Below are 121,896 nucleotides of genomic sequence, written 5' to 3'. Positions count from 1 at the left end.
CACTCATAAAAATATTTATATTTACGGATTTTTAGAAATATGTTTGTTATGTTTTATTGCTTAAACATATTATTTTGTATCATATATATAGATATCTTAGAAAATTAAATCGAATATATAAAAAAATTTTTAAATATTATATAATATAATTACGCAAGAAATTCTATTTATCTAAATTTTTTCTTATCAATATGTAAAAATTCATTATATCACTTATTATAGTAATATAATGCAATCATATTTTTTTTTTTTCGATAAACGCAAGAAAAAAAGGATTTCACCAATATCTTATTTACTATTTAGTTAAGTTTTGTTAAAATATGAATCAATATACATTAATAATTTTTAAAAAGATCAAAAAAAGTATTTTTTTTAAATAATATTTTTTAAAAAATTTAAAAAATTTCGCAACATTTGAATAACTTAAGTAACTGTCAAAATACTTATCTTTTTATCAAAGAACATTTAAGTAACAAAACTTTCAAAGAATCACACCATTAAAAGAAATATTATAAGATTTTTAATTAATATATTGAAGAATCTTTACTTCAAATTATATAATATAAAATAAAATAAGGTTAATAAAAATTTGGATAATTTTTATATTTTAAGAGATGCATTAAAATTATGGATTAAGATTGTGATAAAATTACAATTAGGTTATTTATTTAGGTGACTATTATGTAAGTATTTATAATAATTGATTCACAAGGAAAAATTAAATATTATACGCAGTTATATATATATATATTTATAAAGTATTTTATCTTTTTTATATTATTATAGATATATTAATTATCATACAATATAATACAATAATTAATAATTAGAAATTAAATTAATTTTCTGCCTTTCTTTTTTTTTAAATCAGATAATATGATATAGAAATTTAATTGAATAATTTAAATAAATCATTTTATATCTTAATTATTTTATATCTTAAAAATTTTTTCATATAAATCAATGTCAATATTTAGATATCTTATCAATTATCTATATTTTCAAGATTAAATTTTTATATAAATCATAAAAATAGATTACAAATCATTGTAATTATACATTTATTTCTTTTTCTTAAAAATCAATTGCAAACTTAAAATTTTTCTTTTATTAAAAATTCCTTCCCACAAAAACTAAATAGTTTATGTTCGATAATGCAATATCTAATCGCATTTCATAAAAAACATAAGTGACTAATGACATTTCTTATCAATAATTCTCATTCTCTCAAACGCACCTTTCTTCCTAGTGTATTTAAATCATAAGATAGAAAGTATATACATACGTATTAGAAGTGTCGATTAATACCGTTGATTAAGATTTAGTCGACGAAGATGACACCCTATAATTTTCCCTCGATGAATAAAAAAAAATCTGACACTTAATCATCCACATCAAAATTCTTTGCCCTATCAGTTCGATTATTTTCAAAAAAGGATTTCCATACAACTAAGAAGTCTTAAGATCATACTACGTTGATTTTATCAGGATACTTTTTTTTTTCTTTTCTTCAATACGATCGATTTACCATACATTATCATATTAATAAAATATACACTCTCGGTCTATCGAGTAACTTTTTTCATTGAATCAAATATATTTTCCTACAGACAATCCAGCTGTTACACGCCTGCACGCACCGGCTGAACCGAGCGGACAGACACGTTAAATGCCACTGCACCTTCGCTGCATTGCGTATCGGCCTAGGTAATCAACTTCGCCCGCTTTTGTACATGGAAATTGCATCCCGCTTCGTAAAACGAACATTCATCGGATACGACTCAGAGAAAGTTATTTCTTATTTGCTTTTGCTATTTATTTATTTGATGAAACGTAAATGATTTAATTTTTAAAAGAAATTTATGATCACTGAATCTGATAAAAATATCGTGATTGGAATAATAAAAATGGATATATTGAAGTATGTAATTCTAATAATTATATAATTATAGAATAATTAATTTTTTGATTGAGAAATACAATCTTTGATAAAAAGTAATTACTTAAAAAAATAGTTAATGATAAGATTTTAACATTTTAATTATTTAGAAAAAATATATTGATATATAACGTAACTAAGTTAAATTTAAATTTCTTTTTGTTTTAGAATTTTCAAGAATGAAAATTCTTTTCTTATCGACTTTGCAACGAAGACAATAACTTTTACTTATTTAAAATATGTAATTATTCAGAAGTTCTTGATAAATGATAAAATATTCGAGAAATAGAAACTTTGCAAAGTTTCTGGATTCATAAAGCAGGAATGTGTATTGTTCGGTAGATTATGAAAAATGATTTCATTTTCTCGATGTCTTTTGTTTCATCTTTATTATCCACAAAATTAATAAATGCAATTTATTATTACATAATTTTTTATAAATTTCAAGTAAATATATTTTTTTGAAATTAAAACTGTATAACTAAGATACAATTTGAAAATTAAAATTTTATAATAAATTCATAGAAAAAAAATATATCTTTATGATATTCATAGAAAGAAAAAATAATTACATAATAATATAGAAATAATTCTTTTCTGAAGCAAAAATTATTTTTTTAATAATATTTGATAATATCAAATTAAAAAATATAAAAATAATTATTTTATTTTATTATATCAAGTTAAATTAATGAATATAACATTCAATATGTCATAAAATATAAATCAATACAGACATAATTTGCCAGATCAAACTCTTGTTTCTAATTTGAATCTTTTTTCTATAACATATGCATAAAAAATATAAGTTTTCTCAATCTGTGTTTGTAGTAAAACAAGAAGAAGGAGTATTTTATTAATATTTCATATTTCTTAAAAATAACCATTTGTTGGTAAATTTTCCTTGAGATTTTATATTATATTATATTTATATTATTGATGGAAATAAGTATAAATGAAATAAAAAAAAACTCTCTTTTATTAATTCCTATTATATATTCCTAATTAATTATTCCTAATTCCTATTATATATTATATTAGATAAAATATTTCCATTAGTTACTTTTATTATTCGTTGAAATCATTTTGCAATAAGCATCAATAAAAGACAATGAAAAATTTTAAAAGATTCTTTAAATTGGTTCGTAACCTCAAAGTCATGGCAAGTAAAATTACATTACGATAAGATAAAAAAGCAACTGTAAATTTTGAAAGCGTCATAAAATATGTCACTGGTCGATCGGTCCGAAGAAATTTTTACGCACGTGAAATCGACATCCGGTTCAGGTGAGAAACAATATTAAATGTGTTACTGCATCGTTTAATAGAAACGTCGTTCCGCTATTATAATTCAAAATAATAAAAATTAGCATGATACCAGTCGAATTCGAAACCAAATTGACATCGATTTTCGACCCTGATATATGCATCGAGATTTGATTGAAATTGAATTAATTAATTAATCGATATTATATGAATCATAAGATCGTGTTAAAATTGTGATGTACGTATATATCTCTCACATGTGAACAATTTTGCCAAAAATAAAAGCAGCTCAAAGATAAAAGAAATAAAAAAAAAAATAGAAGAGAGGAATAAGAAACAGAGTGATGATAGCAAGGCAAATGAGCAATTTGATAAGAACTGGATAATCAACAAGTACAGTCACCTCTTGAGCAAATGCAAACGAACGATTCCGTCGTTTCAAGATTATCAACCGGTTGAATATCGAGGAAAAATTCATAGTGTTTTTTCCAATTCAACTGTTATCTAAGAACTTGTTTATGTATCACGGTCTCGGTAATCATAATTGCGAAGATAATCTCGTTTAAAATAAGAATGGACTCTGATTAATTCGGATAATTTCAATCATCGAAATCTTCTCGAATAATCATGCTTTTGCAGAGGCATCGATTCATAGGAAAGGTCAGGTTGACATGATCGGGAATCTGTCAACTTTCAATGAATGTGAACGCATCGGCGCCATATGTTAGCGTGCACGAGCCATTGCTCTATTCCTGTAAAAATCAACTAATAAAAAGACAACTCGTCGACCTTCGATATAGTCTATGCCTCCGTGGCGAGTGGCTCTCTCTCTCGGTCTCTTTCCCTCTTTGTCTATCTGTGTTCTCTACACGGTCGTCCTCTCTTGCTCTGACACGACTCACTTGTCTCTCTTCGTCTTTCCCTCGCCGCCTTTCTCCTTCTTCCTCTTACCGTTCTGTTTCTACGAGCAGTTCACCAGTGTGCACCGTTGCCAACTTTCACGTATCATAATACACAGTGAAAGAATGTGGTTTCCCTTTCAAATTACAAAATACGGTGCGAGTGCACATTGCACGCCGTACATTTCCTTCGGCTGATCGCTATTTTCTTTCTTGCCGTGATTTCGTGCGTGATTTCGATCTTGACGATCCTTCGAAGATTTTGATCGAAACTCGCGATCATGTACGGGTATATTCAAATTATCCCAATTCTTTTATGTTTGTTTGTTTTATTATCTTCTTGATTTTTATATATTTATAATAACAATTTATGAATCATTTGTGATCTCCAATTTAATAAAAGCTATTATAAATAAGTTGATTTGGCTATTGCAAAGCTATTATTGCAAAATATTTTTCAAGAGAACTTTGTCAATGATTTCTTTGATATTTCGTACAATTAATTTTTTATCTAAAATATCAAGTCACATTCATATATTATGAATAGTTCAGATTTAATAAAGGAGATTTTTATGTAATAAATTTTAGCTTTCTTTAGTTTCACTTCATACCAATTATTTTCACATAAATTCAGTATATTTTGCTCTGAATGTAATGTTGATGTTACAAGTTAATAACGAATATAATATATATAATATAAAATTACACATTGAAATTAAATTTAAAATTAAATTAATAAATTAATAAAAACATCTTAACAGAGAAAAGAAAAGAAATCTTTTGCATTTAAAACATCAATCGATTCAAAGCTCAATTAATCTAATCGATCCACTTATTATTTCCGCACAAATTATGATTATCCTGACAATGAGTAACATTTACGAAGTATACCATAATCGTGTGTATCGACGATCTCTTTCTTCCTCTTTCCTCATATGAAGTCGCAAAATCGCGTTCTATCAACGAGCCCGGTTTCGCCTTCTCCAAGGATATAGGTCGACCGGTGCAACACCTGAGACTGGAACCTTGATTAAGATATTACGTTGCCACGCATGGTCCACACACGATCGGCTAGTCGATTTTACTTCTAAAGACAGACTTGACCCAGATATTCTGTAAAAACCAGTAGGCACGTCCGTTCTAATTGCGAATATCGATTCGACGGGACTCGCAACGAACTGGCACCGCCGTCGGCGGCCACGATTTGTATCATCTTTCGATGGCAATTCGCTCGAACAGGAAAGTATTTATGCGCCTGGCCACGATGAATTGGGTCAAGGATATGGTCCACGTTACAGCCATTCGAACAATAAAAGCTGTATCCTTTCAACTTTCCCGTTAAGGAAATGGAGAAATGAGCCTAAAGAATTCGATAAAACGGATCGATGCCTGAAAAACGAAATTAGATTTGAAAGGACCTACACAAGGAGATTAAACATATTTAGTATTACCAAATGGTATCCGTATTTCGATGGTCTAGTTACATTAGTTTACATATATGTACTATGCGTGTCTCGGAAAAACTTTCATTTTCGAAAGAATGCTTTTGTGTTAATTGATTATTTCGAGTAGATCAAATATTATTTCTGATAAAAAATTAACCAAACGTATAATATGAAATTTATTAGAAATATTGTACTTTTTAAAATTTATTTTACTGTGATATAAATATGAAATATATGAGAATGTTAAATCAATTTAATTTTTTTTTATTAAATACAAAAAGATAATTTGAAAAAATAGAAAGATAATTGGATATACAATTAATTTTAATATCAACTTGTAAAAATAATTATATCGATATGTAAACATCATAAAATATTAAGTAATTATAAATATTTAAGAATTGTTTGAGTTCATTTCTTTGTGAATTCATAATAATTTTTTTTTAAGATTTCTATCAGCCAAATATTTCTTATTTCTAATTATTTTGTTTTTTTAACTTTACGTTTTTCTTTACTTAAAAAACAAAAATTTTAGATTTTTTTTATATATATATTTCATATTAAAACGATTTAACATTCTCATCATATCATATTTATATTTTATAATATTTTACATCAAAAATCATAATATTCTTAAAGAATTTCATATTATTGCATTTGTCTAATCATAAAAATAATAACAATTATTATGAATAAATTTCATGTCACAAATAACAATCGCTTATGAATAATAGTATAAAATAATATCATTTATCATTTTTATATTATAATGTCGTTCATCTATAAATTTTGAAAACAAAAACAAAAAGTTTTCAGCAACTAAGATTAAAAAGAAACCCAATAAAGATATATATTTTAATATCAATGCTAATTAACAACATTTAAGATGAATTCTAATAATATTCTATTAATTAATCAATTATTTAATAAATGAATGCTTGAATTTATTACTCTTTAAAAAAAATTGAAATTACATATTTTCTATGATCTTGCCATTCGTAACACTTTGCCTAAAAAAAATTCATAATAGATTTGTATTTGCTTGTAAAACAACATATATAATTTGTTTATCATTTTTGTGATTTTTTATTTAATTCATTAACATTTTAATAACGAAGTACACTAATTAAAATTCTGATTAAAGTTATATTATTTACGAGAAAATAAATATATTTTAATATATAGATATTAGTTGTAGATACAGTTTTTCAATTTATTGCAGTCGCATTTCACAGTGATACGAATTTTCCATTGTTATTATTATATTATATTATCTTAACATTGAAAAAAGTAATATATAAAAATTTTCATAAAGTGAATTTATTATTCTTACTATATGACTTATGATGACTTTTATCATGAAACGATATACTGCTTAAGAAATTAAAAATATTTAACAATCTTATTAATATTTACTGAAAATATTTTTAATAACATTTTTCTGTTGACAAAAGATTAATTTTTAATTTGTTATTTATATATCTTATTTGATTTTAGAATTGAAATTTAGATTTTATGGCCGGATTTCGTGATATAAAAAAATTCTACATTTACTATTTTCATTTGTATGTATATTCATGATATAGTTAAACAAATAATGCATACTTTTCCAGAAATGATTTTATTTTTTAATTATTAATATATTATTAATAATTATTAACAATTATTAATATATTATGTATTATTAATATGTTAATTATTTATTCTTTATTAAAAAGTATATTACATCAATAAATAACTTGATCACGATTGCTTCTCTTTTCATCATGTTTCATCATCACTGATAATCGAACGACAAATCAGTTGATTTAATTGTAAATCGCGAATATTTTTCAATTATATTAATCAATATAATGTATTCTAATAGAATATAATTTTTTGTATTATTCTATCAAAAATGAATTGAAAATCTTCAATATGTTTAACCAGATATTCCTCGAGAAAATCAAAAATCAATGTTCTTGCAATAGTACCGATGTTCGCACGGGAAATAGGTTTCCAGCGTATTCTATTGGAACACATTTTTAAATACGATGATAAGCAAAATTTAATAGTTGAAGTTATAATAAATATATTATATAATATATTATAGAATATATAAATATTCTATAAATATATTATAGAATAAAGCTATTTCGATAAATTATTTCAATAATTTATTATTCAAAAAATAATAATAATCGCAAATAATTATAGTGTAAAACTAGGGTTACATGAAAAACGAATCAATTATAACGTTACGAATAAATGTTATTCAAGCATTTTAATAAGTAATTACTTAAAGTAATTTTATTCGAAATTTTTAACTAGTTATTTTTTCAACTATTATATATTAGGATTAATGTCCAATTTAATGTCCTGCTTAAGTACAATATTTCTGATTCTTCAGTAGTTCAGAATATTCTTAACAGCTGCGAAACATCGCCATTTATCTGGAAGATAAAATGGCTCGAAGATGTGAGGAAAGGGAGTATCCCAGCCTGTGACCCTTTGTATCGGTGCTTCCAAATGCAGAAAACACTCTTCCTGTATTATAAATATTAATAATTTATTTTATTTTCTTTTTTAATTTTTTGATAGATGATTAATTGATGACATTTAAAGGATCTCAAAATACATGTTTTGTATAATTTTAATAATATTAATTTGTATTATTTGAAAAACTTTTAATTATTTTTTAACACGATATGCGATGGAATGAAAAATTATGAAATTTTGAAAATATATTTAATAAAAATTTTTAAATGAAATATGTAAATAAGATTTTAGAATATAAAAGTTTTGAAAAATTAACATATGGCATATATAATATAAATTCTATCATTAATAAATATTATACACTTATTGTACAGTATTATATATAGAGAAAATATATCATTAGTGAAAAGTATAAAACTACAGCATAATTCAAAAAGTATATAAATTTTTATTAAAAACGACTTTGACATTAAGGAAAGATTTTTCGCTAGAAATGTATTAGAATAAAATTATAGTTAATGATTATAGTATTAATTTTAAAAAACATAAAAAAAATAAATATTGTTATAATATTGATCTTTCATTCGTTTTTGAGTTTTTTACTATAAATTTCTATTTAAATCTCATTAAAATAATTTTTACATTTTAAAATACTTTACATAAATTACATTTAAACATTAGAAAATATGAAATTTCCCTATAGTTTTCCGAATTTTTATTGAATTAAAAAAAAAAAAAATAAAAGAAATAAAAAAGAAGCAAAACATTATCGTAATTATAATAATAATTTTAAGAAACATTGAGAAAATGAGTTCAAATCAAAATCTGATAATTTAGGTTAACACGATTTCGAAGATATCAAAATAATCATAATATTTATAATTGATATATATTTCAACTTCATCACCTCAAATGACAAATGCAATCATATTATTAGGCGGATGTTTGAATTACAAACGACCAAATCGAGCTATCTATTTGCTAATTTAGCGCTATTGAAGTTTTGCAAGACAGCAAAGTTTGTACATCTAAGCAACTTGAAGCGTATCGAACCATCACGAAATGTGCGCATGATGTAACAGAAAATATGTAATGATATCCTATTACATTCCAACAATACATTGAACATGTATTTAATGAATTTTGGATACTCTGAACACGATATATGTAAATAATTTCGTAACAGGAATCTACTTAAAATCCCGTTTAATTATCAGTTGTACGATCAATCATACGTTTGGTTCGTTAACTCTTAATATAAATATGTTTCAATTACATATAATTATTTTCATGTATCGCAATATAATTATTTTGATATTTTCATCAAATTATATATTTTATTTGCAAACATTTATGAATTGATTATTTATGATAATAACTTAATTTTGCTAACTTTCCTAATTTTTCTTTATGCCACACTTAAATTTTCATTAACTTTTATTATATTTGTTCGAAATAACTTATAAAAAATAATAAAAATATTAGAATTATTTCAATTATTTTTATTATTAAAATATATATATAACTTAATAACTGATATTAGCATATTCAAATTTCAAAAGAAGTGAAATTTTATCAATCAATTTAAATTTCAAATTTTATGAAAATATTTTTTATTTTTTTTTTGCTATTCTAATATTTCTTCGTAATAGTTCAAAATAAAAATATTATTTGAAATATAATATCAGAATTTTAATTTCATCTACATTATGTCATTTAATAAATTTGAGAAAATATTTACCTGAATGATCGAAACTATTTCTGCTCCAAAGCCATTCGTTAACGGAGCTTCATGGGTGATTATCACGCGGCCAGTCTTCTTCGCCGACTACAACATAGCGCATAATTATTATACCTATAGAAAAATGAATACATATAAAATATAAACTATATATTGATATATATATTATATAACTATAATATTGATATTTTGATACTTGAAATACTTTTGCAAATAAGTCTATTTTAATATTTAAGAGAATTATTTATATAATGAAATATTAATAGTATTTTTAAAAATATTTTGAAGTAAGATAAATAGAAATAAAATATAATTATATGTCTTTGTTAATATATTAAAAACATAGTACAATTCTAGAAGTAGATTTTGTTAAACTAATATATTATATATAATATTTTTATATTTTGTAATTTATTAGGATATATACACATATATATATATATATATATATATATATATATATTATATGATATACACATTAAATCTAAATTTAAATATCTTAATACATCATCGTGTTAAAACTAAGCTGACTACTTCTATCAAAATAAATTTTTTTATTTCTGATTAAAGATCATTGTTTTAGCTTTTCATTTACTTATATTAAAATATTATTGGAATATAAATTTTAAAATATTTAATAATAGATATTAAAATCCTAAAACTTCAATAGTATATTATTAACAACTTTTTAAATAGACTTTTAAATAATTTTAAATAGATTTTATATATCTTTAAAAGATAATATTAAAATATTATTATAATGTACATAGTTTCAAAGCAATAATATATATTTAAATAATAGAATATTAAAGTTTTAAAGTTCCAAGTATTATGATAAAGATAATTTGTAATTTTAACTCATTTTAATTAATATTAATTATATCTAAGAGCTAGAAAAATATAGAACTTTAGATATTTTCGGAAGAAAATCAACACTTTTTAAAAAACATTCATAAACCCTTAATGATAATTAATAAATAAATCATTAAATAAATAATTAAAATAAACCATTCTGTCATTAAAAGATAATCTTATCATTTATTCAAGCAACTCCTTTTCTTTTCACATATCTTTATCAGAATTATGAAATCGCTTAATTAAAAAATCGATATTCATAACCAATATATATCAATAAACGACTCGATCGAAAGTTCGGAGCAGACTGGTCATCATGATCTAACTTGCTATTACGTGCCGAAGGTAATTCATTTGATAGAACGAACTATTCCGAGGATCAATTTATGAATGATTTATGCACCATCCTATATAGCATAATAATAATTTATAAGCAGCCTGACATTAAGCGATGCATTAATATAAGAGAACAGAACACTTTGTAGCTTTGAGTTAAATCTAAAAGAGATCAGATGTTGGAAACTGGTGTACTAGATTTGTAATTAAGACACACATAGACGCACGTATATGCTTCGTTGTAAATCATTAGAAACGGTAATTCGATAGTACCTGCACTATTCTTTAGAACAATTCTCTGTATAGTTATGTGACATTTCAAATTTCAGATGATTTAGCTAGCTGCTTTTTGAAATCGTGGCTATCCTTGAAGATTTTTTTTATATTGACAATTAATGGAAAATTCAATTTTAATCTTATCAAAAAGTTTATAATTATATTATATTCTATCAGAAATTCTTTACATTTTTAACTTAGATATTCTTTAATTGAAAATCGATATTCAACATTTTCATAAAAAAAAAAATCGCATAGGAAACAATTTACAACAAAATTCTATTTATATTTATTTGAGAGGAAATATAATCAAATCATTAAAATTCTTTATTTTAACTTTTGATATTTTTTTTTTTTTACATAAATTGTAGCATTTGATAAAAAAAATAATTTATAATAAATTTCAGCATGATTAAATAGAAGAATCCATATTTAAGTTAAAATTAAAAAATTTATCAACTTCATAGTTATGTTCCTTCTCAATTCGATCATTTTAAAATTATAATTATATATCAATTTTAATAAAAATATAATTTCTCATATATAATCTTAATAATAACATGTATATATGATTTTCAATTTTATATTTAGAATCGCTGAATTTTGTTATAACTTTGTATATAATGCAACGATTAACAATGAGTTAAATAAAACATAAAAACATTTTATGTACCTGAAGCTTTCCATCAAGTTATAAAGAAAACCATTTTATGTATAAATAAAAGTTTATTTTAAAAATTAATTAATATATTTTAAACAATATATATAAATATATAATATATTTTAAACAATAAACAAATATTAAATGTAAAGAATGTATGTACATAATATCATAAATAATATATTCAATATTATATAATATATATTCAAATATGATATAATATTTTAATTTCTGAAATGATATGCTAAGATTTAAAATTAAAAAAAAACTTTATAAGTATAGAAATATTAACAAAAATATAAATTGTATAGGACTCTGAAAATTTAGTTAGCAATATAATAACGTCGGAAAATATATGAATAATAGAAGATTTTTTCCAATAAAATGATCTTCAAAGTGATATATAAAATTAATATATATAAAATTAATAACGATATAGAGAATAAAATTAATTATCATAAATATTGCTAATTTTATAATGTATAAAATTTAATTTCATTAAATTGTAAAAATTAATATTAATATTTGATAGATTTAATGTGTATATATATATAATTTATATAATATTTAATATAATTTATAAAAAAAATATATATATTTTAAATTAAAATAAAATAAAAAAATGATTGTACAAAAATATTATTTTATTTTAAGTAAACATTATATATTAGCCTCGTATATTATATAATTTTAGTTCAATTGTTTACTTTAACAGGAATATAAAAGAAAAAATAATTTTTAATAGATGTTAAATTAATATTTTTTAATATTATTAAAATTAATAAAATCAATAAAAATTTTGAGCAAATAGCTTTATAACCAAGCAGATTTTTAATCTTAAATTGCATTATCTTATATGTGTAATTTAGATTATTTGAACGAAAAGAATAAAAAATATTTTCAAAATTTTATTATGTATATATAAAGTAAATATATTACATGTATATATTGAAATTTAAGGAAAATAGATTTTTCCTCAGAATTTTGAATTCAATAAATAATAATTTTTCTGCAATAATGAGCATCATACTTATAATATATTTTTTTAATTATATTTTTTTTTAATTCATTTAACTATATTCATATAATCAAATTATAAAAATATAAAAATATAAAAATAAAAACGTAAATGATTCAGCGAAGAAAAAATCGATTATATGTTAAAAATAAACAAATATAAAGAGTTAATCGTTTCTCTTTCTTTCTGAAAAACATCTCACGATTTTCATGAGATAATGAGATAATATAGAATGTCGAATCTTTAAAATTCTAATAATTGTTAGATTTATCTCAGGAATAAAAATAACTCTATTCTTTTACTTTGTCTTTTTTTTCAATATTTTATATCTTTTAAAACCTAAAATATTATAATAATAGAATTTATCCCATTATTTTCTTTAATCGTAAATATAAGGAGATGTCGAAAATAAAGCGTAGTAGCCTTTTAATGGATTCGTTTGGTAAAAAAAACAAGGTCTTAACTCTCTTTTAGGTTTTAACTCTCTTTACAATGAGGAATTTTATTCCTATCGTTTTTCTTGCCAATATGAGCTAATGGCATTTATCCAGTCTGCATCAAGAACATTGCAATATATCCAAGATATATTTCTTATTTATTCTTTCAAAAATTTGTCTAAATAAACAAAAACTAAATTTTCATACACAGCTACTCAAATTTTATCATTTTCTATTTTTCAAGTTTCTTTCTCCTTGTACTCTTATATTCTTTTTCAAAAACCACAATATTTTTGTATCGATTTTATCACTTTAGCGAATCTCGTGACAAATATCATTGACCACGGGAAATCCATGAACGCATCGAAATTACGTGAGAATGGGTTTCCAATTACAATGCCACCTAACAGCAGTTATATTTCGCGTGTTTGCACATATACTATGTTTATGTATGATGATGCATACCGTACAATCGGCATATCGTTAAGTCAAAGATCAATTAGCATAAATCAATGTTATTAGCATCTAATGGTATATCGTAATTCGAACGAATGAATGTTGTCTTCAGTTCTTGAATCGTTATGATATTTAACATTTTAATAAATAACTGAGTAAACGTTTGATCAATTTCATTTCGAGTTTGATTCGTATGTGTAATCGAATGTTTGTTCTCTCTGTTTTGAATGTTCGAATTAATATGCAACAGTGTAACATTTAGCATTTGGATATTAAATAAATAATAAATAATCTCAACACTCAATTGATTAATAAGAATAAAATCGAACAATTTGAATAAATGAATGTGTGTTCAAGTATTAGAATTAATACAATAATATACTTACTTCTAATAATGATAAATGAAATAAATACGTATTTAATAAAAATTAATAAAGAATGAAACATAATAATTGTAAATAAATAATATAAATCAATGAAAAATACTTTGTTTGAATATTCGAAAAAAGTTAGTTCGAAAAAAGTTCAATTAATTTTGAGAATTTAAATATTATTTACAATATTTAATAAATTAAATACAAAATAAATAATTAAATACTTAATTTTTATTTCATATTGATTTATATGAATCTAATTATATGAAGTTTATCGAATGGTTTATATATAATATAAATAATATAATATTATAAATATATAATATAATATTATAATATTATGTTTGTGATATATTATGTTGTATTTCTATAGAATTTTTGATATATGAAGAAACATTAAGAAGAAGAGTCTTAATGAGACGATAATCAAAGGAAAGAAATAAAATCGACAATATTTTAAACAATTATCCGTAGCGATTCCGATTTCGTAAATAAAAATAAACTTGAGCTCGTTTATCTGAGTTCCCCAATTATTTCTCAATTATTTCACAAAGTAATGCTTTAATATTTTTCAAAAATTTCGAAAGTTTCATCTAGAAATTATTTAAAAAGAAAACCGTTAATTGACTAGGAAATCATTTAGAAAAATAAATCGTAAAATTTTCTTTCATTGCATAAATCAATCAATATTTTGAAAGATAATTATATGTCAATAAAGGATGAAAAATTAGCTTTTTTTTTTGTTTAGTTTTTTTGCTTCCGATAATTGTGGCCTTTTTTGTATAAAAACTTATACTATCTTTTTTTTTTTGAATAATAAATATTTTCAATTCGTAGCTTATTTTTTCAATTATTTCTAATTTTTATGACTGTTTGTTCATTAACCTTAATAATAAAATTTATTTATAATTTGAAACTTGTTTTACAAATAAAAAGATTATAAAATTTGATATTTTATTTTTCTTTTGTCATCTTTATTATAATAATAAAATTTTTAATTTATTCGAAAAATAATTTTTATCTATCAACTCATCAAAACAATTTAAATTATATTTTTGTTATTATTTTTTTATTTGATATTTTTCAATAATAATTCATAATATTATATAATATTATATAATATTATATTAAAAAAGAAAAACAAAAAAATTTTTTAAATGTATAAATTTTCAAGCAAAATGCTTTCCATAAACGAATCGTATGATAAAAATACTGCGTATTTCTTATTTTCCTCTTCCTTCCTCTCCTCTCATTTCTATGAAGGACACGAACCCATGTAATGGGTTAATAGCTGCGCAAACGTAACAGTTGTGCTTTTAAATGTAATGCATGCAAACGATCCAGTTGCATTAAACATCGATATAAAAGAAAAAGAAAAGAAAAAAAGAAGAGAAAGAAAAAAAGAAAAGAAATAAAAAAGAAAACGAAACAAATTATTATGACGAAATATTACCTTACAAACGAGTTCCGTATCCCAAGGCAGGATAGAAATCAGGTCTATTACTTCGCAGGACGCCCCAAGCTCCTCCTGAACGAGATCTGCCACTTCCAATAGTACGTGCACCTGAGTTCCCCAGCCCACCAGTGTCACTGCATCACCTACATGCAAATCCACATTTTGTAAACCATATAATCGAATTTTAATAAATTGAATTTGAAGGGAAGAATTAAAATTTTAAAATTATGGAGGTTTTATTTTTTTTAAATTTTCAAAAAAAAAATTTAAAAAAAATAAAATTTTAAAAAAGAATATGAAAGAATTAATATTCTTTTCATATTCTTATAAAGTTTCAAAAAGAAAAAAATTTCTTATAATTTAAATATTATTTTTCGTTTTTAGATATTCGAGATAATTCTAATAAATGGAAGAAAAAAAATGAATGATTAGGTATTAATATATTATAATAAACAAGTATTTAAAATTATGACTATTGTAATAAACAAGTATTTAGAAAAATTTGATTTTTAATATTAAATTTTAATTTTAAATCAATTAAAAGGATATAAATGTGAACATATAAAAAATTAGAAAATAAGTTATAGTTGTAAGATTACATTAAATTAATATTTATAAGATAATATTCATAAGACATCTTTCAAGAATTGACTTTGAGATCAAAATAAATATAAAAATTAATGTACAAAAATTTCTATTAAGCTTATTTATCAAGTTATAAGTAATTGAAGTTTGCGTTAAATGAAGATAGAAATAAAAAAAGATCATTTTATCTTCGGTCATTTTTCTCTTCATTAAGCTTCATTTAACGCAAATTTAAATTATTTATAAATAAATATAATTAATAAATAATAAATAATTAACATTTTTGTATCAACTTTTATATTTGTTTTGATTTCTCGATTCTCCGAAGCAGTCTCATAAATATATTATATATTATTCTTTATATATTTAAAGTAAATTTATATTGTAAAGATTTTTATTATGAAAAAAAAGGAATAAACAAAATTATAATTTTATAGAGGTTTTCAAGTTATAGAGATTCTAATTACAGAAATTTTACTGTATTTAATTTTCTGTTTATTGACCAACTTTATCAATAGTATAATATTTAAAACATAGAATAATATTTAAAACATAGAAAAATAAATATATTAATCATTTAATTTTTGAAAAGTTGAACATTATATTTTGATCATATTTTAAATTAAAATTAGAAATTGTTTAGAAAGTGAAATTAATTGGTTTGGCTTTTAAATGATTCATTTGATATAATTAGGCACTATAATGATTGAAGATTAAATTTTGAAAACTTGATTGATTGCAATTCACAATTAGAATAATTATTTGATTATCGGTTAAAATTAATAATTATATATTAAATTTTTTTTTGATTTTTCAATATTGGCATTAATAATAAATTTTAATAAAATTAAATTAACAAATAACAATTATTATAATATAATAATTAATATACTGTATAATTAATAACTATTAATTAATTATATTAATAACTATAATTAATTATATTAATAATTATTAATTAATATAAATTTATAACCATAATTGATTATTTTCATCAATAATTATTTTAAGGATTCTTTTTTTTTTAATTTAATTATTAAATTTAATTAATTATGCATTTATAATATATTTCTGAAGAAATTATTTATAAATGTTAATCGATAATTAATGTTTAGATATATGAAATATCTTATTTTATACTATGTAAAGAGTATAAATAAAAAGCCATTTTAAAAATATTAATATATATCTGAATGAAAAGAATCTCAAATATTTTAAATAAAAAGTTGTTATCAAAAATTTAAAATGAATAATTATTGTAGAATTATATTTAATGCATCTCAAAATTATAATATATATAATAATATAATAATAATAACTATATTATAAATAATAATTTATATTTCAAAAGATTTCAATATCAAAATTGAACTTTGAAAATTAAATAAGAGATAACTTCAATCTTCAATAAAGTATATGAAAAATAATAATTCATTAATCAAAATAAATAATTCTTACTCAAAAAATAGTAATCATCCAAACGATTCTTTATCGTACATTTGCACACTGACAATTGTTCATTATCCATCATTTAACAGTTCACAAATATGTAATGAATTATTTATCCGATCAATTAATCGTTGATAATAACATTGATAATAATACAACAGCTATAAATTTCTCTGTAAAGAACTTGTGAAAGTTCCATTATGATCACGGTCGATCTACAATTATTACTTCGAACGTGAGAAAAAAAATGGCGAATTACGCGTGAAGGATAATCAAACATGATGTACGGACGATATCGTTACGCAGTTACAAAGTGAAACTTATCCATAAGATCTGTCTTCCTGCACGCCTACCTTCTCTCACAATCTCAGCCTTGCCGATCTCTATCTTATAATGAGCTGTCGGCACATCATCTATTGCAGTACGGTACAATATTTTCGGCTCGAACATGATGCAGGGATCCGGTTCCTCTATGCAGCTTAACAAAAGACCTTTCGCCTGTTTCGCTCCGCGGGGCATAACGATCTGAAAAAGACGCAGGTTACAATTCATTGTTGTGGTCATATACCCTGTTATAGTCATATACACGCAATCAATGATTACATTCTAGAATTTAGAGACAACCTTATCTTTATTTGAAAGTTTTGACACTGAAATTATATGTATATGCACAAAAAAGCATTTATTTGATGATATAATAATAAAATGAGTTTATATTTTCATTTTGAAAAGTATAATATAACTATTTTTTACGATTTATTTTTCTTGAAAACATTCATTAAAGTGTTCTTATCATTATACATATGTATACATGTATTATTAATGACATTAAAATTTATATTAAAATTCACATTAATATACAAATGATTTTGAATCAAAATAATTAACCAGTTATATAAACATCTATAAAATATTCTAAAATATATATTTTTTAATCTTCATTTTTAAAATGTATTATTTTCCAAAGATAGAATATTCCTCCTGTAAAAAATATTTTTTAAAATTTTATTAATTATTCAATAATTCAAAAATAACATGAGAAAGCAAAGATAAATTGAATGACGCAAGAGAGATATGAGGCAGTGTGCACTTTAATTAATGAAGTTTAGACTTCGACAAAAATATGTTCGAAACAAGTGTATATAGTAGAATATATAAGGTATGCAAAGTTTCATTACATAGCATTTTCACGGTTGGTATTGTGTCAAAGCACGAGACGAAGAACGTGTGATTTTTGATTTCAGGAAATGTCGGCGTGATGTGCGCACCGATGTTCATGTAATCGAGATGTATAGTGTCGGTAGCAACGCGTTAGTAGGAAAACTTTCTTCATGAATACGTAGAGTACATATGTCGTACAATATTCATGGGATCTCTTCTAGAAAGCCAATGACTATAGCTAAAGCATAATCTTTGACGAAGAATATATCCTTGAGTATAGAAATTCGTTCTACATGCTTGTTCGAGTTCTGTAATATTTCTATTCATTCAACCGATTTTTTTTATGATCGATTTCAATTATAGTTGAATAATTAACGATTACAAATCTAAAAATTTCTGAAATGTGCAAATTAAAATGAAAGCGATTTGATAAAAAAGTTAAAAAATACTGACTGAATGATTTATGATATAAAATTAGTTTGTCTGTATCATAAATTTATTCTATTACATGAATCAATATGAACTCCATAATTGTATCTTTACAAACATCTATTGGAGAATAAATGAAATATTTATTATCAACCAGAGTTAAAAAACTTTACTTGAAAAATATAATTGTCATTTTCAATATTATCGATATTACTACTTTGGAGAAGACAACAATGTTTTGAGAAAAGAATATAAAATTTATAATAATTAATATTTTATTGTTTATTGTATAAATTCATAATAGAATTATATTAATTAATAAAAAAAATCATATATNATATAATATATATATAAAATATATAAATATATATATATATTTATATAATATATATATTATTATAATAATAAAATTGCTTTTTTTTTTTAATTGAATATTGAATTTAACTAATTAGTGCTATATTTTTATTTTAATTGACAATCTCTTAACAAATTATTTTTGCCCGATATCTTTGTTTAGGAAACTTTGTTTTATTGATTTTTATTAAATTTTTAAACGAAATACTACAATATTATATATCTTAATATTTCACGTATATATCAAAAAGTCAGATTTTCTTTGATATAAAGAATAATCATAAAATCATCACGAATTATTTGAATCTAATATTCTATACAGTAGAATATTTGCACTAATATGCAATATATATATATTATTATTATTATAGTTACAAAATCTTGTTCTTTGAAAATTCTGTCATTGCTAAATGTTTGATATTAATATAATAAAATTATAGAAAATATTGAATTATTTTTCTTATATACCTTTAATCCTGGTGTATGAGCAAAATAAGCTTCTGGACTTTGCGAATGATAGAGACCACCATGACCGACGGCACCGCAAGGTGCCCGAACTGTTAACTTACCACATTCGAATTCTCCTCCACTTCGGTATCTCATTTTCGCCGCTTCATTTACCAACTGCAGATATAGTAATTTCACTTAGATAAATATTCAATTTTAGATTTATATTTTAATAATAACATGATTTTCTTAATAAAATAGTGTTTTTAATTTTTTGAAAATTAATAATCAATATTTTTTTGAAAATTAGTAGTCAATATTTTCAATAATAATAGTACCTGATCAAAAGCGGGAAATATATAATCAGCAAATTGAATTTCTGCGATTGCTGTTACGCCAGCAGTAGCTAAACCAATTCCAAAACCAGCAATTCCTTGTTCGCAAAGCGGTGTATTAAATACTCGTTCTTTGCCAAATTCTTTTTGTAAATTTATCGTACAACGAAATACTCCTCCGAATCCAACATCTTCCCCAAATATCACTGGATGTAGAAAAATAATTTTTACATTTTTTATTAAAAAAATATATGTATGAATATTATATAATTATAAACATTATGAATATTTCAAATTATGAATATTTTCTTCAAATTAATAAAAATAATCTATATATTAGTACATTATTAATTGTAAGAGATAAATTAAAAATTTAATTTATATATTAGAAAATTATTGTAACTTTCCTATAATATTTTTTTTAAATCATTTAATAATAATATTATTTGTTTATAAACAATTAGAATTTAAATTATAAAATGCTTTATAAATAATATTTTTTTATCTTTAATTAATTGTTTAGTAGAGAAAAAAAATTTTTTATATTATTTCATTACCTGCATTAGGATCCTTTGTCATTGCAATTCGAAGTCCATTGTTTATTGCTTGATACATATTCATTTTTTCAGTTTCACCTAAAGTATAATTATATTATAATATTTTTTGTTTTTATATTTACATATCATTGTATTTTATCAATCATACTTATCTATTCATAATATAACTGAATGTAAAATATTATTTTTTTATTTTTTATTTGTCTTGTTTACAATTTTTCAAAATATCAAATATAATTAAATTAATTATTATAATTATCAATAAATTAATTAAATTAACTTAATTACTGATAAAAATATATATAAACATTGTATTTTCATTTATATTATTAATATCATTAATATTCTTAATATTAAAGAGTGCTTTCATTAATAAAACTTCATTCCTATTTAATTTTCAATATATAGATAAGCAATTTTCTTATTTCATTTCAAAATTTAGTTTAACAATTTCATAACAATTCCATATAAATGTATCTATTCAATTTTTGCTTTAAATTGTCTTTTATTTATTATTTATGAAAGTATCTTTATTTAATTAATAAGAAAATATTTTTTAATCAAAATTGAAATATCAATTGTACTCACCGGGAATATTTTTGCTCTTGTCAGTATAATACGTGAATTGTATCCATCTGACATGTTCGCGCAATACTGATTTATCGGCGAGATTAAAAACGAAAGATGTACGAGCATTCGTTAACCGCGTAAACAATTTACTGAGTATCATCGCAACGAAATGACGATTGGAAGAGTGTAGCGATAATGAAAGCTTTGTAATATCCGCTTATTCTAACTTATATATATTATTGTAATTTAAAATATTCGAACTTCCATACTTAATGTAGATTTCGTAAACATTCTTATTTTCGAATATACTGTTTATATACATATTTCACTGTTGTACGTATGTGTGTATGTATAATAATCACATGATTATAGCGGAAAGAGTATGCATACGTATACATATTTATATGATTATACATGTGACTTCTTTCGAGAAGTCTCTGGTACTATATTATTTCTCGTATCATATAATTTCTTTTTTCCTTATGTTTGGGAAGAGGAGCACGATATGCAGTATAATAGATATATGTATATATTATGTAACTAGTATTTTATGTAACTGAATTCTGTTATAATTTTTAAATAATAGAAGATGGAAAAAATTTTGATTAACTAAATTTAAATGATATCATTCATATCATTGATGGATAGTATATCTGGAATTCATATCTACTCTGATCTTATTAATAAATATATTTATATATATATTTATATATTATATATTATATATATATATATTTTTAGAGTATTAGGATACTTGGATGAGAAATTATTAGTTTAAGATTTTTTATTTTTTAATTTTAAGATATTTTGATATTATTTTGTTAATTTTGTATTTTGATTCACATATATATGAATATTTCTAACATAAATGTTTATTAATAATTTTATCATGTAACTAATTAACTAATTTAATATTTCAAATTTACGAAAAAATTTAAAAAAGTGATATAATGATGATTTTTCTTTGTTGAATAATTTAAAAAGTTTATAGTTTTAATACGAATTGCTTATTTGATAAATAGTTTTAATTATAAAAAATACTCATATTATTCTTATATTTTATATATATTTTTTATAGACTTTTTATTTTTTACAAAATTGTATTGATTTGAAATTGAGTTATTTTTAATACTTAAAAAATTATATATTTTAATGTCTGTTAAATATTTTACAGACATTAATATTTCAATATCATATACAATTTAAATAATAAATTATAAATATATATAGTTATTTTTAAAAAATGCTGAAGCAAGTTCGTTAGTGTCTGAATCTAATTTATAAATATTTAAAATTTAATCATTAAAATTGCTATGAATAGGTGCTATTTGTAAGCATGATGAAATTGTGTAAATATGAGCGATTCGTAATAGACATTTAATATATACAAATATATAATATATATAATATATAGATATATTGAAATATAATATTAAAAAAATAATATTAAAATATCTTCTAAAATAATCATTTCTTAATTATAATATTTATTACAATATTTTTCTAAAAAGAATAAAAATGCATTCAATATATTGAAAAGTAGATATTTTTAACTAAAAAAATAATAATAAGATATGTAAAAATGTCTAAATATTTCTACTTTTGAAATAAAAATATAATATTTTATAAGTCAGAAAGTGTTTTGATCAGAATTTGACATATCAAAATTAATTAATTTTCTGGTAAGTTAATAGAGCAATTATATTATATATTATAATGTGTAGTTATCTTATTTGTAGGAAACAGTTTCATTGCTCAATAGTTTCAATTGTAATAATCTTGCACAATACTGATTATGAGTTTAGGAAGTGTTTAAATTATATAAGATAAATAAAGAATTATATAAGATAAATAAACTGTTAAATTACATACTTATATAAGAATTATTAATTGATTAAAATTTTTTGTAAATAATATAAAATAAATATAATTTTATATTTGTATAAAATTTTAAAATATAAAATATATTAATAAACTATTTAAATATAATAAACTATTTATAAAACAATAAATATATTTTAAATATAATAATATTTTTAAAATTAATAATTGAATAATTGATGGATTATTAAATAAGATAATTTTTTATAAAGTTAAAAATAAATTTAATATTATAAAAATATATAATTATAAATTAACATATATCATTAATCAATTATAAAATTAATAAATTAATAAATTATTAGTAGGATATTGAAATTTTAAAATTTAAATAAATTTCATTTTTTAAAATTTTATTCATTTGTAATCATACAAATAAGATAATTACTTGTATTATTATCGATAACTAGTTACATTCAATCTTGTTTATCGAGTTACGGTTATTAAATGAGAGCAAGTCAGAAAAAATCTAATAAAGTTAGTGTTGAATCGTTAAATTTAAAATGACACAAGATGATAAAAATATATAATCCTTGAAATATATAATAAAAAATGATTTTTGAACTGTATTTTTAAAAATCGATGAAATTTTATAAATAAATTTTTCAATTTGATTGAAATTTTATAAAAAGATTCACTTTACAAAAAAATAGTATTTGCGAGAAGGATTTTTGAATGTTAGATGCAAAATTTTACAAAAAGTTTTTTATCACTTTAGTATCACTTTCAATATTATCGATATAACATCAAGTAAGATTAAAACAGTATTCAGTATTTTTTCTGTAAAAGAATATAATAAATATTTTTTTATTGATAAAAAAATTATATCGAAAAATTATATCATGAATTAGTGAATAAACTATAATATTCAACACATGTTATTTTTATACTTGTTATTTTATACTTGTTATTTTTAGATATTAACTTAGACTTGTTTTTCTCCAACATATGTTACTCAGACTTGTTCGTGCTTGGTCGAGCATATAGTCAACGCTATCATTATTGTTGACTAGACTATACGCTTTATGATTGGTTAGTGTTTTTTGTTAATAACTCATTAACAAAATCGTAACGAAAGTTTTTGCAAAGAAAAATATTGTTTGAAATTAACTTAGAAATCTCCAGTTAACAGATGCTTCTATATTTTTGGAACATATATATTACAGTTAATTCGTAAAAACAAGAAGTTAATTCGAAAAATATATACACTTTCTTACACTTAATTTATTTATACAGTATATATTTTCTAATATTTATTAATAAATGTATTTTCATATATGATTTAGTAAAAGTATAACATAAAATAAAAATAATATGATTGACAGGATTGATTATATATAAAATCATGATAAATTTTTGCAAATTTCAGATTTTTATTTTCGATAAATTTATACAGTATCAATCTAAGACTAAATATTTTTATTATTATAGAATAATAATTTTGATTTTTAGTTTTAGTTCTTTAAGTTTTCGCTAGATCTTAAATTGAAAATTCAAAACAAAGTTTCCATAACAACGATTGGCTTACAAGCGTCACTTGTAAAATTCAAACAAAGTAATTAGTGAAAATAGTGGAGTTATAGTGGTGATAATTGATAAATCATTGTGAAAAATGGGTCGTACTGATTGGGATCATTTATTGTCAACGGATCCATCATCATTGACTGATGATGATATGGAGGATTTTTATCCTGCTATAGTTAGCTGTGATGTCGATGACATTAGTGATATACATAACCTACGAACTCTGATGAAACTATCTCAAGAAATATTACAATACAAAGATCATCAAGTAAAAATAATTATTTAAATTGTTATTATCTTATTGCTATTATCTTAAATTGTTCTTTATAGAATATCTTTATTATTATTTATGTGATATTTATTCAATAAAAATAGCACTTTTATTTTTATTCGTTTGATTACATATTTCCTTACATAAAATAATATAAAAATAATTAGTATTATTTAATATAATATTTTTAAATTTATTTGCTCAATAGGTAGAATCATTACTCTTAGAATGTGGTGAATTAAAACAAACAATTTCTTCTTTAAAACCTGAACCTGCTAAACGTAAGAGAAAAGGTAAATTGTTTGTATTTAAAATAAAATTTAAATTAAATAATTATTATTAATTAAACTATTATATTTATTATATTAAACTTATAGTACTAAACCTATTATATTAATTTAATATGCAATATTTGTATAATAATGTTATTATATTGCAATTAATATTATATTACAATATTATAATAAAAAACATTTTATGTGATAGAATGGGATGTATCTGATACAAAACATGAAACCGCTGAATTATCTAAAGTAAGATATTTGATTAAATATATAATGAAGATATATATAATATATTTTTAGTATCTCGTAAAATTATTTTTGTTATTTGTTTTAAGCATATAGATATATCTGAAAATACTGATGATGATGCTTTGCAAGAAAAAAATAAAAAAATAAAAATTCTTATGACAGAATTGGAGGTGAGTTTGGATAAAGAAAATAGAGAAAAACAATATTTTGATATATTTTGATATATTTTATATACAGAATACAGAAAGAGATAATATGGTATTAAAAGAACGTTTAACAACATTAACTCAAGAAATGGAAGATGCAACAGAAAAAATGAATGAAATGGCAGAAGAACTCAATTCTGCTCAAATTAAATCTATTGAATATAAAGGTTATTATGATGAAGTAAAATAAATAGGCATAATAGGCACAAGTTTTCAATTAGATTATTTTATTACATATTAATAGTATTATATATTAATTTCAGAAAAAATATCTGATTTAGAACGTGAAAATATTGCATTAGTTAGACAAATTGAGGAAATTACAACTCAGCAAACAGATAGAGATAAAGCAATAGATGACTTTAGTACAGCAATTGATGCTAGAATTAATGAATGGAAGGTACATAGAAATATAATAATTTTCTTATTGCTAATTCAAAATAAAATTATTACATTTTATGATAATTTGTTAGATAATATTAGAGGAAAAAGACGAAGAAATTTTGCGATTAAAAGAAAATTTATCCCAATCATTAGTACAATCTGTTGTTTCTGCTAAAGAACAAAATAAAAGCGAAATAATTTATTTAAATGAACAAATAGATCATCGCGATAAAATTATAGTTGAATTAAAAACCAAATTAACTGAAGCCACAATTGAAATTAATGAAAGTGCAACTCTTATAGAAAAATTAAAAATAGATGCACAAAAGTATGTATATATTTTAAAAAAATAAAGATGTTCAATAAATTAAAAGTTAAAGTTTTATTGGTATTTCCTTTAGAATAAAAAAAAGCGACAAAAAGAAAGAAGAAAGGGATTTGTTAAAAAAATTACAAAATGCGAATGAACAAATTTCCAAATTGCAAGTTAAATTGAACGAAGCAGAAGAAGATGCTGAATCAAGAAGTAGTAAAGTCAGTGTAGATATTCTTAATTTATCAAATGCATTTTTTGAATTTTAAACATATTTTATTTTATTTAGTTATGCGAAGTATTAGCGACATTAAAAAAATATGAGGACGAAAATCAAAGTTTAACAGATGCATTAAATGAAATAAAAGATCTGAAAAATGATTTGGAAAATAAGAATGCGTATATAAAAGACTTAATTAATGTTGTGAATAAATTAGAAATGTTGAATTCTTATCAAGAAATGGAAATTATAACTCTTAGGTAGTTAATTATACATATTCATGTAAATTTTTCTTTTGCATATATTTAATAGTGCAAATTATAGGGAAAAATTAGGTATTCCGGAAGATGAATCTGTATCAATTGAACATGCTTTAGCGAAACGTAAAGAACAAGAAAAGAAAATGGAAGAGTTATTACAACAAAATAAATTGCTGATTGAAGAAAACTTAGAATTAAAATCAGATGTAAGAAATCAATAACATTAATAATATTTTTTTTTATTAATTTAGAAAACAATATTTTTTTAAATTACTTTAAAATATTTTAGATAAGAGTATTAAAATATAAATTATGTAGGACTTCGAAAGAATTAGATTTTTCAAATACTACTACAAACGAGACTACTGAATTTTTCCATTCAACCAAACTGGCAGAATCTACGCCTACGTGGCATTCGAAATTAAATATTTCTGAGCTACAAGAAAATATGCAGATGATTATAGAAGAGAATGAAGCCTTAAGATCAGGAATGCACGAAATTCTGGATAGTATTCGGAACCAAGATGGTGAATTTTCGCTACTTTTAATGGTACTTTAATGATGCACAAATGTTTTCTTTTTTCACGATAAAGTTTCTTTTTAATTCTTTTTTTCTTATCTTTATTTTTAATAACACACATAAATTATTAAATACACGTATACTAACTTTTTCATTTTTTTTTCATTTTTTTTATCATTCCATTTATAAATTAAACAGATAACTAATTATTTAATATCTCAGGAAAAAGTAATGTAGAAATACAGTCTAGTATCTTAGAGAGGTTGTTAGAAGCTTTAGATGTGAGACATTTAGCAGGATGGTATCACCCTGCAATGAGATTGCAAGAGCATCTGAATGTTGTGCAAGGTAGCAATACTGAATTGAGGGACCAACTTAAACAATTAAGGTAGGTATTTATATATATATAATTATGGTTATTTGAGAAAAAAAATTTTATTTTTTTATAGAATTTTGTAAAATGATAATTTATATTTGAGATTAATTTATTAAATAAAATATTTTTCTATTTAAATTTATTTAATAATAATATTTTTCTATTAAATATAAAATATATTAATATTATTATCATTATTATATTTATTATTGCTATTACTATATAATTATATTACCATTATTATAAAGTAAAGTATTAATTATTATTTTTATACTTTATTTTTCTTTTCCTAAAAAATTTTTAATTAATTATTGTATGTATATTAAATCATAATATTAATAATTGAGAATTTGAGAATTTTAAAGAATAATTTTAATTCTCAAAGTTGAATAGTATCAAAGGAAACGCATTTTTTTTAAGCTTTTTATTGTATTATAACATCTAATTATTATAATTCGATATAATTAAAAAAGTTATCATTACAAAATATAAATAATTGCAGAAAAGAATTGCAAAAAAAAGATAATATATTGCACAAATTAATTTTAAACAATGATGATTTTGATAAAATTTATCAAAACATTGAAGAATCTGATAGCGAAAAGATATCAATATATCTCACTGAAATGAAAAATTTGCAAGAAGCATACAAAAGTGAGACAGAAGAATGGGAACAGCAAAAGAATTTGTTATTAGAACAAAACGATGAGCTTAAAAATGAAATTGAAAAATTAAAACTTCAATTTGATGTTTATGAACAGAGTGCAAAGATATTGGAAGAGGGTGAGGATGAAATTCGAAAAGCTTACATGATTAAAACCAAAGAATATGTAGAAGCTTCTAGCGAGGTTCTAATAGCGAACAGAAAGGTTATTGCTCTTCAACAATTATTAAACAAAGAAATCACAAAAGCTTATCAAGATAAAAAAGAATCAATAAAGAATGAGAGTTATTTAAATAAATCATTAGCAGATTCCAATAAGCATAATAAAATTCTCGAACAAGAGATTTCGATATTACAAAGTAATTTGTTCAATACAGTCAGTTCTACTATTTATAATGAAATGAAAGAGAAACATGAAGAATTAAATATTCGTTTCCGTAATTTAATGGAGAATAATTTGATGTTAGAGAATGATAATGAGATACAATATTTAAAAAAAGAATTAGAATTGTTAAAACAAGAAAAAAATCAATTTATAGATCATTTGCAGAAAGAAATTGATTACAAAAATGATCAAGATTTAATAGAAAAGTTAAAGGAAGCTCAAGCGAAAGAACTTTTAGAAAAGCAAAGAGCAGATCATGTGACTAGTTTACATGAAATTTTGCAAACCCAATTGTCAAAATGCGAAGAAGATCTCAAAGACGTAATTACTGCGAAGTCTGAATTACAAGAAGAATTAATTATTTTGCACAAAAGATTATCTAAAGACTTGCATTTTGAGAAATCTGAGCAATTGAACGATAAAAAAGTACCAGCAATAAAAGATAATAATTTAGAGCTTCAAGTAGAAATTGAAAATTTGAAGAAACATCTTCAGATTACTCAAGAAGAAGCCAAACAGCAATATTCGTTAAATTCGTTAAAAATATTGGAATTGGACAATCTTAGACATCACATATTAAATTTACAAGCAATTAGTGAAGATAAAGCTACAATTTCGAAATTGGATTTCGAATTGGCTAGTAAAAATATAATAGAAATAGATTTAAATGCACAGAAAGCGAAATTAGAAAATGAAGTAACCTATTTGCAAGAAGAACTTGATAAATCAAGAACAACTTGCGAAGGGTTGCGCACTTTCGTGCAAGATTGCCGAAAACAATGTGATAATCGTTGCAGGTGAAATTCTATTTGGAAAATTGTTTTATCTTCTTTAACGACAATTATTTTGTGAAATTTCATTAACTTTTTTATATTCTAAAGTACAATTAGGGACAAAAGTAAATAAATGAGTAGTCAAAATAGATATTAACAAAGTATAATTAAAATTATGTCATCATTATATCTGTATTTAATCTTTATAGTATAAATATAAATTATTTAAGTTAATAATTAAAATTAATATTTACAGTTGTGTAAGAATAAATTAAGTTTTTATAAAAAATTAACTAATTGCGAGAAGATAAAAGTAAGTGGAAATATAAAATTATTATATTAATTAATATATTATATTATAATTATTATTTTTTATTGATATTTAATATTAATGTTTTATTGATATTTTCGAAAAAGTGATTGATAAAAAATCTATTTTGTAATTGTTTTTTTTATTTTAAAAAATTCAAGAAATATTTTAATAGAATTTGAACTTTATACCGAGAATTTAATATCTGAATCATCAAAAAATTTATTATTTTTTCGATGTTTAAAAAAGATAACATTAACCAAATTTAATTGTTAATGTGATATAGTATACTAACAATATTATTTTGTTTTCTTCAAATTTTTTATTTTTTTATAATAGTGATATAATATTTATTATTTCATATGAAATATACATAAATATTGTATTACATTAAAATATAAAAAATATATAACATTATATTATATTTATTAACATGTATAAATGATATAATTTTCATTAATAATTATTTTCACTATCTGTCATTATTTACTTTTGTCTTCAAATATATATTTTAGATATTTTATTTCTAGAATACATATTTTAAGTATTATATATATTTATACATATAATATTTTAAATATTTCATTTTTATTCTTAAAAAATATCTTAAATATCTGAAACATTTATATATTTTGATAAAATATATAAAAATTTTATATTAATGGAAATATAGATATTATTATAGTAAGAAATCACAAGTGTCGTTGAGGGAGATTTGTTTTATTATTATCTTTTGTGTGATAGAAAGATACATTTTACTAATTAAACTATCTTTGCAGAAAATATGTAGATATTATAGAATTTTTGCAAAATCAATATGCAGGTTCCACTTCTATTAGCGCTTTAGATAGAATAGTCTTGTTATCAATAAAATTAAAAGATGAACGTCAAACTATTAATTCTGAGATGAAAAAAGCGAAAGAATGTTATGAGAATGTGAAGCAGCAACAGGAAATGCTAACCAATCGTTTGAAAATCGTTGAAAATTTAAAAGATATACTAGAACAACAGATTGGAAGTAATAGTGTGCAAGATATACTTCAGCAATTTTCGGAATATTCACAATATACTTTAAACGTATGTAATATTTTATCAAATTCTTAGTAAAATCCTTTTTCTTATATAGACTAATATACTACTAAAAAACGCATCCAAATATTTAATTGCATGTAAATATAAAGTATATAGAAAATATATTGTTATATAAGATATATAAACTATAAAAGATATGCATATATATTTATTTATTTACTTTTATAAAATAATTGAAATAATTTTAAGTTTTTATTATTATTATATTTTAAATTTTATATTTTTATTTATCATAATTTATATTATATTATAATTTATATTATATTATGTTTTTTAAGATAAGATTTTTTAAGATTTTTTTTCTTTCATAAATTAATATCTTTTATTTAAAAAAAGAATTAATTCATGAAAAAGAAAATAATTTTAAATTTGTTTTAATATTGTATTATATTATTTTTTGAACTATTATATTCTGTACATTTTTTTTATGAGTTACAATTTATTAATTTTTTTTTTTTATAAGAAATCTGTTTATTATATATTTGACATCAAACAATTTATATAAATGTATATATAAATTATACATGTAAAATGTGCAAGACATGAAAAATAGTTGAAATCTAATATGAAAAATATATTTATATTATAAAAATCCACAATTTATTCATTAATAACTATGTATTTTATTTTTTTTTTATCTACTTGTATTTTATCAATAAAAAATAAAATTATAGAAATATTAAAATTATTATTATTATTTGTTTTATTAATATTATATATAAAATATTATATATAAAAATATAAAAAATATAAAAAATATTATATATAATTATTATTTTTTGTTTTATTTATTAAGCTTATTTTTCAAAAATATTTTTAAAATATATAAAATCTTTTGACTCCAAATTAATAATTAACAATTAAATAGGATTATAAGTATAAACGAAAAATAATGCAATTGGAATATGAATTACAAATTGTTAACAACAAATATATGGAATACGAATCAATTATAAATCAAATGGAGCACGATATGGTACAAATTCAAAAAATATGGAATAAGGGACAGAATCAACAATCCAAAATAGACACACGTAATATTGCAACCAGTCCTACTTTACAAGAAAATAAACATGCATCAGTTCAAGCAATCGTAGATTTAAGTCCAAAGGAAATACAAACGGATCCATATACTTGTTGCTTGAACAAGAAAGAAACAAATGAAGTTGAAATTCAAACAATTTGTTTCGAAGAAAATGATTCAGAAAATCTAAAATTTAAAGAAAAAACAAAAGAATCAACAAAAAGAAATATGCAAATGGAAATGGAAGTAAATGAGAAAGAAAAATCAATTTATTCCAAAGAAAATATAGAATGCAAAGAAAAAGCAGAAAAAGAGAAAGAAGTGATGAAAGAAAATAATGATCAAGAAATTTCATTACTTCGTGAACAATTGAATGAAGCTTTGAAACTTGTTTCAGAACGATCATCTACGTTAATTAAATGTGAACTACAGATAACAGAATGCCAGGCGAAAATAGATTCGTTAAATAAGATTATAAAAAGCAAAGATCTAGAATTAATGCAGAAAAAAAAATTATTGGAAGAATACAAGCTTTCGTCTGAATTGGAAGTCACTGATTCACAATGCAATGAATATCTTGCCTTAAAGTCGACAATAAATAGCTTGCAGAAATTGCTCAGTCAAAAGGAAGAAACTATAGCTAGATATCAAAATTTATTGAAAGAAGACAGAGACGAACATAGCAAAGCTGCGGCTCGTTTGCAGGAAGAAATTAAAAATTTGCATATTCGTATTTTATCGATGGAAAGCGAAACTCAAAGAAGTCAAGAGAAACACGATAGCAGTAAAAATAATACGAAAGAAGAACCTGAAAAATTAATTGATAAAACCTTAGAAATTACATCGAAAACTGAAGATATAAAAAATATCGCAATGAGAGTGGAAGAGATTGCTAGATTACAAGAAAAAGTCTCAACTTTGGAAGCAGATCTGAATATTACTAAAGAATTGAGTAATCGTTGGCATCGGTTGGCGGAGGAAAGACTCAAACACATGGATCGTATGAGAGAACGGTAAATTATTGTGAATGATAAAATATTCAATATATTAAACTATTGTTTTTTGTTAGATTGGAAGAACAACATAAAAGTGAATTAGACATTTATCTTGGGGAATTAGCAAAATGGCAATCAGAAGCAGACATGTTGCGCAAACAGTTGTCTGAAAATCGTATGATGGTTACAAAAGGAAATATTACTTTGTTGAAGGAGATGCAGGAGAAGGATGATAAAATTCATCAGCTTAGTTATGCATATCAAGAATTACAAGTATTGTAGATCTTTAAAATATTTAGAAATTTATCAGATATTAAATATGTATCTTTTAAATATAAATATAAATATATATATATATATATATATATATATATTTTCTTTTTTTTTTTTTAAATGAAGAATGAAGTTCAGTTAATGGAATCTGCGACTCAAGCACGACAAGCAATAACTCATGGAGAATCAGCATTGAAAATACATGAAATTACGCCAACTTTGAGTACTCACGATGACACGCAGCAACAAGATACTGTGTGTCGTACAGACACTGTGAAAAAACAACTGCAATCATTAATAGAAAAGGAGAAAATGTATAAAAATGAAATATCTGACTTGAAACAACAACTTAGTCGCAGGTATTTTTGTAATGGACAAAAAATAAAATAGTAAAAATTATAATATAATCAATTCCTTATGATTTTTATAGATAGATATCTTGAGATTTGTTAAATAAAATTTAAATACAATATACATTTTTATAGAATTTTTATAGTTAATGATAAAAAAAATTAATAAATATTTTGAATTATAATAATCTAATAATTAATAATAATTATAATAATTAAAAATAATAGAATTTTTTATGCAATTTTTTTATTTTAATTTTAATATAATCCTTTCTTTTGATTTCTATAATCTAATCACAAGAAACACGATATCTTTTCACTTATTTTTATTATTATTCTTATTTCTTTAATTACTTTTTTATCTTTATTACAGATATATGGCCGTAAGAATTCAAGAAAAAAAAACCTCTCAGCGTGAAAATCAACTTGAACGTAAAGTAAAATCTCTGGAGGAAGAGCTTTATAAAGCTCGAGCACAATTAGATAAAGAGTATCTAGCTCAAGGAGCAAAGAAAGCCAAAGTATGTATATTTTATGTAATATTTTACTTATTACTCTTAAATTTTCATGCAATAATTTTAAAATCTATTATATAGACAGCAGAAGAACTTTTATTATGGGAAAAACAAAAGAAGTGGCAACAAACTGCCGAAAAATTGAAAGAGAAATTGAAAGAGAAAACAGATGAGTACGCAAAATTATTTTCGAATTATGAAAAACTTCGATCAGTAGTTTCTTGTATGGAAAGAGAAAAATGGTATTTAAAAAGCAAATTAAAAACAGAAAACAATATTATAGCTGAAAATATATCAGCTCGATCCACAATTGTTCATCAAAATATAATGCAGGAGCTTCAAAAAGAGTGTCAAACTTTGCGAGATCATATTAGAGAATTATCCAATCGATTGGAGAATGAGAATAGTGAGAAACTTTTGCTCCAAATCGAAGAGCAAAAGAGACACATCGCTGCTTTAGAAACCGTTTCTCAGGTCTGTCTGTTTATTGCTGTTTGGTTTATTTTTTAATCGTTTCTCATATTTGTCAATATTTTGTAGGGTAACAGTAATGTTATTAGTCAATTGGAGAAACTGGAAATGACTAAAGATATTTTGGAGAAAATGAATTTAAAGCTGGAAGCTGAGAACTTCGAGCTTCGTATTGAATTGGAAAAGGCAAATGCGGATACGCCTAGATTAAGGGAAAAAATTGAACATTTGGAAAAGTAGATTTCTTAAATTAAGTTTTTTATAAATTTTTTGAAAATTAACAAAATACAATTCAATGAATTGAATAGAATTTTAATTAATAATATTTTATTTTTTAAATTTTGTCATGCATATTTATTATTTATTTATTTTGAAATAAAATAAATAATTTTTTTGATAGATTAATTAACAAATCTTTAGGTAGATTAATAATAATAATAAAATCAATATTTTATTTAATAATTTATTGTTTATACAGATACATAGAGTTGTTAAAAGTAGAAAAATCATCTGATTCGACTCCAAGATCGTCGGACAAAGATTTGCGAGATCATGGTTCGAAAAAATCTATTTTGGAGATGGAAAAAACGATTTTTACTTTGAAAAGAATTATCGAGAAATTGCAGGTAGAAAATAGACGTCTCAAACTTGGGTCAAAAAGAAATCATACATATCAGGCAAGAATATAATTAATTTTTAATTCTTTAGAGCGATATTTTTTCATTTCTATTAATGATTATACGCGTATACATATTACACGTAGGATAAATTATTAAATAATCAAAGTGAAAATATATTACGAAAAAATTACGAAGAAGCACAGAAACGAATCGTGGCATTAGAAACTGATTTGCAATTAGCTGAGCAAAGAGTGGCTGCGTTAGAAAAAGTACAGAAGGAGGAGGATAACGGAGAAATAAAAATTTTAAGGGAACAATTGTGCCACAAATCTGAACTTTTAGACAAAGTGAAATATTTATTATCAAGAGTTGCCGTGAATGAGAAAACTCTTCGACAACGAGTAAATATACATTTTTATATGTATAAAAAAGAAAAATAAAAATGCTTCGAGTTAAAAAAAAAAATACAAAAGGATAATATATGAAACATAATACAAACAAATACATAATTTCAGGTACAGCAACTAGAATCAAAGCAAATATTGTCTACGATACCAGAGTGTCATGTAATATCTCCTACACCAGAATAAAAAATCGGTGAGTAGAAAGTTTATGACATTTTATCTATTCAAGATTTATATAGATATCAATAAAATATAATATGTAATATTTATATTTATTTTCTTTTCTTTTGTGTATTATATATTTTTTTTTATTTGTGATAAATCAAGAAAATTCAGAATCTTTTTTCCTTTTTTCAATGATATTAATTATTAAAGAGATATTTTGTTGACTTTTCTTTAATATCGATATATATTCATTTTCCATTTTGATATTTGTTAATATTTGTAAATACTAATAATACTAATAATACTACTACTATATATGAATAATACTTTAAATATAGACTTAAATATACTCATAATATATATTTAAATATAGACTTAAATATACTCATAGATAACAAATATGAAATTAAATAGCTTTAATTTGTTATAATCACATATTATATGTCTTCCTGAGTCAAAACTAAAAATTACAAAAGAAAAAAAAAAAACGAAAAGAAGAATTCTTTTGATATACTTGTTATTTAATAGAGAGATATTATGTTTATATATTTGTATATTCTATTTGCAAATTCAGACGCATTACTTTTGGTATGTATTATACTTAGCGTGAATAATTATTAAATAGCGAGGAACATTAAGTCGATTTTAATTTTCTAATATTCGCTATCAAGCGCTTGAAGGAATGGTTGGATCGAATCCTCATCCTCGCAGTCAGGAATAAGTTTTCCTTTATTCTTGAAACAAGAATCGGCACACTTTTGTCCAAGGAAGTATGGGCCGAACATTTTCTTGCATTGAGCGCAATTTCGGATACAGACTCCTTAGAAAATAATTCAATAATTAATTTAAATAAATAATTAAATAATTTAAATCAAAATTCAATATTTTCAAGAATCGTTATCGTAAAATATTATTTTACACATATTATTTTTATTTTGCAATTAAACTTACCTATGGCTCGTTCAAAAGGAACGCTTCCTGCAACGAACATGAATACCATTGAATAGGCTAAAAAGAGCACGAGCAAAATACGGATTGAAGTATTCATGACTGTAACAAACGTGAAATTGAAAACGTATTAATTCATCCTAAATAACAATTCTATGCCTAACAAATTTCATTTGAAAATAGGATATATCATATATTATTAATTATTTTATAATACAACTACAAAAAACGAAGAAACCAATAGAATCCACGATAATAACGAGATATAAGATTAAATATCGTGTGCATCAACTTTTATTTATATTATCTATAATATAAATGAAAAAAATGAATAAAAAAATGAAGAAAAAAAATAATTAGTTATATTTAATACAACGCGAATTCTAATGAAGATAGATATAACAGGGTATAGATTAAATATTATATTAGATAAATTGCAAAGCCTACTCTAGCCTCTGACAGGATACTCTGTTCAAAGCCAAGCGTTGATATCTCATTCACTTTTTTCGATTAATTACCGGTCTTGGACAAGTGTTCGATAAGGAGGAGGAGGAGGATAATAATAAGAAAAAGAAGGGGAATGAGACTCATGAACTTTCAGGGATAAATGCTCGAAGTTGTTGAACTAAGAGACGGTCGAATGTTACGAGTTTGAACAAACAAAAACTAGGTATCGTGTCGAGGTACGGCTGTTAATCGAAAAGGAACAAGATACTCATATCTCTTTTAATAAATCCGAATTATCCTTTCTGTTCAACAAATGGCGATACTTATCGCTCGCGAGCGATTATATCGCGTCTCTCCGATGTAAATTGTTCCGCTGTTGGTGGTCATCTCTCTTTTTTTTTCCTTTTCTTTTTCTTTTTTTTCCTTTTTTCTTTCTCTTTCTCGTTTCCCTCTTTTATCTCTCTTTCTCTCTTTCCTTCATTTATACCGTCATCTATAACCAGAATCTCCCGGATCGTACTTCCGCGTTCTCCTTAACGGTCATATTGTGAACACATAAACATAAATATGGATGGAAGGTGTCTCTTATCTCTCTGTCTTACAGCTGTATCTCCTTTTCCCCCGTCTCTGTCTTTGCAGGAAGCAGATTGAAGATTCAAGACCAAGGATCGATCGATCGATGTTAACGCACGATCGATCGTGGAAACAGCGATAATCGTGCGGATCAATGGACCAGGATATGTGCACTTCGAGTTCGTTGAGCATGGACAATACATATAACCTGGGATCGAGCATGAATCGGATCGATGGATCGGTTAGGTAAAGGATAGGGCCACGTGACTGGTATGAAATGCGTTTTCTCTCTGTTGGTATCAGAACGGTATCTTTATTTACCTGGTTACTGGCGCTTGGAACAAGCCGAGGCTGCTGGAATTGATAAAACCAGACGAATGACACTGAGCACTGTACGATGACGGCCTTATATATCCGTTGAGGCCAGATTCATCCCTCGAACGAGGGAAACCCCGCTGCCTATCTTACCTTAATTCGATTTCTTCGATTTCCCGCATTCCTCGGAATCGTGCAACTCTCCGCGACACCGGATTCGTAGAGAAATTTCGATCAATCGTTAGCCAGATTGCTTAAAGAAGATCTAACAGTATCCGGATCGTCTTTGAAACGAGACATCAACTACTATAAATATATCCATCTATCATGGGTTTTCTATTTCCAGGTATATAAAACAGGATTTGATCAAAATCAATTTTATCCTTATTTATTCCTCATTTTATTCTCGGAATATTTAACAGGCGTGACATAATAACATTGTTTGAAAAAGATCGATATGATTCGATTCAAAGATTAGCTCTCATGATTAACGTAACGCAACATCTTCATCCGTGTTTACAACGCCACGATACGCGAGATCATCTTGTTGAGATTTCAATCGATATGCCGCTATTTCCTTCTTTCTTGCGCTTCCATGTCGACTCTCGGAGATTTATATTCTAAAGACCAGAAATTTTTGTATTCGAGCATCGGCTCGTCTCCGGCTTCGATTTTTTTATCAATGTCCTCATTGAGCCGCGAGATTTGACTTTTCTTTCTCAAGATTGCCGATAATGCTTCATACATGTCTTCTTTACGGGACTTGTCCTTTCTCTTACTATCTTTTCCGATATCCTCTTGCAATTTTCTAATTACATCTTCCGTGAAATATCGGGAGAGGAATTTTTCTTCATTTTCGAATCCAGGCAAAGGATTATTTTTCTTGTCCTTTTTGAAGATAAATCTTAAAAAGTCTTCGTCGCTATTCTCTTCGTTAGAATCTTCACGATTTTTTATTTTCTTCTTTGTTTTCCTATCTTTTCCATTTTGTTTATCCTTCCTTTTATCCACTTTTGCAAAGATGGAATCGGCAAAATCGCTAGATCGATGAGATTTTGACAGATCATCGAAAGTATCTTGTACCTCAGCAGAATTCCTTTGGCCGTTCGCTTGTTCCCTGAACGCATTATCACTTTCGGATTCGTTAAAGTCGGCTGAAACTTGTTTCCCGTTCTGTCCGTACTTGGTCCGTGTCTCCTTTTCGAGCAGCTTCAACTTTTTCATTATCGGATCGTCCTTAAGAAATTCGTCTAGATCGAATGGCTTCCTGTATTCGTTTATGTCGAAAATTATGGGACCCGATTGACTTCCTGTGTCCTCCTGCGTTTCCTCCGGATCTTCCCGAGGCTCGTGATTTTCTTGGGAATTTTCTCCTGATTCTTTATCGATGTTGGAATTATTTAAATTATCCTTGTTATTTCGCGGTTCATTTAAATTTTTTAATAGTCTCCCTTCTTTATTTTCTTCGAATTTATCGCTTTTTAAACGTTCAGAAGAGTCTTTGAAATCATTCGATCTTTCTGGTTTATCTGTCGTATCTGGTTTATTTTCATTATTATTTTCATTATTTTCATTATCCAGTTTTTTTATATTTGTAAACATTTTAAAATTGATGAAATTTGAATCATTTTTTTTAATTAAATTTTGCCTTGAATTTTTTAACAACTCTTTTACGTTTTTTTCAGAGTTATCGTGATTCGTTGATATTTCTGGATTAATTAAATCAGTTTTCTCTTCTTTCATCTGACGATCTTTCTCATCCAAACTTTCTTCCCTAATATCAGAATAATCCGGTACCTCAACATATGGAATTTTGTTTGGATCATACTCTAAAATATCCGAGGATGTCGTGTTATTAACATCTTTTTGATGATCCTGTATATTGATGTAATTTTTACGATTTTGTTGTTTAATCAAGCTCTGCGATATATTCATATCTTTAATTGTTTCATTTAACATATTTTTGTTAATTTTTATATCATTAGATTCTTGTGTCTTTATGAAACGTTTTTTATCATCTTCCGTATTATTATCCGTATGATTTTTTAAATTCTTTTGCATCCCAAAATATTCATTATCATTAGAAGACACTGGTACATAACTATGCTTGTTTAATTCCTTTAATAAAGGTTTGATCGTAGTTTTCGATTGTAATGAATCAAATATGTCCAGGACGCGTTTATTCACCGTACTTTCGAAATTTACAATTATACCTTCGTCCTGAAACGTGTGGTTCTTTTGCTTTTGTTGCTCTTCGTAACTCAGGTTCGGATGACGATAGAGCCTCTTCGATAAGGGAATTTGTTCTTTGAAGCCTACGTAATTAGGTTTTTTGTCCAAGGAACGCTTCGAACGCACCATAATTTTTTTTCGGTAATCGTTTAATGCATTCACGATTTTTATCTTCTTATTTTTATTATTGTTTTTACCAGATTTTACATTTTGTAAAAATGTATTTTCAAGAACAAGATTCGAATTCTGATTTGTATAATTTGAAAAATTAGTAGAATTATTATTTATATTTTTATCAATGACGATATCATTTTTGTCTATTTTGCAATTAATCGTTGATTGTTTTTCATATTTTTTATTAATCTTCTTCGACGGTTTTTTCATCACAGTCTTTGCAGTTAAAAGCGACTTGATTCGTCTCGTAACAATTTTAGCCTGAAAATTTTGAATTTTCGTTACGTTAACGCTATTTGTTCCCTTCAAGGATAAAATAATGCAAAACAGACCTAATATTAGATAATTATCTCAAATATATATTCGTATAATATATATATATTAAATAAATATCTCAAGTACATATATATATATATATATATATATTATTTTCACCCAACATTGTGCGCCTTCAATACAGAACACAAGAAACATAGATGCTGCTTTTAACTACCTTGTAAATCATTCTCTCCCGACGTCAGTAGTAAATTTCACGTATTCGCTACAATGAAATATTTACTATGCCATTGCATAGAACATCGCCGAATTTGAAATGGATAATATCGTTTTTTTCTTTATTTTAAATTTAAAGGAAAAGGGAAAGAATTAAGAGAGAGAGAGAGAGAGATAAGAGAGAGGATAATTCACAAAATTGATGAAATTTCCATAAATGGCACTCTCGTTAATGCGATTTTATTTATGATACTTATGTACAAAATATAATTACAAAATAAAAAACTGTGGGTGTACAATGATTCAGATGATATTGTTTTTTATTTTTATCTATAATAATCGTGAAAAGGTTTTTTTTTTAATTTTTAATCTTGTTTTCTGAGTCATTGTGCACGCATATATATTAGGATGGAACAAGATACAAAGCCAAAATATATTCATGCTATTCTAATAGTGAAGAAAAGTTATCCTGTATAATCATATTTAAACTATTAAATTTCATTGATTTTATAAATGTTTTTTTAAATAATTTATTTTTCATTTTTAAATATTGTTTCTTAGTATGTAAAAATTTATCGAATAGAAAAGATTATTTACTCATTTATATATTAAAGTTTATTTTATATATTAAAATCCATAAACTTATAATATAAAATTAATCCTTATTCGGATATCCATTAATGTTCGGGTATCCATTTTATTTAATTAAAAAAATTAAAAAATTTTTAAATTCAACTCGATTATTATTTTTGAACATATTTTCTATCAATTTATATTTTAAGACAAGATTTTTATTATCAGTTTTTTCATCAGTATCAGAAATTATTAAAATAAAAAATTAAATAATGTCAAAAATTTTGGCTTATTAACATTAATTTCTTTAAAAAGAATTAAGAAAGCAAAAAGTAAAAAAAAAAAAGAAAAACAAAATTTCAAAGCTATTGTGATATTTCAAAAATTCATTTCACAGAAATTTATTTTTACACAGAAAATTTAAATCTAAAAAATTAGACTTTTCTTCTCTACTAGAGAATAGTCATATTTTAACATTTTCATTTCATTTTAGTGCATATTATAAATTGTATCTAATAATACAATAATGTTTGAAGCAATAAAAATAAATACCATTTCACCATATGCCAGATATATTCTATTATACTCTACAACATTAGGCCTTTGCTGTTATTCATATGTTAATTAAAATAAGAAAAAAGATGTAAAATTATATAGAAATTATATAGAAATTATATAAAAATGAGAAAGAAGTTATATGTCTATAATAATAAAAAAAGAGTGTTTAATAAATTATATATATATATACTCGAAAAAATCACAAGAAAATATAGTAGATGTAATATTATACAAATTAATATTTCGATACCCCAAGTTGTTTTTCTGAGACGATAATCGAATCCCTGAAAAAGTAATTGTTTATAGATGTTCCATTGACTTATATTATTTAGTATTAAGAATGCAAACATAATGTTTTTAGCATAAATTAAAATTTCAATTAAATCTATGTTCGCAATTTTGACAATGTAAATAGTATAGCTTATTATATGCTTGTTATGATATTTATTGTTAGTATTCGTTTGGTAGAAGATATGAAATACTAATTTGAATAAAATTTACTAATAGCTTTATAAAAAAAATTGATAAAATTAATTAATAATTTTCATAAAAAAATTTGTATAAAATTTGTATATATAAAATAATAATTTTACATTAAAAATTTAAATTTAAATAAAATTCAAAATAAATAGTAATTTTAAAAAAATCGATTAAAATAAATTGATAATTCTATAAAAATTCAAATAAATAATAGTTTAAAAAAAAAATTTGAATAATATTATTAATAGTTTTTTTTTTAAATAGTTAGTTTTTTTTAAAAAAATTTTATATATTTTATATATTTATATAATAGGTATAAAATTCAATTTTACGAAACCTTTACTAAACAAAGATTTAATGTAATTTCATAGATAAGCTTTTTTAGTATATATTAGCAATAAATATCATTAATTTTTTCGATATATTTATTAAATATAAAATATAAATGGACAATGTCTTAAAATGTTAAAAAGTGCATGATAGTGCGAGGATGAACAAAACAATTTATTTTTCTTCTCTTTGTATAACATTAATGACATGATAATGGATACGCATTCTAATTTAATGAACATTATAAAAAAATTATTATATAAAAAGAATTAATATATATCTTGCGAAAATTACGAAATTCAATTATAAATGTGATTTTTTTTACGAATGAATATAAAAGTTATCATCGTTTCAAAAATTCTGTTCTTTCATACGATTCATCCTCGTGTATCGATGCTCTTTATAATCGTAGTCGGTGCGCGATTACTTTCTGAATCCCAGATATGAAGCAATGCCATTAATGCTCTCAAAGAAGAGTCGTAAAACCTGCTGTCTGTTGTATTGGTTGCGCGCCTTTTCCGGTCTCGTTGGTTGTCTTGGTACATCAAGCAAGTGCTCCTCCACCAATCGCTATAGTATAATAGGTTTACATTTGTACGTGCTTGTGCATCCTTTGTAGAATATTGGTAGGGAACGTATCGAAATCTTCTCCAAAATTTGATTTTTTTTTGTCTCGTTTTCATTTTATATTAAAATATGAAATAGAATAATGTATTTTTGTTTTGCAACAATATTGTCTTTTGCACTTTTTTATTTTATATAGGGAAAAATTATATTAAGCCAATCCCATAAATAAGTAATTTTTATGTATTAAATTTGATACATTTATTATGCTAGAAATTTTATAAAAAACTAATAAAAGATTTAATAAGAAAATAATTGTAAAATGAAAATAGAAGAAAAAAAAACAGCATTATAGAATTTTATTATTATGGAATGACTTAATATTGCGATACACGAAAAGATTAGATAATGGACGTTGTTACCCATCTTGGTGCGATTTTATGGAGGGAATGAATTTTCGCTACGTGCTATTATGTACATCGTGTATGTGGTATTATGTATGAAGAATACATTAAAAATTTAATAAGAAAAATAGATAAATAAAAAAAAGAAAAATTTTGGTAAAATTAAAGAACATACTAAAAACGAATAGTAAGTAAATCAAAAGCTGTAATTTTCCATGCATAGAATATATAAAAATAATTAGACATTCAATTTTATATAAACTCAAATTGAATTATTTTTCATAATTTACATCATTGATGAAAAAAAATTAATACGAATGTATATAAATTATGTATATATATATATGTAATATATATATATAAATTATGTATATGTATATATAGAAATAAAAATTAACAGATATAATATAATATACATATTGAGCTATGTTAATCGATTAAACTTTTGGCGAATTATCTTGAAATAGTTATATTGAATCAAATAATTTTATTAAACAAATCGAAATACTAATCGTGATTCCAGCAATCATAGAATATATAAGAAGATATAAAAGAAATATTTTTGAATATTTTAAATTTTTTTAGAAGAATAAAATTTTACAAAATATATATAAATAAAATTTTTAAAAATGATTGCCTATCACGAATAAAATTGGAGTATTCGACAGGTATTCACACTTGAACTCTCTACATCTTTACTTCAAAGAGAAATTAATTTAAAAGAATTCATTTCACAATTTGTTAATCCATATAAATCGTGCATTCATTCGCAATTGATATAATTATATTGATATATATTATTACAATATAATATATTGTAATAAAATATAACACAGGCATAGCTAAATGCACTATTGTATTCATACTAAATAATTCATAAGCGATTATTAAAAGCATTCATAGAAATTGTTACAAATCGTGTTAAACGATTGTATTTACAATTTCGATGATTTAATTGAGAATTTTGCAATAAAAAGAGGTAGATCCGTTTTTGACATATTTATTTAATATACTTAAAAAAATAATTACTGTGATGTGAACTAACTGAATAAATTTGCTCATCAACATGCTCAGATTTTGAATTATTTTGCGCTACACAAGAATCCAGCAAATCTAGTTCTATTTTTTTTGCATCTAACAAATCACAAAAAACAATAATTCTAATTCATAAAGCAACATCAATTTAATAAATTGTTTTATTACTTATTATTAATAAAAAATAATTATATTTTTGAGATTTTTATACAAATCGAAATCATCTTTAAATTTGAAAAATTTATTAAAAATTAAAAAAACTTATCAATTCAATAATTATTTAATAATACTATCAATTCAATAGTATCAAACAAATTATATGGAAATATATCTTTTTTTAATTAGTTTCTTTTTTTAAAATGTTTTTTTAAATGTAAGTCAAAGCAATTATTTTATATTTTATTTTATTAGATATATATATATATCTTTTTCTAATTTTTCTAAAATTATTATAAACAAATCTATTGTCCTGCAAGATTCTCAATTTTCCTTTCATTTATTAATTACGATAATTAATGATAATAATGCACAAAGTGTCATGATTGTGCATGCATTACGCCATTCTTATTTAAAGATATGTTACAAAAATCCTGGTTAAATCATAATATGAAAGCAATTAGATTATGGCGTTTATATTCGTAAACGTCGTGAATTTCTTAAAATTAATCTTTATACATATATAAAATTATAAAAAAAATGTATAAAAAAAGACACATAAAAGAGAGACTACGTCGACATCATAATTTATAGTTTCGAATATAGATTATAATTCTAGTTTGATAAAATAAATTAATCTCTAGGAATATTCATTTAATTAAAGTCGCTAGAATGTTGTCTATTCGGATGTCTATAATTGCATCTGTGTTGCATTTGTCTGCATCTATGTCCCTAAAGCTGATTCGAAATGGAACATGCAGGTTTATCTATAATTTCCTACGCTACAATACCGTAATGTGTCTCAGAGTAAAAGGAGTGCCTAAGAGTCGTGCTTCTTGGCTCGTAACTGTTGTTCACTACATTGGTGATGGTTTTCTGGTCTAGGCGATAGATTCGCTAAATTTTTACGTCTAAAAAACAGCTTATTTATTTTCCATATGCCTGATACGTCTCTGCTATATTACTCACGTATTGAGCATGATTCGCGGTTGGGAATTCTGCCCACTTGGTTAGATCCATACTAGGCAGGACGCCGCTTCGACAGGGTACTCGTGGGTTTCTGCAAGGTGAACGATGAATTTAATTATTTCTTTAAAAGTTATTTAAAGAATCATTTATATCATTTTTTTTGTGAGAGAAATTTTAGTAATTCATTGATTTTTACGTAGATTCATAAATTTAGAAATAAGATCAAAAAAATAGAAACTAATTTCAAATTTGTCTTATTTTATAAATATTCTGTCTTCTTCTCTCTATATTAATATACATATATATATATATTAAAATATATTTTCAGTATATATATTTAGAAATTAAATCATTTTCATTATATTTTCATTTTTCTTGTCTTTGTTGAACAAAATAATTTAAAAAATTTAAATTTTAGATTCTTACGAAATATATAGTTTTTTATTTTTATTTAAAAAATTAAAGAGCTTATAGAATTAAAAAATTTCAATATATCATAGAAAATAAAAAATTATTAAATAGGATATTTTAATTAAAATTATGAGTAACGTAATGAGATTTTTATATTAATATTATAAAATTAATGATAATCATTGTAACTTTTAATTAATTTTTTTAATTATGTAATATTTAAATATACTTATTATTATTATAACAAAATATATAATATAATATAAAACATAGTACATAATATATAATAATACCGTGAAATTAATGTGAAACAATACTTTTCGGAACAGAATAATTATTATACATATATTATTATATGTAATAAAATCATAATCATCATACAATAATTTATATTATTATATATATATCTTATATATAATAATATAATAAAATAAGATAATAATAATATATCAAATAATATAATTACAATAACAATAAAATAATATCAAATAATAATAATATCACAAATAATATCATAATCATAAAAATAATAAGAATAAAAATTTCATAATAAATCTAAGATTTCCTCTCATAGATGTGTTACGAGAGAAATATTCATATTACATAACAAAATTGAGTGTTACTTTCATTTTCTATTTTCTTTATACACTTTTACTAATTCACGATGTAATTTATTAATTATATCATTTGAATTGATCTAAATTTTCAAAATAATAATCAAAAATTTATTATAAACTTTATTATTAACTTTATATATATTTATTCGATTTCATAACATTTTACTTACATTTCATGATCGGGTAATACCATGGGATAAATCTGTATAGTGTCGATCAAATCCGTGTTGTCGCAGATCACTCTAGCGAGTTTTATTTTTCGGATCTCATTCAATTGATCTAAAAAAAATATAAAAACATGATTAATTTTAATCTCATTTCATTAATTTTCTCTAATTAATCTTTTTTCCAATTTTTTTTTTTAAATCGTAATTCACTTTACTATCTTGTTTCTCAAATTTATAAAAATTTGAAAATTAATATTAGAATTAATAATATTAAAATGTATTCACATATTAGAAATATTCTATTATGTAATTATTAATTATTAATTAATTATTTTAAAAATAATTTCATTTAAATAATTCTATTTGAGAATATTCACAGGTTAGAAATCGATTTCTCTAAAATGTATAAATTTCAATATGTTCGATATTTAGGATTGAAAAAATTTTTTACCGAGAGTGAAGGACGATGGCTGGTTCGGCAACTCATACCAAAATCGGTCGCCTCGACGGGAATAACTGAATTGCGTGGCGATTATACAGGCGAAGGTTGGCCCGAGCATGCTACCCGGAAGTGGTCTCTCAGATACACCACCGGACCAGAGATCGACGTCAGCTGGATGCCTGAAGATCAATATACGCACCGTTATTTCCGGGAATTTCGTATTCAATTTCTAGAAATGATGATTACGAACCTATTTCGAAAGTGATTCACGATTATAGAAAAATATAGTTTAAAATTAGCATCGGAAATATCGATGAATTTATAATATTTCTTCTGACAAGTTTTGTGTTCGTTGAAAATGATTTATTGTTGAGATATTTGGAATTTTTCTTAGATTTTAAAAATAATCCGAAATGGAAGATTAATACTTACTCAAAAATCGAGCTATAGCGTCTGATTGTCTCATTTGGCATAGAACCGTGTAACTCGTCAAAAGTGTCTACCCAAGGAAGTCCACAGAATTTTCTGAAAAAAGACAGATTGAATTATCGAAAGATTGTCAAAAAATAATAAGACGGCTTAGTGAATTACTTTCATTTTTTTTTATTTTTTTTTTAAATAATGTGGATTTCTATGAATTATTATCGTTTCTATGAATCTTTTTAATAAGTTTACATATATGATACGATATAGAATATTATGTATACAAATTAGAAATTATATATAAAATAAGAATTGTTAAAAAATAATAAAATGAACTTTTGTAAATTATATTTATTTTTTAAAATCATCTTTTTTAATATAAAAATTAATATAAAATTTAGAATATAATTTATACAAAATTATATAAAAATTAAAAATTTTTTAAGTGAAATTTTAATAAACTGTAATTAAAAAATTTAATAAATTTTAGTTAATAAATTTTAAAAAATAAAATTTTAATGATAAAATGAAATCTTCTTTTGCAAATTAATACAATTTGAATATTTTATATATATTTTGTATAAATCTTCTAAATTAATAATTATGAAACTTCATAGATATACAAGATGTTAATATATGAAATATTTTTAAAGAATCGATTCTAAAAGTCAAAACAAATATTAAAATACATATGTATATTTTTTTATTAGATTATAAACAATTTAAGTTTTTGTTAATTGAAGCGGAATAAAAGACGGAAATAAAATTATCATATCATACCATTGTTTTATTTTATCTCTATTTTGTTTTATTTAACTCACAAAAACTTAAATTGGTTACAACTTAATAAATAAATCTGAATTGATATTTTTTATTTTGATATTATATCAATTTTTATGTTTGTTTTTTCTAACTTTTGTCTTTAGAATTGATTTTCCTATGAATATATTAAATGCTACTTATAGATAATTTTTATATATTAAAGATTGTTAAAAAGGATAATAAATTGATATTCTTCCTGAATTATATTTCAATTTTTTCTAAAGTCACTTTTATAAATTTATATAATATAAATATCTCAAATACCAACCTGAATTCCATATAACTTGGAATACCAAATTCACGTCCTCGTTGCATATTAAATGAAACCAGATCCAATCCAAACTTAGCTCCAACTTTTTTAAATAAATGATTTGTCACCTGAAATCAATATAAATTAAATATTCTCTGTTTTTTTTTTTATTACATTCGATATTTATTTCAGAGAATAGTTTCATACTTCTTGCGTAATAGAATCGTCCATAGCTTGAGCAACTTGATTCATCAATCCCATAATATATTCGTCGAAAACTCCAGCACGATATAAATCAAATGGTCTTCTAATCAAATCTGATAGTCTCTTCGAAGCTTCAAAGAAATAATATAAAAAATGAATATATAATTTTTAAGAAAATTTTATATTTAATCTTTTGATGAAATACTGGCTTCTGACTCACCAATAAATTTATGAGCTTTACTCCACCTTTCTACTGCCGTTGGCAATAATGAGTGTCCGAATCTGAAGGCTGCAGAGGCAAAAGCATCAATCACAGATGGATTCACGCTTTCGTCGTAACCATCCCAATAGCTCTGTAAATTAAATATAATATTTATGAATATTACATTTCATTATATAGATGAAGGAAGCAAAAATCATTAATTTAAATCTAATTAGTCAGGTTTCGTGTTAAAATAATTAAATAATCAATAGTGATCAATTCTGGATACGAGGATATTAATACTTTAATATATTTTTATTATAATAATATTATAAATAATTCAAAGAAAGCAACTTAGAAAATAATTATTTTTTTATTATAAAAAATTTCTTATTAGAAAATTGTTATCAAATACAGAAAGTATTATTCTCATCTTTTTATTGTTAAAAAACAAAATTGAAATTAAAATGAATAAAAAACAGTTAAATTGTGTTACTTATAATACAAAATTTTTATAACTATCATTAACAGTTTATTCAAGATTCATTGTGATTAAGAAAATATATCGAAATTATTTGTCTACATTTCGTAAAAAAAAAAAAAAAATTATACTTTATAACATTAAGAGTAATTAAATACTTATAGAATATTTCTAATATATAATATCTATTGTCTAATATATAATTTTTCATATAACAAATAATTTTTCTAAAAATAAAATAATAAATATTTGTTAAAAATAATCTTTAAATTATTTTTTCTTCTTCAAATATATAATTTTTCATAAAATATACCAAATACTTAATATAATCTAATGTTTAATATTTTTATAATATGTATTCCATAAAGAATTTATAATAACTAATAAATAAAACTAGTAAATAAAAATATTCAATATGTTACATTTTTTTCAAGGAGAAGTCCAAATTTTTCCATGACATCTTTGCCAAGTAAAATGGGTAGAAATTCATTATAAGTGATATGTTGAATTTCAGCAATAACGATTCTTCTTGCTTCTTGATACAGCGTTTCATCGTCCCAATGAGGATTTATTTGAATTAACGTCTTTGCAATTCGATTATGCTCACGTGCCATTAAAGTGTGCATGCAGGTTAATACTAGCTGTTCGTTCACTCTTATCTCACCTGTCAAAAAGTAACGATATGTTTAAGAATGTAATCGTAATACGTTTAAAAATGTATAATTTTTTTCGCTGGAAAATAGAATAACCGCATTCTGTCATTCATAAATATCTATTTGAAGAAATCTTTATCCTCATATTTTTTTAATTTCTGCATTTAAATTTAATGGATATATATTAAAATTATTTCCAACATTATTTCTATGTTTTTATTTTTATAAATTTGATATATTTTCTTAGTGAAAAGTTATTATAAAATCTATTATAAAATATTTTTATTTGTATGCTATTACATGTTAATTAAAATTTTGATGCTATTTAAAAAAAATTTTAAATTTAAAACTTATTATTAGAATATATTTTCATTATTTAATAACATATTTAATAGAAATTGCAATTTTTTAATATTTTTTTACTAAATTTTAATTAAAGATTTTTGTGTCATTTATTTATTATTCTAATTACTAAAAATCATATTTTATTTCGGAGTTGCAATTATAAGCGGCTGTATCCATATTATTATACATTATTATTCATTTATTTGAGTATAATTATAAAAAAATTTTAAATTTAAAATTAGTCATCATTAAATCTAAATTGTGCGAAAATATATAAATATAAATTTCTTTAAAAATACCATTATGCAAAACAAAAAAAAAATCTAAATATAATATAACTAATTTAATTTGTAGTCAATGTTAAAATCCATATTATTTTTCAAAAAAAATTTTTATTTAAGAAAAATAAAAAATAAGACAAAAAGATTAAGAATTAAATTATTTTAATTTTAATCTTTAATTCTAAACTTTATTTTCAATTCTAATTTAAAAAGCTCTTGCGTTCGATATAGATAAATAAAAAAATTTTCAAATTTGCATGCTTGACGATGTATACATCATTATATTTTCAATATTAAAAATTAAAAATATAATCATAAAATTATTATAAACATAAATTCTGTAATAAGCATTTAGATTATATGTTTAAAATAATCATTATTTTCATTTATGATATTCATTTTTGATTATATTGATTTTAACTAATTAATAATTTTTTTTTTCAAAAATTTCTGAGAGTCTAAAAGAAAAAATGTTAAAAATTCTTTCTCGGAAGTTTTTAAAAAATTTTTATAATTCCTTATTTTTCATTCTGAAGGAATTATAATATTTTTTTCCATTACGCTATTTCAAAAGGAAAATTATTATATATCTCTTATTTATTATCATTTGTTTTAATCATTTATTTATTATTTATTATTATTCATTAAATTTTATTTATTTATTTATTATTCATTAAATTTGTTTAAATCATTTCCTCAAAACAAAATAAAAAGCAAATTGATTGATAATATACTAAATATATTATATTTTTCAAGATTGTTTTTAAAACTATTTTAAAATAAAAAAAAAATAATGATTGTAAAAGTTGAAAATAATAATATTTAATATAATATTCAAATAAATTTATCGATTACATTTAATATTTCTATTCTCCATTTTGAATGTATATGAATTAGATAAAAATCATTTAACTAATTATTTAAATTAAATTTTCTTATGTCTTTAATAAATATTATTAACAATGTAATAAAAATATTATCAACAATTATATTCTAAAAATATAAATTTTATATTTTTAAATTTTTTCGAAAAATATCTATTGATTTATCATTTTTTGAGAGATACAAAATGCAGACAAATCAGAAATATTAACCTTAACAAAATGCAAATTCAAAGCAATCGAATGCACTGAAAGTGCTTCGATCATTGATATCGACTTTACGAATGGAGCCGTCGACCTTGATTTGAGACCACTCCCTTTCTCGGTTACACATCGATAATCGAACAGCCACCAACGCGACAGCGTTTCATAGGAATTTCGACATTACTGTCATCGATTACTGCCTTGTATTCTAGATAATAGCATTATCTAGAATATCATTTTGCCTTTCAGCGATATATTCTCTTGATAATTAATCATGTTTTTTGAACAATTTCGATTGTGTTTGAAATTAATCAACTTTTTTTTGTTATATTGGTTGTGCAATCAATTGCATTTTTTTATTGAATTATTAAATATTGATAATTTAATGCAGAACTTCTCCGATTAATTATATATATGTATTATGATTCTTTTGCATTCTTTTAAATAAATTAAATATTATAAAAATTTTTATTTTTTGGAAATCGTTCGTTTAATTTTTTTTTAACATCGAAAATTTTTTAAAAATCTTTATTTTATCATTATGAATTAAAAAACTTCAAAAAATATTAAATTTTTATTTATTTTTACAAAATAATATTTATAATTTATTAAAATTTGACTACAACAAATTTATCTAGAATGTAACATAATGTAATGTAAATTTAACATAACTTAATTTGATAAATTTTAAATATTAAAGAAATTAAAAGGAGAAAAAAAATAGTATATTTTTTATTTATTTTTATTTATTTTTTCGATTTTAATGAAATAATTATTAATTATATATTAATTTGATTTTCCCGATGAAATTTTTTAATAATGAAAAGTTTTCAAAAAATAATATGTTGTTGTCAAAATTGAAATAATGAATTAAATATTTATCATTTCTTGTATTAAAAAATTTATATTTAGTGTAATACTCTTAATACTTAATAATATTAATAAAAATTAATAAGTAGATAATTAAATATTGAGAATTTCAATGAATGGTGAATTGAATTCTCAATATTTTGTAAATATAAAAAAAAAAATAAATAAATAAATAAAATAAAATAAGATCAAATAAAGATCTAAAATATATTATATTTGTTTCATTAAAATATTTTAATTAAACAATAATTATTTTTATTATATTGTTAAATATTATTGTTGAATAGTACTTTGTTGTAATGAATAATTCTTTTTTTGATGTAATTAAAAGCAATATTTTTAATTTTTAATTGTATACTTAGATGATAAAAAATATAAAATATTTTTTATTCCATAAAAAAAAAGGAATAAAATTTTAAATGTCAACACGAATGGACTTATGGCTTGATCTAATAAAATAAATACTAATATATGTAAATAATACTAATATATATAAAATCGATGTACGTCCCGATATACAATATTTAACATTGATATAAATATTAATTATTATTGATATATATACATATATATCAATATATACATATATATGAAGTAAGCATAATATTTTGACTTATATTATTTACTTATTAAACTTTATATCTTTAAAATTATTTTAACTAATATTTTGCTTAAAATCAAATCATTTATAAAATTACTAAAATTATGAAGTTTTGAATGAATATAATATAATTGATATAACTAATTTTTATGAATTTTGTAAGATTTTTTTAAAAAAAAAGAATAATTAAATAGATAATTATAATATTGAATTTTTACATGAATAAATAAGTTATAGAATCTTTATAAAAATTTTCATAAAAATTGAAAATGATATTATACATCTTAAAAAAATTCATTTAAATCCAAAGTTCTGATTTTGATAAAAGTTTATGTGTATATAATAAATAGCACAATAGATTATATAGAGCAACTTTATTATCTACTTTTTTTGAAAAAATAAAATAAAAGTTAAGCTTTTTTTCATATATTTTTAATATAATTTTAAATAATTTTGGAAATATTTTTTTATAACGAAATGATAAGACATTAAAAAATTTTGTTCCATTTCGTATTATTAATATATATGTTATATGTAAGTTATATGTAATATAAAAAAATAAAAAAGTAGAAACATTTTAAAAGCTGATTTTATCTTTTTGAAATAATATTTGTTAATAAAATAATTGTTTTATATATATATTCATAAAGTTTTTCAAAAGAGAATTATTATTGATCTTAATAACATAACTTTGCATAAGATTAGAAAGATTTCTTGTCTATTTAAAACTAATAAATCATCCATTTGCAAGTAAATTATGATCTATTTTATGATTCATCAATATATATAGTGAGGAAATGATTCTTTTTATTAAAATCGATTATGCAAATGATCATTTATAATCAGTCTTTAAATTAATTATGGAAATTAATCAATTAATTAATTAATATAAAATAATTAATTAATTATGAAAATTAATTATTCAATGGAAATTACTCAATGGAAAAATTAATAGAAATTTAATACATTGCAACACAATTGTTTTGTTTATATATATATAAATAAGCTTAACATAGTTGTGATTTTTTGTCTGGTTGAGTTTAATGTAATGAAAATTATTTTTCAGATTATTAAACAGAGCAAAAGTATGATAAAATCGATGAATTATTTTTTTTTTTTTTCGGCATACAATGCTAGCAAGTTTCGATTCCGAAATAATGACAAATTAGATAAATTATTTGTAAGTTGAATTGAATTGTCATATGAATAATCATGAATTGCATTATTGATGTAAAACAACATAATAACATAAACGCAGAAAAAAGAAAAGAATGTTTTTTAATATTCATTTATTAATTAATATGATGAAATGTTGATATTAATTTAATATGTTAATATTGAAAATCGAATTTAAAAAATTATTGTAATTATTTAGTTTATCTTTTTTTATAATGGTTTAACTATTCATATCTAATCATTTATGTATTGTCTAATATTGTTTAATTTTAATTTAATGCTTTAAATAATATAAAATTTTAAAATTTGTGATACAAGAGAAATAATATGAGATTAACAAAGAATATAGACTACTATTGCAAGCGGATAATGTTTTTGAGAGAAATATTTAGAAGATTCTTGAGATTGTTTTTTAGAAATATTTCGTTGTGGCTGAACGTAATATTGAATTTGAAATGATATTTTTCAGTTATACCAATCTCAATAACAATCAGCATCATCTTATATTCGTGAATCAATTTTTTTGCAAATATTGAATTTTGCGAACAACATAATCTAATTCTAAGAATTTTTTTAGATTGAAAATATTGCAGAAGACTGATTCGTGGTATCATTGGCCGTTTACATATCCCAACGAAAATTCCTGATTTTCCAAAATGAACGTGAAAGAAATTTCAGAGAACATAAATATTTATAAAAATCGACAAAAAATTAAAACAATTCTAATCTTTCAATTATTAAAACATTTTTAATTATAGAACAAGTTTAATCTTTGAATTAGAATGATTTAAATTATTGAAATATTGAAATTAATTGATTTGGAAAAAACGATCAATCTTTTCGAACTCCGAATTATATAGGACTCTTACAACTTGTGTGAATAATTTTCGATAATAATGGGATTATTTGTTGCATTTATAGTAATTAGAAAGAAATTAAAAAAAAAAGCAATTACAAACAAATATTTTCGATATGAAATCTTCAATATAAATGATTTTATGAAAAAAAAATTTAATTTTGAATGATGTTAACATATTCAATCTCAAAAACAAAATCTTTAATGTAATTTTATTATATTTTATTTTTATTTTATTTTGAATCATAATTATGAATTTATATATTTATATTTATAAATATATCCTGAATTAATGAAATTCCACATTTTTAAATGTTTAAATTTAAATTTTTTTTTAAAGATGAGTTTATAAATTAATTATCAATTCTTTTTTATCAATTCTTCTTTATTAATTTCAATGATTTTCATATATATACATATATATATATATATATGTTGTAAAAATAATAAAAATTAAATAACTTTTTTTTCTTATTTTTTTATAATTATTATTTTTCAAAATATTTACTATATTGAATTTCGTATATTGCACTTATTGCACTTATCAATCGATAAAATCATCAATAAGTTGTCAAATAAGTATAGATTTGTATCTAGATTTGAGCCTTGAAAAGCTTATCAATATTTCCTATCGATTAATATCAATCGATAAATATTAAAAGAAATCGTATCAAAAACACTAAAGATGCAACATTTACAAGTTTAATTTCAATTGCCATTAAATCTTGAAATTAACTGATAACACTTTTTTTTCCCTAAAATTTCATTTTTGGCAATTTTTGATTAAATTTAATGAATGAAATGAAATTCAGTAATTGACATTCTATGAAAATTTTTAAATTCGCTGTTTTTATCGACTAATTTTTCGACTAATATTGGTCGGTAGAAAATATTAATCGATTTTTCAAAGCTCAAAATACAAATCTATACTTGTATATTGATTTGTTTGAACTTATTTGAACTTGTTGATAATTTTATCGATTGATAAGTGCAGTAAAATTCAATGTAGTAACAATTTTTTGTAAATATCTTAAAAAATAATAATTATAAAAGAATTTAACATTTTCGTGAAAAAAAAGGTATTTAATTTTTATTATTTCTACAACATATATATATGTTATATATATATATATATATAAATATAAATCTTTGAAATTGATACAGTAATAATTAATCTACAAATTCACCTTTAAAAAAAAAGTTAAATTTAAATATTTAAAAATATGTGAAACTTAATTAATTCAAAATATATTTATAAATATCAATATAATAAATTCAAAATGATTCAATATGATTCAATTCAAAATAATTATGATTTAAAATAAAGTGAGAATAAAAAATAATAAAATTGCATTAAAATTTTTTTTTAAATTTTACAGATAAATAAAACTGATTAAATAATCATATATATATATATATATATATATATATATATATATATATATATAGTAAAGAGCAAAAATAATTGAAAATTTTGTAAATTTTTATTTTTTATCATTGTTCGCGAGCACTTATTGTTTATAATTATTGCTTATAAATCGCGAGATATTATAAACGGGTAATTCGAAAAAATTTCTCGTATGGAAACTTTTTTCTATTATTATCGGTTGTCTTCATTATGTTTAAACAAAGAATGGTATTATCTGAGAAGATTGCCGTTTTTGAAAAGACATTTAATCGACACTTATAATTTATGATATGTTTCAGTCTGATTAGAGCGGAGCCCAATCTTAAGAGTGAGACACATTTCAAATATGACTGACTCAACAGCACTGAACATCATTCTAATTCAAGGAATTTTTCTCTAATTTGGAAGTGTCGCGAATCGGGCATTGACCGCAATATTGGTTATTATCGTGCCGGGAAACTGTAAATTTTCCAATTAAACTAGGAAGAGATTCTCTGAGGCTACGAATCTTGCTTAAAAGTTTAAGAGTTTTATTGTGAATTGTGAAGTCGTATTTTGACTGCTGAATATGAAATAGATAATTTCTTTGTAATTACTCATCATCGTGTTCTGATCGTCGAACACAATTATCCAGTGACATTGCAAGAAACCCAGCTCTCATATAAACACATATAGCACTTATAACCGCACTAAAATAGTCCACTCGTCGTGAAAAAAATACATTAATAGTCACAAGCATCAGCTTCTACATACACACGTATATATCTGTTAAAAGAACATTCAACATATGCGACGTCATATACATGTATGCGACAATCTATTTATCACTACAATACTACTACTACAGGCGCAACAATTGTAAATAATAATTAGAGAAAATAAAGATCACAATAACATTTTATATAGTTTAAATTAACATAAACAATTTTGTAGAGTTTTCAATTTTTTTTTTGTTTATAACAAAGAATATTTATTGATTGGTTTTGCACAGTATTTTTAATAAAAAATTTTTTTCATTTTAAAATATTTTTAATATTATGTCCAAAGTCTTTAGTTTTTCGAAATAATTTAAGATAACATATTTTCGATATATTTTCAACTAATTTCCTGCAATAATCGGAATGAATATTATAATATATTTTTTCAATTCTCTTTTATAATTCATTAATGAATGATGATTCATAAAATAATCAATAAAAATTCCTATCCTTTTTTTTAAAAATGCTCATAGATTCTCAATTGGATTGAGATCCGAACTTTGTGCCGGCCATTTCAAAATAAAAATTTTTTTTTGTATTTAATCAATATTTTATACGATATGTTTAAGAATTCGATCATGTTGAAATATAATACTTTCTTCAGGAAATAGTATATTTTTCATAGTATCTAATAAATTTTTTTCTAAAATATCTTTATACTTATATTGGTTCATTATATCTTCTATCCTTTATGAATTAATGCTGAATATTGTATAGTCTCATAATAGAATCTTCGTATTTGAGAGTTTGCTTTCACGTATCATACTTGCAAAGTGATTCTCCTGCTCGAATCCAGTACCAAGAATGTCTCTTACTATTAATTAATTTTTCTTACTATTAATTAATTAATTTTTAATGTCTCATCCAATAATATAAGACATTTTTAATAAGAAATCATTTAATTTTATTTCTAGTTATATTTCCTAGCAAATGGAAATGTAATTTAATATTTTTCTTTGATAGTATCGATTTTTTTTCTTTTCAATAGTTACAACATTGTTTTTTTTCAACGTTCTTTGTGCTATCCACTTATTTCATTTTCTTCTAATTTCAATATTTCTACTGTCATAGTTACAAATTTGGTTCGCTAGTTTGTAATACATAATTTTATGTTCGATGTTAATTTCGTAGATCTTCCTCCAGAGGATATAATATATCTTTGCAATGTTTTATTTTTAATCATTGAGTAGATTGAGAAAAACAAACATTTTACAACAATTCATCGATAATTCATTGATAATCCTTCATTTATAAGAAAAATAATTTTTCTCATTATATTATGAAAAATTAGCTTTACTTTCATTTTTATATTCTATCTGAATGATAACAGCATTGTATGTTAAGACAATCCTCTTATGTAAACATTTTGATAGGATACACGTAGAATATTTCAGAAATATTCATATTGATAATAAATACTGTGAGCGCATATTGCAATGTGCAAAATCAAGTCAATGTAATATTTATGAGAAATATTCTTTGTCATAAATAAATTAAAAAAAATTGAGAACTCTACAAATTGTTAGCTTAAACTAAAATAAAATAAAGTAAAATATTATTGTGATGTTTATTTTTTCTAACAATTATTGTTTACGATAAAAAATAAAGATTTATACAAATTTCTAATTATTGTATTTAGTTAACTTTTTACTGTATGATATATATCAAATTAAAATATGTTGACGAATAAATATATTGAAATGTTTAAGAATCTATCAGATATATATATATATGTATATATTCGTCGAATTTTAAAACTTGATTTTCTGATGAAAATGAGATTAGAAATAAAAAATTTATAATTTATAAATATAAAAGTAATATATAATTTTTAATTAGCATTTTCTTATTTTTATCGTTGAATTTTAATCTATAGTAATTATAATCCTAATTTATTTATATCTATAGAGTATATCTATAGAACACTTAAAGTTTATTAAAAAAAACTATTATATATGTATATAAATTATTATTTTAATTATTGATAATTACATAATAAAAATAATATTCATTATTATAATAAAGAATCAATTGTGCTAATAATAGTAATAGATTTCTATAAAATTTTTATAATTTTTTTCTAGAATTGAAAAAGAAAATTATATTAAACACATTATAATTATTTAATTTATTATATTAAAATATTTAAAATTTATATATATATTATATATCAATATTTTCAATATTTAAAATTGAAAAAATAGAAATTTAAATTTATATTTTTATGAAAATAAAAAAATTAGAAAAATCGGTATTTATTTTTCTTTTTCCATATAAATATTACAACTAATAAAGAAATTGCGATTATTAATTCGATCTTGTAACTATAATAATAATTCAACATTATTCACTCTTTTAATATTAGTACTCTACCACGTATTTCCTTTATCACTATCAAGTATTTCATCGAAATTACAATCAAATCAAATCCAAATTTCGCGAAATGTTCACATTTGCATCGAAAAGACTCACCCGCCTCGAAACAGTACATCGATCGATTCGGCCGAGTACATCCCTCGTCTGGAATATCCAGCTTGAGCGGTAATAAATCCTTCAGTCCGTATTCTGAGAACACTGGATTCATGCGTAACAATCCTCCATAACCAGCTCGTAGCTTCCTAAAAATGTAAATAAAAAAGTCATGTTTCGATTGTACGAATGCTTTTACAATCACGTGTCCGGCACATGCGTGAAATTATCTTAGTCAAAGATGAAAGTATGATGAATTTAACTGTATCGAAGATGAAAGAGCTCTTGATCTAGGATTTCGATTGGGTAATCATGGATCTCATAATATGCAAGCGGACTAGAAAGTGCACGTATACCACACGTAGACCACACGTTAGGAGATATGTAACAACGTAATGCTGATTTATTGTCTCAACTGATGTAACGTACGACGCAACTTCGAGTCTTTTAAAGCAGATGAGTCGAGTGGTAAGTCGATTGCTCGATTACATTGGACGAGTTTTAGTATTGTTAAGAGATTTGTTTAGGAAAGAATGAATAATGGAATTGCTAGATAAAGAAAAGAAAAATATGAGATAAAAAAATTACTTGAAATTCAAGGATTAGGAGAAATAGTGATACAAATCTTTAATTTGAGAAATTGTTATGAATGAAATTAAATTTCAATAGATTTTATGATCTTTGAATAAATGAATTATATGACTATGATGAAATTTTTTTAATGAATTTTTCTCATTTTTTGAATGAGTTTATATTTTCCATAAAAGCTTTTAATTAGATACTTCTTTCAAATTTAATTGCATTTATATTTATATTGGACAGTAAATGGAAAATATTGGATAAATCATTCGTATGACTAATAAATTTTGTCTCTAATTATCTTTTTCTCTTTGTACCATTTATGTTTTCATTTCTATTCTTTCTATTATAAAATATTTCTTACAAAATTAGAATAGAATTTTATGACAATCAGATATATTTATTCTTGTTAATCACATTTCAAAATACTCTACTATATTATTATATTGCATTAAAATCAAAGCTAATAAAATTAATATATTGTATTACTATATATCATTATAACATTTTAAAGATACGATGTATAAATCTATTTTTTCGAAATTTTATTTTTTGTTCAAAATATTGTTCAAAAATTGTAATATTATAATCTAATTTTATAATTCAATATCATGAAAAGATTTTCATATATAAAAATTATCAAATTATAATAACCAAAGTACCAATCTTCTAACTTTTTAAAGCAATTATATTGAAAGCTTTCAATAAATAAAATTTATTTGCAGAAATAAAAATTTGTAAATTTTAAATCATTTATTTTATTTTTAGTTAATTTTGTACTTTAATTCTATTATAAGAATTCTGTTTTAATAATTATTTCATACCTAACATTAAAATAAAATATAAAACTTTGAATTATATTTTTAATTAATATTATTTAATAAATAAGAAGAATTGAAAGTAAGATAAATATAGAAGTGAAAGCAAATTGTGATTCTTATATAATTAATTATATTATTAATTCATTTTTTTAACAAAAAATTAAGCAAGATAGAAAGTAATTAACTCAAATTCGAAAATTTATTTTTAACAATAATATATCAGTATATGTTAGCGAAAAGAACAAAAAGCAATGTCCACAATCAAGATTAAAACAAAGATCATTTACCTAGCGAATGATTCCGTGATTCCATATACTGTGTTCCCATCGAGCACACCGGTAAGAAGATTGAAAGGCACACGGGAGCCGAGTCGGCATCCAGGTCGAACAGCAGGAAAGGCGCGAACGAAGTCCATGCATTTCACGTTGAATAGTCTGTAGAAATAATCGTCTTCCGGTATAAGAATCTCGTTGCAATAAGGATTCTTCAGGTGCGGTGGCCGATGGCAACATTCCTCCGGGTCGTTTCGGTTCAGAGGATCTACAAGTAGAATAACAGCTCATCGATCGTACGATATGTGGTTTGGCTAACTATTGATCTCCGTTAGAAATATTGGTATTTTATTTAAACTTTGACGTCATTTTTACACGCGTCGTGTACTTTCTCCAATGATAGAGAAATATCATTCGAGACTTTATTCATGAGAAAATTCGAAGGCGTGGAAAATCATCGTAATCCTGGAAATATTATTTACTCGAGGTAAAGTAACATGTAATAACATATGAGAATGATTATAAATTATTAAATTATTATTATTAATTGGATGACGATCGATTTGAACTTTTTTTTCTACTATTATCTTGTTGTTTAAAGTTAAGTAGTTTTAATCTTTATTTATTTGCGATTAGATTTTCCCTTGTTTTATCATATTTAATAGATAATTGTTGTTTATGAGATGAATTGTTTAAGAAAGATTGAAGATCTTTGAAGATTTCAAGTTTGTACTATCGCTAAAAAGAATGTGTATATATACATTATGTAACGTATAATATATATAATTATTCATACATTTTTTGTATATTGAACATTTTTTTTAAATTGAAGTGAATATTTATTCTTATGTTTCTCAATTGTTTTAAGGTAATGAAATACATAAGATACAATAATTCAAATAAATTATATAACATAGAAATACAAAAATTATTCAATTCTAATTTGTTTTTTATTGCAAAATATATTTTATTTGGTGAATTATTTCATGTTCATAAAATTAACTTTATTGATGTTTGATATAATCATTTGATATTTTTCTAATTGAAAAATTTTTATGTTTGATAATGATTGTATGTAATGATAATCAAATATTAAATGAATGACAGAATTACTTAAGAAAACTAAATTACTTTCGACAACCAATTAATGAGAATACATTAAAGAATACATTACATCCTACTATTAATCATATCATCAAAATGTAAGTAATATAAAATTAAATAAAAATTAACATTAATTAATTCATTCATCAATTCTCTTTTTAATAACTATAAAAATAATTTGAAATCCATTATTGGATATGATAAATTTTACTGAAAATTTTTAGAATCATGTTAAAGTGAAATTAGAAAACAATAATTAATCATCAAAATTGTTTCATTAAAAAAAAAAAAAAATAGAGCTAATTTTAATTTTAGTTTTTTAGCGCAATTACAATTTTACTTTCTTTTATTAAAATGATTTATCTAATATTTTGAAAATACTATATATATATAATTAAAAATATACATATATGAACATTAAAATTTTTTTTATTTTTTTTGTTTAAGATAGATCTAATCTGTTCTTTAAATTTTAAAAATTTAAAAAAATTATAAAACAACTTTCAAATATTTTATTTTAAAGCTAAAGAATGTACAAAACACAAAAAATAAAGAAAAAGAATTATTATTTTCATTTTTTCTTTGATTTTCTATCGTAGAAGTAAATCAATTAATTATTCTATAAAATAAAAATTACCATTAATTTTATCAGTAATATTAAAATATTAAATCTAAAATCCTTTGTTTCAATGCATATGATATAATATAGCTGCTGTTGAAAATTTTTATGTCTATCAAACTGAAACTTAAAAACGAATTAATTATCAAAATTATTCCTATAGAAAATTATAACTTTTTTTACACAACTACTATTTTTTTTCATTATGTCTCATCTATCCAAACATTATCTCTGATTTTGTATTAAACTAATTAATTTATAAGATAAAAAATAATTAATTTAAAATAAAAGTCACATTAATATTCATCAGTAATATCAGTAATTACCAAAAAATCTGAAACTTATATAATAATAAATCTCATTTCAATCTATGCAATATATAATATATAATAATAGAACCTATGCTAATGAACGATGCTAAAAATTTTTATAAACCCATTAAAGTGGAATTTAAAAAAGAAAAAATAAAATAAAAAAATGATTAACTACCTTATTTATTGAAACATTATTTCATATTGTGAAAGCAGATCAATTAATTGCTCCTTAAAAATGACTGGTCTCTTATTTCTGCCGCTAATTACCAAGTTTCAGAACAGCTTCGTGTGGACGCGTACAATTTTGGTGTGAATCGCACAGTCTGTGGAAACTTCACGGTAATCACATGATCGGCCTACTGGTTATCTGGACAACGATCGTTCACTTTCTCTGGCAGTTACCCTAGTTTCGATAGACGGTAAATATTCGATGTAGATAAAAGAGCTTAGAAGTTGTCTATGTTTGCTATATATTTACTATATATAAATATTTCGAGAATGCTACTGTAACATGTCGATATTGCATAATTTGTTATTGATTTAAAATTAGGACTCGATTAATTTCTTTATTTTTTGTTGTAAATTCTTGATTATCATTGTTTTTTTATCAAGGATACCATAACTTTTCGCTTTTCGTGTTCAAGCCTTGTTGTATCATTTCGTGAAATCATTATCAAAGATTATCGTTCTCTGAAGAAATTTGCTCCTTGAATCATATATATGATTTATCGTTGTGAGAAACTGGTTTGTTTCTTGTTTTTTGATCTATATTGAGAGGAGTTCGAGATTTCGAGATTTTTTTATATAAAAAAATTATATATAAATTTTATATAAAATTTAAAATTTTATATAAAAAAATACATTTATTATAAGATTATGTAAATCGTATATTATAAAACATATAAATATAAAATATATGAATATTGATTTTTATAAAAATATTTATTTTATAAATTAATGTTATTTATTTTTCTTATATTATCTATATAATATTAATATTATTTATATAATAATTGATATATAAACAATATATAAACAATAAAAATATATAAACATATATAAATTTAATTATATTCTAAATGAAATGATGACATTGAAAGCAGAAAAAATTTGAATAGTTTATTTATAAAAGTATAAAAAGGGTATTCAATAAAATATTGAAACAATATATTATATTATATGATTTGAAAAATTATATGATTTTTTTTATTCAATTTTTTTAAATAAATCATAGCAACTTATTAAAAAATCATGAGAAATCTTTTACATAATATAATTTTATTTAGATAAATCTAAATAAAAATACTATATATTTTCATATATATTTTGAATAATATATATATTTTTATATATCAGTTAAAAATTTGATCTTATTTTAATTGCATAAATATCTATATCTATTTATGAATATTTAAAAATTATTATTTAATTTTGCTTTGATTTTGTTTATTTATCAATTCGCACGATTGAATTTATTTGTGATGTTTTATAAATTACAAGTTGTAATTAACCAATATTAATAAAATCTTTTATGTAACAATAAATCTGGTAATAAGAGAAATCAAATATTATAATTGAATTTTATAAATATATATTATAATTGAATTTTATAAATATATATTTTATAAATAATAAATCATAAATCACTTAATTATCTTATTTTTCATATAAAATTATAAAATTACAAAATAATATCATTAGATTGTAAATTATTGTGTAATCAATAATATTACTAATAAAAAATATTACTTATTCGTTTTCTATTAATATAATAGAATAAATCAAATTATAATAGTTACTTATATTTTTTTTATCATGTTTTAAATTTACTATCAAATAAATTAATGATTAAATTGAATAATTATTAAATCCCTATAATCTAATACTGAATGACTATGACTATGACTACTACTTTATAAGAATGTAATTTACTTTCACATTTTTATTTACGAAACAAACATTCTATCTTATCAATCGAAAATCAATCAATCTTCCTTTGATCTTTGACAATACTACTTATATTATATCATCTAATTAGACAATTATAGTGCTCGTAATCGTACCTAGAGGCGTTCCAGTTAGCGTATAGTCGTGATCCATAAACTGTCCCCAGGCGATGACCATGACTGTGCCAGCATGATCGTGATAACCCTCGTCAGGATGCATAGTGCGTGACACTATGCGTGATAATGGTAAATCATGACTGGTTACCGATATTCTAGGCGCCGTTAAACCGTCCGCGAATCGTGGACTCAGCACTCTACATGGCAGACGAAAATTTACATCATGAAAAATTGATAAATTAGATCAATTAGTGATACTTTACCTTTGGAAGGGCGCTAATGTGGCACCCCATGTTGGATTTTGTAAATTTGTGCACAAGCCATCGTTTCTTCTATATTTACCAGCACGACATTCCACATTACTCAAAAAAGCAGGGCATACTTCGCGAATTAAGGTTTTCGAAGTATCAATTAAGGGTAGACTTTTTTCGATTTCTTCGAAAGTTAGGCCATATCTATACCATAGTAAAAATTTTTTAAATGATTTTTTTATTTAAAAACATTGTAAGTATTAGGAATCTAGAGAAAAATAAATAAGAATAGAAATAAAAATAGATAAAAAATAGAAAAATAAAAATTAAGTGTAATAGATAAAAATATGCAATACTATGCATATTTTTTTTTAAATTTTAATAAATTTTTTTAAATTAGTTTTAAAATTATTAAATAGTTTTAAATTAGTTTAAAAGTTTAATATATTGAATACAGTATTGTAAACATTGAATTTTAACAGTATTCTTTTTTGCAAATGTGACATAATCTTAATTTTTAATACTTAATATTTATTCAAAATACTTTTGGAAACAAAAAAATAAAAAATGAAAATATAATTTATAAATATTTAATTTATAAATATTCATGTCTTACATTTATTAAACTTTAATAAAAACAACTTTGGGTATTGTAATATTCAACTGAATACTATCGCTCAAAGGATCATCCAATTGTGTACAAGTATTTATATTGAATGAGGCTGTACAAGTATTTATATTGAATGAGTAAGTTTAATAGTGATTGATTCTAATTGTTTTTATGGTTGATTGATTGATTGAATTCCGCGGTTTCTAATTGTGATTTAACTGACTTCCGCGATTCCAATAAAAGGCATTGAAGAGAGATTTCAAAGGATGAGAGAATGAAAGATTGCTTCTTCTGTAGTTGTTAACAAAATATTTGGCATGCAAATATAATTTATGAAGTAATCATTTCTATTTTAGTATGTATCTTTTTGAGTAATTATTATTAAGAGTTTTTGAGTAATTATTATTAAAAATTTAGAATAATAAACTATATCTGTTTATTAATTATTGATAAAAAACCTAAACTTGAAAATATTGAAACTATTGCAAAATAAAATTCGAACTATCGAAGTCAGTTATAATTTTTTAATAACATTGAACTATTTGATATCTTTATAAAGTTATGATGAAATCTATTTTTATGTCTATTATTATGAACTGATTTAATTTTCGTTATTCTGTTCTATATCTAACTGAAATAATTTTTTTTAAATTTTTTATATTCTATAAATATCTAGATATAAATATAAATAAAACAATTATTATATATCTAAACATAGTATACACTAAAGTACTACATTATAGTATCTTATAACATAAGTATAAGTATATACTATAAAAGTCAAAAATAAAAAACTTTTAATTTTTACAAAATGGTTATTTAAAATTTAAGAAATTTGATAATATTTTTCAAATATTAAAAATATAAAAAAATAATTTTTTATTAAATTATATTTTTTTCTTCATTAAATAAATTTTTCTTTTCTTTAATATATAGTATAGTATATGTTATATGTTTAATATATAGTATATATTAGTTTTTATCAATTTTATGATCTAATTCACTCCATAGTACATAAATGACAACTTTTATATTTTTTATAAAATTTTTTTTATAAAACTTATTTAAATTTGAAATCTAAATATAAATATAAATTTAAATTTGTAATATTTTTTGATAAATTCAAAATATATATTTCTTTGATTTATTTTATTTTTTAATGATAAAATGATAATAAATAATGAATTAAGAGATTTTTATTTTTATTTTTAATATATATATATATATATATTAGGTATATACAAGGTATATATATAGATATATATATATCAATTTTTGTTTTTGGCATTGTAATATTATATGCAATATATTTTTATAATATTATATATAAATATATAAATTCAATCTAAATTTTTTTACGGATATATGATTATATCTATAGATTAAATAATAATAATAATAAATAATATAAAAAATAAATTAAATAAAATAATTGATAAAAAATAAAAATAAATATTACATAAGAATTGACTAATTCAATTAATTATATTCTATTATTACGTACGAGTATTATCACAAAATATTTAATGTAACTGATTTTGTTATATCATTTGGTTTTAACTTAAAAAAAATTAAATTTTTCTATTTTATATTATTTTATATTATTATATTATTATATTATTTTATTACATTATTTTATATTATTATTATTATTATTATATTATTTATAATTATTATAATTTATTGGAATAAAAAATAATATATATAACATTATCAATTTAATTTAAAAAAAAATGTGATTGAAATGTGATCTTTTTTATTATTTATTTTATTAATTAATTATTTTTATATCTAAAAATCAATAAAATGCTCTTACTTAAACTTTAATTATTTCTAAATTTATATCAAATATTAGAAAATTATCAATATTTTCTTTTTTCTCTGGAAAAAGAGAATAATTTTCATGTCATTCTCGTTATAAACACTTTAATTTTCTTATATTGTAAGGAAATAAATAATATTCATAAAATAATTCACAAAAGAAGAAAGAGAAAATTCTTACGTTTGTACAAGATTTGCACTGATATCCAATAAAAGTTCTCCAACTGTGGCTAAATCCTCTGGTCTCCACATTTTGTTCTTGGGTTGCGCCACATCTATATGAATCAATGCGTATATGAATCAATGAATACTACATATACATATAATCGTTTAGAGTACCGAACTAAAGAGATGCATTAGTTAGGAATGAATGTAAATCAGAAGATATCGTTTCAAGACAATGTGACTATATCATGAAACAAAATTTCACACGAAACGATTGTAAATCATCTCGCGTAAATAATTATGTACTGATTATAATTAAATATTTTTTTCCTCCTATTTCTTTCCCTATTTGCAATACTCACTGATGCGTTTTCTCGCTTCAATATACGCTCGATTCACGGCATCGTAAGTGATGCATGTCTGCGATCCAGCTGTCGGTGGGCTGAAAAATGAAAAAACAGAAAATTAACATGTTGCTCTCGATCCTCAAACGTGATTTTATTATTCGTTCTCTTATCCTTTGATATTTCTTACTTTCACTCTTACAGTCAGTTCGTCTTCTTCTTTCTTTTTTTTTTTCGACTTAATTACCTAACATTCTAGCCTACTTTCGTTGGAAGCAACTAGTTTCAACTCGTTTCAACTCGTGCTGCATTGCTACTTGTTTGCGTACTCGCTGCTAGATATTCGGTATCAAGGTAATCCGAAACTATCATAGTGAAACGTGTACTCGTGAAATGTAGATGAATTGATGTATCTCATTTCGTACTGCGAAATATGATGGCATTGACGTGCCGTTCGTGGCTTTTATCTTCGAAGGTTGACATGCCACTGAATTCTGGTTTTTTTACTTACTTCGGATCTTAATAGATTTCTGATCTTTGTTTAATGAATTAATATACAATTAAGGAAGAGATATTGGAAATTTAATTTTTAGTTAATGAAGTGCATAATTTTGCTTGTACTGTGATTATACCATAATCGTTTCATTATTGATGATGATTGAAATCTTTTATAAGTGTATGAGACTCTTTAAATTTGAATAATTAATATTGAATAAATATTGAATAATATTTATCTTATTTTAAATTGTTTATATATATTTTTGAAAACTTTTCATAATTTCAATATATAAAAAAATAATTGAATAGTTTCGTAAGAGATATATTTTGATATTATTAAATTATTTTCTATAAAGACATAAACGACATATGAATGACAAATTTTTAAATATTTTTTTATGGAATATATTTTTTAATCTATGTAACTCAACATTTCTCATAAAAAAATAATATTAAAATTCATAATTGTAAAATTATTAATTAATCGTATTAATATTATTATAGTTTAGGATATACCTTAATCTAAATTTTTTATTGTTTGGAGATAACATAGTAACATAGAATATTCGTCTATTCATCTATATCTTTGTTAATTTAAAATGTAGAGAATATTTCAATTATAGTTAAATTCTTATGAAAAATCTGTATGATTCTAAAAGAAGATTATTTCACATATATAAGTATTTACAAAATTTTATAAATTTATTGGATAAATAAGATCTTACTTATTTTATTTTCAAAAAAAATATAGTTGAATTATTGACAATAAAATAAATCTTAATAGTTAATTATCTTAATAGTTACAATTTCTTATATAATATATTTTAATATTTTAGAATTAATAAAAATTAATACATTCCACCCAATTTAGTTAAGATATGATTATTTTAATATAATTCAATTTTTATATTAAATAAAATAATCATTCTTCGATAGATATTAATATAACATTCAATTTCTGAATATAATTTTCTAAACTTAATAAATTTCCATTCTTTTTTATTGAAATTTATTTCTTGTTTATCATTCAAAAATTTAAAAAAACGTGATAGATTTTATAACTATTTGTCAAATTAATTTCTTTATCTTTAACTTCTTTTTTACTTAAAATAGCATTCTTTTATGTTTATTAAACGTTTCAAAACAGCAATCATAGAACTTCATTAACATTCTTCTTCATTTATATGGTGTTCGTAAATTGTTTCTTAAAATTTACTTATGACTAGATATATTTTCCCACAGATTATCCTGTCACAATCGCTATTAAATAGAGTAATGGGTACATGTTGAAAGTATTCCCGAGAATGCACTTGAGGGTCGTTCTGAATTTAATTGCAACACAGTGCATTCCCATGCAATTTCATGTTATAGCGGTTGGTCTAATAACCTGTATATTGCTTCGTTTAATAAATTATTATATGTGTCAATTTTCCAAGCCTTGGAAATAGAAATATCGAAAAAAGAAATTTCAATCATTAATAAATTTATACATTATTCATTTGTTATATAATCATAGTAATTTGATCATTATCGGTATTTTTTAAGATATTTTTATTTTTCTAAAACAGTATTTCCTAACACATTTATTACGATTACTAATACATCATGACTTCAAATATATCGTAAAGATTTTATTAAAATTTTATTTTATATATATATATGAAAACATTTAATGTTATTAATATTCAAATAATATTGAAAAATGGAATCTGTAAAAAAATCATTAATGCAATAAAACAATAAAAATTCGTTATTATACTTAAAATTATACGATAATATTTTTTACGATAATATATATTTTTATATTATTGATATTTTTATATGAATATAAAATTTTTATATGAATATTGATATTTTTATATAAATATCATTAAAATATAAATATAAATAAATTATTTTTTCATTTTAAATAAATAATAAATCATAAAAAATATTCAAATGTATTATAATTTCAAATAAATCAAAATTTTCTAATAATTATATTGTATGGTAAAAATCTAAATTGTTGTAAATTAAATAAGCAAATTTACTAATACAACTTAATATTTCTAGTGAATATATATTGAAAATAATATTAATTATAGTTTAATTCAAAAATCCAATATATTTTTTCATCGAAAAGTAAGATTAATTACAATTAAAATGTTAAAATGATTATGATTCATAATATATTTAAAATTTATGTTTGCTAATGGTAGATTATTTTTTTTTTAATGTAATTTTAATTTTTCCAGAAGCTTTATTATATAATGTTACGAATAATTTAGGAAAATCTATATAAAAATACTTGAGATTCTATATCTTTATTGAATATCATTTTTATTATTATTATTATCATAAAATAAATTATATCTATTAAAATTAAAATTATATCTATTAAATATTTTCATAATCAATAAAAATAAAAAAAAATTTATTTATGATTTTAATTTGTAGAATAAAACCAAACACTTGATTTTATTCTATAAATATATATTGATATTGCTTCTGATTTAAATTAACGGTATAAATATTTTTACATTTTTGAAATTTCAATATTATTATTCATAATTGCGTGATATCTAGCGAATATTTTTAAATAAAAACCAAATATTTTTACAAATATCGTTATAATCGTTTGACATATGTTAATTTTTATATCTATCTAGATCATATAAACATATCGTTTATTAAATATGGAAAAAAAATCACAATATTATATAAATTTTTAAATATTATCTAATAAAAATAAACAAATAATGTTAATAAATATCCTTATGTAATTTATTTCTTGACACTCTGGTATAATTTTAATAAATTTCAATAATTTTAAAATGAAATTCAAATACATGAAAATACGAATATTTAAATTTGATACTTATATTCGTATAATTTTAAAAATTTTAATAATTTTAAAATAAAATTCAAATATATGAAAATACGAATATTTAAATTTGATAATAGTGGAACATTTTTTAACAAATTGACGAATACTTATAGTAAAAAACAATTGCCAAATAGTTTTTTAAAACTTTGGAATTTCTAAATTAACTATGAAAATAAATATAATAAATAATTTCATCCTAATATACGATTTGATACAAGTTTCTCCTATTATATTGAAATTTAAAAATATTTGATATACAAGATATTACACACATTCGTAGAATATGTTTGGAGGATAATTTCAGAAAAAAAAAATTAAAGAAATTAAATAAGGAAATAATTTAATAATAATTAAATAATTTGATTAATTAAATAATAATTTGATATTATATATACTGTAATTAGATAAACAAAAATAATGAGTTAATAGTTTGCAATAATGTGATGAAGATAAAGATATCTTATTCAATTTTTATTTTACATTATTTCAAATTTAAATTATTCATAATTTAAATCTCAACTTACAAATTTTATATTTGTTTTGGTTTTTAGAATTATATTTAAAAAACTTAATATATAATATACTATAAATACATTCAAATTTGATATAGAAACATAATATATTATAACGCATAATTTGCATTATTATAATAAAATAATTAATAAAGCATTATTTAAGTTATATTAAAATTAAATATTTTTAAATTAATATTATTTTAAATTATCACATAAAAATTATCACATATATTTAATGATACATATATTATATAAATACTACATTCTAAATATTACTTTTGAAAAATCATTTTATTAATTAACTCATTTTATATGCAATAATCTCATAGTTTGAAATATATCGCTAATCTAAAAAGATGAATTGGAAAATATTATTTATTTATATATTGACTGAAAAAATTTTTTGAGGAAAATGTATCGTTTCAAGATAGTTTTATTGCGATCGTGATGGCACGTACGCACATTGAGTTAAAATAATCTCTGCATATTCACCTGGTTATACTGGAGTTATAAAAGGAAAAGTCACATTTAAAACGCGTTTTCCTCATTCAATCGCGTACATGGACTACATTTCGTATAATTCATAACAAAATTTGCCGAAATCAATTTTAAAGCGGATAATATTGAATTTATATATGATATATTCGACTCATATTATGATATATATTAAAGATATATTCGACTCATATTTTGTATATTTATATGAATTATATATTATATGAAGTGTCACTAGGTATTGCTGTTTAGATTCTATTCTGTCTTTTCTTCTTTTTGAATCACTGTACGACATAATGAGTTCAATGTAGTAGAATAAAAGCATTGGCATGACCCACATTTATATAACATAGTTTATTTTATTTATTTCTATTTTAATATATTATTTTTTATTGTATATTCTTTATTTTATCAAATCATTTCATAACATAATATTCTCTAGATAGAAAGTAAATATTTCTAATTGGGATTTAACAGATTCATTCTAATGATATACCGGTATATAAATATCCATTGATAACGATATTAAGGTAGTTTTCGATGACATATTATATTTTGTTTAAAATATTTTCGTTTTCGAATGACAATTAAAAAATAATTATTTTTGTCAATATTCTGTTTAGATTTTTAAATGTTTCTTTATTTGGATTCTTTTTTTATATTTACTAAAATAATTTAAGAATATTTATTAATATTTATTTAATAGTTTAAGATTTGTAATAGTAGAAATATATAACGAACGCGTTATGAAAATAAAACAACCATATCGAGTAGTATTATACGATTTTCACCAATTAAATTTAGTCAAATGCTTGCAATTCTAAGTTTTTTAATTCAAATCCATGATTTTTTTTTTTTCTTAATCAAGAACCATCGTCATTTTGTTGAGTCTGAATAACATTCAAAAAATTATAACTGATTAATTAGTTGTAATAAAAACATTTTAATATAATTGGAATATTTTTTAAAATAATTATTTTATATTTTATGATTTCATTCTCTGTATATAATTTTTTTTATGTTATTAACATTAAAATTATTAATTGTGCCTTGTACATATATGTATTTAAGATTTCATTTTTCTACTTTTTCTTCTTTTTTTTTTTTTTTTTGATAAATAAAAGAACAGTTTAAATTCTTTGTAATAATAAAAATGGATTAATACATGAATTAATTTACAATATTATATAATATATGAATTATATTTATAATGAATATTATATGAAATAGAATTATTAATAATTCGTAATTTATAATACTTAAAAATTTAAAAACATTAAATTAAAAATTAAAAAGTTAAAATTTTTTTTATTATGCATAAATTGTTTATACTGTTTCTTCAATTAATAGAAAATGCGAATAAAATGAAAAGAAAAAGAAAAATAAAAATTACATTAAATTCCAAAATTTATTGTCATATTCATAAAATTAAAATTAAATTATTAGTCATTAATGTTTATTTAAATACAGTTAAAAATAAAGATATGTATAAGTTAAAAATATAAGTTAAAAATATATAAAAGGTAGATTTGTGATCTAATATTCAAGAATAAATATTAATTTCAAAATAGATAATTTGAATTATCTAATTGAATTGAACTTTAATTATCATAATTTAATAAAAAATATATAAAATATGATAATTTAATTTTAAAACTCGAATGATTTAATAATTTGCCTGGAAATTTTTTGTCATAGTTTTTTTTTTCAATATATTAATGCATTTCACACATATATTTATTTTGGCTTGCTTCATATTTAAATATTTAAAATTTCATTTCTATTGTTTCATTATTCTCACAATATGCAAACTTTTTTGCTTTCAACCTTTATCAATATCTATAAACCGTCAAAAAAATCCACAACGTCTAGAAAGCTCTCTTCTTAAATATCTCTCGTACTAAGACTAACGGTAATGTATCGCATTCATAAAATATAAATTGAAAAGTTATACTGCATTACGGAATATTCATTATCGACATAATGAAACCGGGAACACGATCTCTATATTAGTTGCACAAGTTATAGATTTCTCATTCCATTCAGGATTAGCTGACAAAGTATCGTTATACAAGGCTGAATTGTAACGGTAGTATCAATAACCGAATCGATATTTTTCACATACTTTTGCGTTTGAATAAAAAATATTGAAACTTTAACCGATTTTATCGTTCGAAATAATATATTACATCATTTGATAATAATATAAGAGACAAAAATTTTCGTACATTATCTTATAAGGAAATTCATCTGATTCAAAAATTTTAATTTTAATAAAAATTTGTATGTATATATATGCACGGGTAATCAGAACAATAAATTTCCTGTCACAAAAAATTGCTTTATGTCAAGAAATTTCTTTAAGATGATGAAACCAATTCTCTACATTTTATCAAATTTTAAATAAATATATAAATCAAAATTTTATATAAATATTTCTATCTGGGAACTTTTTTTAATAACATGTTACAGTATAAAATTCAGAACATTTTCTAACTTAAAATTTTGCTCTATCTCTCATCATTATAAAATTATATTTAAAAAATAGCATTGAAAATTTAATTTCATTTTCTCAAAATAATATTTTTATCAAAAAAAAATTGTTTCATATATTCATTATATTTTAATGAAAGTTTATAAANATTATGTTTTTTTTAAACTTTTTTTAAATTTTTTTAAACTATGATAATATATTATTATCATAGTTTATATTATAATATTTATATTATAATAATTATGATAATAAATATGATAAATAAACTGAATGATGTGTAGTAGTACAGTATTTTAAATATAACATAAAATATAATATAACATTAAATATAAAGACAAAAATATTAATTAAAGCTTTTTTTATTTATTAAGTTATAAGCAATTTATCATATTGCTGCTTCTATCTTCGCTTAACATAAAATGTTTCCTTCATCTAACATAAAATTATGTAGATTATATAAGTTCTATAAAAATTTATTTAAATATTAAATATATACAAATTATAAAATTAAATTAATTATATTTTTACGTATACTAAAAATTGTATTTGTTTTGATTTTCAATCAGAATCAAATTTAAAAATTCCACGAATATATTATCATCCTATGTGAAATATTCTGATTTTAATACTTTATTTTTCGGAAAAAATTCGCAGATATAATTATATTTAAAATTATAATATATTTAAAATTATATTTAAAATTTGATAAAATATTAAAATATTGAAAATTCATTTTATCCCTTCAAAAAATTTTTTTCATCAACAAAAAAATTATTATATCTATTATATCTACATATGTATAAATATATTTTTATTAAAATTTAATGAATTTACAAAAACTTTTATCTTTCATTATATATATAAAAAAAACTGGGATTATAAAAGTATCACAATTGACTTATTATTAAATTTATTATATCTTAGGACTTTAAGCTTACATTTAATATACATATAATAAATTTTTGGGGGGGAAATTATTAGATTGGTAAAAAAACTTTTTATTCTTTTATAGAGTTAATTATGGCATTGAGTGAGGATAAATAAAAATTGTTTTAATGATTTTATTTTCTAGCGAGATCTAGAAATAAGAAACAATTTTAAAAATAATATTTTTTATTAAAATTCAAATCAACAAACATATATGATATTATTTTTAAAAGAATAACAAAACAATAATTATAATTATAAATAATTATAAATATTACAAAAACAATAATTTAATCAAATTTAATTACGTTTATTTATGATGATAAATTATTAACAATTTTAAATTTAATATAATTAATATAATTATTATCTTTCTAGAAAAATAAAATAAAAATCAAAAATTATTATCATATGAATCATAATCATAGTTAAAGAAAATGATATTTGTCTTTTGTTTATATATTCACATCCTAAAATGAACTATTTATACATTTACAGTGAGATGTAACAACATAACTCTAAATCACATTAACAATTATTGATATATATTATTTATATATTGAAATAATTTAATAAATAATTTAATAATTATTACAATACGTTTTTAAATATCTTTTGATTCATAAGTATAATTAATTAGAATAATTAAGTAAAAGAATTAATGATACCACATTAAATAATCCAAATACATTAAAAAATAATGATTGAAAAATATTTACTTACCTATATATATGATTAAAGTCTGTTTAATATAATCACATAATTCGCTATCGCACTATTAAAATATATGATATAATGAATGATATAATTAACTCGCGCAATGAAAATAATTGAGAAAACAATGCTTTTCATTTTAAAGATATAATCGTTAAAATAATTTATTCCCAGAATTTTTAGTCTTATTTATCTACTTTAATAACTGTAATATTATGTGATAATATGTAATTCAATACGTATTCATAAAGTTGTATTCATTTGTTCTATTGTGTTTCACTTACATATAATAGTAAGTAACTAATTAACTATTAATATTAATAATTATAGATTTTTTAGATAATGATGGTATTAATAATCAAAATAGCATTCTACATTTTAAAAAAATTTGGTCAAAGAAATGATATTAAAATCTGCTATAGAAAACTTTAAAAATCATTATAAATGACTTTTGTAATTATTTTAATTTGTTTTAAAGATAAATATAAATAAAGTAATAATAGTATAATTAATTAGAATAATTAAGTTTAATATCTACATAACCGTAATTTGTTTTACCAGAAGCAAACAAATTATCTAATTATACAAGATTTAGATCATTTTTTTTCGTAATTTTTAACAAAATCTCGATCTTGTAAAATTAACATCATTAATCGTGCATTGTACGGAACATGAAAATTCCTTGTAAAAAATTCTGCTATAGAGACTTGTTATTAATAACATGCTAATAGCAAAAATATTCAAGTCGCTCGATTATATATAGATCTTTCACCGAGGTTAATAAGTGCAAATATCGCATAGATAGGTCGCGTGTTTTATCTTGTTGCATTCACAGCCATGAGTATTTTATCCTCCAGTATTTTATCCTCAGACGACAGTTCTTTCTTTATCTTTCTTTCTCTCTTTCTCTAAACAAAACGTATGGATTCCGCGTGCAGATATAATGCAATATCGTGTCGTTACATGTGCATGATGTAAACAGATATAGAAAGCAATCTAGATATTTGTATTTATTATATTTATTATAGCTTTATAGGTTTGAAATCAGGCTTTAAATAATCAAGATTATCTGATCTTCGAACAAATCATTGACTTTACATCGTACGAACAGTTATTGGAATACGATAAAAATTAATATACTAAATTCTAATTTCAATTCATTCTAATATACTAAATTCTAAAATACAATAAATTAACATATTTTAAAATGTAGAGATACACGATATTATATTATAAATTTGAAATTAATTTTTAATATTATAATTCAATTTTTTAAATTCATAATTATGATATTTTTATTTGTATACATTTTTAAAATAGAAAATAATTTTGAATAATAATGATTCATGAATAATAATGATATTGTCTTTCGAATATAAGATTTGCCAGAATTAATTTATAATATATTTCATATTCAATTTTATATTAATTATAATTATATTCTTCTTTCATCTCTGAAATTACATTGATAAAATTATTATATTTTCATATACAAAATATCTATAAGAAATGAATTGAATATTTATCAAAAAATATTATTTTGTTAAGAATAAAAAATAAGAAGAATAATTCTTAATTTTTTAAAACATTTCCAGTTTCAGAATAGATATATTATTTCCAAATATATATAATATATAATAATGTAAATATTTTATAATATATAATATAGTTGAAACAATTTTTTTCATTTTATTTTTTTTTATCTTTCTTTATTTTTTAAAATATTTTATAATCTTAAAAATTTATAACTTAACCTAGTTATACTTTTTATAATTTCTAATATTAGAATACTTAAATTTGGCACACATAATTCTAAATAAAAAATATACCATAATTTAAAAACATTTTTCATTTTCATTATTATAATTTATATATATATATATTATAATTAATAATTTATATATATATTATTATAATTAATAATTTATATATATATTATTATAATTAATATATATATATTAAAAATAATAAAAAAAAATAACTCAAAAATATAAGAGGTCAAACATTCATTATTTATCATTAATTGTTCATACGATTGCATACAACTTTCTAATCACCTTCGTTATGTCCACGATTATGGCGGATTTGCGATCGGATTGTTGCTTCCTTTTATCCAGACAGATCTGTCGTGTTTTATTGGCGGACAGCCGCAAAAGGATCACGAACAACCGTGACGGTTTTTTTCACGATTAGAAGAATTTAATCGTGACTACACGAGCATCCGACAGCACAGCTCACGTTCGTTCGCATTAACGTATAATAACGCTTATGAATGCACAGCCACGCGTAGGCTATTCGAATCTCGTAATTGCAAAGAAAATGCAATCGTATTATTTCTTGTTAGAACTGCGAATCATGTTCTGTCATGGCAATAAACTGTGAATCTTTATCCAGAAATGGGATTAATAAATCAATTTCTTGTTAGGCAAGATGTTCATAAAACAAACATTCACGGATATTTTTTTAAAAAATCTAAGAAATTGCACTTGTTCTTTTATATATAATATTTTTTTATATTATAATATTATAATATTTTATAATATATTTTTAGAAATTTTAAAACATCTAAAGATTCATTTACATTATATAAAATATTAATTTTATTAGAATTTTTCTTTTATAAAAATCAAAAATTATAGAGAATATATATATATATATATATATTATTATAAAGAAATCAATAGAAATACATAATCAAAGAAATATTTTCTAATTAGGATAATATTTATTAAATTAAAAAAGAAAGAATTTATAAATATCAATTGAATAATTATTTTTTTTAATATTAGAAATAATTTTTTATTTTGATTAAAACAAATTTTTTTCTATGAGAAAACTTAAAATTATGTAAAAAGAATAAATAATTATATTTTATTATTTTTTCTTCTTCTGATTATAGATTTTCTATGTCTTCTATTTACATATTTTTATTATATTAGAGAATTACTTTCTAAAACGAATAAGTTTTTTGCTTTTAAAATAAAAATTATTAATTTTTTGATTCATATTTATTACAATTTTTTTTTTGTTTAGCAAATATGTAAAATTATTTATATATTATCATTTACAATAAGAATTCTTAGGATATATTTCGGATTTTTTGAGTTCTTCTGTTTGTGAATGAAATAATTATAAAAAAATTTTAAATATTTTCTAATTTCTTATAATTTCTTTTCTATAAAATTTCACATAAAATATCATTATAACTAAAAATATAGAATCTTACTTGATTTCCATTTTACGCTCATAATAAACATAATAATTTCTTAATTCATAGTTTAATTTTTAATAGTAATTTATAATTTATAATTTATTTTTTTGTCGAAATATTCTTTACTTAGATTTATTTATAATTTGAACAATTTTTTTTTCGATTTGTTATGATTTTAATTATGTTAGATATCTGTATATGACAAAAAATATGTCAAAATATATGATATAATGATTGTAAATATTTTATTAATAAATATATTAAAATTTTAATATATATTGAAATATATATTAATTTTTTTTATGAATCTATTTAAAATTTTACTCTCAAGCCATTGTATTATAATTGAAGACAATAGCTATAAATTTGAGCAGTTTCTGTCTTCTTCTTGTCGACTTTTCTATTAATAATTCATTCTTCAATCATTCATTCATTAATCATTCATTTCCTGTATTTTTGTTTCAAGATTATTTCTATAATTATCATGAATAATATTTTAAGAATTTTATCTTTTGCGTATCAAAATCACAAATATTTTTTTTTTCTTAAACGAATAAACGTTATTTTTAGTTTTATTAAAATATCAAGGAATTTTATAGTTCCATAATTTATTTCAAGGTTCTGTAACTGGGAATTACAACAGAGTCTTCTATTGTTTTATACATGTTGATAAACAAAAGGAGATCAAGTTTTCCATAACATGTAACGGTAGGATCTCATTACACATTCTCACGAACGTGATGTTAGAAGAGTGCATTTTTATTTTTCTATGATAAATTGTTATTAGTCGCTCAATGTCTCGTGTGAATTATGTTTAATAGGATCGTGAGTGGTGTAACAATGAAACGAATGATAAATGTCGTTGCAATTTTATTGGTAAAGATTTGTGATTTTTTAGTTATTTATTTTATTTATGAATGTTTTTTTAGATATTTATTTTATATAATTTTATATATTTTATTAGAATATTTTATTTTAAAAATAAAACATTATTATCAATTCTAATCATTTTTTTTTAGAAAGTAAAATACAGAAATATCTATATTCGTTCGTCTCCATATTTGTCAAATTATTCATCATATTTTTGCCAAGAAAATATTTCAATATTCATCAAACAATCCAATATTCGTCATTAAAAATTTTTTATTGCGTAGTTCGTTTTTTGTCATTATAACTTTTCAATAAAAATAAATACCTGTTCAAATATTTATTTTGATGTGATTCAAGTCTGGAAACCAATTATAATTTTTTATTAATTATTATTATAGAAAAATTTTTTATTAAAAAATTTTTGTTTTTATATTTATTTAATTGGATATTCGTCATATTTTTCAGAAATTAATAATGAATATAAAGATGTATTTGTATAATCTATAAGAACAATATAAGTTTATAAAATCAAAAGAATAAAAGATATTAAACTTTATGTACAGACTTTTAATATATTTATAAAACTTTTGGAAAATCAATATACAAACACAAAAATTGATACATAACAATATTTGTTTGAGATTTATTTGTTAAATTATAAACAATTGAAGTTTGTGTTAAATGAAATGAGATGGAAATAGAATGAGAACTCTATTCATTAAATCATCATTTCATTATACCACCATTTCATTATACCATTATCGCATTAAAATTATTTTTACTGTATTTTAATTAATTTTAATCATTTAATAAATTATAAAATAAACAAAATTATAAATTACTGAATTTAGAATATTAATTTTTAAGAATATTATAGTTATTTATTATTATAGTTATATATAAAAAATGTTACGAAAATTTTTATTGCATTATAACTTATAAGATAACGATCAAGTATAATAAAAGGAGCAGAGGTTATTTGATTAGTGAAAGTCCACTACCATTTTTGAATGGAGTTCCTGCTTTCTCCAAACATCAAAAAATCTCACGGCATTGCATAACATCCCATCTTAATTTGGCCACTTCAAATCCAAGTGAAATATACAAAGGATATAATTACAGCTTTCATATGTTTTTTAAATAAAATACGAAGATTGAATTGAAAGATTGATATAAATAAAATATACATATACATATCATAACAATAATTATTAAACTCATCAATAGCAATTATATGGATAGATTGATGAATTTAATTATCAAATTATAAAATTAGAATTATAATTCATGATATAATAATATTGCGATATTAAATATTATCATAAATATAAAGATTAAAGCTTGTCACTTTTGTTTAAAATTTCTTTCGATACAATATAAATTTTATTAGCATTAGATAAATCTCAGAAATTCAAACATTATTTAGAAATAGAATAAATCTCTATATTTATGTTAAAGCATCTAATATTTATCGTCTTTAAAAAATATGTCAAATTAAAATATCTTCTGAACTTATAATTTTATATTATAAAAACCTTATTATAATATAATATTTTTATAAAAAATATTGAATTATAATTTTATTAATATTATATTGCAATTATAAATAAAATATAATATATATACATATAAAATATGTAATTCAGTTTGAAAAGTTATCCTTCACATTTCCTCTAATACGTTCATCAAAAAATTAATTATATCAAATTGTATACTTTTTCAATTATTAAATTTTTATTTGAAATTATTTTTTGACAAATATTCAAGTCGATTTAAATGAGATTTTCTATATATACTATATATATATCAATATACTTAATAATTAATGATTTTAAAATCAAAATTGAATTTGTTTATAAAAATTAATATTTATTAAATTATTTTTTAATTCAATATTAATATATTGAATTTAATTTTTTAATAAAGTGAAATATACATTTTTTGTATTTGAGTTCTCTTTCATGAATGAATTAATGTTATTAATGAAATTTTATAAACAACAAATTATATTAATTTAAAAAAATTATATTAGTAAACTTAGTAACAAATTTGATAATAAAATAAGCAAAATTTTATAAATCAATTTTGAAAATTGTATATTATCTTATTATTCTATTTTATATAATGTAATATAATAAAATTATTAAAAAGAACTAGATAAATTATTTTTATAAATTTTTTAATTATTAATTGTATAAGAATATTGATATCAAAAGGACAAAAATATTTTGATGCTGAAAGAATATTATTTTTAAATTTTATATTCTGAATTTATCGATTATATCGATGTCTGATTATATTTTAAAAAGATTAATAAAACAAATACATTTGGTAATTTATATTATCTTAATAATTAATTAATAATTCGATTTATCTTAATAATCTTTTGCTTAATATTAATTAATTCCTACAAAATTTTAATTAAAATTAAAATTAAAATTTTATTTAATATAAGAATATAAAATGCAATATTATAATTCAATTATTTTTTTATTTAATTTAAATAAAATTAAAAGAAAAATTGCGAATGCTTTTATTATATTATTATATTATTATATAATATATATTACATATATTATTATATAAACAATATAAATTTGATTTTTTAATATATAATAAATAATAAAAAAAATATCTAAAATAATTTAAACATTTTTCTTTTTTTTCTTTTCTTCATATTTTTCTATACTATTATGAAAATATTTAAAGAGAATTAAGTAAAATTTTGTTTTAGAAAAAAACATTGTAATTATATTAATGTATAAACTTATCCATAATTTATTATAAGAACATTTATAAGATATATAAGTTAATTTTTAGATTTTAAACATAAAAATTTATTTTTATTTGGAACGAATAATTCTTTTATGAAAGTTATTTTATATAGTTATTGTATCTATTTATATCTATAAAATTTTATAAAAAACGTTAAAAAAATTTCAGAAATTAAGAAATTCTTATAAAAAAAAATCTCAAATATAAGAATATTGTCCGCTTATCATTAAACATTCGTCAAATTCTCGAGAAATAATGTCGTAATATATTAATATAGATAGCGAAAGATGCGTTTAATACATCAACTGAAAAAAAATTCTTGCCCTAGGCGATTCGCTTCAACCATCTTATACGCCATTCGAATACATTAGAAACTAAAGATGTATTCAATATACAAGAGAAAAAACACATAGTTTGATATATAGATATTAATATTACTTACAAAGAACCACGTAACAAATTGTAGGTATAATCAAAGACAGTAGTCCTCCCCGGCCCATTCAGGATCAGAGCGCAGTCATCGCCGTTTGCATAAACCTCGACCGACTGATATTGCAGGCCGTTGCAACTATCTTTGTTTCGCCAGGTTACCAGTAGCAGCAAAAGCCAGATTATTGCGGATTGTATCCGCCCTATCACGGATCTGCAACATTGTAATAGTAAACGATTATCTTCTCCGCTATCGGGATTATATCGCGAATTAATCAGATTGAATATTCAGCCAAACTAAATCATTTTTAATTTGTCTTGAAGCTATTAGAAATCACTTTGTTTCCTTCTTAGGTTTCAGATTGAGTTTTTCGTTTCATTAAAATTTCATAGATGTTAAAAATATGTTTAAAAATATTGATTTTAATAATTATCTAGTCCAATTTTGACAATATCATATCAGATTTTTCTTATTTTTATTTTAATTATTATAATCAAGTTACATTCCTAATGAAAGCAAATTTAACTTAAATCTAATCTAATCTAATTTAATCTACTTTAATCTAATCTCTTTGATAAATTTTCAATATTAAAATCTATTAAATAGAAAAATATTTTTATGAGATAAAAAATAAATAATTTTAAACTTTCTTAATAAAATAGTTTCTTAAGTTTTTCTATTGAAATTTAATATTAAAATTTAATTTTGAGCTAAATTTAAAAAAAAAGAAGTAAGAATTAATTGTTGTCAAAATTATGAAAATAATATTAAAAATGAAAAATTAAATTATTAAATATTTATTTTGATTCAATATGTTTGCAATATGTTTTTTTTTGTATTATATTGTATTATATTTTCTTTGTATTGTGAAGAAAAATTTGAGATCAAAAATATACGTGCAAAATCAATCTTTTTTTAGAATTTTTAGAATTAATTGTTGTCAAAATTATGAAAATAATATTAAAAATGAAAAATTAAATTATTAAATATTTATTTTGATTCCTTTTTTGCAATATGTTCTTTTTTTTTTGTATTATATTGTATTATATTTTCTTTGTATTGTAATGAAGAAAAATTTGAGATCAAAAATATACGTGCAAAATCAATCTTTTTAAAACAATTGATAATTTATATGAAACATTACCTATTACGTTCTTTACAGTAATTTCTTTTTATTAATAAAATTTCTTATATAGTAACAAATAGTTAGATAAGGCAGCTATCTATTTATAATACACCAATTCGAACGTTCAGTATCTCTGCATTTAAATTGTTACTTTCAAATTCCTATATCTTTTATATCTCAGAATGTTGTAATATTCTAGTTTTTACATATTACATGCAATTAATTAAAATTTTTTAAAAATAGAAAATTTAATTTAATATTAATTTTCTGAAAGATTCTTGATAATAATAAGTTTATTATTAAATTATCTCATAATCATTCTATGTTTTCTTAAAAATTGACTTTAAAACAGTGAAATTTATCACGATAGGAATTATATATATATATAAAAATAGATAATTTTTTTCTTATAAATCAAATATCTGAATTAACATATGTTTCAATTTGGTTTTGCTTATTATATATATTTAATCTTTTTAATTTGATCTTTTGTGTTAGTTGAATTCATACGAATTAGATATTTTGTTCTTTTTTTATTACAATTTTATTAAAATCAATTACTAAATTAGTAATAAAATATTATTTAATTTTTTACTGTTTTTGATTAGTAGAAAAATAATAAACAATTGTTAGAAAATGACAAAAAATATTATCAATTCTATCTAATGTATATTATATTATTATATTATTTGTGGATTAATTTAATAGAAATATTATATACATAAATAATAAAAAAAAAGGATTATTTTATTAAACGATTAATTTACAACTGAATTATTTGCAAAACAATGCTTTTTTCATTCTATTCTAATTTTGCTTATTTTGTTTCAAGTCTCAAGAAAACATTTATTTATCTGATTGAAGGTAGTTGAGTGTTTTTATTATCATACAATATAATTGTAAAACGAATATTTTCTTATTGGTTCATGAAAAATTATGCATGCATTCATATTTACGATATATTCAGATCGAGAGTTGGTTTAAGGCCGTTCACCTTTTATTTTAAAACCGCAACAATTACATGCTCGGATTAACTCTCTCGGTATTGGTCGGCTTATTGAACGGATTAGACATAATAATCCTGGATGAAATTTCATTTTATTTCATTAACGACAGATTGTTGCACTTTTAATTCCGTTTAATTCCGTTTAATAGAACAATCGGATACATCATAAGATTTTGTTTTTTTATATGAGTGATTATAAATCGAAATTTTCAATTAATTTAAGTAATAAGTAACTACGAAATATATTTTTTAAAATTGTTTAAAAATTAATGAAAATCTCATTTCGAATTTAATATTAAAAATATGATCCTTCTTAGAAAATTATATTATTATAAAATTTAATTTTATATAGAATATTATTCTAAATAAAATATTATTTGTTTCAAACTATTATTATAATATAATAATTTTATATATTAAATGTAATTATATATAATATATATATTAAATAAATATTATATTAAATATTATATAATATTTAATATATAATATATAAATAATATTATATAAATAATATTATACTATATATACTTATACTATATAAATAATTATACAAGTTATATTATATATATAATAATTATTTCTGCAGTTAAAGTAATACAATATTCTAGAATATCAAATAAAAATATGAAAATTTTTAATGTGTCAATTATATTAATATTTATAATATAGAAAATTTATAATGTATTCAAAAAAATATTTTTCAAATATAAACAAGAAAATTTACATGCGATATTCTTTTTTGCTAAATGAAAATATGAATTAATATTTAACCATTAAAACACAATTAACAATTATACACAAATATTAACCAGTGAAAATACATCGATGTTATGCAATTGTTTATGCAATTGTTTGCTAATTAAAACATTGAGTTAAAAAATTCAAGTTATTCATTTTCAATTCAAACCATTAAAGAATGTAAAAGAAAGGAAAAGTCTCTAGTCTATATTTAACCTCTAATGATCAATCTGACTAATATAATCAATTTTTTTTTTTTTATTTCCATGACAAAAAAAAGTAATATACAAGCATACTCGTCATGATAATACTTATATGATGTATTTATATAATTATCGCAATCTTTTTGCATCAGTCGCTTATTACACAATTTTGAAAAGCACGTGATAGAATGTGTAACAATGTGCACTGATTTTTGTGAAATACACGAAATAGTTAGAATTTATAATTTGTTGTTTATTTTGCCATGAATATAGAAATCATCAAGATCATACCTTCTTTGGATTTTATCGCTCGTTCATTTTCAACATTGTACGAACTTAGTATGAAGAAATTTTACATGGTAAAACACAAAATATATATGCACTTTAATAATCTCGTTCTTTCTGCCATTAATAAGGAATTGTGGAAAGAATGCGTAATACGATGTAAAATTGAAACTCATATTTGACGAATAAATTTAAAACTTCACAGAAAATATAATGATTTTTATTTTTCAATATTTTTATATTATGTATGACAAATATAATTAAATATAATATAAAATAAATATAATAAATATAATTAAAAAATATATATTTCACATTGTTTGATGCAAATTTCATAAGTCGATTAAAAAGTTAGCCATTTTATATAAAATTTATTGATTTTGACAAATTTTGATCGTATTTCGACAAATTTTAAAAATTAAAATAAAGATTTATAACTAATTATAACTAATATTTTGATTTAATAATTAATATCGTGAATTTTTTTTTAATTAATATTTTTTTTTTAACATTAAATCAAAATAATAATTTTGTTTAATTTTCTTAAAGTTGTTGAAAATAGAATTTTTTTTCTCTTACTACAAGATTTTTAATTGAAAAAAAGAAATAAATTTATTTTTGTGAAATGCGTTATATTTTTTTTATATCGCATTTTTGGTAAAAAAAATCAAAACATAAGGTAAAAATAAATCAAAACATTCTTTATTATATAAAATTGTGTTTTTTTGTAATAATTTATAAACAAAAGATTGAAAGAGAGAACAATAGATATTTTTATGAAGATATTTTTATATTCGACAATAAACACAGAAGAAGAAAAAGATTAAAATATGAAAATTTTTCTTTCTTTATGTGAAATTTTATTTGACAATTATAAAAGAAAATCAAAATATGTGAAATTTCTCTTGCAAATTTAAAGAACATAAAAATTAAAAAAAAAATGAACAAATTTAAAAAATTTTTTTTATAAATATAATATATATTTGGCAATTTGCAAATAATCTTTGAAGTTTTTTAAATAAATTTCTTAATAAATCTTATTTCATATTAAATAATTTAAACTTTATTTTTTGTTAATTGTTTAAAGTTTTTCAAAGATTTTACTTTCGAATAATTTTCAACATTTTAACAAATTTCGAATTTATCGTCATCGACGCACAACGCTTTACATACTAATGATATTCGAGAAACATTCGAAATGCCTTCAACTTCTTTACTTTCTGATCACCTTGCGTACTCTGCAGTCCGTTCACAGACGAAACCATTCGGATACAAACCGGTCGCAATGCATTCGATTTCATAAGTTCTATTAACCGATTGCCTTCATCAATGATTCTTTGTTATATTCGATACAATTCGAAGAATTCCTCATTTATCAGACCATCATAAATCACCATAAATCTCATAAATATGCAGTATGGATAAATTAATTTAGAATCTTATGAATTTGGAGTTTGCTTCTTGTATCTTTTTTTTGTTGTGTTTTTTACAAGGATGGTAGAATTGTATGGTAGAAATTCTTTGGCAATAAAATAGACATAAGAATTTCATGAAAAACATTTCATCGGATGAACATAATGAAATTGAATGATGAAAAATAATATGATGAAAATATGATTAAAAATAATTCAATGTATATTTTATATTCAATATCTATTAAAGAATGTTAAACAATGAAGAATCGAAAATAAATAAATGAATAATGTACTTATGTTATGTAATTATAGTAGAAAATTTTCTTACTAAGAAAATGTATAAGAAAGAATTTTAACAATTTGAAAGTTTTTTTATAATACAGTCAGTCACAAAAGCTTTCTTTCAAATTATCTTATAGAAAAATTCATCTATTTTGAAAAATTGTAATTGTAATGAAAATTTGTATAGATATAGTAAATTAGATATAGTAAATTATGCATAAAACATTTTATTTTTCAATAGAAAATATTTTTGAATGTATGAAATCAATTTCTAAATTTTCATTTTTTCATATTTTGTATATGATTTTGTTTGGAAATATTTTTTATAATAGAGTAATAGAATACTAAAATTTAATTATTTTGTAGTTTATGATTTTTTTATCTCAATACAAATTTATTTATTTAATTATTAATACAAAATTATGTCAATTATACATATAGATAAAAAAAAATAATAATTTAAAAATTAATTTTATCCTCTTGAAATGAATATTCTACTAACAAAGAAATTATATATATATATCCATTATAATATATATACTTATAGTATTTTATATAAAATAGAATTATTATTTTTTAATAACATATAATTTTTATATATAATTTTTTAATTGAATTTTTATAAAGTGTATAAACACTTTTATATATAAAAGTTTATTAAAAGCATCAATGAATGTATATAGCATCAATGAATTATAATTTACTTTCATGAAAAATCTATTCGAAGAGATGAAATCAATATTTTTCAACATTTTTCATATCTTTGAAATTTAATATTTTTTAAAAAATTATACATATAGCATGTCATATTATAAAATAGAATATTTTCAACAACGAACATCAAATCTAAACATTTTATATATTTAAAGTTTTGATTAAATTTATCTCATATATCTTTATTATAAAATTATATTTCTAAAAAAATTAAAAAAATAAAAGAAACAATATGTTAAAATTTGATTGAAAACCTCAAAGTTATCGATATTCTAAAAAAAATTGTTCTATACTGTTCTATTGTATTATTATACTATTATTATATAATCCATTATGTTTTGTATATATACAAAATTTCATTAGAAATAGAATTTTTGTTGATTTTTGTAATATAATATATATAATTATTAATTAAATTTTTATAAGAAACTTTCATAATACTTAAAGCTTTGATTGACTTATTATTATTTGAATAGCTTATTAAATTTTTGGATATAACAAATTAAAATCGATAAGAAGATTTTTGAGCAATAAAATAAAATTTTAACTGTGATATATCACTCTTTTTCAATTTTAATTAAATTAATAATTTAATTTATTTAATTAATACAAATATTGATGAAGATTTAATTAAATATTAATGAATACAACAAATTTTCAATTTTAATTTTCTTCTGCATAGAAAATTATATATTATAAATATTTCATATTTCTTTTATATATTTTTGTATAAAGAATTATTTTATTTAATTGTAAAACAACAATTTTATAATAAAAAGAAAATTTTATTACTATCTTTTATTATTATTTATTACTATCTAAGAATATTTTGAGTTAAAATAGAAGTTTTCTAATGAATTCAATTCTTGAAAACAATAAATTTTCAAACATAAAATTTCATTTCTTCATTTACTTGTATGATCAACTATCATTATGAAATGACTAATGTATCTTGTCAATAGAGAATTGAACGCGATTCTTCATAGATATATGTATGTAAATAACGATACGCAACGAAATCATTGTGAAACTGAAGATTGTGAAGAAGTGAAGCATTGAAATGAATCAAACATAATATTAAATAAAATATAACCTAACATTACATTATCGGTAATGTAATGAATAATAGTCAATTCACTACAAGTCATTCTCACCGATGATTATGATTGTTGTCACGATTTTCTATGATTTTCAACAAATCGTAGATACAATAACATTATAGATTCGATGGAATTCTTTTTCTTTTTTTTTTTTTTTTTTTATCCGGAGAAATTCAAACGCATCATTTCGACGAATTGTGTGAATTGGTTCAGTATTCTAACCGCGTAACAATGAGAAATCGGATCGAGAAGCATAAGAAATCGTATGACGTACCGGAAATCAGCGAAAGCTGAAAAGTCAAGAAATGGCTTCGAAAAAATACGAAACCGCAGGCATTCGAACGAGAACTGAGAATGGACATAAAAAGAGTTATGTTCTTCCCAAATAAACTATATTCATGATATTTAAAAAATATTTTAATAATGATTAATTATGTAATTAAGGATTATATTTTATATTTCTTTCTATTATTGTTATCATAAATGAAACGATTAAATATTTGGTTTGAATTGTAAATCCATGTACTTTAATCTTAATTGGAAAATTTTTATTTCATAAATAAAAATAAAAAAATATTTTTCATAATTTTCATATTCAAGTTTGTTATTTACTTAAAAAATAATTGTTTGAGATTAATAGTTTATTTCATTTGTATAATAACTGATTAACAATCGATAATTTCCATAATATCTTATTCATAATTATTATATTATCATTATTATATCTTATATATCTTATTATATCTTATAAAAATCCTATTGTATTATTTAAATATTTATGCTTAAAATATTTGTTAAATTACATGAACGATTTATATAACGATTTAACACGTTCATTGTATTTTTTTCAAATTCCTATCAATTTATAGTTTTACGATATATATATATATATATGCAAATTAAAAATCGAAAAATTTTAAAAATAACATTTATAATAATTCATATAAAATATATATAAAAATTTTGTAAACTATTAACTATTAATAATTAATTTTTGTATGAAAAACATTATTTATTAGAAATACTTGGTAAATAACATTTTTGTTAATTTTTTAATTTGTTTTAACATAATTAAAACATGTAACTATAATTTTTAAAAAATAGATAATTATATTATGTTTTATAATATCAAGAATATAATCATATACATATACATATATATACATTCATGAAATATTTAAAATAAACAAAAACACATTTTGTTTAAAAAAAAACATGTTTGTTACTATTACTTAATCATAATCCATAATCATCCTTCAATCCATCCTTTAATTATAATAATTTTATATAATATGAAAAAATAAAAAAAACAAATAAAAAAAAAGAATGTAATGAATAAATATAATTTTTTATATATGTTATATAGAAGTATTTTTATTGAATAAATATCATCTTTAGAATATCATCTTGATAGAAAGATAATTTCTGAAATATATCTTCGCATTAACCAATATTATACTGAATTTTAAAAAGCAGACAATATGATTCATTATATTTTCTCTATGATTTTACAATACAAAAAATAAAAATTCAATCAATTGTAAATTTATTAAATAAATATTCGTTTCAATACTCACAAAGAAATAAAATCAATCACGTTTGCTTCATTTAAATAGATATTTCTAATTTTTCTCTTAATATTTAATTACTATCTTAGATTTTACTAATCTTCAATAATTAAAAATTCCCATTTGTTATTATCAAAAAATATATATCACGCATGTCCATAATGAATCAATCATAAAAGTATATTAATAAATTTTAGCTTTTCAAAAATCCTGATTTTAATGAAAATTTATGTATTCGTATTATTATAAAGCATAAATTATGGGAATAAATTTTTAAATTTTCATTATTTTTTCATTTTTTGAACATAATCAAAAAATAGTTTTTAATAGAGAAATAGAAAGAACATTTTGAACATTTTGTTTAAATTTTGCTCTATTTCATACCATTATAAAGTTTTTATTAATTTATAATTTTTAAAAAGATACTAATATTTGAAGAGTTGATTTTATTTTTAGTGAAATAGAATCATTAAAAATAATTACTCCATATATGTATGACTTATTATTGTATATAATATTATATATAATATTGGGAAAATTTATTCATTTAAGATTTCATTTTTGAAAAAATCAAATTTAAGAATTTTTTAATTTTATAAATTAAAATTAATTTTATTAATTCTCAATTGGAAATTTTCAATTGAAATTGAGTATAAAATTAATCTATATAAAGAAAGAATGAAAAAAAAATGAAAAATAATATTTTTTCTATTTTTCACAAATTTTTATGTTTGGCTATTTTTTAATTATATATTCGTTTAATTTCGACTTTCAAAAAGAATTCTATCAGAAAGATTTAAATGATAAAATTATTTTTTAAATATTTTGCTTATTTTTATGTATAACACTGTTTTATATTCAAGTTGAGTTAACATTTGTACTTGTAATTTTCTAAAATTGAATTTTTGAAAATAAAATCTTAAATCAAAAAGATTTTATTTCGATTGAACCATCAATACTTGAACATCCCGTATATTCATTTTATAAAAACAAAATTACTCTAGTATTTTATAAAATAAAAGTTATTGAATAAATATAATTACCAATAAAAAACCAAATGGAAAGTTGAAATGTATGTGAAAACATTTGACTGACTATATATACAAAAATACATAAACGTATATTGAATTTCACTTATAGATTGAAAGTTATCGATTTCAAATTTTCAAGTTAGAAATCATTGATAACATCGTTCACTTGAATGATTGATGCGTACGAAATGCGATTAAGATAAGAGTTCCGATCGGAATAAAGATCGTGAATTACTTTCTCGCTACGTCCATCGCGGATTCTCCTTTCACTTTTCTCGATGCAACGACTGATTGAATCTAATTTCGCGTATTTCTGACATGCTTGCCGCTCGATCCCGTAATATCAGGCCCAGTCTCGACTTAGATTTAAAATCGAAATTCCACAGTGATCGTTTACGAAACATTACGGTGAAAACGTGTCGAACGTGAACTGTTATGTCATCGTTGAATCCTAATGATAGCTTTAGGATTGCATTTCGTTTGGCCGTCGCGCGAAACGATCGAAAATAGAGCGATCCTTTAAAATAATCGACTCGAATCGTTAACGGTAATAATGGATTACGTCATAATGGAGTTTTACGAAAGAGCTCTGTAATTGTTATTGCGCCGAGCTGCGTTTCTTTATACGTGCATTGTGAAACACGCGTGACAACCTTAAACTCGGGTACACGAGAAGCACAGTTTATCGGTCATTAGTTTCCATGAATGGCGATTCTACAATTATAAATAATCTATTAAAATGAGAGTTTGAAAACTCTGGGATGAATATGATATCGGTTGTATAATTACATTATTGTGTCTTATTATGTATTCATTACCATGTAAAATGTTAATTTTTTTTCTTGCTTATGAACTTATTAACTAATTTCTTCGTGATTATGATTAAAAGAAAAAAAATATTTTAATGTTTTATTGAAATATTTAATAAAAAATATTTAAAATATTTAATACAGAGATAATCAACATTAATCTTTATTTTCATATATGAATCTAATTATTTTATCGTTTTCGAACAAAGAAATTTTTTTAACTAAAGTGATTAAATTGTTACATTACAAATAATAGTAATTAATCTATATTTTTTTTACTAATATTTTTTTTTACTAATACTTTTTTTTACTAATTTCATATTAATTTATGAATAAATTACTTTTTTATGATTATTTTTCAAACAAAATTGTTAATCTCAATGATTTCCATTATTTATCTTTTTATAGTTAATTTAGAGAGGCAAGCTGTATATATATATATAATGTAAGTATTAATTTTTATCTTTATGTTACATTAAATATTTTAAAGATTTGATAAAATAAAAAAATTCATTTTAAGTTCTTTAATTTAAATTCATAGTAATATAGTTTCATTATACTATGTTAATCTTCAAAAAGAAAAAATAATAAAACGTGATAAAATATTAGTAATATCTTACCTCAACATTCTGTATCCACGTGCTCCACGTTGCTGTTCCAATCTTCGATAAACCAATCTTAGTAGGTGACTAAAACGAAGAATGTTCAAAGGCAATGTTTGAAAAAAAAACGCGAATAACACTTTCGACACACTTTTCTTTTTAACCACGTTTTTCTTAAATCAACAAATCTTCATGAATGAAGATCGAAGAATCGCAAACAGAATTAAAACAAAACGAGAAAAATAAAAACGAATAAGATAAAACGATGTTCGGAAGCACATTGACCAAATAAATTCGACACCAGTATCTCAGACCGCGCAACAGTCGTGCAAATAGTCAGCTACTTCTATGATTCAGTCTGTATAGTCGGTATAGTTAGTGATTACTGACTGCATATACCTCAGTGTCGAGTGATTGTTGGTTAGAATCTTACTGATCGAGTGTCTCATATAATGCGGTAACCTCACTCTCAAGACGCGTATATCCATGTAGTTCTTTATCGACTTCGTTACACGGTGGCATATGGTGGTGGAAAGCTCCCCAAAAGCGTGGCTCTGAAACACGAAAAGGGAAGGAGAGGGGACAAGTTACCTTACTTCGAGCTAACAATCTCGGTGAGAGAGAACGCGAGAGTAGTTAAGCGGCAAAGAAGAGGAAAAGTGGCAAAGAAAGAGAAGGAGAGAAAAAGTGAGAAGAAGGAGGCGTAGACCCCATACACGTTTGACTTTCCTTTCTCTAAACGAGCCGCAGACTGCTGCTCTCAATTCGAAACATCGATTGTATCTCCATGCTCTTCGAAATATATATCGAAAGTCACCACCCCATTCCCGAAATTGATCGCTAGATAATTATAGATATATATTGTCATTCTGAGATGAAATATCTAAAGATTTTTATTTTTCTTATGATTTCTTAGATTCTGCAATAAAATGAGTTAATTCATTCGTGGAAGATGATGTACTGGTATCTTTAGATTAGTTCTAAAAATGAATATTTCAATTTATCATCGTCAAATATCTCATTTCGAGTCATTTGAAGCGATCAATTTTATCTTATTGTTTCTTTAAATACATGTTTCATTATTTACAACCTCAATGTCTAGAATAATGTATCACTAATAACTAATGTCACTAATAATATTCTAAATGAATCAACTTGGCAATCTCAAGATGAAACTTACATTTTTGTTTTTAGTTCTACTTTTCATCTTTCTTGGTTATTTATTGTTTCCATTCATAATGTGCTACATTTAACGATTAGAAGTAGGAATAAAAAATTTTGTTTCGTTTTTAAATCGACTACCAAAATTACCATTTATTAGTTTAATTTAAATAAATGTCAATTTTATATTTAACTATTTTACCATTTTTTTTTAGATAATGTAATATATCAAACATTTATTGATTTTATTAGAACATTAACCATATGTTTAGGTTATCTTTTTATCTAGTTTGAAATCGAACTATATATATTGAACTATTGTTGTCGCTATTGTTATAAATGTATTTAAATAGGAATGTGTTAATACAGGAAATAAGTCTGAAATAGGAAATGTTGTATATTGGTCAAAAGACTGATATTGTGGTTGCTTGGATAACTTGAGATACCTATTATTAAATTAAAAAATTTATAATTTTTTATTTAACTATTAATTTATTAAAATGTTTTTTATTTTATTTGCTTTTACTTAAATTACTGATTGTAATTTTTGAATTTATTTGATTTTGATTTTTTTGAATTAATATGATTGTCTTTTAAAAAAGACAGAAATCGAAAAACTGCCAAAACTAAAAAAAAAATAACATTCATTAAATAAAAAATTAGTTTTTATATCAAAATATATTTTTTACAATTACAACTTAATATTGAATGATTATAATTTAATATTGAACTTGTACTTATTAAGGATTATAATTCAAATTAAGATATATATATTCAGAATTGAATATTTTTCTGCATGAAATACATTAAATCTCATGATGACTATGATTCCTATTAGAAAATATAAATTTGAATTTATTATCATTATAAAGTGTTAATTAAATAAAGACCCTAATATTATAAAAAGATACTCTATCAAAGTAGTAGTTAAAAGTTAGTTTCTAATTTAACATAATCTAAACATATTCAGAATCTTGAACGTGCAATTTTAAAAGAAAAATTTGTATTCTGTATTACGATTGTGCGTATCAATTAATAAGAATTAAATAAACTTTCAAATAAACAGATGATACATTCTACAATGAAATATAATGTAAATGTAATCAGTGAAAGGAAGATCTTTTGAAAGAAAGATATGCAATATAAAGAATTTTTTTACGAACGAATTGTGCGATGGTAAAGGACATTTGATTTTCGTTACATAAGAAACATGTACTTTGCTTAAGGTTCATTGCGTAAAGTTATAAAAGTCGAGAGAATTTAAAGCGAATGAAATATTGTAATTGATTACGTAATTGAATCAAATTGTTCGATGACAAATTGCACGAGATTAATGATTTATGATAATTTAAATACAATTTGCTACCATATATGGTGTACAACTTGTCTACTTAAACTTTATGATTATGATTTCGTTATCAAACAAAATTTGGAACGAGAATGACGAAAATATTGGCGTGAGGAATTTCATTTGATAATTTTATTTTAAAATGATTTCTTTTTATTCAATTTTTGAATGTCCGAAGATAATTTCATATAAAAGATTAAAAATCATAATAATTTCATTGAATAAAAAATAGATTTATTAAGTACCAATTCGTATTTTAATTTTAATTTAAATATTTTATTATATTTTAAATAATTTAATTAATCTTATATCCTTATTAATTGAAATCTTTACTTTTCATTTATTGTTAATTTTTGGAGATAATTATAAAAATATATTTTATATAATAATTTTTCAATCTCTATATTTTATATAAAATCTAAAAATGTGAGAATATCATTTAACTTAGAGATTTTTAAGCGAATTTAATTGAATTTCAAGTAACATTTTCCTTTGCAAAAATTTTTACTTCATTGTATTTATATTATATTATATTATATTTATATTATATTATTATATATTATATTATATAATTATATTATATTATATTATATTACATATATTTTGGGCAATTATAGAACATATAAACTTTTCAAGCTATGATAATTTGTATACTATATCATATCTCTCCTTATTAAGTTGAAAAAATATTAAACAAATGATTATTTAAAAATCTTTTAATTATCATTTTTATATTTTAAATTTCTAAATAACTATTATCTTTACTATAATACTAAAGATTATAATTAGTCGATATAATTCTATCTTGCTAATTTCACTTTTAGTTTAAATTAGAAAAAATAAAAAAGAAAATAAAAACAAAAATAAAAAGTAAAATAATTAAAAAATTATTTAATATATTTAATATATATTATAAATCTACACTATTATAAATCTTATTCATCTGTGTCTAGATGAATTTATTTTAGATAGTTATTTGCTAGATGTTGCGAAAAAATTTTGAAACAATAAGCAATAATATTGATCTCGATGATGCAAGTGACAAGTATCATTGGTTTCTAGTGTTCGATTTAGATCGAGAAGTTTGTAAAAAGTTTGATTAATCAAAAGATTCCATGTTGAACATTAATAGCTTATTCCTCACGGCTAGGCGTGCATTAGATAGCGTTATTGCAAATCGTAGAAAGTAACGTGACGAGTACAAATCGTGAACGATGCATCGCTGTGGATCATCGATTAACGGTCGCGATCAATCAAATCATAACAACGAAAGCAAATCGGATACTATCATTCATTTATGCAAATCACCAAGCAAATTAAACGCAACAAAATCGTAGATTTTAACTTCTTTTTACGCTTATTGTAGAAATATTTCCTTATTTTATATTTTCAATTTAATTAGAACTTTTTGTTTTGCGCTATTTGCCATAGTTTGCTATATTATTGTATTATATTGTTTATCATTAAATTTTAAATCATAAATTTAAAATTTCTTTTACATTGATAAATTTTTGAAAAATTTAGAAGAAATAATATAATTTATTATATATATATTATATATATAATGTTATTATATATATATTATTATATATATAATGTTATATATATATATATATGTATATTACTACATTATTAATAATTATATTCAAATATTATTATATTATTTATTATATTAACTTTTTATTTTTATTTTACTTATTATATTATTTTGACATATGCATTAATAAAATATATTATAAAATACTTCATAAGAATATTTATAATTTATACATATATTTATATATTATTATTAAATATCATTTGATTGTGATACAGATGATATAATCGCTTAATATTTTTTTAATGTAATATAATATAAGTCGAAAAAATAAAAATATAATTTATAATTAGAATTTAATATTTTGATAAACTTAATAAATTAAGTAACAAGGAAATCAAAAAAAGATGAAAATAGTAATATTCTTAATTAATTAATCTTTATCGAATGATAAAGATTTCTTATTCTTAAGAAATATTAGATATGTTAGTGAATGATGAAGTCATTTCAGCTAATGATCCGGCAATTATCTTGTTTAACAATTTGTACCATATAATTGAACGAAGATTAAAAGATCAGATCTAGAAAGATAGAATACTAGTATACAGAAAAAGTGATTATTTACTCAAAATCTTATTGATCAAAATAACATTGATTTGATTATTGAACTATTTGTATCCATTACCTCGAATTATAAAAATCGGTTTATATATATTATATATGTATATATATGAAATATAGAATTTAATAATAAATTAAATTAAAGCCAATATAATCTTAACATAGTATATATATATATATAGTATATATATGTATAGTACAGTAGTACAGTAGTACAGTAGTAGCAACATAGTATATATATGTAGTATATATATATATATATATATATATGATTGCAACATTTCGTATTTCTTCCATGTATCATTGATTAGCAAATGATATACAGAGTGTCTACAAATTTCTTTGAAATAACTTCATTTGAAATAACTTCTAAATAATAAATGATGTACAAATATAAAAACTTTTTTTTACATAGATTATATCGATATTAATATAAAATTTTTCTTTTTAGATTATTTAAAAATTAATTTTTTAATAATATATTATATTTTTATTTCCATATAAAAGAACAAGAAAAAAAAATTTAAAATACTATATTCAAATGATCTTATAATATAAATCAATATATAGTAGTACGAAAAATACTGTTGAAACAGAACAATTTTTTACTTAACAATTATTTCAAACAATTTATATAATAAAAATTTATAGACATCTTGTATCTATAGAATGTGTCTACAAGAATTTTCAATTAAATCGATATATGTAAAACAAGAAAAATAATTGAATAAATCGATGAATGTCCAATTGAAGATTAAAAAAATTAAAGAGAAACATTTTCTTAGACATACATTGGTTAGACTAATCAATCAAAGTCTTAAGAGCAAACGTGATCAATCAGATGAGAGATCGGTAAGAATTGACCCTGCCGAGTTTGCCAAGTAAAAGTCGTTTGATCGCTGTTATAGATCCGCTTTTTAATGTAGAAGTATCGCGTGACGGAAAAATTACGATGCACGGTATAATTATGTCGTAGATCTTCTGAGACTTATGTTCTCTCGACATTCTCGATTCTGATCGATTGGGGGAAAAAGAAACTTTTATATCAGACTATGTAAAACATAGTTTTTTAATGAAGGTTTTATAATCATTGATTAATAATTTTATGATGAAAAATTTATTATCGATATTGTCTTGTCTTTTCAATTTTCATTTCCTTATTTATTTCTCTATCTATTATTATATTTGTTCATATAAACATAAACAAAGAAGATTGAATATTAAAAGAATGTAAGAAGATTAATGCAAAATATGCAATATTTATATATATATGCATATATATAAATATGCAATATTTATATATTTATATAGTACAATTATTGCTTTTATTATTATAAATTAAAATAACATAGATATATAATAATATAGATATATAATAGATTTAATTGTGTTTAATTGTTGGCTTTATGATCATTTAGGAAAAATTGATTAACTGAATAAAATTTTTCGAAATATTTTTGATTTTGTTAAATTTTCAAAAATAAATGGATTAGTAATATTTATTTTTGCACATAAAAAATTTATATGAAAAATTACATGAATTTATAGAAATAATATTTGCATAATTAGAAAGATTATAGAATTTTGAAATTTAAAATATCTTTAAATAGTCTTTAAAAACTTTCTGTAAGTCTTACATAATTGAATTAATATTATTATTCAACTATTATAATTTATTATATGTTACATGTTATAAGTTTCAAATAATAAATTCTTTTATATAACAATAATAAATATATTTTATATAACAGTAAAAAAACAAATAAATTTTAAGATAAATTTCAACTATTTTATTTGATATAAAATTATAGAAATTTCTTAACTGTAATTTGCAGATTAGTCATTTGAAAATTGAATTAAATAGTACTGAAAATATATATTTGTTATTTAATCTTTATCAATATGTTACGAAAAATTTGGATTGATTAAATATTTCAGACAATAATGACAATGATAATGACAATAATAATGACAATGAATAGAGAAAGAAAATTTTTTTAATCCAAAATAAATATAGCTGTTTGTTGTATTGATCTAATAATCACAGTTTATAAAATTTTATAAATTTTGAATAATTTTTCATATAATAAACAATTTTTATAAAATTTTGAAAGAATAAAATAAAAAATAAAAAACAAACAATAAAATATTTACTTTATTAATTACTTATGTCTGATTTTATACCATATAATTTGATAATTTTAAATATATATATATAATAAATATATAGTAAATATATAGTAAATATATCCAAATATATATATAATAATATAATAATATACAAATTATAATTCTTTTTTTAATAAATGATTTAAATTTTTAAAATTACAAAACAATTCTTTAAAAATCTTATAAACAGAAGAATTATTTTCCTAAATATATGCTGAATAATTTCTATTGTATTATTACATATTGACAATATTGACAAATATTTCAAAATATAACTTAGAACAATTAAATTTTGCAATTTCAATAATTCGCAAGTTTTTTAAATAATGAAAATTAATTGAGAAACTGTTTTGAGAGGAAATGTATTGATGTGAAACGAAAATCAAAATTTTAAGCGGATTTATAATTTGAATGTATTTTTTTATATTTATTTCATTACAACTGTTACCATTTTTTCGACATGTTAAAACTTGCTAAAAATATTATATCTTTATAATTAAGTGATAAAAAATTCGAAATTATAAATTTTCAAATTAAAAGTTGATAAAAATTTTTAACTAAATATGAGAAAAATATCTAAGAAAAATTATTTAATTAATAATATGGAATTATATATATGATTTCTTTGTAGTTTTTAGTCTTTGTTTTATATTTTTAGATATTTTTTTCTTGTTATTTTCTTATTTACATATTAATTGTACTTTGTTATATGTATATATTATTTATGCTATTATCATGCTTGATTTACCTTGCTAACATATATTAATATTATAAAAGTAATAAGATTATTAAATTTTATTATTTATTATCATAATAATTTCGAAAATTAATCATTATTTTTTTTTATTATTTTAGTTATATTAATATTAATATATTAATATTATTTTTGTTACTTTGTGTACGGAATGTAAATTCATTATAAAAAATATCATAAAAATATTTGATCATTATTTTATAATTATGAATAATATATAGAATATGAATAATTATATAGAAAATCATTTGTTGACTTTATTTATTATATAATTTTTCATTATTATATAATTAATTTTTTCATTAAAAATCATGTTTTATAATTCTAAATTAAATTTAATATTTTTAAATTTGAACTTAAATTGTTTAACTTTTAAATATTAATAATTATTTTATAATGTCAAATTTTTATTTATTTTAATTTAAATTTTATTTTAATTTATTAAACTTTCCAATTTTTTTTAACTTCATAATTTTTATTAAAAAAATTCAAATTTTTGAATTCAAAAACTTTTTAATTTTTTTTACTGAAAACTTCAAATTACTCTAAAATTTTTTAATTTTTATTTTCAAATTTTCAAATTTTATTAATTATCTCCTTCAGTTCAAACTTTCCATTTCAAATTTCCAATAGCTTCGAATTTACATTCCTATACAATATTCTCTCCATCCATTGACTTTTTTTCTTTGCCCACAATTCACTAAAATAATGATACATCGAAACTAAAAAAAAGAAAAAAGAGAAACAAGAATTTTTACATGTCATTGATCGCAGTTACGTTCATGCGCAAGCTTCAAATGCAAGTGGACATTCGAACAACTCAAGATATATCTTGAGGTATCGTAGGTACACGGGCGTTTACATGATCAGTTTATTTCGACTTTCTACTTGTACTACAAATTGATCATTTTCTTTTGTAGTTTATTCTTGCACGTAATGTGACAAGATATATATATCAATATATATGTAATTATTTTATGTTTCTCACCAATCTTTATTCCGACTCACATTTTTATTTCACGATTATTTGCGTATTCTATTGTAATTAATTAAAATTTAATTATAAACAACGAATAAATTATTGATAAATTATCAGTTGAATAATATAAAAACCAAATTGATCAACTCGATTGACTAATTATTTGATTTTGGAAAGTTTAATATCAATAATAATATATTTTGGTTTAAATAACATTTATTCAAAAAATAATATTGATAATTTTCTGTTAATTTAACATCAGATTGTTTGAAATTCAAATATAAAATGAATAGTTTTCATTTTATGAATTTCTTGCAAATTGTTTCAAATTGAAAATATAAGTAGCTCTTCGAATTTTCACTTATGAATTTTTTTGATCGGAATTTTTATTTTAAATTATTCATTACGAAGATATTTGGTGATGAATAAATTTAGATTTTGTAAATTTTTCAATTATTGTATTCTTTTATTGAATATAATCGTTAATATATATATCCGTATATTATTTACCTATCATCATATAGTCTATTGACTATCATATAGTCAAATTATATTTTATATAAAATTTTTCATTAAAGATAAAATTGATACATCATAAAAAAATTCGGTTATTTATTATATAATTATCAATAATATAAGGAGCAAACTTAAAATTGATTCCAATTACTGATTTATTTAAAAAAAATAAATAAATAAAAATACTAAATTTATTTCTAAATTAATTATTTTTTAATAATCGAAACATATTTTATATATATAATGTATATTTATCATTATAATAGAATTCATTTTCGGAATTAAAAAAATGAATATTTTAAATAAAATAAATAATTTAATAGCTAAAATTTATTTTTGAAATTAAATATCCCCAATTTCATAATGAAAATAGACATTAAAACATGAAAAGAAGCTAGAGAAAACAAACTCTAGAAACTAGACATATAAATTGATCAAAATACAGTAATCGCTATAAATATTCTATTTTGATGGTGATTTATTCAATGATTTTTAAATTTTAATCAATAAAATTTTTTTTATTATTTAGCTCTTAGACAACTGATTAATAGCGAATAATTAATCCTAGATGATTTTTGATCTATATATATAGAGTATAGATATATAGTATATATCAAAAATCATATATGTATATATATCAGAAATAATTTATAATTTTTTTACCAAAATCATAATTAATAAAAATTTTTAGAAAAACAGAATACTTAAAAAAAGAAAAAATTAAAAAATATAATTAATTCTACTTATATATATTACTACTTATATATATTATAATTAATACTACTTAATACTACTTATTCATTTTATATTTGATATATTTCTCCTTGTCATTATAATTTCTATTTAAATCATTATTTTTCTTTTTTTATTTTCTAATTTCTAATTTTCGTTTTATTTAAATTTAAACTTCAATTTTTAATTTACGAATAATTAATTAATAGCAAAAATTAATTAATTCGAAAAAATTTGTTTTTTTTCATGTTCATAACAAAAAATATTCTCATATTTTATAAACAATCGTTTCAATTAATGAAAAAATATTGAGATGAAATTATAACTCAATTATGATCAAATCAAATTCTTTTCCTAATAAAATATAAAAGAAAATATTTTACAATTATTATTTTGGTTGAAATGAATCCAAAAAAAAAACATTTTCTTTAGACATTCGCGATTCTTGAAACTATGGTTGTTTTTCGATCCCTTACGAAGTCGCCGTTAGCAAAAACCTTCATCGATAAGCTCATGCAGCACCAAATTTCCTTGGACGACTCGTCAGCACACTAAATACCACTGACATTCACTTTTCGTTACGTAAAACGGGGGAAAAAAAAAGAAAGAAAAAAAGGGAATATGGAGGATAAATCATGTCAGATCTACACTATTCTTACAAATAAGATCGGATAGAAATGTTGAAGTTAATTATATTTTTTATATTTTCATATGAAAATATTAAATTGTGAATTTTTGCGATAATATTTTGAAGATAATAAAAATATAAAATACACACAAAATACAATCTTTGTAAATCATCTTTTCTAATTTAATTTTAAATTTTGAATTTGTCTAATTATTTTTTTTATATATTTATAATTATAATGATTATATGTTGAAATTTATTAAATTTTTTAGTTTAACTTTTTCATTTTGATGTATTAAAGCACTTTTTAGCTATCACGTGATTTAAAAAACAAAAAATCAATAAAAATAATTAAGTTTTTTATTCTAGTACTTTTAATTTCTATTGTTAAAATATATGTGTGTATCAACTTCTAATTTCTTTCTAATTTCTTTTCTTAAATTTTTATAATTAAAAATAAATTTCTTTCTTTGCATTATTTATATAATATTAATCAAATTCTAAATAAAAAAATTTTCTTTTGAAAATAACAATAATACATTCTTTTATAATAGTCTGATAATTAAAATAAATATATATAGATGATATATGTAATTTAATGAAATTTCTAAACCATGCTTTACATCCTTTACAACAAAACTTTCTGAGTAACTTAATATAAATGATTTATTTTTTAGATCAGAGAAATTAAAGATTTCTTTCTTAAAAAACATATTTAGTAACATTTTTCTTTATAACTTTTTTTAAATTTATTATAATTTCTTAAAAACTTTGTATCTTTATTTTATTTTATATTTAGATTCTTAAAAATAAAAATTTAATATTTATCAGCAAAATGTGAAATTGTTACGAGATTTATTTAATCGTAATTTTCCTTTCGCAAACAATGCGATGTCTTAATGATTGAATATTGTTTGTTTAAAATTCTTCTTCTAGCTTCTTTCATAAACATTTAATAAACAGTTGTTGCAAACTTTTGCAATATTGTAAGAAAATTGCTTAAACTGATCTGGGTTACATTTGATCATATTGAGATCATTACGAGAGATTAAAATAGTCTGGTACGAATCTCAGATATTCTCAATTTTTACATTAGTTTTATTATTTTTAAAAAAATATTCAATACGATTTTTTCTTTCTTTCTTTTTTTAGTGAATTTAAGATTAACCATTTCTTCATCAATCTCAATTTTTAAATAAATGTAGAAATTAATATTTTGAATATTTTGAATTTATATATATAATTTATATTTTTTTATCTCTTGGTATCTGAGATATTTGCAAAAGATTGTTATTATTATTATGTTAAATTTTATTGAAATTTATTAAATAAACGCTTATGCGTCCTTTATAGCATGTGTTAAAAAGAAAGTTCAGGACTAATTTATGAAATTGCTGGAATTTCACTTTTTCAATTCAATACTTTGAATTTTGGATTTCAATTTCTTAGCATAATTTACAAGCAAATATAGTTTCTATTATTATTTCTAATTATTTTAAATTCAATGACAGTTATTCAAGAAATTAAAACAAACAATGACTATTTTATAAGTCTCATTTGTACGCTAAATGCTTTGCAATAGAAACACTCCTGTTCTTCATACACTATAATCTGTAAAATCCTTTGTAAGCTTTCCTATATAATTTTCTTAATCGCTTAATTATATTTTTTATCACCGTTGATGATACAAAAATAAGAGGTGTAAAAAATTATCGATAGTCTTTCGAGGAATCAGTTCAAATATTTCCTTTCAATCAAGTTTTAACAATATGTATATCAATATGCGATCAACGTTTATCTATTTGTTTTTATAAATACATCATAGTGATCGGCATCCAAAATATATATATAATAAACTGATTAAAAAGATATTCTTTTATTAATTTTGAGCTTAAAATATCTCAACTTTAATCATAGTTTTAATCATTTTTCATATTCATGAAGATAAAATGTAATAGATTCCGGTTATTTGGAATATTTCAGAACTAGCTTCTTTTGATTCGATTAAGCAAAATATAGTAACGAATATTTTCTGTAAATTCAGTCATAAAAAAATTTTTCAATATTTTTAATTATTAATTTTTAATTATTAATATTTTAATTATAATTAATTGAAATCTACTTTTCAAATTTTTTAGAAGAAAAGTATTTTTATTTTTCTATTTATTACATAACATAAAAAAAAATTTAAAAAAAAAAACAAACTCATGTTTTAAAATTCAGACTGATTTTGTATGTTGTATAATTTTTTTTTAAATTATAACAATTTAAAATAATGATAATTTTTCTACGAGTATTAATTCAATTGTTCTTCAAAATGTTCTTTATTATATTATATATTTATATGAGGCATATGGTTTTTTTATCCAATATGATAATTTGTTCAATTAATAACTAAATCGTTATGTATATTTTATTGTTTTATTACATTGTTTTATATATTTTATTGTTTTATTATATGCGCATTAATATTCTGTGTTGTGCATTATATGTGTATTAAGATAAAATTTAAAAATAAAACAATTATTAAGTTTTAATATAATAATATATTATAAATATAAAAGCGAATTATATATAGTCTAACTTCGAAAAAATAGCAAAACAAATCAATATTTAATTATTAATCATTCTGATTGATTAAATTACATTAATTTTATCTGTTTCGAATATATAGTATGCTGTCTTAAATAAAAAAAAAAAAACTATGGCTAATTATTCAATTGAGTTCTTTTTTGAATTTTGTTCCAAATAAATGGCTTTATTTTAATGAAATCTGAAATTATTAAAATAATCAAAATGGTAATGACAATTTTTATCAATATCTCGAAATTATTTTATTTATAATTATGCATCAATAGTATTGTAATACTTACAACACTATGCGATTATTATTTATGAATTATTTATATAAATATATCATTGGCAAATATATAATACAAGGAAATTGATATCACTATATTTCTATAATCTATTCATAGCGACTTTGGACATTTTCCGTATCCGTGAATTATGAAAATAAAATATAAAATAATGAATAAAATTAATAGTATTGCAATGATATTAACTTTACACGCAATTAATATATCTATTAGTTTTTTTGAAAAAATTTTTATTTAAAGATCTTATAAGAAAATAAATTTTCGATAAACTCATTCATTGTATATATATTAATTGTTAATGATAATTTGCTATTCTAATGTATTTATATAAATATTTCATATATAACAGTCATATAATGCATATAATAATTACCATCAAATTATCATATAATAATGATATATAGTTCGTCTAAAAGTTTTTTATGAATAAATCAAAAATTAAATCAATCATAAAGTAAAATGTTATATTATATATATAACTGACAAAATAAATTTATAAAATGTATTATTTATTTTTTTTTATTATAGATTCAGATAAAAAAGTTATAAAAAGCAATCTTTACTACTTTCTTCGAGATTCCAATTGATTGAAATTGATCCAGATAATTGAATTGTTTTTTTAAATTTTTTTTACACATCATCTAATAAACTAATCTTTTTCAACAAAAATCAAATGGTTTGATTCAATTTTAAAATAGTTATTGTATTTTAAAGAATGAATAAATCGAATATGTTTTTTTATAGATAATAAAAAAATTTTTAATTTTATACATTGATTATAATTTTCAAGAATGTTTAGAAAAAAAGAATATATTCAGTAAATATTTATTTAAAGACTTATTATAAAATTTCAAAAATAAATTAAATAAATATATTAAGAAACAATTTACAAATCTATTAAATTATTATTATAATCTATTGGGAAAATTTCGATAATAAAACTTTGCAATTAATGAATTAACATAATATCAAAATAAAAATAATAATGTCTATTATAATCTAATAATGTATATCAACAAAAATATTTCGATAGTTCAATCATTTGTGACTATATAATGATCATCAATATATTTGAAGCTATATTTGCATGCTCGTTAACGAAACTACTGTAATTTTATTCCACGCCCATGGACTTTTACGTGACGCGTTCGAAAAAACGCTAAATGGAGCAGCATTGGGCAATAAAACATTGCCTGGAGGTTTGAAGTCTCTCCAATTCAAATTTGATCGATCAATCGATTGATCCCACTGGTGAATCGAGAAAGTTACTCTTCGAGTTTATAGACATTTAAGACATTTAGGAGTATTGTTGCTATTCCAACTTCTCTTGTAGAGAAGTGAATTCGAATACAGAATTATCGATATCGTTCTTTTGTATTTAATTATTTATGCGTGAAAAAGATTCGCGGTCCATTAATCACAATGAAATAATTCGTATAAAATGGAACTATTATATTTTTGCCATTATATGATATAAAATGAAACAATAAAATCTTATTGATAACTGGTAGAAAAGCTTATAAAAAATATTGAAAAAAATTTTATTGTATCTTGAATAGATATTATCATATTCTTATATGGAAATGATTATGTAAGTGATTGATACATTGATTTTGGCAATTTAATATGACATAAACAAAATATGAGATAATATAAAAACATAATATGAAATAAACAAAATTATAAAGACATATAGGTTTTGCACATATTATAGTTTAATCTATAATATATCTATAATAAAGAATATAATTTTTTATATTTTTTATTAGTAAAGAATATAATTTTTTATATTCTTTATTAGAATAAAGTTTGAATTTATATAAAATTAACTCGTTATATTTTATATAATAATAATATAAATAAAAATACCATTATTGTTTTTTTTATATGAATTAATATTATTAGAAATTTTAGAATGCATATAAAAATATGTCTTAAAAATATGTCTTGCATTTATCATATTTATCGCTATGAAAGATAGAAATGAATGTATATAATTTTAAATAATAATAATATAATAATAATATAATAATAATAATATAGGTTATCAAATGTTATTTTTTTATATTCTTTATTAGAATTATAAAATTTAGATGATATTATTATTTAAATATTGATATTAAAAAATCAGAATGCAAATAAAATCGTTGAAATAAAATCTTTCAATTAGTTTATATATAGTTATATTTATAAATTCAAAAGATAAAATTAAAAATAAATATAATAGTATATAATTTTAATAAATAATAATGTGATTTATTACATTATATTTAATTGCAAAAATACAATATCATCATTCTTTATAAAAATCTGACAAAATTTTTACACATTTCAACACTCCACTTAAAATTTTTCCAATAATTTTATCTTACATCGACCTAATTGTCCTGAAATATTGGGTAGATATATGAAAATGACTATACATCCAAAATCGACTATACATTACAAACGGCTCAATATTGCTTGCCTTTCCATTACGCAAACATATAATTTTAAGCATTAACCAATTATTTTTTATCAATTACATCATTCAACATACAATATTTCTCTTTTAATAAAAAATTTCGTTTATTTAATTTATTCAAAAACTAAATTATTCATTTTATCAATATGATTTATGTGACATGATTTTAATTATTTTTCTAAAAACTTTTCTTTTCAATATATTAAAAATTTTTTAAAATATTATAGCCAACTATTTAAACATATTTTTGTTTAAAGATATTAAAAATTTGTACTACAAAAAATTATAATAGATAATAAATTGTTATATTTAGATAATTATTAATTTTTTTCATTATTCTTTCAAACAATAAAAAATTATTTTATTATTATTTTATTATTATTTTATTATTATTTTATTTCTCAATGTACGAAGGATCTTTTCTATTAACTTTCAAAAATTCTCTTTTATAAAATATAAAGAACTTATACATGATATTTGATTATAATCTATAAATATAAGTTATTTATAAATTATTCACTGCGTTTACAGAGAAATTGAAGTTTATGGACATAATCTGATGTAATTAGTTTTTCTATAAATAAATGTGTCATCTATAATAAATGTATATAATAAATCATTTTTTAAATGAAATTATTTAATTTTTAATGCATTAATCGTGACTCGTTATATTTTCTATAAAAATAAATATCAAACTATTTATGTCAAAAAATTAATTTAGAAGATATTTTTTACATCGTTACTATTATTTAAAGAGAAATATTTTGATTATATTAATTTTACACAATATGAAAAAAAATATAAAAAAATAAAATATAAAAAATATAATAAAAAATATAGTTCATCACTTTTTTTAATATAATCATTATATCACTTTTTTTAATATAATTATAATATAATCATCTTCATTGAATACAATAAAATTTCAGGAAAATTAATAACTAATATTTATCCTGAATATATCACATAATAGCAAGTATTTGTTAACTTATATAAAATTGTATAAAAATTATATAATATATATATATACGAATTTAATATATGAAATAGAAAGGAACATACGAAACAATATTCATCTGTTCATACTTTTTTTGCATTAAGTTCTACAAAATTTAAATTAAATAATTTACATCTATATATTTACATCTAATATATTTCAATATCTTGTAAAAATAAATAACAAAGTTTTCTTAATCAAAAAGAAAAAATTAATCCATTCAAAAATTAAATTCAAAATATAATCTTTTTGATATTTCAATAAATCTTATAATTTCTCTGTCTAAAACAATAAAAATTTCTAAGAATATAGTAATAGCATTACCATGACCGAATTTCAGGAATGAAATGGTGTCTCGTGTCGTTCATGCGAAATGTATCCTTGGCTATCGGGGCGGCGCCGGAAATTCTCTCGAAAAATGTTTTTTAAACAGGTTTGACTAGTGGTCACGACACATATGTGTATGCATGTTACCAATTCGAGCAAATGTGAGCGGGAGCGCACGTCGTTGAATCCGGGACGATGATATAACATACTTGTATTAACTCGAGAAAATTGTGCTCGTGTACATTCAACAATTGCAATAGCACGCGTGCCTGACCATCTGGTGAGTCATTTGCACAAGCCATATCGATAAAATCAAGATATAGAGAGTTTCGTTTATATAAAAATAAAATAAAGATTCGTTAAGATTTTATTGTTGAAATTATTATAATATATTTTTAATGTTATAATATATATTTTTAATGTCATGATATTTTAGATGATGAAAATAGATTATTACGTTACTTATTGTTGGAATGAGAAATTATATATACGATACTTTGATTTTATAGTTAAATAAAAATAATTCAATAATGAATTCTTCTTAGAAAAATTTGAAAATGGTAAATTTGAAAGATAAAGAATTATATTAAATAAACATAATCGAAATTAAGAATAATAGAGAATTACAGAATTTTCAGATTTTTTAATTAGAATATGAATTGCTTAGTAGCAATCATTTAATCTAATCTTTTAATTTATATTTGATTCTTTAAATTTAATCTTATACTTTTAAAACGAAATTTAAATTTGATTTTTTTATTCAATTTTGAATTTTTAAATTTAAATTGAAAACTGAAATATGATTATTATAATAATTTTTTTTATAAATCTTATGTGAAGATTCTGTGAGAAAATTTGAGGCAAACAAAATTAAAAATAACTGTTAAAAAATCTGTAATATCTTAAAATAATTTTATAAACCAATATATTTAAATAATTCTAAATAATTCTAAGTAATTTGAAATATTTGGAATCTCTTCTTTCTTAAAAATGAAACATGAATTTTCGTAAATAATTCTTTCAAATATATAAAATACAAAAAATAATTTAAACAATTTAATTTTATACAACTATATCATTATTTTAATTTTTATTAATTTAACGTAATCTAATGTAATTATTGTTAATGTAATCTAAATATTTAAAAATATTTTTAAAACATTTATATAATTACATGAAAAAATTTACAAATATTATTTTTCTTATTCTTTAAAATTTGAGAAAAATTTCAATTTTTTTTCAAACATAAAATCTTTTACAAAAATTTCTTTTAAAATACAATAACTATTCCAAATTTGAATCAAACCATTTAAATTTTCTTGAATAATTAGAAAAATTAATTTACTAAATGATGTATAACAAAAATTTTGAAAAAAAATTCAATTAGTCAAAATCGTGAAAAAATAATAAAGATCATTTTTTATAATTTTTTTATTTGTAATAAAAAAATAAATAATACATTTTATAAATTTATTTTATCAATTTATAAAAAGAAACAGAAATTAAAAGATGTTCAAATCTATAAATTTTAATTAATAAAAAATTATCGAATACTTCTGCCAGGAATTACAATCTGAATCTCACAAATGCTATCATATCAGTTAGTTCAACATAAATCAACTCATTCAAAATAAAATACCGCTATATTCAATTATTCAACAAAAATATTTTCGAGAAAGACAAATATGACAATATGATACACGATATTTATTTGAACGTAAGGTTCAAATTAATATTAAAGAAATTTTGTATACGTATTTAGTAAGATGAAAGAGAGATATGAGAAAAAGAATGATTCATTTGATTTAAATTTCATGATAATATAATACATATTTTATTGTATGTTATTACAAAAGACAAAGATATACTTACTATTTTAACATTAACATAAAATAAGAAACAAAGATATATAATATTTCATTTTAATAAATTTGATTGGTTGGTATAATACATATAATACATAAAGAAATATGTTATTTTATCGATTATATAATAATTTCTTGTATAAGTTTTGAGAAAATTATATTGAAAAAATATTAATTTTTCTATTTTATTTTCTATTTTATTTTATATCTTTCTCTAATAAAATAAACAAAAAATAGAAGAATTTAAAATAGATGAATAAAAGTTAATCTTTTTCAAAATCATAATTATAATATAATATATAGTCCAAATATTAAATACGACAAATTAAAAATTTTGAAAAATATTATTTGAAAAAAATATTTTGATATTAGTGTATTTATTATTATTATTAATGATTATTTACTAAATTATTTAATAAATTATTTAATAAATAAATAATAAATTATTTAATAAATAAATAATAAATTATTTAATAAATTTCATACAAAGAATATTTCTAACAAAAGATTTCAATTTATATCTTTATATAAAAAATTTTCTAATATATTTCTAATATATTCTATATAATTTGCTATACATATATTTATTTTTCTAACATAAAATTTAAATTTTCATATAAATTAATATACATGCACAGTCAGACTGACAATCTCAAAATGAAATAATAATTAAGAAACGATACAGAGAAGAAATAGGAAATAGAGAAAATTGTTTAAAACAAAAACAAATAATAATGATAATAAACTATAAATAATAATAAACTAATGACTTTTCAATTTATATTATTAGAAGTTTTAATTCACATTATTAGAAAAATCAATTATATATTCAAACTAGTAAATTTTGCTTTAAATTTATTATTATATTTATTCTTTATTTTTTTAATTTCTAATATAGATATTTACAAATAAAACAATGTAATATATAATAAATGTAATTTAACTTTGCCATTAATTTTATAAGTATTATTTTATTTTCATGATTACAATTATAATATTATTAATTTTTTTTTTAATTATTTAAAAATCATAATTTTATTGCATTATTATTAGTAATATTTGATTAAATACAATTAAAAAATAGTTAAAAAATGAATCGAAATAGTATTTCATAAAACATTTCGAGAAAATAGGAAAGATTTTAATTAAAATATAAAAAAAATTAATTTTTTGTTGCTATTATAAATTTGCAACAGTTTCAAATTAAATATGTTGAAACATAATATAATAATAAATAATAATATAATAACATAGTAATAACAAATCAAATATAATTTCATCGTAGGAAGAATCACTATTTTTGGAATAATTATAGTATTTCATATAATATGTATCCTATTTCTATTGTTTTTCTATATTTTGTATATTTTTTTTTATAATTTTATCTGTATCTCCTTTAGTTTACAAATTAAAAATTATGAAAATTGATAAATATTTAAAAATATAATGTTGTAATCAACTCATCATAAAATTAATTGATCAAGCATAGACACAATTTCTATCCAAAGTCAAGATGCAGTCACATATTCTAAATAACAATTTTGTATTTTTAATGAAAAAGAAAAATTTTTCTTATTTTTTTACAAAAATCGTTTTGAAATTTTAAATCAAAGATTTACATCTGATTTAGAATATAATTATAATTTTATATTATAAATTTAATTCATTTATATTTAATTCTTAATTTTTCTTTATTTATAACAATTATTAAATATTAAAAATTTACAATATTAAATATTCAAGTAGTAGTAAAGTAAAAATAAATTTTAAATGTTTCATTAATTAATATTACTATAATAATATTAATATAACATAAGAATACATCAAAATTCATTATATTAATTATAATTTTTTTATTAGATTAATTAGATTCTTAAAAAATTATAATTTATCCATCATAAAAAGTGTATTATGTAATAAAATATATAGTCATTTAATAAAAAACCATATGTACTTTATCTTAAATTATAAAATATTTATTCTTAATAAAAATTCAAAGTCGATATATTTGTGATATTGATATATTTTTTTGTATATTTTAAGTTTCTTTTTATTTTATTACAAGTTAAAATAGCATTTCTCTTATATATTTTAATTTTCTCTATATTTTTTCTCTATATATTTCTCTTCTCTTATAAAGTAAATACATATAATAATTGTAATAATGGGAATGGAGTTTTATTCATGTATGTCCTTCATTCAATAATTTTTATTTTCAATCACATACATTAAATGATAATGAAAAATATAACACATATTTTTTTCTTATTAATAAAAATTGTTTTGATATATACCAAATATACCAAATATATTTGGTATATATACCTATATACCAAAAAAGTTTCCTTCTCTGAAGATATCGTTACAAAAAATTAAATATACAAATTTTATAAAAATCATCATTAATGAAATATTTTATTCTTTATATCTAAAAATTAAATTTACGAATATATTGAATCATGATTGAAAAAAATAGAATGTATCAAATGTATCAAAATTTTGTTCTACAATTTTACCAAAATATGTAATATTTTAAATAAAATAATTAATAAATTTTATTGATAATTGAATGATTTACTTTAAATAACCAATTGTATATTTTTTTTCATCGAGATGCAATCACATTACGAAATTTTAACTTATAGCAACTAAAATTCGATCGCGTGCGATTCAAATTTGTTTATATGAGAATAAAAAAAGAAATTTCATTACCGATACATTTGTGCGAAGAAGAGAAAGGGTGGAACCTTGGCATTCTCCACGATTCTGACCCGAATCGTGACTTCGGCCTTCTTCGATTTTATACGTTCACGATTCCTGTATTTCTTTTTCTTTCCTTTCTTTATCTTTTTTCTTTTTGTTTTTTTGTATGGTGAAAGCTTATGCGAATCGAAATTTGAGATTCAACAAACTGCAATCAATGGGCGCGGACCAACTGGACCTTGACATCACTTTCGGTAAATTTCGTGAAAGTATATGCCGGTCATTTATTTATATATTGTTTCATCTATTTTCGAATATTTTAAAGATAAATCATTTGATGTTTTAGAGTTTAATTTTGAAAAATTTAAGAATCTTTCAGAACTAATTTTTCAAATATGAAAATTAATAAAAAATAATAAATTTATTTTCTTTTTTTTATAAAAGTCAATTTTGATTTAAAATGTATCTTTTTAAAATTGTTTTTAAATGATAATAAATTTTTTAATTTATTTAAAAATATATCTATAATTAATAATACTATTTATAATTAATACTATGTTTAATGAGTTAAAAATCTTAGAAATTAAATCTAGAATTATTTTTGAAATATTAAATTTTTATTGTGAAACATTTAAAATTTTAATATAATATATAAAAAAAAAAAAATTATATATAAGATCGTTCATCCAGACTGATGGGAATGGAGTTTATTCATATATGTCCTTCATATCATTCAATAATTTTTATTTTCAATCACATACATTAAATGATAATGAAAAATATAACGCATATTTTTTTCTTATTAATAAAAATTGTTTTGATATATACTAAATATACTAAATATATTTGGTATATATACCTATAGACTGAATGGTGACATGAAATGTTGACAAGTTAGTTGAACTATATCATTGCAAAAGTCTGATATAATCTGGTGAAAGTTGAATTTATGAAAAAAATATTATCCCTGATTTTAGCACATATGTTTCATTTTTCTTAATTTTTGTATTCATTTTTGGATAATGATAGTACATGACTGACAGTATACAATATCATTTCTCACATGAAATAATAATTTCTGAAAAAAGAAATTAAGTTGATGAGTTGATAAATTGATGAATATTTTCATTTTATATGAAATATCAAATATGTAATGCAATCTAATAATTTAATAACAAATAGATATTGCATTTTAAAAAACATATATAAAAAAAATTTGCATTTTATAAAAAAAAATAACGTAAGTAATATTGCTTTATTCTTATATCAATATTATGATATCTAAATAGTTTTACTTAAATAATATATATTAATGTTTTATTAATGATTATTTTTTTTTGTCAAAAGATTATTATATCTAAGTGAATCATTAGTACTTGGAATTGTTAGCAATATATAATATATTATATCAACAGAAAATTACTAAAATAAAATTGAATATTTTATTTTTTATTTAAAATTTATATTTCAATAATTTATAAATCTATATCTCAACATAATATTTCAAATAATTAATTTTCAAAATGAAAAGATAATTAGTATTTATTAATAAGTTATAAAATTTCTTTATATTTAAAAATATTATTAAATTTTCCTAAATCATAATATTTTAATCATGAAATAATATTATGATCATTAAATATACAAAAAATATTTTATACATAATTTAAAATTATTTATAATTATAATTAATATATTTATATTATAATTTATAATTTTGTTGTTAAATAATAACATTATATATCTTAAAATTTTAATTAAATTAAAATTTACAATTATAATTTACAACTCCAAATTTTTATTTCATTACTCATTATTCATAAATTTTTTTATTATAGTACATTAAATCTTTATCAATATATTGATATATTTTAATTTTATTATAGCACTTAAGAAGCCACCAATGTCGAAGATTATTCGAACTATTCAATTTCTTAGACAAACGGAAGAATATAATAATTCAACCATCGATTGATAATGAAGAAAGAAAAAATTATGATTGAAAATTCATACAAATTTTATTGTGATTACGTAAAAATGTATAATGATCGCATAATGTGAAAACGAACATTTGCACGTGTGAATAAACTTGTGGATGTTTAATTCGAGCGAATGTGAAAGATGTATCGGCAGGAAGCAGTGAAGAAAAAGGGAAAGGATTCTTTAGCCAACTAATCGATTGAATGATATAAAGAAGGAAAGGCATCTGTTCGACAAGACTCGGTTAGACTCGATTTTACACTACATATTCTGTACTAATTATCTATTTATCTGCACTTACGATCAATTCGGTATAATAAACGATAGACTAATATTCAGATTCAAGGAAATTAATTGTATAATACTTATAATAACATTTTATATAATGGATACAATAACATTTTATATAATGTTCGTTCTTCATTGATTTTAGAATATTTTCTTCGGATATTTAATATTTTGTTATAATATTCATTCACTGGCTTTTGTAAAGATAATTAAAAAATTTGATTTATTAATGTTGATTTGGAAGAAAAATATTTCATATTTATACTTTATTAAAGATCAAAGATTGCATTATATAATAGATATAATATACAATAGAAATTGGATATTTTTAATATTAATAGTATTATTCATGAAATTATTGATTTTATATTGTATTTATGTTTTCTTACAAAATATGATTCTAAATGATTTATTTATAATTTAAAGATTATTTTTAATACTATAGATTTATAATTTTATAGTGAAATTTCAAAAATATATAGACATATGTATTATACAATGTGATTAAAAAATTCAAAACTCAATACTTTAATTTTTTTAGTAAAAATTGAAGAAACATTAAATAAGATTTTAAACATTTAAATAAGATTATATATATTTTTTACTGGAATTTTAAAAATTAACAAAACAAAATCCAGATTTTCTCAGATCTGATTTTTTCAAATCTGATTTAAAATATTTATCGAACTTTCTTAACTATTAAATTTTCAAACTCTTGTCATTTTAATATTCTTTAAAAAGATTTATGAAGATAACTTAATCATTATCTGTAATAATTAATACATATTACATATAAGAGTCACCTTTATATCTCATTGAAGATGCTTAATCCAAATATAAAGATAACATGGAATAATCAATGATAAATGCTTCATTTAATAAATTTTTAAAAATTTTTTTTATTTCAAATTAAATTATAATTCTTAAAATTCAAAATAGATATTCGAAAGTTTTTTATAGTTTTAATCTAATTTCTGTGTTTTTAATTTTTCTATGTATATCACAATATTGTACTAATAAATATTTTAATCAATAATAACTTGTTATAAATATTATTCATAGATAATGCTGCTATTAATTCAAAATACTTTTTTAACCAGCTAACCACTGAACATTTTTAATTGAGGATTGTATTTTTCTGGATTAAATTATCTTGATTAATAATGAACAAAAAAAATTTTTTTCATTGATTTAAAAAAATTTTTATGTGTAATGGAGCAATGTTAAAATTTTAAGAATAAACTTTTCAAGAAGAAATTTTACTTATAAAAAAAAATGGATCAAAAAAAAGAATTCAATAAAAAGATTTTCAATACAAAGATGTGATATTCTAAAAAAAGTATGTACATATAAAGTATGTACATATATAAAGTATGTACATATATAAGTATGTACAATAGCGATATAAAGACATTAAAATAATAATTTTAACAATTAAAAAAAGAAATAGTGTGAAGAAAAACAATATAATAACATAATAAAAA

General features: G+C 21.0%; 5 protein-coding genes across 10 annotated transcripts; 1 reads left to right on the top strand and 4 right to left on the bottom strand.

Moving 5' to 3' along the window:
- Window positions 1-7,793: 7,793 nt before the first annotated feature.
- On the bottom strand, window positions 7,794-21,836 carry LOC122720339 (2-oxoisovalerate dehydrogenase subunit beta, mitochondrial). Its single transcript, XM_043946970.1, has 8 exons — window positions 21,543-21,836; window positions 20,955-21,032; window positions 20,401-20,603; window positions 20,084-20,239; window positions 18,025-18,196; window positions 15,635-15,780; window positions 9,769-9,855; window positions 7,794-8,075 (listed from the first exon to the last, which is right to left on the bottom strand). The coding sequence occupies exons 1-8, from the start codon at window positions 21,682-21,684 to the stop codon at window positions 7,935-7,937; spliced, it is 1,125 nt and encodes a 374-aa protein (XP_043802905.1). The 5' UTR covers window positions 21,685-21,836; the 3' UTR covers window positions 7,794-7,934.
- A 3,151-nt stretch (window positions 21,837-24,987) lies between these two features.
- Window positions 24,988-48,036, top strand: LOC122720343 (centrosomal protein of 290 kDa). Its single transcript, XM_043946978.1, has 24 exons — window positions 24,988-25,197; window positions 25,409-25,493; window positions 25,687-25,733; window positions 25,820-25,903; window positions 25,971-26,106; window positions 26,203-26,339; window positions 26,413-26,651; window positions 26,725-26,857; window positions 26,926-27,116; window positions 27,181-27,322; window positions 27,406-27,643; window positions 27,859-28,024; window positions 28,515-29,858; window positions 30,924-31,221; window positions 32,105-33,273; window positions 33,330-33,528; window positions 33,655-33,887; window positions 34,252-34,399; window positions 34,475-34,867; window positions 34,934-35,100; window positions 35,343-35,541; window positions 35,628-35,885; window positions 36,000-36,081; window positions 47,931-48,036. The coding sequence occupies exons 1-23, from the start codon at window positions 25,018-25,020 to the stop codon at window positions 36,072-36,074; spliced, it is 6,261 nt and encodes a 2,086-aa protein (XP_043802913.1). The 5' UTR covers window positions 24,988-25,017; the 3' UTR covers window positions 36,075-36,081; window positions 47,931-48,036.
- On the bottom strand, window positions 36,675-38,430 carry LOC122720342 (eclosion hormone). 2 transcript variants are annotated; one of them, XM_043946975.1, is made up of 3 exons: window positions 38,343-38,430; window positions 37,005-37,103; window positions 36,675-36,873 (listed from the first exon to the last, which is right to left on the bottom strand). In XM_043946975.1, exons 2-3 carry the CDS (start codon window positions 37,099-37,101, stop codon window positions 36,707-36,709), a joined length of 264 nt encoding a protein of 87 aa, XP_043802910.1. In that variant the 5' UTR covers window positions 37,102-37,103; window positions 38,343-38,430; the 3' UTR covers window positions 36,675-36,706. The 2 variants fall into 2 exon arrangements, with proteins under 2 accessions (XP_043802910.1, XP_043802911.1); XM_043946976.1 differs by lacking the exon at window positions 38,343-38,430 and having other exon boundaries at window positions 37,005-37,142.
- On the bottom strand, window positions 38,905-40,729 carry LOC122720341 (probable serine/threonine-protein kinase DDB_G0283337). The gene has a single exon (XM_043946974.1). The coding sequence runs from the start codon at window positions 40,695-40,697 to the stop codon at window positions 38,907-38,909; it is 1,791 nt and encodes a 596-aa protein (XP_043802909.1). The 5' UTR covers window positions 40,698-40,729; the 3' UTR covers window positions 38,905-38,906.
- On the bottom strand, window positions 43,309-70,077 carry LOC122720340 (chorion peroxidase). Of its 5 annotated transcripts, XR_006347747.1 has the most exons (17): window positions 69,978-70,077; window positions 69,806-69,885; window positions 69,460-69,553; window positions 66,860-67,051; window positions 66,597-66,793; window positions 62,512-62,764; window positions 60,828-60,973; window positions 50,745-50,986; window positions 49,860-49,992; window positions 49,643-49,770; window positions 49,454-49,563; window positions 48,373-48,465; window positions 47,950-48,119; window positions 47,502-47,610; window positions 46,304-46,394; window positions 46,126-46,245; window positions 43,614-43,745 (listed from the first exon to the last, which is right to left on the bottom strand). XR_006347747.1 is itself a non-coding variant. In XM_043946971.1 (16 exons), exons 3-16 carry the CDS (start codon window positions 69,528-69,530, stop codon window positions 43,599-43,601), a joined length of 2,082 nt encoding a protein of 693 aa, XP_043802906.1. In that variant the 5' UTR covers window positions 69,531-69,553; window positions 69,806-69,885; window positions 69,978-70,077; the 3' UTR covers window positions 43,309-43,598. The 5 variants fall into 5 exon arrangements, 3 of the variants coding, with proteins under 3 accessions (XP_043802906.1, XP_043802908.1, XP_043802907.1); XM_043946971.1 differs by lacking the exon at window positions 46,126-46,245 and having other exon boundaries at window positions 43,309-43,745; XR_006347746.1 differs by having other exon boundaries at window positions 46,126-46,394.
- Between the last annotated feature and the right edge of the window lie 51,819 nt (window positions 70,078-121,896).

The sequence above is a fragment of the Apis laboriosa genome, unplaced genomic scaffold, assembly GCF_014066325.1.
Source record: "Apis laboriosa isolate Shangri-la unplaced genomic scaffold, ASM1406632v1 scaffold125_cov141, whole genome shotgun sequence".
Lineage (NCBI taxonomy): Eukaryota > Metazoa > Arthropoda > Insecta > Hymenoptera > Apidae > Apis > Apis laboriosa.
Note: the sequence above shows the minus strand (reverse complement) of the source record. Positions and strands in the feature narration are given on the sequence as shown.

What these genes read in the sequence shown, in the direction of transcription:
- LOC122720339 (XM_043946970.1), bottom strand. Translation starts at nt 21,684, where the DNA reads ATGATACTCAGTAAATTGTTTACGCGGTTAACGAATGCTCGTACATCT. An exon ending in CAAGAGCAAAAATATTCCCG is followed by an intron (nt 21,033 to 21,542) that starts GTGAGTACAATT and finishes ATTATACTTTAG; the next exon opens with GTGAAACTGAAAAAATGAAT. An exon ending in GGCTGAGATTGTGAGAGAAG is followed by an intron (nt 15,781 to 18,024) that starts GTAGGCGTGCAG and finishes ATTTGCATGTAG; the next exon opens with GTGATGCAGTGACACTGGTG.
- LOC122720343 (XM_043946978.1), top strand. Translation starts at nt 25,018, where the DNA reads ATGGGTCGTACTGATTGGGATCATTTATTGTCAACGGATCCATCATCA. An exon ending in CTGAATCAAGAAGTAGTAAA is followed by an intron (nt 26,858 to 26,925) that starts GTCAGTGTAGAT and finishes TATTTTATTTAG; the next exon opens with TTATGCGAAGTATTAGCGAC. An exon ending in AAAATTGAACATTTGGAAAA is followed by an intron (nt 35,101 to 35,342) that starts GTAGATTTCTTA and finishes TTGTTTATACAG; the next exon opens with ATACATAGAGTTGTTAAAAG.
- LOC122720342 (XM_043946975.1), bottom strand. Translation starts at nt 37,101, where the DNA reads ATGAATACTTCAATCCGTATTTTGCTCGTGCTCTTTTTAGCCTATTCA. An exon ending in TCCTTTTGAACGAGCCATAG is followed by an intron (nt 36,874 to 37,004) that starts GTAAGTTTAATT and finishes TTATTTTCTAAG; the next exon opens with GAGTCTGTATCCGAAATTGC.
- LOC122720341 (XM_043946974.1), bottom strand. Translation starts at nt 40,697, where the DNA reads ATGGTGCGTTCGAAGCGTTCCTTGGACAAAAAACCTAATTACGTAGGC.
- LOC122720340 (XM_043946971.1), bottom strand. Translation starts at nt 69,530, where the DNA reads ATGTGGAGACCAGAGGATTTAGCCACAGTTGGAGAACTTTTATTGGAT. An exon ending in AGTGCAAATCTTGTACAAAC is followed by an intron (nt 67,052 to 69,459) that starts GTAAGAATTTTC and finishes ACTATGGTATAG; the next exon opens with ATATGGCCTAACTTTCGAAG. An exon ending in GACTTCTCCTTGAAAAAAAT is followed by an intron (nt 49,993 to 50,744) that starts GTAACATATTGA and finishes TTTAATTTACAG; the next exon opens with AGCTATTGGGATGGTTACGA.